This window comes from Stomoxys calcitrans, chromosome 2, assembly GCF_963082655.1.
Source record: "Stomoxys calcitrans chromosome 2, idStoCalc2.1, whole genome shotgun sequence".
Classification (NCBI taxonomy): domain Eukaryota; kingdom Metazoa; phylum Arthropoda; class Insecta; order Diptera; family Muscidae; genus Stomoxys; species Stomoxys calcitrans.
The window spans coordinates 186,064,269-186,189,751 of record NC_081553.1 but is presented as its reverse complement, the minus strand read 5'-3'; the positions used below and the strand labels follow the sequence as shown (position 1 = coordinate 186,189,751).

The following is a 125,483-nucleotide window of genomic DNA, read 5'->3' as shown; positions in this document are numbered from 1 at the left end:
CATGAAGTTCAAAATCATTTGGATCGAGAAGGAGCCTCCGATTTGGTTATCGAATTGGTCATAAAATCGGTACATTCGCCCTCCATCTTTGTGGAGGCCATTGAACTGGGCATAGCCCTGCTGGAGGGAGGTAATCCCATTATACAAAAGGGCATGTATACAAAATTCTTGAGTGGAGATCTCAATCAGGCCTTCTTCAAGGTATTCTTTGATAAAATGAAAGACTCACAGCAGGAGATAAAGTCCACTGTTACCGTAAACACCTCGGATATAGCAGCCAAGGCCCATGAAAATAAGCAGGATGTGAATTTGGAATTGGATAAGATCTCGCGCAAGCATGGAGTCAAAACCAATGGGGTGGTAATTACCGATGAATTGCGCAAGGAACTGCACAATGCCGGTTTGGCCACTGCCAGGGCCTTTAGTAATGCCCGCAATCTGCATGCTGGCGAAGACTCCAACTCTTTAAATATAAACAGCCCCTTCGATGATATATTGGCAGAAAAACTTGAAAAGCATAAGGACAGCAAAGAAGATCGCAATAAGTTATCCAACAAGGTATTGGTAATGCAGCCCATTCTAAGATTCATGCAATTGCTATGCGAAAATCATAACCCCGATTTGCAAAATTTACTAAGGAATCAAAACAACAAAACAAATTACAATTTGGTTTCAGAGACCCTCATGTTTTTGGATTGTATTTGTGGTTCAACCACTGGCGGTTTGGGACTCTTGGGTCTCTACATCAATGAGAACAATGTGGCTTTGATCAATCAAACTTTGGAAACTCTTACGGAATATTGTCAAGGACCCTGTCATGAGAATCAAAATTGCATAGCCACCCATGAATCGAATGGCTTGGATATCATAACCGCCCTTATACTCAATAACATTAACCCCTTGGGAGAAAATCGCATGGATTTGGTATTGGAGTTGAAGAACAATGCCTCCAAACTTTTGCTGGCCATCATGGAATCGCGGGGCGATAGTGAAAACGCCGAGCGTATTCTGTACAACATGAATCCCAAGCAATTGGTTGATGTGGCCTGTAAGGCCTATCACCAGGAGGAGATGATCGATGATCAGGATGGTGAGGATGAGCCTGTCGATGCTGAACATGATGATGATGATGTCTCGGTTAGTCCACGGGAAGTGGGGCACAACATCTATATACTGTGTCATCAGCTGGCACAACACAACAAGGAGTTGGCCGGATTGCTAAAGGCCTCCGAAGATCCACAGTCTCCCAATTATGATGCAAAAATGAGCCAAGCTCTTATGTATTATGCCACACATACGGCTCAAATTGAAGTGAGTGGGCAAACGTTTAGCAGACACTTCTTTTTCATTGTCTTTTGTATTTTTTTCTAGATTGTCCGCAATGATCGTACCTTGGAACAAATTGTTTTCCCCATACCCGAGATTTGTGAATATCTAACCACCGACACGAAGATGAAAATATTCCATACGGCGGAACGTGATGATCAGGGCTCCAAGGTGGTGGATTTCTTTGACAAGGCTGAGGAAATGTTTAACGAAATGAAATGGCAAAAGAAATTAAGAGGTAAGTGGCGATTATTGGGAAGTTGTAGGGTTTAGTGATTTAGGTTAAGTTGAAATAGAATGACGATACCATCTGTGGTATAACATGCGCGTTGGTCATATATGGCCCATTGTCATCCCGTAGACTTCTTTAGCCTCTTTTATTATAGCCTTCTACTTGACTGGGTTTCTGTCTCTAAGGTCTTCTCGTGCCTGAAGACAAGAAAAACTAAGTGCTCCATTTCCTGGCAAAAGCGGCAGATTATCTAGTCCAGATATGTGGTTGCTTTATTTTTTGCGTTCGTCCGTTTACGACTGCACTTGAGTCTCTTCGCCTTTTTTATGGCACATCTTAAACCAACTTCGTTTGCTCACAGCCATAGCCCACATTCCAGCGATTAAACCAAGTTTCTTTGAGGAAGTAGTTGAGCCTATGCAAAGTTTGGGAGAGCGGATGACAGCAGAGCTGAGCAGTCTGCCCTTCGACTGCGAACTCGATCAAAATCAGAGTATTTTGTCGGAGTCGAAGCAAACTTGCTCAACTACTAACGGACTCCGACAACGGCTTAATACTCAAACTCATGCTTACAATGTGGGTGACTATCGTTGACTATACGTTTTCCAAAATTTTGACACGTCCGATATTTAGTTCGGTTGAATAGACACCATAGCCCGTTCTATTCTACTTCTTGATCCTTTTGTTGCCCTTTCTGCGCTCCACCGAGGTACATAACCTTACGTGGAGTCCTATAGGAAAATCTGTCTGAGAGTCCTTCGTGTTATCTTGACGGCAACCCACGGAGCAAGTCAAGTTTGTGATGCTCTGGGAGGAAAAAAGTAAAAGTGGATGCGTCAAATATAAGAAACATAAGAAGAAATATAAGAAGGGAGAAGATACTAATCTCCAAGCCGATATGCCCTCATGTCAATATTGCCACTACCCTGGAGTGCATTGAATTACCATCTGGCAACTTTCCTAAATATCTAGAGATCACTGTTCCACCACCTTTTTTCTTTCGTCTTCTTCTTCTTTATTTTAAAGGGATAAGCAAAATGTTATGTTATGCGACTATGTGAAATTAATACTATCTCTTTCTCTCTCTTATTTCAGGCCAACCTTTTCTTTTTTGGGTTAGCAGCTACATGTCACTCTGGAGTAATATTTTGTTTAATTGTGTCGTTGTTATTAATATAATTGTTGCATTTTTCTATCCCTTCGACAACACTGTGCCTGGTAAATTTCTTCATCCCTAAACCTTCTCCAGCATAAATCATTTTTATACCCACCACCGAAGGATGGGGGTATATTCATTTTGTCATTCCGTTTGCAACACATCGAAATATCCATTTCCGACCCTATAAAGTATATATATTCTTGATCAGCGTAAAAATCTAAGACGATCTAGACATGTCCGTCCGTCTGTCCGTCTGTCCGTCTGTCTGTTGAAATCACGCTACAGCCTTTAAAATTAGAGATATTGAGCTGAAACTTTGCACAGATTCTTTTTTTGTCCATAAGCAGGTTAAGTTCGAAGATGGGCTATATCGGACTATATCTTGATATAGCCCCCATATAGACCGATCGGCCGATTTTGGGTCTTAGGCCCATAAAAGCCACATTTATTATCCGATTTTGCTGAAATTTGGGACAGTGAGTTATGTTAGGCCCTTCGACATTCTCCGTGAATTTGGTTCAGATCGGTCCAGATTTGGATATAGCTGCCATATAGACCGATCATCCGATTTAGGGTCTAAGTCCCATAAAAGCCACATTTATTATCCGATTTCGCTGAAATTTGGAACAGTGAGTTGTGTTAAGCCCTTCGACATCCTCCGTTAATTTGGCCCAGATCGGTTCAGATTTGGATATAGCTGCCATATAGACCGATCATCCGATTTAGGGTCTAAGTCCCATAAAAGCCACATTTATTATCAGATTTCGCTGAAAATTGGGACAGTGAATTGCATTAGGCCCTTCGACATCCTCCGTCAATTTGGCTCAGATCGGGCCAGATTTGGATATAGCTGCCATATAGACCGATCATCCGATTTAGGGTCTAAGTCCCATAAAAGCCACATTTATTATCCGATCTTGCTGAAATTTGAGACAGTAAGTTGTGTTATGCCTTTCGACATCTTTCTTCAATTTGGCCCAGATCGGTTCAGATTTGGATATAGCTGCCATATAGACCGATTTCTTGATTTATGGTTTTGGGCCCATAAAATATGTATTTATTAACCGATGTCGCCAAAATTTGGGACAGTGAGTTAAGTTAAACCCCTTGACATACTTCTGCAATATCGCACAGATCGGTTCAGATTTGGATATAGCTGCCATATTGGCCGATAACTACGTTTTAGGTTTTGGGGCCATAAAAGACGCATTTATTGTCCGATGTCGCTGAAATTTTAGACAGTGAGTTTGGTTAGGCTCTTCGAAGTACTTCTTCAATTTTGCCCAGATCGGTCGAAATTTGAATATAGCTGCCATATAGACCGATATCGCGATTTAAGGTCTTGGCCCCATAAAAGGCGCATTTATAATCCGATTTCACTGAAATTTGACACAGTGACTTATGTTAGGCTTTTCGACATCCGTGTCGTATATGGTTCAGATCGGTTTATTTTTAGATATAGCTAGTGTACTTTTAGTATTTGGTCCAAATCGGAACATATTTTGATTTAACTGATATGGGACATAAGGTATGAAATTTCCACCGATTTTTGATGAAAGGTGGTTTACATATATTCCCGAGGTGGTGGGTATCCAAAGTTCGGCCCGGCCGAACTTAACGCCTTTTTACTTGTTTCATTTAATTTTTCTCTTTACAGAACTGAGTTCCCACATTTCTTTATTATTTTGGGCCATTATGATATTTTCACTGGTGATAGTGGTAATGTTGCCACGAGAGTCCGGAATACGTACCTTAATAGGATCTATAATATTAAGGTCGATATTTTTACTGGGTCCAGAGTCAACGCTATGTTTACTGGGTGTAGTAACGGTATGTTACCAACAAACTTAATGCCCAGTGTCAAAAAAGTGTTATCAACTCTCTTTTTCTTTATAGGTAACCCTTAAGAGTGTCCACATCATAAGCATCATGGGTAATAAGGGTACATTGGAGAAACATTTTCTGAAAATTATAACAGATTTTCAACTGTTATACCATTGTATCTACATTTTCTTTTGTTTTTGTGGTTTGATATTCCACCCTTTCTTCTATTCCCTATTGGTAAGTTTTCCTCTATTAATATGCAGTTTGATTTTCTATCTCTGAATTGAACTCTTTACCTATGGCGCAATTTACATGATACATCAAATTTGTTATTATTTTATTACTATCTTAACGATACATAAAGTGACATCAATCATGGAAAAAAAAATTAAAATTATTGTTAGGTATACGTGTGACACATACACCTTCCTTTTTTCACAATGCATTCAAAACTATAAGGGTTAAAACTGTATCGTGTAAATTGCCCAGATTAATTAGCTAGTACATAAACATCAGCTGCTGTCGCGAAAACAACGTATGAAAAACAAAGCAAGACTGCTTGTTTTTTGTGCGTTCCCGTACTTAAACATTTGAGCAAAGCAATTTTGACAAAATTTTTACTGGAAGTCATTCGCTTACTTTATATGTCAGCATAAGAGAGCAGGAGAATGTGTGAGAGAGAGTACAATTTTGACAATTTGGTAATTGCGAGCTTACAAAGGTATTTTTTCCAGCAGAAATTTGCAGCATCGAACAACTGTTTTATGTAAACCAGCTGTTTAATTCAAAACAAGTAAAAAGGCGTTAAGTTCGGCCGGGCCGAACTTTGGATACCCACCACCTTGGGTATATATGTAAACCACCTTTCATCAAAATTCGGTGAAAATTTCATACCTTATACTCATATACCTCATACCGATCTGAACTATATAGGACACGGATGTCGAAAAGCCGAACATAAGTCACTGTGACAAATTTCAGTGAAATCGGATTATAAATGCGCCTTTTATGGGGCCAAGACTTTAAATCGAGATATCGGTCTACATGGCAGCTATATCCAAATCTGGACCGATTTGGGCCAAGTTGCATAAACATGTCGAAGAGCCTAACACTAAGCACTGTCCCAAATTTCGGCGAAATCGGACAATAAATGCCTCTTTTATGGGCCCTAAACCTTAAATCCAGAGATCGGTCTATATGGCAGCTATATTCAAATCTGAACCGATCTGGGCAAAATTGAAGAACGACGTCGAAGAGTCAAACCAAACTCACTGTCTCAAATTTCGGCGACATCGGACAATAAATGCGTCTTTTATGGCCCCAAAACCTAAAACCTAGATATCGGTCTATATGGCAGCTATATCCAAATCTAGACCGATCTGTGCGATATTGCAGAAGTATGTCAAGGGGCTTAACTTAACTCACTGTTCCAAATTTCGGGGACATCGGGCAATAAATGAGCATTTTATGGGCCCAAAACTATAAATCAAGAAATCGGTCTATATGGCAGCTATATCCAAATTTGAACCGATCTGGACCAAATTGAAGAAATATGTCAAAGGGCCTAACACATCTCACTGTCCCAAATTTCAGCAAAATCGGATAATGAATGTGGCTATTATAGGCCTTACACCATAAATCGGAGGATCGATCTATATGGCAGCTATATCCAAATCTGGACCGATCTGAGCCAAATTAACGAAGGATGTCGATGGGCCTTACACAATTCACTGCCCCGAATTTCATCAAAATCGGCTATATCCAAATCTGAACCGATCTGGACCAAATTAAAGAAACATGTCAAAGGGCCTACGACAACTCACTGTCCCAAATTTCAGCGAAATCGGACCATAAATGTGGCTTTTATGGGCCTTAGACCCTAAATCGGCGGATCGGTCTATATGGCAGCTATATCCAAATCTGGACCGATCTGAGCCAAATTGACAAAGGATGTCGAAGGGCCTAACACAACTCACTGTCCCAAATTTCAACAAAATCGGATAATAAATGTGGCTTTTATGGGCCTAAGACCCTAAATCGGCGGATCGGTCTATATGGGGGCTATATCAAGATATAGTTTGATATAGCCCATCTTCGAACTTAACCTGCTTATGGACAAGAAAAGAATCTGTGCAAAATTTCAGCTCAATATCTCTATTTTTAAAGACTGTAGCGTGATTTCAACAGACATACGGACAGACGGACGGACATGGCTAGATCGTCTTAGATTTTTACGCTGATCAAGAATATATATACTTTATAGGGTCGGAAATGGATATTTCGATGTGTTGCAAACGGAATGACAAAATGAATATACCCCCATCCTTCGGTGGTGGGTATAAAAAAAAGTAAAATGAGAGTAAAGGCTGGGCTTACTCTCCTGCAAACTTGTACCGGTAAATTTTTGTAAAGTACGCGAACAGACCTCTTATTTCCAAAGTGAAAGAGTGTGAGTTACGCTTATAACCGTTAACCTTCTCATTTCAAGGATGAAAGACAGGAGCCATTTTTTAACCGTTAACCTTCTCATTTCAAGGATGAGAGACAGGAGCCATTTTTTAACCGTTAACCTTCTTCTATTACAGCTCTTTGATGTGGTTTATCGTGAGGAGACTCTGGTAAATGTCATTCGTTCGGTAACACGCAATGGCCGCTCTATTGTCTTAACCGCTGTGTTGGCTTTAATCCTTGTCTATCTGTTTTCCATCATTGGCTATATGTTCTTTAGAGATGACTTTTTGCTGGAGGTCGATGTAGAAAATGTGGAAAATGGTCTGTACACACATTCTCATTTTGGATTGCTAACTTTAATGTAAAATTTGTATGATGTTTTTATAGCGATCGAAGCCGCCACCATATCAGTGAATCCCGAGACTTGCTCTTCTCCCGATTCTGGAGAAAGTCCCAAACAACTTATCACCTCTGGCGGTGGCGAAGTGAAGGAACGTTCTTGTGATTCTTTGGTCATGTGTATTGTGACCACGCTCAATCAGGGCTTGAGAAACGGAGGTGGTATTGGTGATATTTTAAGGCCGCCTTCGAGTAAGGTAAGATGTTTGTCGGAGTTTATTTAAGTCAATATAAAACATGTAAAATGGTGTTATGTTATGTTATGTGCTGGACCGAACCCTCCTATGCCATAAGCCTGTCCTTTCATTGGGTAAAGGTAGTATGCTATGTATATTGTGTCATGTTAAAGCTTATTCGGATTAGCATATAAAAAGGATGCCCCTTATCATTGAGCCTTAAACTTGAATCTGACAGCACTCATTGATGTGTGAGAAGTATCAACCTTTCCTTAATGGAATGTTTATGGGAAATTTAGTAGTAGTAGTGAATGTTCATGAGCAAATTTGCATTTCGCAAGGTTAGTTTTTGCACCTTTTCCCCAAGGGAAGGGTAGTTTTCAATTCCATTGGCGAGCGGTAGTTTAAGCACCATTTCCCTTGGAGAAATGCTAAAATTATCCTTTCTGTGGGGAGTTTTTAGTTTTAGCAAGATTTTCCTAGGCGAAGGGTAGTTCTGCAATCTTTTCCTAGGGAAAAGGTAGTTTTGGCACCCTTTCTCTGGGGGAAGGGTAGTTAACCACTCTTTTAGTTAGTTAGTGCGCCTTCCCTTGCGGAAGGGTAGTTTAATGTCCTTTCCCTTGGGAAAAGGTAGTTTTAGTTCCCTTTCCGTTGGCGAATTGTAGTTTTCAAGCACTTTCGCTTGGGGAAAGGTAGTTTAAGATCCCTTTCCCTTGCCGAAGGGAGTTTTCCAGCCCTTTCCCTTGGCGATGGGTAGGTTTAGTGCTCTTTCTCTTAGAAAAGCGTAATTTTAGTGCCTTTTCCCTTGGGGATGGGTAGGTTTAGTGCTCTTTCTCTTAGGAAAGCGTAATTCTAGTGCCCTTTCCCTTGGGTAAGTGTTGTTTTAATGCCCTTTACCTTGGGGAAGTGTCATTTTTGTCTCCTTTACCTTGGGGAAGGGTAGTTTTAGCACCCTTTTCTTAGGGGAAGGATAGTTTTGGCATCCTTTCGCTTGGGAAAGGGTAGTTTTAGTATCCTTTCCCTAGGGTAAGGGTAGTTTTAGTCCCTTTTCCTTGCGAATGGGTTGTTTTAGTGCCCTTTACCTTGGAAAAGAGTAGTTTTTGTGCCCTTTACCTTGGGGAAGTGTACCCATCCCCTTTCCCTTGGGGAAGGGTAGTTTTAGCACTCTTTCTCTATGGGAGGGGTAGTTTTAGCACCCTTTCCCTAGGGGAAGGGTAGTCTTAGCATTCTTTCCCTAGAGGAAGGATAGTTTTTGCACCCGTTCCCTAGGTGAAGGGTAGTTTTAGCACCTTTTCCCTAGAAGAAGGTTAGTTTTAGCCCCCTTTCCCTGGTAGAAGGGTAGTTTTAACACCCTTTCTCTTGGGAAAGGGTAGTTTTTTCCCATTTCCCTGAGGAAGGGTAGTTTTAGCACCCTTTCTCTTGGGGAAGGGTAGTTTTAGCATTCTTTCCCTAGAGGAAGGGTAGTTTTTGCACCCTTTCCCTAGGTGAAGGGTAGTTTTAGCACCTTTTCCCTAGAAGAAGGTTAGTTTTAGCACCCTTTCCCTAGAAGAAGGTTAGTTTTAGCACCCTTTCCCTAGAGGAAGGGTAGTTTTAGCACCCTTTTCCTAGGGGAATGGTAGTTTTAGCACCCTTTCTCTTGGGGAAGGGTAGTTTTTGCATTCTTTCCCTAGAGGAAGGGTAGTTTTTGCACCCTTTCCCTAGGTGAAGGGTAGTTTTAGCACCTTTTCCCTAGAAGAAGGTTAGTTTTAGCACCCTTTCCCTAGAGGAAGGGTAGTTTTAGCACCCTTTTCCTAGGGGAATGGTAGTTTTAGTATCCTTTCCCTAGAGGGAGGGTAGTTTAAGCACCCTTTTCCTAGGGGAAGGGTAGTGTTAGTTCCTTTATCTTGGGGAAGGGTGCTGTTAGTCCCCTTTTCCTTGGGAATGCGAATTTTCTTTGGGGAAGAGTAGTTTTAGTGACCCTTCCCTAGATAGAGGGTAGTTTTAACTCCTTTTCTCTATGGGAAAGGGTAGTTTTAATGCCCTTTTCCTGAGGAAGGGTAGTTTTAATACCCTTTCCCTTGGGGAAGTGTAGTTTTAGTACCCAAGACCCGGACAATATTTCTAAAACTTTTACACAATATAGAACTCGGCTCGTTGGCGAAAAAAGAGGCTCAATTTGTTGCTGCTAAATATTCCTTTCTTTCTTTTTTTATCCCCTGCAGGAGGGTCTTTTCGCCGCCCGTGTCATCTACGATCTGCTTTTCTTCTTCATTGTCATCATTATTGTGCTGAATTTAATTTTCGGTGTCATTATCGATACATTTGCCGATTTGAGAAGTGAAAAGCAACAAAAGGAATTGATACTCAAGAACACCTGTTTTATATGTGGTCTCAATCGTTCGGCTTTCGACAATAAGACGGTTAGTTTTGAGGAACACATCAAATCGGAGCACAATATGTGGCATTATCTCTACTTCATAGTGCTGGTCAAGGTAAAGGATCCCACCGAATTCACAGGCCCCGAAAGTTATGTCTATGCCATGGTTAAGGCAGGCATATTGGATTGGTTCCCACGCCTGAGGGCCATGTCCCTGGCGGCGGTGGATGCCGATGGAGAACAAATCGAATTGCGCAGTATGCAGGCCCAATTGTTGGAGACACAAATGCTAATAACAAATCTATCGCAACAGCTGCATGAGCTTAAGGATCACATGACAGAGCAGCGCAAGCAAAAGCAACGCCTGGGTTTGCTCAATACGACGGCCAGCAGTTTCATGGCTGGCTATCAATTCCAGTAAAACAACTAGGGATACAATTGAACTGGATTAGTGCCAACGATAAGAGTAAAACAAAAGAAAACAAAATAAAAATGGAATCATCTCGAATGGATTTTATGTTCGATTTAATATCCACCATAAAGGTTTCCTTTTTTTAAATGTGAGCACCAATTTTCTAATATGTAATAATTTTTTTTTTTAACCGATAGACTTTAGTTTCTAATTACTAATGCGATAGTCCATGATTTTTTTGTTTCTTAAAAAAAGAAAATAATACTAGTTTCATGTTTTCTGAGCCATCCTTTCATTTTCTAAACAACAATATGTGATGTTGTTTTGTATTTACATCTTTTTAAATCTAAACTTAATTGAAACTAATTGTAAACCTCATGAATTGTGTCTGTGTTTTTCCCAAAACAAAAGTTCACTCTTGTTTTGCAACTCAGTACTTTAAACGATTTTTACCATACAAAATACCAACTAAAAACGATTTATAAAAACATAACATTCGTACTTTTAGTCTTATTTTTTTTTTTTTTTTTTTTGTTAATGTTATTTTTTTTTATTAAATGAAAAATTAAAAAAAAACTGTTATACTTATTACTAATCTAGCATTTATATAAATTCGTAATTTAGTTAAAACAAATCTATTAAATCGAAGGCAATGCATAGAAAGGATATTAATGTAAAACAAAGCAAGAATAAAAACAATTTATTTAGATTTATTAAATAAAATAAAGTGGAAGAAACACAGTTTTTTCATTCATTATTGCAATTCACAAACAAACAAAAGTCTACTTAATTATAGAGCACTTTATTGCAAAAATCAATAAATAAAAAATTATTACAAAAAACAAACAATTTACATTTATTTATAACTAATCTAAACGGGCCCACTCCGCTGCGCCTTCTTTTACATTGCATGCAACAGAATTATCCTTTGAACACTTATTTTCGACAACTAAAGAGATTTTATTGAAATACCATGCTGCCAAAAAAAAAAAAAAAAACAAATAAGAAAGCATTAAGTTCGGCTGGGCCGAACTTTGGATACCCGCAACCTCGGGTATATATGTAAACCCCCTGTCGTCACAATCCGGTGAAAATTGCAGGGGGCGATACCGTAAAGGTTGCTATGGAATACATAGACACCGTTGGATTCGTGAAGAAAATCTCTTTCCGTAGTGGTGCTGGACGAAGCAATACTCTTTCCCATTTCCTTGAAATCTTCAGTGTATTGCATCAAAATCGCATAATTCATATCCAAAAAATTCAAAAAAACCAACTTGAGTTTGCAATTGCTGTAACTTCCCAATTTTGGCAAACTTTACAATTTTTCAGACACCGCTAGATTCGTGACAAAAATAACTTTCCGTAGAGGTGCTACATGAAGCGATACTGTAAAGGTTGCTATGGAAAACATAGCAAAAACCAATTTATTTTGGGCGTAAAAATTCTAAGTCATTTTCAAGGCCAACAACGCTGTAACCCCTTAATTTTTTCGAATTTCGAAAATTTTCTAGCATTCCGCAGTTCGAAATTCGAAGACGATTCGAACAATAAACAGAATTACTTGAAATTTCACATTTTATTTTTTTTGAATTTTTTTAGCAAAGGCTAACCCCTTATGAAAATTTGCAATTTTTGATGCGAAAAAAATTTTCGAGTTGAGAGTATACAGTATTGAAGATTACGGCAAAAAATTCGGTTTAGTGCAACTCCCATGTTTTTCCTTCAAAAAACAAGCTCAAAATCGCGTAATTAATATCCGAAAAATGGTTAAAAAAATCAAGGTGAGTTTGAAATTGCTGTAACATCTTTAGTTTTGCGAATTTCAAAATTCTGAAGACACCGTTGGATTCGTGAAGAAAATCTCTTTCCGTAATGGTGCTGGACGAGGCAATACTCTTTCCTATTTCCTTGAAAACTTTAGAGTATTGCTTCAAAATCGCATAATTCATATCCAAAAAATGCAAAAAAACCAACGTGAGTTTGCAATAGCTGTAACTTCCTTAGTTTTGCTAACATCAAAAGTTTTCAGACACCGTTGGATTCGTGAGGAAAATCTCTTTCCGTAGAGGTGCTAGATGAAGCAATACTGTAAAGTTTTCAGTGCAAAGCATCGCAAAACCCAATATTTTTTGGGCGTAAAAATTCAAGGTCGTTTTCAAGCTCACAAACGCTGTAACTCCTTCATTTTTTCGAATTTCGAAAATTTTCTAGCATTCCGCAGTTCGAAATTCGAAGACGATTCGAACAATAAACAGAATTACTTGAAATTTCACATTTTATTTTTTTTGCATTTTTTATGAAAATTTTAAATTTTTGATGCGAAAAAAATTTTCGAGTTGAATATACAGTATTGAAGATTATGGCAAAAAATTCGGTTTAGTGCAACTCCCATGTTTTTCCTTCAAAAAACAAGCTCAAAATCGCGTAATTAAAAAAAAAATTTTTAAATTTTTGATGCGAAAAAAATTTTCGAGTTGAGTATACAGTATTGAAGATTACGGCAAAAAATTCGGTTTAGTGCAACTCCCATGTTTTTCCTTCAAAAAACAAGCTCAAAATCGCGTAATTAATATCCGAAAAATGGTTAAAAAATCAAGGTGAGTTTGAAATTGCTGTAACATCTTTAGTTTTGCGAATTTCAAAATTCTGAAGACACCGTTGGATTCGTGAAGAAAATCTCTTTCCGTAATGGTGCTGGACGAGGCTATACTCTTTCCTATTTCCTTGAAAACTTTAGAGTATTGCTTCAAAATCGCATAATTCATATCCAAAAAATGCAAAAAAACCAACGTGAGTTTGCAATAGCTGTAACTTCCTTAGTTTTGCTAACATCAAAAGTTTTCAGATACCGTTGGATTCGTGAGAAAATCTCTTTCCGTAGAGGTGATAGATGAAGCAATACTGTAAAGTTTTCAGTGCAAAGCATCGCAAAAACCAATATTTTTTGGGCGTAAAAATTCAAGGTCGTTTTCAAGCTGTAACTCCTTCATTTTTTCGAATTTCGAAAATTTTCTAGCATTCCGCAGTTCGAAATTCGAAGACGATTCGAACAATAAACAGAATTACTTGAAATTTCACATTTTATTTTTTTTGAATTTTTTTAGCAAAGGCTAACCCCTTATGAAAATTTGCAATTTTTGATGCGAAAAAAATTTTCGAGTTGAGAGTATACAGTATTGAAGATTACGGCAAAAAATTCGGTTTAGTGCAACTCCCATGTTTTTCCTTCAAAAAACAAGCTCAAAATCGCGTAATTAATATCCGAAAAATGGTTAAAAAATCAAGGTGAGTTTGAAATTGCTGTAACATCTTTAGTTTTGCGAATTTCAAAATTCTGAAGACACCGTTGGATTCGTGAAGAAAATCTCTTTCCGCAATGGTGCTGGACGAGGCAATACTCTTTCCTATTTCCTTGAAAACTTTAGAGTATTGCTTAAAAATCGCATAATTCATATCCAAAAAATGCAAAAAAACCAACGTGAGTTTGCAATAGCTGTAACTTCCTTAGTTTTGCTAACATCAAAAGTTTTCAGACACCGTTGGATTCGTGAGGAAAATCTCTTTCCGTAGAGGTGCTAGATGAAGCAATACTGTAAAGTTTTCAGTGCAAAGCATCGCAAAAACCAATATTTTTTGGGCGTAAAAATTCAAGGTCGTTTTCAAGCTCACAAACGCTGTAACTCCTTCATTTTTTCGAATTTCGAAAATTTTCTAGCATTCCGCAGTTCCAAATTCGAAGACGATTCGAACAATAAACAGAATTACTTGAAATTTCACATTTTATTTTTTTTGCATTTTTTATGAAAATTTTAAATTTTTGATGCGAAAAAAATTTTCGAGTTGAATATACAGTATTGAAGATTATGGCAAAAAATTCGGTTTAGTGCAACTCCCATGTTTTTCCTTCAAAAAACAAGCTCAAAATCGCGTAATTAAAAAAAAAAATTTTAAATTTTTGATGCGAAAAAAATTTTCGAGTTGAGTATACAGTATTGAAGATTACGGCAAAAAATTCGGTTTAGTGCAACTCCCATGTTTTTCCTTCAAAAAACAAGCTCAAAATCGCGTAATTAATATCCGAAAAATGGTTAAAAAAATCAAGGTGAGTTTGAAATTGCTGTAACATCTTTAGTTTTGCGAATTTCAAAATTCTGAAGACACCGTTGGATTCGTGAAGAAAATCTCTTTCCGTAATGGTGCTGGACGAGGCAATACTCTTTCCTATTTCCTTGAAAACTTTAGAGTATTGCTTCAAAATCGCATAATTCATATCCAAAAAAACCAACGTGAGTTTGCAATAGCTGTAACTTCCTTAGTTTTGCTAACATCAAAAGTTTTCAGATACCGTTGGATTCGTGAGAAAATCTCTTTCCGTAGAGGTGATAGATGAAGCAATACTGTAAAGTTTTCAGTGCAAAGCATCGCAAAAACCAATATTTTTTGGGCGTAAAAATTCAAGGTCGTTTTCAAGCTGTAACTCCTTCATTTTTTCGAATTTCGAAAATTTTCTAGCATTCCGCAGTTCGAAATTCGAAGACGATTCGAACAATAAACAGAATTACTTGAAATTTCACATTTTATTTTTTTTGAATTTTTTTAGCAAAGGCTAACCCCTTATGAAAATTTGCAATTTTTGATGCGAAAAAAATTTTCGAGTTGAGAGTATACAGTATTGAAGATTACGGCAAAAAATTCGGTTTAGTGCAACTCCCATGTTTTTCCTTCAAAAAACAAGCTCAAAATCGCGTAATTAATATCCGAAAAATGGTTAAAAAATCAAGGTGAGTTTGAAATTGCTGTAACATCTTTAGTTTTGCGAATTTCAAAAATCTGAAGACACCGTTGGATTCGTGAAGAAAATCTCTTTCCGTAATGGTGCTGGACGAGGCAATACTCTTTCCTATTTCCTTGAAAACTTTAGAGTATTGCTTCAAAATCGCATAATTCATATCCAAACAAGTAAAAGCGTGCTAAGTTCGGCCGGGCCGAATCTTATATACCCTCCACCATGGATCGCATTTGTCGAGTTCTTTTCCCGGCATCTCTTCTTAGGCAAAAAAAGATATAAGAAAAGAGTTGCTCTGCTATTAAAACGATATCAAGATATGGTCCGGTTCGGACCACAATTAAATTATATGTTGGAGACCTGTGTAAAATTTCAGCCAATTCGTATAAGAATTGCGCCCATTGGGGCTCACGAAGTAAAATAGAGAGAACGATTTATATGGGATCTGTATCGGGCTATAGACCGATTCAGACCATAATAAACAACGTTTGTTGATGGTCATGAGAGGATCCATCGTACCAAATTTCAGGCATATCGGATAATAATTGCGACCTCTAGGGGTCCAGAAGTCAAGATCCCAGATCGGTTTATATGGCAGCTATATCAGGTTATGAACCGATTTGAACCTTATTTGACACAGTTGTTGAAAGTAAAAATAAAATACGTCATGCTAAATTTCAGCCAAATCGGATAGGAATTGCGCCCTCTAAAAGCTCAAGAAGTCAAATCCCCAGATCTGTTTATATGACAGCTATATCAGGTTATGGACCAATTTAACCATACTTGGCACAGTTGTTGGATATCATAACGAAATACTTCGTGCAAAAATTCATTCAAATCGGATAAGAATTGTGCCCTCTAGAGGCTCAAGAAGTCAAGACCCCAGATCGGTTTATATGGCAGCTATATCAGGTTATGGACCGATTTAAACCATACTTGGCACAGTTGTTGGATATCATAACAAAACACGTCGTGCGAAATTCCATTCCATTCGGATAAGAATTGCGCCCTCTAGAGGCTCAAGAAATCAAGACCCAAGATCGGTTTATATGGCAGCTATATCAGGTTATGGACCGATTTGAACCATACTTAACACTGTTGTTGGATATAATAACAAAACACGTCGTGCGAAATTCCATTCTAATCGGATAAGAATTGCGCCCTCTAGAGGGTCAAGAAGTCAAGACCCAAGATCGGTTTATATGGCAGCTATATCAGGTTATGGACCGATTTGAACCACACTTGGCACAGTTGTTGGATATCATACCAAAACACGTTGTGCAAAATTTCATTCTGATCGGATAAGAATTGCGCACGCTAGAGGCTCAAGAAGTCAAGACCCAAGATCGGTTTATATGGCAGCTATATCAGGTTATGGACCGATTTGAACCATACTTCGAACCATTTACAATACCAGCCGACCTACACTAATAAGAAGTATTTGTGCAAAATTTCAAGCGGCTAGCTTTACTCCTTCGGAAGTTAGCGTGCTTTCGATAGACAGACGGACGGACGGACGGACGGACAGACGGACGGACATGGTTAGATCGACATAAAATGTCACGACGATCAAGAATATATATACTTTATGGGGTCTCAGACGAATATTTCGAGTAGTTACAAACAGAATGACGAAATTAGTATACCCCCCATCTTATGGTGGAGGGTATAAAAATGCAAAAAAACAACGTGAGTTTGCAATAGCTGTAACTTCCTTCAGACACCGTTGGATTCGTGAGGAAAATCTCTTTCCGTAGAGGTGCTAGATGAAGCAATACTGTAAAGTTTTCAGTGCAAAGCATCGCAAAAACCAATATTTTTTGGGCGTAAAAATTCAAGGTCGTTTTCAAGCTCACAAACGCTGTAACTCCTTAATTTTTTCGAATTTCGAAAATTTTCTAGCATTCCGCAGTTCGAAATTCGAAGACGATTCGAACAATAAACAGAATTACTTGAAATTTCACATTTTATTTTTTTTTTCATTTTTTTTAGCAAATTTATGAAAATTTTCAATTTTTGATGCGAAAAAAATTTTCGAGTTGAGTTACAGTATTGAAGATTACGGCAAAAAATTCGGTTTAGTGCAACTCCCATGTTTTTCCTTCAAAAAACAAGCTCAAAATCGCGTAATTAATATCCGAAAAATGGTTAAAAAAAATCAATGTGAGTTTGAAATTGCTGTAACATCTTTAGTTTTGCGAATTTCAAAATTCTGAAGACACCGTTGGATTCGTGAAGAAAATCTCTTTCCGTAATGGTGCTGGACGAGGCAATACTCTTTCCTATTTCCTTCAAAACCTTAGAGTATTGCTTCAAAATCGCATAATTCATATCCAAAAAATGCAAAAAAACCAACGTGAGTTTGCAATAGCTGTAACTTCCTTAGTTTTGCTAACATCAAAAGTTTTCAGACACCGTTGGATTCGTGAGGAAAATCTCTTTCCGTAGAGGTGCTAGATGAAGCAATACTGTAAAGTTTTCAGTGCAAAGCATCGCAAAAACCAATATTTTTTGGGCGTAAAAATTCAAGGTCGTTTTCAAGCTAACACACGCTGTAACTCCTTCATTTTTTCGAATTTCGAAAATTTTCTAGCATTCCGCAGTTCGAAATTCGAAGACGATTCGAACAATAAACAGAATTACTTGAAATTTCACATTTTATTTTTTTTGCATTTTTTTAGCAAAGGCTAACCCCTTATGAAAATTTTCAATTTTTGATGCGAAAAAAATTTTCGAGTTGAGTATACAGTATTGAAGATTACGGCAAAAAATTCGGTTTAGTGCAACTCCCATGTTTTTCCTTCAAAAAACAAGCTCAAAATAGCGTAATTAATATCCGAAAAATGGTTAAAAAATCAAGGTGAGTTTGAAATTGCTGTAACATCTTTAGTTTTGCGAATTTCAAAATTCTGAAGACACCGTTGGATTCGTGAAGAAAATCTCTTTCCGTAATGGTGCTGGACGAGGCAATACTCTTTCCTATTTCCTTGAAAACTTTAGAGTTTTGCTTCAAAATCGCATAATTCATATCCAACAAGTAAAAGCGTGCTAAGTTCGGCCGGGCCGAATCTTATATACCCTCCACCATGGATCGCATTTGTCGAGTTCTTTTCCCGGCATCTCTTCTTAGGCAAAAAAGGATATAAGAAAAGAGTTGCTCTGCTATTAAAACGATATCAAGATATGGTCCGGTTCGGACCACAATTAAATCATATGTTGGAGACCTGTGTAAAATTTCAACCAATTCGTATAAGAATTGGGCCCATTGGGGCTCACGAAGTAAAGTAGAGAGAACGATTTATATGGGATCTGTATCGGGCTATAGACCGATTCAGACCATAATAAACACGTTTGTTGATGGTCATGAGAGGATCTGTCGTACAAAATTTCAGGCATATCGGATAATAATTGCGACCTCTAGGGGTCAAGAATTCAAGATCCCAGATCGGTTTATATGGCAGCTATATCAGGTTATGAACCGAGTTGAACCTTATTTGACAAAGTTGTTGAAAGTAAAAATAAAATACGTCATGCAAAATTTCAGCCAAATCGGATAGGAATTGCGCCCTCTAGAAGCTCAAGAAATCAAATCCCCAGATCTGTTTATATGACAGCTATATCAGGTTATGGACCGATTTCAACCATACTTAGCACGGTTGTTGGATATCATAACGAAATACTTGGTGCAAAAATTCATTCAAATCGGATAAGAATTGTGTCCTCTAGAGGGTCAAGAAGTCAAGACCCAAGATCGGTTTATATGGCAGCTATATCAGGTTATGGACCGATTTAAACCATACTTGGCACAGTTGTTGGATATCATAACAAAACACGTCGTGCGAAATTCCATTCCATTCGGATAAGAATTGCGCCCTCTAGAGGCTCAAGAAGTCAAGACCCAAGATCGGTTTATATGGCAGCTATATCCGGTTATGGACCGATTTGAACCATACTTGGCACAGTTGTTGGATATAATAGCAAAACACGTCGTGCAAAATTTCATTTCAATCGGATAAGAATTGCGCACTCTAGAGGCTCAAGAAGTCAAGACCCAAGATCGGTTTATATGACAGCTATATCAGATTATGGACCGATTTGAACCATACTTGGCACAGTTGTTGGATATAATAACAAAACACGTCGTGCAAAATTTCATTCCAATCGGATAAGAATTGCGCACGCTAGAGGCTCAAGAAGTCAAGACCCAAGATCGGTTTATATGGCAGCTATATCAGGTTATGGACCGATTTGAACTATACTTGGCGCAGTTGTTGGATATCATAACAAAACACGTCGTGCAAAATTTCATTCCAATCGGATAAGAATTGCGCACTCCAGAGGCTCAAGAAGTCAAGACCCAAGATCGGTTTATATGGCAGCTATATCAAAACATGGACCGATATGGCCCATTTACAATACCAACCGACCTACACTAATAAGAAGTATTTGTGCAAAATTTCAAGCGGCTAGCTTTACTCCTTCGGAAGTTAGCGTGCTTTCGACAGACAGACGGACGGACGGACAGACGGACGGACGGACAGACGGACGGACATGGCTAGATCGACATAAAATGTCACGACGATCAAGAATATATATACTTTATTGGGTCTCAGACGAATATTTCGAGTAGTTACAAACAGAATGACGAAATTAGTATACCCCCCATCTTATGGTGGAGGGTATAAAAAATGCAAAAAAACCAACGTGAGTTTGCAATAGCTGTAACTTCCTTAGTTTTGCTAACATCGAAAGTTTTCAGATACCGTTGGATTCGTGAGGAAAATCTCTTTCCGTAGAGGTGCTAGATGAAGCAATACTGTAAAGTTTTCAGTGCAAAGCATCGCAAAAACCAATATTTTTTGGGCGTAAAAATTCAAGGTCGTTTTCAAGCTCACAAACGCTGTAACTCCTTCATTTTTTCGAATTTCGAAAATTTTCTAGCATTCCGCAGTTCGAAATTCGAAGACGATTCGAACAATAAACAGAATTACTTGAAATTTCACATTTTATTTTTTTGCATTTTTTTAGCAAAGGCTAACCCCTTATGAAAATTTTCAATTTTTGATGCGAAAAAAATTTTCGAGTTGAGTATACAGTATTGAAGATTACGGCAAAAAATTCGGTTTAGTGCAACTCCCATGTTTTTCCTTCAAAAAACAAGCTCAAAATCGCGTAATTAATATCCGAAAAATGGTTAAAAAAATCAAGGTGAGTTTGAAATTGCTGTAACATCTTTAGTTTTGCGAATTTCAAAATTCTGAAGACACCGTTGGATTCGTAAAGAAAATCTCTTTCCGTAATGGTGCTGGACGAGGCAATACTCTTTCCTATTTCCTTGAAAACTTTAGAGTATTGCTTCAAAATCGCATAATTCATATCCAAAAAATGCAAAAAAACCAACGTGAGTTTGCAATAGCTGTAACTTCCTTAGTTTTGCTAACATCAAAAGTTTTCAGACACCGTTGGATTCGTGAGGAAAATCTCTTTCCGTAGAGGTGCTAGATGAAGCAATACTGTAAAGTTTTCAGTGCAAAGCATCGCAAAAACCAATATTTTTTGGGCGTAAAAATTCAAGGTCGTTTTCAAGCTCACAAACGCTGTAACTCCTTCATTTTTTCGAATTTCGAAAATTTTCTAGCATTCCGCAGTTCGAAATTCGAAGACGATTCGAACAATAAACAGAATTACTTGAAATTTCACATTTTATTTTTTTTTGCATTTTTTTAGCAAAGGCTAACCCCTTATGAAAATTTTCAATTTTTGATGCGAAAAAAATTTTCGAGTTGAGTATACAGTATTGAAGATTACGGCAAAAAATTCGGTTTAGTGCAACTCCCATGTTTTTCCTTCAAAAAACAAGCTCAAAATCGCGTAATTAATATCCGAAAAATGGTTAAAAAAATCAAGGTGAGTTTGAAATTGCTGTAACATCTTTAGTTTTGCGAATTTCAAAATTCTGAAGACACCGTTGGATTCGTGAAGAAAATCTCTTTCCGTAATGGTGCTGGACGAGGCAATACTCTTTCCTATTTCCTTGAAAACTTTAGAGTATTGCTTCAAAATCGCATAATTCATATCCAAAAAATGCAAAAAAACCAACGTGAGTTTGCAATAGCTGTAACTTCCTTAGTTTTGCTAACATCAAAAGTTTTCAGACACCGTTGGATTCGTGAGGAAAATCTCTTTCCGTAGAGGTGCTAGATGAAGCAATACTGTAAAGTTTTCAGTGCAAAGCATCGCAAAAACCAATATTTTTTGGGCGTAAAAATTCAAGGTCGTTTTCAAGCTCACAAACGCTGTAACTCCTTCATTTTTTCGAATTTCGAAAATTTTCTAGCATTCCGCAGTTCGAAATTCGAAGACGATTCGAACAATAAACAGAATTACTTGAAATTTCACATTTTATTTTTTTTTGCATTTTTTTAGCAAAGGCTAACCCCTTATGAAAATTTTCAATTTTTGATGCGAAAAAAATTTTCGAGTTGAGTATACAGTATTGAAGATTACGGCAAAAAATTCGGTTTAGTGCAACTCCCATGTTTTTCCTTCAAAAAACAAGCTCAAAATCGCGTAATTAATATCCGAAAAATGGTTAAAAAAATCAAGGTGAGGTTGAAATTGCTGTAACATCTTTAGTTTTGCGAATATCAAAATTCTGAAGACACCGTTGGATTCGTGAAGAAAATCTCTTTCCGTAATGGTGCTGGACGAGGCAATACTCTTTCCTATTTCCTTGAAAACTTTAGAGTATTGCTTCAAAATCGCATAATTCATATCCAAAAAATGCAAAAAAACCAACGTGAGTTTGCAATAGCTGTAACTTCCTTAGTTTTGCTAACATCAAAAGTTTTCAGACACCGTTGGATTCGTGAGGAAAATCTCTTTCCGTAGAGGTGCTAGATGAAGCAATACTGTAAAGTTTTCAGTGCAAAGCATCGCAAAAACCAATATTTTTTGGGCGTAAAAATTCAAGGTCGTTTTCAAGCTCACAAACGCTGTAACTCCTTCATTTTTTCAAATTTCGAAAATTTTCTAGCATTCCGCAGTTCGAAATTCGAAGACGATTCGAACAATAAACAGAATTACTTGAAATTTCACATTTTATTTTTTTTGCATTTTTTTAGCAAAGGCTAACTAACCCCTTATGAAAATTTTCAATTTTTGATGCGAAAAAAATTTTGGAGTTGAGTATACAGTATTGAAGATTACGGCAAAAAATTCGGTTTAGTGCAACTCCCATGTTTTTCCTTCAAAAAACAAGCTCAAAATCGCGTAATTAATACCCGAAAAATGGTTAAAAAAATCAAGGTGAGTTTGAAATTGCTGTAACATCTTTAGTTTTGCGAATTTCAAAATTCTGAAGACACCGTTGGATTCGTGAAGAAAATCTCTTTCCGTAATGGTGCTGGACGAGGCAATACTCTTTCCTATTTCCTTGAAAACTTTAGAGTATTGCTTCAAAATCGCATAATTCATATCCAAAAAATGCAAAAAAACCAACGTGAGTTTGCAATAGCTGTAACTTCCTTAGTTTTGCTAACATCAAAAGTTTTCAGACACCGTTGGATTCGTGAGGAAAATCTCTTTCCGTAGAGGTGCTAGATGAAGCAATACTGTAAAGTTTTCAGTGCAAAGCATCGCAAAAACCAATATTTTTTGGGCGTAAAAATTCAAGGTCGTTTTCAAGCTCACAAACGCTGTAACTCCTTCATTTTTTCGAATTTCGAAAATTTTCTAGCATTCCGCAGTTCGAAATTCGAAGACGATTCGAACAATAAACAGAATTACTTGAAATTTCACATTTTATTTTTTTTTGCATTTTTTTAGCAAAGGCTAACTAACCCCTTATGAAAATTTTCAATTTTTGATGCGAAAAAAATTTTCGAGTTGAGTATACAGTATTGAAGATTACGGCAAAAAATTCGGTTTAGTGCAACTCCCATGTTTTTCCTTCAAAAAACAAGCTCAAAATCGCGTAATTAATATCCGAAAAATGGTTAAAAAAATCAAGGTGAGTTTGAAATTGCTGTAACATCTTTAGTTTTGCGAATTTCAAAATTCTGAAGACACCGTTGGATTCGTGAAGAAAATCTCTTTCCGTAATGGTGCTGGACGAGGCAATACTCTTTCCTATTTCCTTGAAAACTTTAGAGTATTGCTTCAAAATCGCATAATTCATATCCAAAAAATGCAAAAAAACCAACGTGAGTTTGCAATAGCTGTAACTTCCTTAGTTTTGCTAACATCAAAAGTTTTCAGACACCGTTGGATTCGTGAGGAAAATCTCTTTCCGTAGAGGTGCTAGATGAAGCAATACTGTAAAGTTTTCAGTGCAAAGCATCGCAAAAACCAATATTTTTTGGGCGTAAAAATTCAAGGTCGTTTTCAAGCTCACAAACGCTGTAACTCCTTCATTTTTTCGAATTTCGAAAATTTTCTAGCATTCCGCAGTTCGAAATTCGAAGACGATTCGAACAATAAACAGAATTACTTGAAATTTCACATTTTATTTTTTTTTGCATTTTTTTAGCAAAGGCTAACCCCTTATGAAAATTTTCAATTTTTGATGCGAAAAAAATTTTCGAGTTGAGTATACAGTATTGAAGATTACGGCAAAAAATTCGGTTTAGTGCAACTCCCATGTTTTTCCTTCAAAAAACAAGCTCAAAATCGCGTAATTAATATCCGAAAAATGGTTAAAAAAATCAAGGTGAGGTTGAAATTGCTGTAACATCTTTAGTTTTGCGAATATCAAAATTCTGAAGACACCGTTGGATTCGTGAAGAAAATCTCTTTCCGTAATGGTGCTGGACGAGGCAATACTCTTTCCTATTTCCTTGAAAACTTTAGAGTATTGCTTCAAAATCGCATAATTCATATCCAAAAAATGCAAAAAAACCAACGTGAGTTTGCAATAGCTGTAACTTCCTTAGTTTTGCTAACATCAAAAGTTTTCAGACACCGTTGGATTCGTGAGGAAAATCTCTTTCCGTAGAGGTGCTAGATGAAGCAATACTGTAAAGTTTTCAGTGCAAAGCATCGCAAAAACCAATATTTTTTGGGCGTAAAAATTCAAGGTCGTTTTCAAGCTCACAAACGCTGTAACTCCTTCATTTTTTCAAATTTCGAAAATTTTCTAGCATTCCGCAGTTCGAAATTCGAAGACGATTCGAACAATAAACAGAATTACTTGAAATTTCACATTTTATTTTTTTTGCATTTTTTTAGCAAAGGCTAACTAACCCCTTATGAAAATTTTCAATTTTTGATGCGAAAAAAATTTTGGAGTTGAGTATACAGTATTGAAGATTACGGCAAAAAATTCGGTTTAGTGCAACTCCCATGTTTTTCCTTCAAAAAACAAGCTCAAAATCGCGTAATTAATACCCGAAAAATGGTTAAAAAAATCAAGGTGAGTTTGAAATTGCTGTAACATCTTTAGTTTTGCGAATTTCAAAATTCTGAAGACACCGTTGGATTCGTGAAGAAAATCTCTTTCCGTAATGGTGCTGGACGAGGCAATACTCTTTCCTATTTCCTTGAAAACTTTAGAGTATTGCTTCAAAATCGCATAATTCATATCCAAAAAATGCAAAAAAACCAACGTGAGTTTGCAATAGCTGTAACTTCCTTAGTTTTGCTAACATCAAAAGTTTTCAGACACCGTTGGATTCGTGAGGAAAATCTCTTTCCGTAGAGGTGCTAGATGAAGCAATACTGTAAAGTTTTCAGTGCAAAGCATCGCAAAAACCAATATTTTTTGGGCGTAAAAATTCAAGGTCGTTTTCAAGCTCACAAACGCTGTAACTCCTTCATTTTTTCGAATTTCGAAAATTTTCTAGCATTCCGCAGTTCGAAATTCGAAGACGATTCGAACAATAAACAGAATTACTTGAAATTTCACATTTTATTTTTTTTTGCATTTTTTTAGCAAAGGCTAACTAACCCCTTATGAAAATTTTCAATTTTTGATGCGAAAAAAATTTTCGAGTTGAGTATACAGTATTGAAGATTACGGCAAAAAATTCGGTTTAGTGCAACTCCCATGTTTTTCCTTCAAAAAACAAGCTCAAAATCGCGTAATTAATATCCGAAAAATGGTTAAAAAAATCAAGGTGAGTTTGAAATTGCTGTAACATCTTTAGTTTTGCGAATTTCAAAATTCTGAAGACACCGTTGGATTCGTGAAGAAAATCTCTTTCCGTAATGGTGCTGGACGAGGCAATACTCTTTCCTATTTCCTTGAAAACTTTAGAGTATTGCTTCAAAATCGCATAATTCATATCCAAAAAATGCAAAAAAACCAACGTGAGTTTGCAATAGCTGTAACTTCCTTAGTTTTGCTAACATCAAAAGTTTTCAGACACCGTTGGATTCGTGAGGAAAATCTCTTTCCGTAGAGGTGCTAGATGAAGCAATACTGTAAAGTTTTCAGTGCAAAGCATCGCAAAAACCAATATTTTTTGGGCGTAAAAATTCAAGGTCGTTTTCAAGCTCACAAACGCTGTAACTCCTTCATTTTTTCGAATTTCGAAAATTTTCTAGCATTCCGCAGTTCGAAATTCGAAGACGATTCGAACAATAAACAGAATTACTTGAAATTTCACATTTTATTTTTTTTGCATTTTTTTAGCATTATGAAAATTTTCAATTTTTGATGCGAAAAAAATTTTCGAGTTGAGTATACAGTATTGAAGATTACGGCAAAAAATTCGGTTTAGTGCAACTCCCATGTTTTTCCTTCAAAAAACAAGCTCAAAATCGCGTAATTAATATCCGAAAAATGGTTAAAAAAATCAAGGTGAGTTTGAAATTGCTGTAACATCTTTAGTTTTGCGAATTTCAAAATTCTGAAGACACCGTTGGATTCGTGAAGAAAATCTCTTTCCGTAATGGTGCTGGACGAGGCAATACTCTTTCCTATTTCCTTGAAAACTTTAGAGTTTTGCTTCAAAATCGCATAATTCATATCCAAAAAATGCAAAAAAACCAACGTGAGTTTGCAATAGCTGTAACTTCCTTAGTTTTGCTAACATCAAAAGTTTTTAGACACTGTTGGATTCGTGAGGAAAATCTCTTTCCGTAGAGGTGCTAGATGAAGCAATACTGTAAAGTTTTCAGTGCAAAGCATCGCAAAAACCAATATTTTTTGGGCGTTAAAATTTAAGGTCGTTTTCAAGCTCAAAAACGCTGAACTCCTTAATTTTTTCGAATTTCGAAAATTTTCTAGCATTCCGCAGTTCGAAATTCGAAGACGATTCGAACAATAAACAGAATTACTTGAAATTTCACATTTTATTTTTTTTGCATTTTTTTAGCAAAGGCTAACCCCTTATGAAAATTTTCAATTTTTGATGCGAAAAAAATTTTGGAGTTGAGTATACAGTATTGAAGATTACGGCAAAAAATTCGGTTTAGTGCAACTCCCATGTTTTTCCTTCAAAAAACAAGCTCAAAATCGCGTAATTAATATCCGAAAAATGGTTAAACAAGTAAAAACGTGCTAAGTTCGGCCGGGCCGAATCTTATATACCCTCCACCATGGATCGCATTTGTCGAGTTCTTTCCTGGCATCTCTTCTTAGGCAAAAAAGGATATAAGAAAAGAGTTGCTCTGCTATTAAAACGATATCAAGATATGGTCCGGTTCGGACCACAATTAAATTATATGTTGGAGACCTGTGTAAAATTTCAGCCAATTCGTATAAGAATTGCGTCCATTGGGGCTCACGAAGTAAAATAGAGAGAACGATTTATATGGGATCTGTATCGGGCTATAGAACGATTCAGACCATTATAAACACGTTTGTTGATGGTCATGAGAGGATCCGTCGTACAAAATTTCAGGCATATCGGATAATAATTGCGACCTCTAGGGGTCAAGAAGTCAAGATCCCAGATCGGTTTATATGGCAGCTATATCAGGTTATGAACCGATTTGAACCTTATTTGACGCAGTTGTTGAAAGTAAAAATAAAATACGTCATGCAAAATTTCAGCCAAATCGGATAGGAATTGCGCCATCTAAAAGCTCAAGAAGTCAAATCCCCAGATCAGTTTATATGACAGCTATATCAGGTTATGGACCGATTTCAACCATACTTGGCACAGTTGTTGGATATCATAACAAAACACGTCGTGCACAATTTCATTCCTATCGGATAAGAATTGCGCACTCTAGAGGCTCAAGAAGTCAAGACCCAATATCGGTTTGTATGGCAGCTATATCAAAACATGGACCGATATGGCCCATTTACAATACCAACCGACCTACACTAATAAGAAGTATTTGTGCAAAATTTCAAGCGGCTAGCTTTACTCCTTCGGAAGTTAGCGTGCTTTCGACAGACAGACGGACGGACAGTCGGACGGACATGGCTAGATCGACATAAAATTTCACGACGATCAAGAATATATATACTTTATGGGGTCTCAGACGAATATTTCGAGTAGTCTTCGTGAGGAAAATCTCTTTCCGTAGAGGTGCTAGATGAAGCAATACTGTAAAGTTTTCAGTGCAAAGCATCGCAAAAACCAATATTTTTTGGGCGTAAAAATTCAAGGTCGTTTTCAAGCTCACAAACGCTGTAACTCCTTCATTTTTTCGAATTTCGAAAATTTTCTAGCATTCCGCAGTTCGAAATTCGAAGACGATTCGAACAATAAACAGAATTACTTGAAATTTCACATTTTATTTTTTTTGCATTTTTTTAGCAAAGGCTAACCCCTTATGAAAATTTTCAATTTTTGATGCGAAAAAAATTTTCGAGTTGAGTATACAGTATTGAAGATTACGGCAAAAAATTCGGTTTAGTGCAACTCCCATGTTTTTCCTTCAAAAAACAAGCTCAAAATCGCGTAATTAATATCCGAAAAATGGTTAAAAAAATCAAGGTGAGTTTGAAATTGCTGTAACATCTTTAGTTTTGCGAATTTCAAAATTCTGAAGACACCGTTGGATTCGTGAAGAAAATCTCTTTCCGTAATGGTGCTGGACGAGGCAATACTCTTTCCTATTTCCTTGAAAACTTTAGAGTATTGCTTCAAAATCGCATAATTCATATCCAAAAAATGCAAAAAAACCAACGTGAGTTTGCAATAGCTGTAACTTCCTTAGTTTTGCTAACATCAAAAGTTTTCAGACACCGTTGGATTCGTGAGGAAAATCTCTTTCCGTAGAGGTGCTAGATGAAGCAATACTGTAAAGTTTTCAGTGCAAAGCATCGCAAAACCCAATATTTTTTGGGCGTTAAAATTTAAGGTCGTTTTCAAGCTCAAAAACGCTGAACTCCTTAATTTTTTCGAATTTCGAAAATTTTCTAGCATTCCGCAGTTCGAAATTCGAAGACGATTCGAACAATAAACAGAATTACTTGAAATTTCACATTTTATTTTTTTTGCATTTTTTTAGCAAAGGCTAACTAACCCCTTATGAAAATTTTCAATTTTTGATGCGAAAAAAATTTTCGAGTTGAGTATACAGTATTGAAGATTACGGCAAAAAATTCGGTTTAGTGCAACTCCCATGTTTTTCCTTCAAAAAACAAGCTCAAAATCGCGTAATTAATATCCGAAAAATGGTTAAAAAAATCAAGGTGAGTTTGAAATTGCTGTAACATCTTTAGTTTTGCGAATTTCAAAATTCTGAAGACGCCGTTGGATTCGTGAAGAAAATCTCTTTCCGTAATGGTGCTGGACGAGGCAATACTCTTTCCTATTTCCTTGAAAACTTTAGAGTATTGCTTCAAAATCGCATAATTCATATCCAAAAAATGCAAAAAAACCAACGTGAGTTTGCAATAGCTGTAACTTCCTTAGTTTTGCTAACATCGAAAGTTTTCAGATACCGTTGGATTCGTGAGGAAAATCTCTTTCCGTAGAGGTGCTAGATGAAGCAATACTGTAAAGTTTTCAGTGCAAAGCATCGCAAAAACCAATATTTTTTGGGCGTAAAAATTCAAGGTCGTTTTCAAGCTCACAAACGCTGTAACTCCTTCATTTTTTCGAATTTCGAAAATTTTCTAGCATTCCGCAGTTCGAAATTCGAAGACGATTCGAACAATAAACAGAATTACTTGAAATTTCACATTTTATTTTTTTTTGCATTTTTTTTGCAATAACAGTGCTAAGTATGGTTCAAATCGGTCCATAACATGACATAGCTGTCATATAAACCGATCTTGGGTCTTGACTTCTCGAGCCTCTAGAGTGCGCAATTCTTATCCAATTGGGATGAAATTTTGCATGACGTGTTTTGTTATTATATCCAACAACTTTGCCAAGTATGGTTCAAATCGGTCTATAACCTGATATAGCTGCCATATAAACCGATCTGGGGTCTTGACTTCTTGAGCCTCTAGAGTGCGCAATTCTTATCCGATTGGAATGAAATTTTGCACGGCGTGTTTTGTTATGATATCCAACAACTGTGCTAAGTATGGTTCAAATCGGTCTATAACCTGATATAGCTGCCATATAAACCGATCTGGGGTCTTGACTTCTTGAGCCTCTAGAGGGCGCAATTCTTATCCAATTTGAATTTTGGCACGTAGTATTTTGTTATGATATCCAACAAATGTGCCAAATATGGTTCAAATCGGTTGAAAACCTGATATAGCTGTCATATAAACAGATCTGGGGATTTGACTTCTTGAGCTTCTAGAGGGCGCAATTCCTATCCGATTTGGCTGAAATTTTGCATGACGTATTTTATTTTTACTTTCAACAACTGTGTCAAATAAGGTTCAAATCGGTTCATAACCTGATATAGCTGCCATATAAACCGATCTGGGATCTTGACTTCGTGACCCCTAGAGGTCGCAATTATTATCCGATATGCCTGAAATTTTGTACGATGGATCCTCTCATGACCATCAACAAACGTGTTTATTATGGTCTGAATCGGTCTATAGCCCGATACAGCTCCCATATCAATCGATCTCTCTATTTTACTTCTTGAACCCACAAAGGGCGCAATTCTTATTCGAATTGGCTGACATTTTACACAGGTCTCCAACATATAATTTAATTGTGGTCCAAACCGGACCATATCATGATATCGCTCTAATAGCAGAGCAAATCTTTTCTTATATCCTTTTTTTTGCCTAAGAAGAGCTGCCGGGAAAAGAACTCGACAAATGCGATCCATGGTGGAGGGTATATAAGATTCGGCCCGGTCGAACTTAGCACGCTTTTACTTGTTTTTTGTAGCTTTATCAGTAAAATTTTATTTATTTTAAAAATTTTTTGGAAATAAACGATTTTTATTTTCTGACATTAGTCAAGTCTGTGTTTATTTGGCATTTATTTGGGCTCACCTGCTCTAAACAACACGTTTTTGTCCTTATAAAATGTATAGCAAAAACGAGTCGTTTTCAGAGCATTGTAAAGGGAAACAAGTTGTTTGCCGAAAACAGCTGAACATAGTATTGGGTTGCCCAAAAAGTAATTGCGGATTTTTCATATAGTCGGCGTTGACAAATTTTTTCACAGCTTGTGACTCTGTAATTGCATTCTTTCTTCTGTCAGTTATCAGCTGTTACTTTTAGCTTGCTTTGGAAAAAAAGTGTAAAAAAAGTATATTTGATTAAAGTTCATTCTAAGTTTTATTAAAAATGCATTTAATTTCTTTTAAAAAATGCGCAATTACTTTTTGGGCAACCCAATAGTATAAAATTTATAAATTCACGAAAAACCCAAAAAAAATTAAATTTGGCAGCATTCAAATGACGTGGTTGACATCTATGGTATTGTTTTTAAAAATTCGACGAAAATTGTAAACCACTTGTTTACAAAAGATGGCGCTTTAAGCAATGATGCCAAATTACTGTTCACTCTTCATTTGTAACGGATTTTTAAGTCAACTAATATGAAAAATTAAATTAATAAAAAAAGAATTATACATTCAAAAGCTTATTTTTATAAATGGGTAAAATGGCTTCCATTTTAATTTTCTAATCGTTATTACAATCATAAGCTAAGCTTATAAATAAAATAAATAAAATTCTTTTAAAATAAACAAAATTGGATATTCTTGAAAAATGTATTGGAATTGAAATTTAAAAATAACAATTACTACTAATACCATATTTCCCATGAACAGGGAATGCTTCTCTAAAGCACGCTTACTTTTGAAGGAGTAAAGCTAGACGCTTGTAATTTTTCGCAAATATATTTTGTTAGTGTAGGTCAGTTGGGATAGTAAATGGGCAAAACCGGTCCATGTTTTGATATAGCTGCCATATAAACCGATCTTGGGTCTTGACTTCTTGAACTTCTAGACGACGCAATTCTTATTCGATTTGCCTGAAATTTTGTACGTAATGTTAAGGAATCCATCAGTCCATAACCTGATATAGCCGCCATAGCCGTATAAACCGATCTTCCGATAAGACTTCTTGACCTTATAAAGGGCGCACTGCTTATCCAATTTGGTTTAAATTTTGCATACATTGTTTTGGTATAACTTCCAACAACTGTGCCAAGTATGGTAAATCGGTTGATAACCTGATATAGCTGCCATATAAACCGATCTCCCAATTTGACACTCTGAACCATTGGAGGGCGCAATTTTTACTCGATTTGCCGAAATTTTGGAGGTGGTATTTTTCTATGACTTCTAACAGCCATGACAAGTACGGTCCATATCGGTGCATAAATTGACGTAGCTCATATATATATTGAAAAAGTCATTCAAAGAACTTGAAAAATGTGATCCATGGTGGAACTGAAGATGCCGACTTCTGAGAGTAAACGAGATGGCAACCCTTCAGCTGTCAGGCGAAGACGAAAGCAATTGTTATTTGCTCGTGAGTTGTTCATGCTTCATCTGTAGACTTTCGTAAAAGTTAATCGAATTATTTGTCGCACAATTTTATATTAATAACAAGTAAAAGCGTGCTAAGTTCGGCCGGGCCGAATCTTATATACCCTCCACCATGGATCGCATATGTCGAGTTCTTTTCCCGGCATCTCTTCTTAGGCAAAAAAAGGATATAAGAAAAGATTTGCTCTGCTATTAGAGCGATATTAAGATATGGTCCGGTTTGGACCACAATTAAATTATATGTTGGTGACCTGTGTAAAATGTCAGCCAATTCGAATAAGAATTGCGCCCTTTGTGGGCTCAAGAAGTAAAATAGAGAGATCGATTTATATGGGAGCTATATCAGGCTATAAACCGATTCAGACCATAATAAACACGTATGTTAATGGTCATGAGAGAATCCGTCGTACAAAATTTCAGGCAAATCGGATAATAATTGCGACCTCTAGAGGCTCAAGAAGTCAAGATCCCAGATCGGTTTATATGGCAGCTATATCAGGTTATGAACCGATTTGAATCATATTTGGCACAGTTGTTGGATGTCATAAGAAAATACTACGTGCCAAAATTCATTCAAATTGGATAAGAATTGCGCCCTCTAGAGGCTCAAGAAGTCAAGACCCAAGATCGGTTTATATGACAGCTATATAAGGTTATGGATCGATTTGAACCATACTTGACACTGTTGTTGGATATAATAAGAAAACACGTCGTGCAAAAATTCATTCAAATCGGATAAGAATTGCGCACGCTAGAGGCTCAAGAAGTCAAGACCCAAGATCGGTTTATATGGCAGCTATATCAGGTTATGGACCGATTTGAGCCATACTTGGCACAGTTGTTGGATATCATAGCAAAACACGTCATGCAAAATTTCATTCCAATCGGATAAGAATTGCGCACTCTAGAGGCTCAAGAAGTCAAGACCCAAGATCGGTTTATATGGCAGCTATATCAAAACATGGACCGATATGGCCCATTTACAATACCAACCGACCTACACTAATAAGAAGTATTTGTGCAAAATTTCAAGCGTCTTGCTTTACTCCTTCGGAAGTTAGCGTGCTTTCGACAGACAGACGGACGGACGAACGGACGGACAGACGGACGGACATGGCTAGATCGACATAAAATTTCACGACGATCAAGAATATATATACTTTATGGGGTCTCAGTCGAATATTTCGACTAGTTACAAACAGAATGACGAAATTAGTATACCACCCATCCTATGGTGGAGGGTATAAAAATAGATTTAAATAGTTGTCAAGTTAAACTTGAGTCTTTTATTGGCAACAACAACTAAACTATGAACCCACCATGTCGCCGCTAAGAGTCAAATCCACCTAGGCACCGCTTTCGCATTAATTCGAGGTGGCTCGTAAACCGGTCCCTACACCATGGTCCAGGTCCCTACACCATCGTTGATACTACATATGCCTCGTGGAGATCAGTATTCTATCGTTTTAGGACGTCTTCTCAGTTGCTATTGCGGTTTTGTTGTCAATACTTCTGATCAATTTGTCTACAACATTTTCTGCAATTATTGACTTCATCTGGGCTCCTAGGAACGCGCGTGGTTCCTCCCATCGGGTGCAGTGGAAGAAATTATTTTCAGCGTCATCCAAGTGTTCTTCATTTACAAAGGCAAAAAAGGGGTGCTGCGCTACCCAATTTTGTGCAAATATTTGCAAAAAAATCTGTGTCCGAACAGCATTCCAAAGTTCCTTATATCTGGGACTAGTTTCGCGGTTCATCTCCCGTGTGATTTGATCTCCCACCATATCTGCCACTTTCTTGTCGTCTTTGCTATTATTTCACTTATGTAGTCTTGGCTTGATTCACTGTTCACTCTCGCCTTGAGATGTGCAGAGCGCTACTCGGAAGGCTAGTCTAGTGGTGCCATTCCTGCTATTATCTGCATCGCAGCATCCGAAGTGGTCCCATATGCCGACGCCATTCTTAGTGTGGCAGTTCGCTGAACACTATTTAGATGTTGTGCTTTGTGCCTGACGTGAAGTCTATCTGCTTAGTTTTCTAACCGTATAATATGCTGTTACTGGCTTCTATTAAAAGATTCCTCTCTTTGGGTAGTGGGCCTTCTGTGTTAGCCATGTCTGCTTAGTTGGTCCGTGACTCCAATCGTGTTTTGAGCAGAGAATTTTTATCTGTGGACCGACCGTCAGTTGGGAATCCAGTCTAATTCCGAGGCAATTTACCGCCTTCCTTGTCGTGATGACTACGTTGTCGACTAGAATATATATTTCCAGGGGGTTCTTCGTCTGGTTAGCAGAACTAATTCAGTATTGTGTACGGCCAACTCTAGCCTTCATACGTGTAGCCAGTTCCTCGAGCTGGTCATCACCAGCGTTAGCTTAATCTGCGTTTCTCGCCGGTATGACTACCGCAACGTTGAATGCGTAGCCTACGAGGAAGATATCTTCAGGAGTAGAACCTCGTCGACAACATCTTGTATTGCCCCGACAATTGATTTTCCTAGGTGAATGCCGTGCTGCCATGTGAAAAACCCTCCTCCCTTGTTTATAGCTGCTTCCAGTCTCAGTTTTATAAATCTCTCCAGTAGTTTACCAGCTGTGTCAAGCCTGCATAGAGGTCTGTACGACGACGATAGTATCCCTTTCCATTGTTTATCAACAACAACTTCTGTTCATTCCGGCATTCCGGGAAAACACCTTCGGCAAGACACGTATTACCATAGTACCGTTTAGTATTAGCCTTATAACCGAACAGGTATTTTAATACCAATCTCCTTATCACTTGGAAATTTCACTCCCAATGCTCTATATCGGAAGATCCTTCTGCATTGCAGCTATATCGAAATAAGGTTCGATCGGGACGATATTCAACAAAAAGGTGTCGAGGGGTACCAAAGGTTACGTCTTAAATTTAATCGAAATCGGATAAAAAATGCTCCTTTTATGGGTTTAATATTTAAAATCGGGAGATCTGTCTTCATGGCAGCTATATCCAAATATGGTACGATCTGGACGATATTTAACAATAGGGTGTAGAGGAGTACCAAAACTCACTGTTTCAAATTTCATCAAAATTGGATGAAAAATGTTCATTTTATAGGCTCAATACACTATATCGAAAGATTGGTCTGTATTCAAGAAAAAGGTGTAAGCGGAAACCAAAACTCACTGTTTCAACTTTCATTAAAATGCTCATTTTATAGGCTCCATACCGGGAGATCGGTCTGTATGGCAGCTATATTCAAATATGGTCCGATTTTGACCACATTTGAAAGGAATTGTAAACCCAGTAGAGCTGGCAATCGACCTGTCGATAATCGCAACATTCGATATTTTCGATAGCTTTAATAATAAATATCGATGGTATCGATACAATCGTTAATTTCCCATCCCCTTTATTTCAAACGAAAATGAGAGGTAAAATCATGATATTGATTTCCTATCGATCTCATATAAAACCATTATCCATGCACGGACCAAAGAACACCAAGGTTAATAAATTCAATTGGAAGTCATGAGAGAAATACCACCTCCAAAATTTCGGGAATTAGTGTCGGATTGCTAATTTTTGTTTAGTTTTGTAAAAAATAACTTTTGCGATAGTATCCATCGGAAAAATATCAATCGATATTCAGTCAAAAAATTTAATATCGATAGTGCCATCGATATTTTGCCAGCTCTATCTTCCAGAACTCACAGTTCCAATTTTCATCGAAATCGGGTAATAAATGGATGTTTTATAGCCTTAATACCCTGTATCGGGAGATCGGGCGGTATAAATATCCAGCTTTTAGGTATGTATATATGAGTACATACCTTTTGGGTATTTACCCATCGCCCAACTCAAGAAATTAACGGTAATATATTTGTTATTAGAAATATCGAAAGTTGTGATTATCGATAGTTTGCAAGCTCTACAATCAGGTGGGTTCATAAACCAGAGAACGGTTTAGACCTTTTTGTCATGGAGATTAAAAGTCATGACAGAACATCTGATGAAAAATGTTGAAAGTTTGTATAAAAATCGTGACAAGCATTGTGTTATTTATGGGAGTTTATCTTAATACCCAACCCAACCGATCTGACAAGGATATATGGCAGGATGGTTGGGCTTATACTACTCACCTTAAAGTTCGAACGCTCAAACCTTCCACTCAACAGATTCGAAATTTTTTAAATATTTTTTGCATTTTTCTTTTATTGTTTATATTTAAATTTTTGTCCATTTTTTTACTTTAATCATTTCTTTTTTCATCATCATCTTTGTGTGTAGTCTGTATAAATTTGTGTGTATGTGTGTAGGTATAAAACAATATTCGTTATTCTTCTCCCCGATATTAAATATTTCTTTTTTCACTCGTTTTTTTGTTTTGTTTTGTTTTTGTTTTTTGTCTTCTTCTTATTTTCCCTTCGAATTTGTCCAAAAGTACGATAAGTTATATAATCGATTGATCTTAAATATTTAAATGTTCGATTATTAAATAATTTATTCATTTGTTTTAGTAATAAGTACATTCAAAATCAACAGAATAGTTAGTTTGTTAGTTAGTTACTTAGCGACTGATTGATTGATTTATGTCATTGAGTGAGTGAGTGTAGGTGTATGAGTTTGGTGTAGTATTGTGATTCATAAGATTTTGAAGATAATAACAATTTTTACCATGGCACAATTATAAGTCAAAGGGTCTGTGAGGATTGCAGGGAGGATATTATGAATGTATGTAAGTATGTACTATATATGATTAATGATGGGTGATTTCCGTTGCCATTGGAAGATTTTATAACTTGTACTTAGAAATTTAGATAATAAACTAACAACAGTAACAAAAAAACAGAACAGAAACAATATCATGATGGTCGTGATCGCAATCTAAAATTTGACTCTGTATCTCAATAAAACAGCTGATTCGATTGAATCTAATATAAAAAAAACGAAATCGTTTAAAGTACAAAGTTCATTTTGTAATTCTAAACGTTAGCAAAATTTTTTTTAATGATTTCGCTTATATACTTTTCAACAAATTTGTTTTTGGTATTACTATGAATGAAGCTTTGAATAAAATATATTTTGTTTCCTTAAAAAAAAATTATTTTCGATAACAAAAATTTATCGATTTAGATATAACAGTATTATCGATAAGCATTCTGAAATGTTATTTCTTACCCCATTATCCTTCTTTTGAGAATGAATTTAAGATTTTGGTTAGCTCCCCCAACTTTGAAAAAATCTGGCTTTTGTTTTAAACAGAGCAAAAATGTATGCGAGCAGTTGTTATAAACGTCAGATGTCAGCTGTTTTGAAGAATTGTATATGGTTGTGTGAAACTCTAGATAGATGTTGATCAGTATAACTGGCGATATTTTGCAAATTTGCCAATTTTGCCCATGAACATTCCATTAAGGAACAGGGGCAAACTTCTCACATATCAATGAGTGCAGTCCGATTCAAGTTAAAGCTCAATGATTAGGGGCCTCCTCCTTTTTATTGCCGAGTCCGGCGTGTCGTAGTGCAACACCTCTTTGGAGAGAAGTTTTATATGACACAGTACCTCACAAATGTTGCTAGCATTAGGAGGGGAAAACCACCACTGAAAATTTTTTTCTGATGGTCTCGTCAGGATTCGAACCCAGGCGTTCAGCATCATAGGCGGACATGCTAACCTCTGCGCTAAGGGGGACTCCATATAGGCGATATTACAAAAAGAATTATCAATATTTATAGAGCCACACTAAAACACATGACCTGTGTATCCTTACGGTCCTAATTGCCCTTTTAGACCGCACAGCATTATCGTACTCATCGTGTGTACGTGTTGATTACAGCTTTTGCCAAAAACGGAACATCGACTTTTTTTATTTAATTTTTCATACTTTACTTCTCCTTTTATAGTTTTATTTGACACAGAATGTGTTTTTCAATATCTGTCAATTAATGATTACACATTTCTTTGTAAAATGTAATCGATAGATGCTATTCATCGAAAAAACAAAATGATTATGATTTTTCAGCCATGACTGATGGTTATGTGTACATGTGATGCATACACCTTTGTTTTCAACAATATTATTACAATGACCATACATCAGATGTGTCATGTAAACTCTGCATAAGGCTCAAAGTAAAACTTTAAAATTTGAAAATTATGGTCTTTGAAAGTGTAATTAAGCTTGAGTAGTAAGATGGATAGCGATAAACAGAGCAACCAAGGCATATTCATTTACAGATAGTAGCAGTTGCCCAACAACAAAATATTGAGTGCACGATAAGTGCAACTCTGATTTGTGCATGTTACTAGTTCGCGCCATTTTTCATTGTTTGTGTGTGGTATGGTTCTTAACTATAATACACACACAACACCATGGCGAAACAATAAAAGGTAGACTCTTTTGTACAACAACCACAAATCTTATGGTGCAATCCGCCATCTTGTAATCAAGCTGACACACACAAATAAATTTATGCGCGTGTGTGTATACGTGTGCGTACATGACCAGAGAATATGCAAGAAAGAAGATAACAACAAAGAGAATGCAAACAAAAATATGTCATCATAATACCGTCAAACTTGGCCGGCTGTTCGCGTGAGATCACCTTTTTAAATCCGCCTTGGGATCCCCGCTGAGCGATTCCTCGTTATAGAGTTTTTACATGCCTGAAGTACCTAGAAATCTCACCAACTAGACTCCATCTTGGCGATAAGAGCCAAAAGTTTGCAGTCAATAAACTTGGAAAATTATAGCTTTCATTAAAAACGTGGATAAGGAACACACATTTAGCATTGTGTGTTTAATCAAAAGAAGAACGTGAAAACCAAGACATTAACAAGGCGAAAATTAATGCTGGTCGTGTTTTATTTTAGTGTAAATCAGATATCGACTAAATACAGTGTACAGAGGGCAAGCGGGTAGAAAAGCATAACATTTGCTATGTTTTAATTTAGTCCTATCCAGTGCAAGTCAAAAGTTCTGTAGAAAATATCGGTACAAAGTGCACTGGTAAGTTATCGATTTATCGTGATATTCACTATATAGTACTAAAATAAAAAAGGGCAATTGATGTAATTCCTGTGTCATAAAAATTAAGTAGTGGTAGTAGTGGTGGGCACTCTAACGCATCAGCACAGTATTTCCAAGCCCATGGGCTTATAGGCATTTCTGTTCTTATCTATTTAAACAGTAATGTGTAATAGTTGATGTGTTTTATTTCAGTACTATACTGTGCAAATCACGATTAAACGTTTCTTATTGCATGTTATCGAAAACTTACCAGTACAACTTTGCACTGATATGTTATCCAGAACATCTTACTTGCACTGGATGGGCCTAAAATAAAACACAGCTAATGTATTTGTTACACTTAAACCCGGTTTACGCTGCTCTTTAAATCCGGATTTAATGGCACGATCATCTGTTTTCCCTTTCTAAAATCAGCTGATGAGAGCATTAAATCCGTATTTAACGAGCAGTGTAAACGGGGTTTAAGAGATTTCGAAAAGCCATCATCTGAGTGTATAAGCTGAACTTGTGTTATGTCCAAAATACGTTTATCGGTTGTTATCACAACATATCGATATTTATTCAGTGTAAGTATAATATGGTATGCGTAATAGCAAACAAAACCACTATAAATTATTCTTTTATAACAACTTTTTGTAGGAAGTTTTCTCAAGACCCTTAAAATAAATATCATGCATTATTCTCGTTTTATGATAACTTCATTTCGTTATAATTTTTAATATATTTTTGCGCTTTTTTACTAACGAAAATAATATTGCATGCAATATGACAATTTTTAGTACTTTTTTTGTTTGGTTTTCTTAGTTATTTTTTTTTTAGTTTTTAGTTTTTTTTTTTCTTTTATAATAGCATCACAATACTCGAATCACTTATTTCTTATAAGAAAAGGAGAGTTGAGTTTTAATTTTTCTTTGTAGTGTCTTTCACATGGTACTGGGAGTTTACCAGTTAAATAAATTTGTTTTATGAAAAAATATTTTCTTGTTTAATGGTATGTTTTGTGTAAACGGATTAATAGGGCAATATAAAATGAAATAGCACAAGTATTTTGCGTATTTTTAGTGTTTAAAGATACTTTGTTTAAGCCATATATTTTCATAAAAAAATATATCAATCAATAAAATATGTCAAGTGTGAAGATCTCTTTATAAAATTTAAAAAATATGTTTATTTCGGAATAATAATGCTTGTTTTAAAAACTTACCCAACAGACAGATTTCACTAATAGAAGAATACATCACTTGCCGAAAACAAAAAGTAAAAGACCAGCATGGACATCAGGATTTACTAATTAAGGTTAAGCCAAGCGCTCAGCCGACATACATTTCTTTTAATTTTTGGCAGTACTTGGCATTGAGGACGTCAAAATGTTCTCTGTTTTACATTCATTTGTTTACGTTTTCTGCTATTTGATGACATTTTCAATCGGCAGATTTGACATCATTAATGATGTTCATGGGGCCTATCCACTGTATGTTTTCGCAAGTGACCTAACCTTCTATTAGTGAATCCTGCATGGACATTAAGCATGCCAAAATGTACCGATTGCAAATGTCACGTAAACAAACAATAAATGTAAACATAGATTCATTTGACAAGCTTAATGTCAATGGACTGCCAAATATTAAAAATTTTTTGTCTGACCAATATTTGACATTTAGATATTGTTCTGTTTTGAGACATTTTAAGTTGAATGTTATGGTAAACCGCAAACATTGAACTAATTGGAATTAGAGATTGTGATCGAAGATGGCAAAACTGAAATGAATTGTACTCCAAATAGGATCCGCCGCATCCTACTAAAGTAAACACTGTAGGGAAGACGCCACAGGGAGGGATTATTTCTAAACTGCTGTCGATTCTTGTGGTCAATGGGATTCAGTGGACATTTGCCCGTCGCGGGTCAGGGTGTACGCTTTGGCTGGCGACCTGTTTATTCTTGCCACCGAAAAAGTCTTGGAGACTCTGGCTGAGGTTCTAAATGCTGCTCTCGGGGTAACAGCACCTTGGGCTAACGGGTGTAGCATAAGGGTGAATGCCACGATGACTGAATTGATGTTGTTTACGGAAAGTACAAATGGGCTAACGGAACTCTAATAGACAGCGTTGGAGCTATCAAATTCGGTAAAATTTTCTTGAGGTGATTCTGGATAATAAGTTGAACTGGGGATTGAATAGAGAATCTACAGTAAAAGAGTCTTTCGCAGCTTTCTATTAGTGCCAAAGGCTCGTTCGTTGATTTTCTCGGGTGTTGCGATCAGTTTTGATTTATAAGTGGTGTCCCGTTTTTCTAAGGCGTCCGAGTGAAGCGGACATTAAAAATATTCCCTCATCCTTTTCACATATCTCAGGTTAGTATATAAGGTAGCGTGGATCAACAAATGAAACAGTAGGTTGTGAGCAAATCGAATCACTATGCAAGGCGGATTTGTCTCATTCGAACAGCTGAAGCCAGCCGGCCAAATTTAACGGTATTAAGATGTCAGATTTTTGTTTGCTTTCTCTTTATTGTAATCTTCTTTATCGCATATTCTCAGCTCATGTACGCTCCGCTCTGCACACGTAAACACATACGCTCACAAGTTTCTCCGTGTGTATCGAACAGCTTGATGACAAAATGGCAAAAGGGAAAAAAGATAATCGAGTCTTTAAATCCGGATTTAAAGAGCAGTGCAAGCGAGGTTTATTAATCCCAATATAAAACCCCGTTTACACTGCTCTTTAAATCGAGATTTAACTGCTCGATCATCTGTTTTCCCTTTATAAAATCAGCTGATGAGAGATTTAAATCGGGATTAAATGAGAGGTGTAAACGGCATTATAGATACCGTACCATGGTTGAATTAAGAAGGTTGGCTCACTTGCCCAGCCAGAGTTGTTTCCAAATCCCACTAGATCGTCAAATACTTGGTTTGGATTTTAAAAATTTTTTCCCCATTTTGTTCCTTTTTTCACATTTTAATTGTTTCAATTCATAATTTACGTTTTTAATCATTAATCTTTTCTTATGGCTGCTGCACATTTGTACAGCAACCACAAATCATATGGTGCAATCCGCCATCTTGCCATCAAGCTGATCGTCGTTTTGCAAACATACCCAAACAAATTTGTGTGCGCTTGTGTATACGTGTGCGTACATGAGCAGAGAATATGCGAAAAAGAAGATGACAACAAAGAGAATGCAAACAAAAATCTGACATCTTAATACTGTCAAAACTGGCCGTCTGTTAACAGCTGCTCGCGTGAGTTGGTAAACCGTTGGTCAGCTTGATGGCCAAATGGCGGATTGCATATGATTTGTGGTTGTTGGCCAAATGAGACCACCTTTAATTTTTTCGCCATTGAATAGTCATGAGAATTATAACAGGGCACAATAAACTAAGTATACATATGGCTCGCATGGGCCTTAGAAGGGACGACATATGTCGCTGGTGTCATGAAACTGGCGTTGCGGATGGTAGATACTATTTTCTCTGCCAGGTCTAGGGCCGAACTTAAGTGACATTTAGGATTACGACTTTTTTATTACAAGCATTGAATTCACCATAGTGGTGCGAGAGAGTACATTGATGTAGCGGGCGGCAACTTAGGCGATGCCCTTTGCAACAGCTTGAGCATAGAGAAAGCCGAATGAGGAATTACAATGGGCAACAATGGCCTCGGCGGATACTTAGACATCTAATGTTTGGTATCATTTTCTATCAATCTATTTAAACTTAAGTCAGCTGATGTTGTACTCGAATCCCACATGAACCACAAATTCCTTGTGCATTCAAAAAATTGCTTACATTTGTTTGTTTACATAACAGAATAGTTATCGATATCATACGATAACACCTGATTTGCATAGTACAATACTAAACTAAAACACAGCAACTATCAGCCACAGAGTTGTAGCTTTGATTTTTCGGTTGTTAGGCAACTGACATTATTACATTCTTAATTCCAAATACATACTTCGGTTTTCCCTCCGCTTTTGGAAATAACTTGAGTTAATCATGCGAATAAATTGCCTAGGACTATGGCAAAAGTTAACTTAATGCTAGACATTTCCTTTAGGTTTTTCAAGAAATCGATAACAGTTCAGTAGTCCTTCTTTCTTGTACATTGAATGCAATTCCTTTTTATTTTAGAAATTTTTGAGGATTTTCATAGTTACAGATTTTATAGATAGATGGTATAGACAAACAAAGTTCTGTAATAAGTAGACTTCTTAGGTAAGCGAGATTTTTGTTACTCAAGATACATTTATTTAAACTTTATAACAAACAAGAAGTCTAAATATTTACTGATCTTTGTTATTTAAATACTTAGATTAAGAAGCCGTTAAGTGTTTTAAGGAAAACAAGAAGTTTTGTTTATGAGATAAAATCTAAGCAATGCTCTTTAAGTAATAATTTTTATGTTAAAAATTTTTCGAACTTTGCGTTTATCTTTTCAATAATAGTGTGAAAGTGGAAAACAATGCAATTGGAAGAAGTTTGGAGATCAACAACAAATGTTAGCTTTTATTAATAATCTAAAAGCTTTCTTTGTATCCTTTGTCATATATAACAAAAGGGAAAGTTATAAGATATGATTATTTAGCATAGATGTAGATAGTAGCAAAATGGTTGCAAGGCAAAAGGGCTCAATGAGAAAAGAAATTCAAACTTTAAAAATGCTATAATAATTGCTGAGCTAAAGATAGCCCCAATAAAAAAAATTTTCAACTTCAATGTAATTTAAAATTAAAATGTTCTCTAAAATTTAACTTTTTCCAAAAAAAAAAATAGTCCATATTGAACACTCTTACACCCAAAGAAAAAATCATGCACGGCGTTAACAAAGTGACCACATTTGTTCATAAAAGCTAATCAACACACAGAGGTTATTAAATCAAACACAAATGTTTATAAACCAACAACAGTTATGTTGAACAAAACGTCCACAGCGGTTCACATCTTGACAACCTCAAGTGCACAGTTTTTTAAAAGATTGCGAGATGATTTTGAGTGCTGATGAGGATCGAACAATCCTTACCACATTGCGCCACCGCCGGATATACACACAATGTCTTAAGAATCATTTAAACTTATGGTTGGTATACATACACATTTCGTTGGGATGATGTTCACAACGGTCAGTGCATAAAACAACAACACGTGTTTACGAAATCATCCTCGCTTGTTGAAAATATTTCCAATGACGCCCATGTATGATGATAACAACGTTATTGCATGATTTTCCAACATATTTTTCCTATCAGTGTACATTTTTTAAAAAATGGCGTAGAGCTTCGGCTCACTCCGTAATATATATGCTTGGATTTGAATCTTGTCAAGAAACTTAGCTAAAGAAGGACCGAATTAGAGCTGGCAAAATATCGATGTTTTATTTTTTGTCTGAAAATCGATTGATATATTTTCTATCGATACCATCGACAAAGTTAATTTTTTTACAATATTTGAAAAAAAAAAAAAACGATTGGACACTGACCCGGCACAGGATAACTATGATCACCACATAGGCTGGATCCTTGAACTCCGATCTGTGTGATGTGTGTGTGTGTGTGTTGTACACTGAGATGGTCATATGTAGTTATGATGAGAGGCTCAGCTGATAGCTACCGGGTGCGTCCACAGGTTTGCGGATAGTGGGATGTTTCGTATACGGAGTAGCTGCAAGTACAGTCGCTGACAATCAGCGGTATCGAGTGGAGAGTCTCAGTGGGAGGCCGGGCAGCACCGGATCTTGCTTAAGTACTGAGTGACTGTGATATGACAAGGCAAGTGGCGCCTTTAAATAGCCAATGGCCATCACTATCCCGCAGGGGATTCTTCTATTATACTGGAGAATTGGGTTTCGGCTTGACGGCAAACTACATGTGGTGCGACTGAGTCTTTTCTTGTTTACGAGTTGGATGCCGTTTTTCCGGGAAGAGATATGTGGGCTGGAGTTACCCCGCCCTTCCCATGACCTTTGGTATACATGGATGGATCTAAAATCGATGGGGGCACCCCCATGCATTCGGAGCAGAAATTTTCATTGGATTTCTCGGACCTTTGGTATACACGGATGGATCTAAAATGGATGGGGCACCCCCATGCATTCGGGTCAGGAATTTTTGCTTGTACGACTCCCCCTGGATAGGGTCCTTTCCAAGCTTCAGTAACGGGATCACTCCAGACATCGGGTACTATAAGTGCGCTCAAAGACATGTTGAGGATAGTTGTAAGTTACTCAACTCCAGGTAGATACAGATTCTTCTGCTTCAGTGTAGAGATTACGTCGGAGTCAAACGTTTTGGACTTGGCGCTATGGGTGACTTTCGGAAATTGTGCATCTCTACGAATCATTCAGTTACGTCGCCAAGTGACCTGTCATCTCTTCTACCGGGTTTCGAGAGTACCTAACCCAATGAACCAAATTTCGGATGTCAGACATTTGAGGAGGTGTCGGCTCACTGAAGCGGCGATTTATGTATTCTCTGAAAACGACCCAAACGGCCTTCTTCTGATTGATAAATGTTCGGCACTCAGAGGTTATGAAATCGGGTGAAATGATGAGTATTATAGGGTGGTGGTCTGATCACAAAGAAATGACGGCTTGCCAGTGTGGCAACACCGAATGACGCTCGGTTTCAAGGGTGAAATTTTAAAATTTTTTAACTTTTCCGCATTTTTTTTGTGGAATTTGTGTGAAAAGTTGCATTTTTGCAACGCGATGCTCAAAATTAAAGCTAAACGCGTTTAGGCAAATAGAACCAGGGTCTGGGGTTCTCTTCAATCACGGCACGGACCAGCAAGGTACGGAGAAGATGAAAAAGAAAAAGGATGAACAGCCTTTTGGGCACAGTTTGAAATATGCCAAAATAACAGATAAGGATGTCAATGAAAATTTGCATATGGTTTATACAAATGTAAACTGTAATTTTCTTAAAATGTTTACATATCTAGATATACAGTTTATTTTGAGACTTATGGTGAAATTTGATGTGTTCTACATTTCATCCTTTTACATCATGCGTCAAAAAAATATATTCATGCTATTTCATGCTCCAATTGGAAAAGCAAAAAAAAATTTAATTTCGATTTTTCAAAATTTTCTTACTTAGTAAATTTTGATGAAAAATATTTTAGTCTTTGGCACTATAGACATAAATTGAAGTGTTCAGGAGGAACTTGGCACCAACTAGAAAAAGCAAGTATAATTTGGCAAACTTTTCAAACGACGATACATTAGAGTAGAGCTCGCAAAATATCGATGGCACTATCGATATTTTATTTTTTGTCTGAATATCGATGGATAATTTTCCTATCAATACTCTCGGGACAGTTCCATTTCTTTTTCAAAATTGAACAAAAATAAGTGATTCGACACTGAATGTATCCTATAGAATAAATTGCGCCTAGAGAGGGCGTCCGATTGGGCTAAAATTTTTTACTATGATTTCTCTCATGACTTTCAACTGACTATTAAATTTCGATCTTCTGATTTTTACTTCTCATTTTCGTTAGGAATATAAATGATGAAAAAACAAAACCCCGTTTACACTGCTCCTTACATACGGATTTAAGTGCTCAATCATCTATTTTCCCTTCATGAAATCAGCTGTCGATAGTTTGCCAGCTGTATGATACATGTGTCTTCTATTTTAATCTCTCTTTTTACGATCTACTCCTTATAGGCAGTTTATACGGCACATCATGACCGTACTCATCGTGTTTACGTGTCGATTACAGCTTTTGCCGAAACCGGTATATCATTTCTTTCGTTTCTTTGAATTTATTTAATTTTTCGTACTTTCCTTCTCTATTTTTAACTTTATTTTAAAAAGAATGTGTTATTCAATACCTGTCAAGTAATGATTACACATTTCTGTGTAAATGTCAATCATCGAAAAAATCAAATGATTTTCATTTTTCAGCCATGACAGATGGTTATGTGACGCATACACCCTTATTTTCACCAATACTATTAAAATGACCACATATCATGATGTACCATGTTAAGTGGCCATTAGTTGTTATTGTCAACAATTTGACGTATTTAAGTTATTCATATTCCGTTATTCATATCCCGATTATCGATATCGATAACTTTTTAAAGCTATGTTTTTTACATAATGGCAATTTGTCATCTATGAACTAAAAACAAACAAATAAACACCTCAAAAATTAAAATTTTGTAAACTTAAGGACTTACTCTTACGAAATGTATTAAATATTAAATAATTGGACAATTTGTCATTTTCAGAGAGCAATTTGGCCTGCAAATTTTAGAAACCAATCGAAAAGATTTTCTTTTTGTAAAGATTAGCAAAGTCTCATTAATGTTACAAGAAGAAGGCGGCAACTAAATAGGAGTTAAGGGAGAACAATTGATTGAATTCAACCATCTCTTAAGATTTAATAAAGTTTTTTTTGTCTTTTTTTTGCAACCATATGAGAGAGAATTGATGAATTATGATGGAAAATAAAAACAAAACAATTTTTTTGGTTTTTGTTGGTTGTTCTTTTTTTGTTGTTGGCAATACAAAGAATTAACGGGTAATTCTTTTTTGCAACATTTTTTTTTTTATTCGACATAATTTTGTTTTTTTTTTTTTGAAATTTTCTTTTGTAATTTTCTAAACAATAGAAACATCATATTATAATTCGTTTTCTTTAAAGCTTTTTAAAACAAGAGCTTTTCTTCTTCAATTGATTGTAGGTTGTTGTTGTTGTTGTGTGACTTTTAGCTTTTTTTCTTCATGTTGTTGTAAGTAGTCGTAGTTAAAGCTTAAACTCCTTCTTCTCTTCTCTTCATCTTCATTATCTTTCATCAAGATTTTTAAATAAATATGTATATATATAAGAATATGTATAATAAAGAATTTTTCAAACAAAATTATAATATGTGTGTGTGTGTGTGGTAAAAAAAATAGTAGAAAAATATATGGCGGAAATTGTTGTTGTTTTTTTTGTTGTTGTTAAAGGAAATTGTTTTGAAGAAAAAATCACTTTCTTTTCGTAGTAGTAAACATCATTATGATCTTCGTTTACTTCATATCGAAGACATAGACATACTCCTAAGTGCTACTCCTGCTACCAACATCGTGTTACTCCTCTCACAGCTGCTGCTGCTGCTCGTGCTACTTCTCATCCACGTCGTCGTCGTCTTTGGCTCTCTGTGCCAATAACCTCATCATTAAGCTCAAGCAGTTGTAAAGGCTAGCCACTTGCGGCAGCCTGTTGTTGCGGCTGATGGCGATGATGTTGATTATGATGGTGATGATGATGATGATAGTAATCATTGGAGTTGTTATTCATCATCATCATATTCTTGCCATTTCTTTGATTAAAGTTATGAAGATGATGATGCTGCTGAGCATGATATTGGTTATGTTGTTGATGTTGGGCATAATAAGGTGGAGACGATGACAGGGCCATTTCATAGCCATTGCCTCCGCCACCACCATTGCGTTGCATGCGTCGTTGTAACAATAAACTTTCAGTTGTTGGAGATAAACCAATATTAATGGGAGATGAACTGTTGTAGGACGAATCATAGGAACCAATCGCAAAACCTGGAAAGTTCTCACTACGAAAAGCAATGCGGCCCGAGCCTATGCGTTGCGGTGGCGGCTGTTGCTGCTGCTGTTGATGTTGATAATTGCCACGGTACATGGGTACCATTTGCGATTCTTCGGAATAACATTTACGCTGATAGGCTCTTTGAGGGGAGCCCTGAGGGTTGCTGGATGGTTGATTACGCACCGAGGCATAGATGCAGTCATTGCGCCAGTTGCGTATCTCGGAATTATCCCCTCCTCCACCACTGCCGCCACTGCTGGGTGGTGAGAACTTGTGGCCGAATACTTGATATTCATTATCAGAGGGTGGGGTACCGCCACCACTGCTGCCACCACTATTGGTGCGAGCCTGTTGGCGATAACAATAACTGGGCAACATATAAGGATTGCAACGATTTGAAATCTGCTGCTGTTGAGAGCCACAGCGGGGGAAATTGCCATTCTCCTGGTGCCCAGCATAACCTCCTCCTACTACTGCTGCACCAGTGTTGGAGCGATATTTATTGCCATTGTTGTTATTGTTGTTGTTGTTACGATATGCATGATTGTCTAGATTTTTAAAATTCTTTAAGGCATTAGTCTGGTGTTGCTGCTGCTGCTGTTGTTGGTTATTGTTACGTTCCCTCCAATTTTCCAAAGGCTTAGTTGCCACTTGTTGCGTTTTATTGGTGATGTAACGTTTGTTGTTATGTCCTTGCTGCTGTTGCTTTTGCTGTTGAGCTTGATTTTGTTGTTGCTTATGGGTTTTTTGGCGTTGCTGCCTGGAATAGGCCTGGAATTGTATGGGCTTTTTGAAAATGCCCTCTTCATCATCAGCAGAGCCACTAGCATTCACTACTGGACGTTTAATGACATTTAGTTTCAGCTCTTTAACACCACCAACCAGCATATCATCTTCATTGCTATCCATGTCATCATCATCATCATCATCCTCTTCCTCATCGGCATCCTCCAATTCGGCATCATAGTTGTGATAGGCATCATCATTTTCGTTAAAGTAAACACAGCGTTGTGGAATAAACACTGGGGAATCTTGTCGCTTCTCCCTAGAAGGTTGTTGGTTTCTATTATTGGAAGATGTCTTCAGTATCGAAGTGGTGGGAGATGTGGTTTTCTTTTGCATAACTTCTAATCCATTGCCATTAGCATCATTGTCATCATCATAAACATCATTGACGTGCTTCTTCTTTGTAAGTGGTGGGCTTGAAGTGGGTTTTTTGTTTAACATAGGTACAGTTACTGTTGGTACGGCATCGATTCCTTTAACCACATCTCCTCCAGTTGCTGCTAGACGAAGATCAGCAGCCACATTCTTCTTCATATTTTTCTTCAAGGCTTTCTTCTTCTTCCTTTTACGTTGTTGTTGCTTATTTTTAATATTATTTTCCATTACAATTTCATTTTCTTCGTCTTCATAATCGTCGTCGTCGTCGTCGTCTTTAGCGTCATCAACTACTATTCCATGGATAACTTGATTATCCTTCTCTTTGTTATCCTTAACATCATCATTGCAATTGATTTTATCAATTTTATTGCCAGTCTCATCAATTACTTCAGGTAGCATTGCCTTTAAATCACTGATACTTTCCAATATCTCGGTATTAACTGCCTGCTGCTGCTGTTTTTGTTGTTGTTTATGCATATGCATATGCTTCTTCTTTCTCTTTTTAATACGCTGTTGCTTATTAGCATAACTAATAAACATCAACTCACTGCCAACACCAACATCTTCTGCAAGAGGATGCTCTGGGGCATCCTTTAACAAATCAATGTTACAGTCATTGGCGGCACTATGATATGCATCATCATAATCATCATCCTTATTATTATTATTATTGTTGTTGTTGTTGTTGTTAACAACATTACCATTATTATGAGCATATTGGCCATAGCTATCGATGTCTTTGTTAACCATTGGATCACTTGAATAATCGAAATCATGTATCCAAGAATCCTTTTGGAAAATATCATCATCCTCATCCTCATACAACACCACTGGCTGTTGGCCACTACCCTTTTCTATTTCTAAATATATCTCAGCCTCAGTTGAACCACCATGGCTTTTTGTTTGTGGCTGATTGTGGGAATTCTCTTTAATATCACCATTGTCACCATGATCCTTCTCATCCTGATCACCATCATCATCATTTTCATACCAATAACTAGAAAGTATTTGGTTGTTGTCCTCTTCCTTCTTCTTCTTAATTTTCTCCTCCTCCTTCTCTTCCCATTTGACTTCAACAAAGTGCTTCTGTTCTAGATTTTCCATAACCCCATCATCGTCTTCCTCATTGTGGGTATTCAGTGGTGAAAAATTCATCGATGGAGTATTGTAAATTCTGGAAGATTTATTACAGGGCACTATGGGAATGCAATTGGCTCCATCACTGCCATGATTGGCATAGTTATTAATGGATTGTTGTATATTCAGGGGCGAGGGACGTGAACGGCTCTTGGAACGATGAGCCTTGAAGGGCTGCAATTCCACATGCTCCAGGGATTTATCACCGATTTGGGAAGATTGATAGATATTAGGACGTTCCATCATATAATCGTAGCGCATGGAGAAATGTTGTAGTATAACACGCTTCACAGCCATAGCGGATTCGGCAAAACGTGAGATTTCACGTGCCGATTTATTGCTGAAATACAAAAAAAAAAAAATAAATAAATATTTAAAAAATATATATAAAAAAATCTTTAAATAAAAAATATTTAATACTTATAAAAATATTAGAAATGTATAAAAAAAATATAAAAATATAGTTTTTTTTATATATTTTATAAAATATAAAAAATAATAAAATATAAAAATAAATAAATAAAAAACATATAAATTAAAAAATAAATAAAGAAAATAAAAATATAAATAAAAAAAATTAATAAAAACGAGTAAAAGTGTGCTATGTTCGACCGGGCAGAATCTTATGTACCCTCAACCATGGATCGCATTTTTCGAATTCTGTTCCCGGTATCTCCTTTAAGGCAAACATATGATAAAAGGAAAGAATTGCTATGATTTTGAAGCTAAAATATCAAGTTATTGTCTGATTCGGACCATAATGAATATCGGAGACCATAGTAGAAGTTGTTGTACAAAATTTCAGCCAAATCGGAATATAATTGCAACCTGTAGATGCTCAAGAAGTCAAGATCCCAGAGCGGTTTATATGGCAGCTATATTAGGTTATTAAAACTATATTTGACACAGTTTTTGGAAGTCATAACAATACACTTCTTGCAAAATTTCAGCCAAATCGAAAAAGAAGTACGGCGGTACGCTTGAAACCTTGCACATATATTTCTTATTGATGTAGGTCGCTGGGGTTTGCAAATGGGCCATATCGGTAAAGAATTGGATATAGCCCCCATATAAACCTATCCCCAGATTTGACTTCTTAAGGCCCTAGCAGCCTCAATATTTATACGATTTGGCTGAAATTTTGCACAGTATTTTGTTATGACTAGCTCCCATATAAACTGATCTTCAGATCATATTTCTTGAGCCTCTAAAGGGCGCAATTCTCTTTCGATTTAGCTGAAATTTTGTACAATGACTTTTCCTATAACTTTCAACATATTTGACACGGTCTAAATCAGTCCATAACCTGATATAGCTCCTATATAAACCGATCTCCCGATTTTAAACCTTGGGGTCCCTGATCCGATCGGGTCTGTTTATTATATTTTTCATTTTTATTTTATTTTCTTTTTTTAATTTTTGTAATTAAAATTTTAAATATAATTTTTCTTTAATTTTAATTTTTTATTAATTTTAATTTTAATTTTTTTATTATTTTTTATTATGTTATATTTTTATTTTATTTTTCATATTTCATTTTCCATTTCATTATTTATTTATATTTATTCTCATATTTGTTTGTAATTATTTTATTATTTTTTTTTTTTCTTTTTAATTTATTTTTGTTTTGTTTTTTTCTTATGATCTTCAACATACGTTTCCATTCTGGTCTGAATCGGTGCATAACCTTGGGCCCCTCATCCAATCTGGTCTGATTTTTTTTTTATTTTTGTAATTCTAATTCTAATTTTTATTTTGTTAATTTAAACTTAATTTTTTCTATTAATTAAATTTTTTTTATAATTTTTTATTTCTTTCATTTCTTTATTTTTTTTATGTTTTATTTTATTATTTTTTATATTTATTCTTTTATTTATTTTTTTATATTTATTTTATTGTTTTTTTATTTTTATTTTATTATCTTATTATTTTATTTCATTATCTTCTTATTTTTTGTTATTTTTAGTAGTATTTTAGTATTTTTTATTATTTGTTTTGTTTTTTTTTAATATCTTTTTATAGTTGTTATATTTTTTTTCAATTTCTTTTTTACTTTTGTTATATTTTTTTAAATTTCTTTTTTATTTTTAATTTGATTTTTAATTTTCTTTTATTCTTTTTAATTTTTTAGCTTTATTTTTACTTTTTAATTTTTATTCATTTTACTTTTTTAATTACTTTTTATTTTATTTATTTTTTTAATTTCTGTTTATTTTCATTTTACTTATTAGTTTTTCCATTTTTTTTTTTTTTGCTTTTTTAATATTTTTATACCCTCCACCATAAGATGGGGGGTATACTAATTTCGTCATTCTGTTTGTAACTACTCGAAATATTCGTCTGAGACCCCATAAAGTATATATATTCTTGATCGTCGTGACATTTTATGTCGATCTAGCCATGTCCGTCCGTCCGTCCGTCCGTCCGTCTGTCTGTCGAAAGCACGCTAACTTCCGAAGGAGTAAAGCTAGCCGCTTGAAATTTTGCACAAATACTTCTTATTAGTGTAGGTCGGTTGGTATTGTAAATGGGCCATATCGGTCCATGTTTTGATATAGCTGCCATATAAATCGATCTTGGGTCTTGACTTCTTGAGCCTCTAGAGTGCGCAATTCTTATCCGATTCGAATGAAATTTTGTACGGCGTGTTTTTTTATGATATCCAACAACTGTGCCAAGTATGGTTGAAATCGGTCCATAACCTGATATAGCTGCCATATAAACCGATCTTGGGTCTTGACTTCTTGAGCCTCTAGAGGGCGCAATTCTTATCCGATTGAAATGGAATTTCGCACGACGTGTTTTGTTATGATATCCAACAACTGTGCTAAGTATGGTCCAAATCGGTCCATAACCTTATATAGCTGCCATATAAACCGATCTTGGGTCTTGACTTCTTGAGCCTCTAGAGTGCGCAATTCTTATCCGATTGAAATGAAATTTTGCACGACGTGTTTTGTTATTATATCCAACAACTGTGCCAAGTATGGTTCAAATCGGTTCATAACCTGATATAGCTGCCATATAAACCGATCTTGGGTCTTGACTTCTTGAGCCTCTAGAGGGCGCAATTCTTATCCGATTGAAATGGAATTTCGCACGACGTGTTTTGTTATGATATCCAACAACTGTGCCAAGTATGGTTCAAATCGGTTCATAACCTGATATAGCTGTCATATAAACAGATCTGGGGATTTGACTTCTTGAGCTTCTAGAGGGCGCAATTCCTTTCCGATTTGGCTGAAATTTTGCATGACGCATTTTATTTTTACTTTCAACAACTGTGTCAAATAAGGTTCAAATCGGTTCATAACCTGATATAGCTGCCATATAAACCGATCTGGGATCTTAACTTCTTGACTCCTAGAGGTTGCAGTTATTATCCGATATGCCTGAAATTTTGTACGACGGATCCTCTCATGACCATCAACAAACGTGTTTATTATGGTCTGAATCGGTCTATAGCCCGATACAGATCCCATATAAATCGTTCTCTCTATTTTACTTCGTGAGCCCCAATGGGCGCAATTCTTATACGAATTGACTGAAATTTTACACAGGTCTCCAACATATAATTTAATTGTGGTCCGAACCGGACCACATCTTGATATCGTTTTAATAGCAGGGCAACTCTTTTCTTATATCCTTTTTTGCCTAAGAAGTGATGCCGGGAAAAGAACTCGACAAATGCGATCCATGGTGGAGGGTATATAAGATTCGGCCCGGCCGAACTTAGCACGCTTTTACTTGTTTTCCTTATTATTACTACTTTTATATATTTTAATTTTTTAGATATTATCTTTTTTGGCAACACTGGTTTAAACAGCTCACACAGGTTTTGAGTTTTGTTTCACCATGAATCGAACAACGCTTACAAATTATTGAATTTTATTATCACATTGCATGCTCTATTAAGAAAGTTCATCGCGAATTTTTTCCATAGAGCGACGTAACTCATTTTTGGCCCAATGGGTACATAAATAAGCAGAATAAATCAGCCAGTACCATTGCAAGAGCTACCAATGAATCCAGAAAAAGTCACAGTTTGGTACGGTCCATGGGCCGGTGGCATCATTGGACCGTACTTCTTCAAAGATGATGAGAATCCTAACGTAACTGTGAATGGTGAGCGCTATCGTGAGATGATTTCCAACTTTTTTTGCCCAAAATGCAAGAGATTGACTTGAATGACATGTGGTTTCAACAAGACGGTGCCACATGCCACACAGCACGCGTAACAATGGACTTATTAAGAGGCGAGTTCGGTGAACATTTTATTTCACTTTCGGGACCGGTCCGCCTAGATCGTGCGATTTTACGCCTTTAGACTATGTTTTGTTCAATTGACGTATTGGAAGACAACATTGAAGCATTTATTTGTGAGATACCGGCCGAAATGTTTGAAATAGTATGCCAAAATTGGACGGATGGACCATTTGAGGCGCAGTCACGGTCAACATTTACATTTTTATTGTCAACTAAATTTTTAATTGAAAAAATGTTCGTGATTTTTTCGGTGTATTTAAGAAATTTATAAAAAAAAATTAATAATAACCAGGATAGGAATTTTCATGTTCACCCTGTGTGATAAGTAATTATCTATAATATTTTCTAGATATTTTTTCTTACCGTCTTATATTTCCAGCGGTTAATAAAGCTCTACGACGATTTGCCATCTTCTTACTATCGTTTGCATCCATTTCGGAAAATTTAATCCATGGATGATTCAATACTGCCTCAGCACTCAAACGTTTGGGAGCATCCTTAACCAAAAGGCCACTAATCAAATCTTTGGCCTCCTCGCTAACATCAGTCCACTCAGGATCAGGGAAATAAAAACGTCCTACGGCACAACAAACAAGCGTTCATAAGTAAAGTTTCAATTTTTTTATCACTACCAATGTGTTACTTACCATCTTGTATAGACTCAAATAGTAGCTCTTGACAACGGCGACAATTTTCACCACGATTCCAACCACAGTCTTGTTGACAGTTACCCGAAAATGGTGGATAACCACACAACAAAATGTAGGCAATCACGCCCAAAGACCACAAATCACAGCGTTTATCATAATAATTGGATTCGCCAACAAAAAGATTAACAACTTCTGGGGCCATAAATTCGGCACTACCAACCTGAAAGCAAAACAAAATGGAAACATTCAAAATAAGAATTTTATGTGGACAAAAAAAAAAAAAAACGACCAAATTTAGAGCGTTTTCACTAGTTTTTGTTTTTTTTTTTTGTTTACTTACCGGTGTTAAAAGTTGTGGCGTTGCCACCGGCGACGAAATATCCGCGGTAAATGTTATACCCGAACCCAAATCAAAATCACAAATTTTTATGGGGCACAATTTGTCCGGATGGACACACAATATATTCTCCGGCTTGAGATCACGATGAGCTATGCCCTTTTTATGTATGAAATCTAAACTCAAGGCAATTTCCTTGATTATGAGGGCAGCCTCATGTTCCGAAAAACAAATGTGCTCTTGAATGCGACTTAAAAGTGCGCCACCGTTGATCTTCTCAAAAACCAAATAGAACTTATCATCATCTTCGAAGAATTCCAACAATTGCAAAATGCCGGGATGACCTTCGCAATGGCGGAAGGTCTCGACCTCACGAAAGACACGAGAACGTGCATGACCGGGAATTTTGTCAATGACCTTGACGGCATACTCCAAGTCGGTGTAGATGCTGACGCAAGTCTGCACCGAGGCATAGGCGCCTTCGCCCAAAATTTCACCGGTCAGCTTGTATAACTCTAGAAAAGAAAAATAAATTATTCAAAATTTTTATATATAAAATATTAAAAATTTATTTTCTTTTTTTTTAATTTATATATATTACCTTGAAATGTAGACGAGTGCCATGATGACGTTCTCTTCTTTCGTCGTTTCTTCTTTTGCATTTCCTCCTTATGGCGATTGAATTTCTCCTGACGCTCGGTTTCGGTTAGTTTCGGGGCATCACTGGACTCATTGCCCGACACATCATCACCGCAGCTATAGCGACTAGGTTCATTTAGATCACCTGGAATAATAAAAGATAAGATTGTTTATGTATGTATCAACATTTAGTTAGGGTTTTAAAATTAGTTATTTGTTTAATGAGTTAGAAAAAATCATTTATCATGTTGACAAAATGCTACGCGGTTTTCTTTTCTTTTTGCGTCTCAGAGCTAAATAACAAAAACAACAAAGAATGATATGCGAAATCATCATCAAGCGCCCCCTAAGCAGCCATTGGCCCGCCCACTCATCTCAAATTAAAATCGGAAACATTGGCACGCTTTCCACTTCTGCGGGTATCATAAATAAAGAATCACACAAAGGCATGCTACTACTCCTGGCTGCCCCCCTCGAAGAGACGGAAAAACAAACAACACATATGTAAAACAGTGGAAACGTGGCCAAACCATATTCAAAGTTGGCGGACTGCAATCAGTTTCACTAGGTATTGGAAAAGAACACAAATTGGGAAATTTCAACCAAATTGGATAAAAAATGTGCTTGCTGGGTTGTTTAATGCAAATGGTGTGGATTGTTGCATAACCTGACATAGTTCTCATTTAAATCGAAGAGATTGAGGGACTGTTGGATGCGTACATCAGGGATCTTCTTGACCCATTGTTGTTAAACAGCTACCAGTATGTCTACACCAAGGGTTGGCCATTTGATAGCACTCGTCACGACGTGGTGGGTTACATAGAGAGGATCTTGGGAACAAGCGACTTAACTTTGCCGGTCCTCTTGGATATAGAAGGGGTTTTAAATAAAGTGAAGTTAGGGTTCATTCGTCGTTCTTTGGTATATAGGGAAGCCCCACTCTTCTGAGAATTGGATTGACGTTATGCATAAGGGCAGAATTATCAATGCATCAGCGGCCGAGGGCTCGGCGAGGAAAATTAATAACAGGGAGTGTGTTCCCTCTCTTGTGTACCATGATTATCAATGGAATTCTCAGATCCTTCGACGAGGAAAGTGTGATAGTGGTTGCCTACGCCGATGACGTCGTCATTTTGATTTGTGCTCGCTTTCTCTCTACTATCACGGATATCCTTAAAGACGCGCTAAGGAAGTGTGGCTACAACAACAACAATATAACAGCGAAGGCGGAGGTTGTCTTCCCGGAAAGGCAGCTTTGGACTGGGGCGTCCGGCCCTCATAGGTACCCGTTTACACGGATGGGTCAAAGCTTGATGGGGGCACTGGGCCAGAAGGTTTTATTGAATTCGTAGGCATTATGGAATCCCATAGACTTCTAGACAAATGCAGGTGTCTGGCGGAGTGTCTTCAGGCTGAGTTTTTGCGATCCTCCGGGCCTTTGATGCGATCCTGAATAAAAGAGAGTCGGCCCTCTCAGACTGTCACAATTTATATGGACAATCAGGCGGCGCTGAAGAGGCTGACCACGTTTGGTTTTGGTAAACCTCCTCTGTGTTGGCCGTTTGGGATGGTGGAAGGGACTGAAGGGTTGCCAAGGTTCTGCGGCCAAAGTTCTCAGGAAAGAGAACGTCGATTGTCCTTGATGTGGGGAAGCGGCTGACGGGCTAGCCAGATTTGAATCGCGGATGACTCTGGGAATAGGATGCCGATGATTACCACCTCTATATTGGCTTTTAGGGATGGTAGATGCGCAGACTTGACATGGGCTGGCGTTGTGGGCAGCAGGGTTAGCAAGACCCTGTGGTAAAAGTTCTCTTGAATGAGGAAGCCGATTATTCTTGAGGTGGGGAAGCGTAACTTCGGATTGGTGGTGAGAGTCCTGACCGACCACTGCATCGTCATGTCGCTGACAAGGAAGGATGAGGATTTCTGCAGAATCTGCGGCAATGCCTCTCGATGCGGGCAGATATACCTAATATAGCTTCCATATAGTCTCGATTTGGCTTCATGAGTCTCTAGAGGGCTCAATTATGAATCGATTCGGCTAAATTATCCACCTTGGTGTTTTTTTTAAGACCTTCAATATTCGTGTCCAAAATGGGTCTATAACCTAATATAGCTTATATATAAACCAATCTCCCAATTTTGCGTTTTTTTAGCCTCTAGAGGGCGCAATGATTAACCAATTGTGAAATTATATTTTTGATGTTTTCTATGACTTCTAGCATTCATGGTTAAAATGGGCCAAATCGGTCTATAACCTGATATAGCTTCCATATAAACCGATCTCCGGATAATGCTTCTTGAGCCTCTAGACTGCGCAATTTGACTGAAATTTTGGACGAGGTGTTTTGTTATGACTTACATCATCAGTGCCAAGTATGGGTTATAAACCGATATAGCTTCTAGATAAACCGATCGGCCAATTTGACCATTTTAGCCTATGGAAGGCACATTTTGTGCGAAACTTTGCTTTCGTTTTTTTCTTATGTCTTCTAACATGCGTGATTGAAATAGGCCAAATCTGTCTATAACCTGATATAGCTTCCATATAAATCGGTCTGACGATTTGGCTTCTTAACCCTCCAGAAGGCGCAAGTAACAGGTTAGGTTACTTGCTGTTTGGTTATGACTTTCAACATCCGAGCCAAGTATGGTACAAATCGGTGCATATCTTGATATAGCTCCCATACAAATAGATCTCCCGTTTCGTTTTTTTTAGTCTCTAGAGGGCGCAATTATTAGCCTATTTGGCAGCATTTTTGCTCATGGCTGAAGCTGAAAATTAGTTCTTGGTGTTTTGTTGTGACTTCTAACATTCGTCCTTAAAAATGGCCAAATCGGTTTATAACCTCATATAGCTCCCATATAAACCGATCGCCCGATGTTACTTCTTGAGCCTCTAGATGGCGTACTCATTATCCGATTTGGCTGAAATTTTGCTGGTGATGTTTTGTTATGACTTCCAATATTCCTACCAAGTATGGTTGAAATCGTTTTCAACCTCACATAGCCAATCTTCCGATGTGGTTTTTTTTTGGCTCTAGAGGGCGCTATTAATATGCGATTTGGATGAAATTTTTCCCGTAGTTTTCTGTTTCGACTTCCAACCTGCGGGCGATGTATGGTCCAATCGGTCCATAACCTGATATAGCTTCCATATTTGGGAACGTTATCCAAAGAACTTTTCATATGGGATCCATGGTGAAGGGTATAAAAGATTCGTCGCAGCTGAATTTTTTTTGCTTTAACTTATTAGAACTGTTTTTTTCCCCAATTTATTATAATTTAGTTATAAAAAAACGGTCCTTGACCCAAAAATTCCTCAAATTCAACACTTATTTCTAATTACCCCATATATCTGTTACGATATAATTGACAATTAAAAACTTAATTAATTTTAAAGTGAAAGCTTAAACTCTTTATTGAAGTCCATAAAAGTAGAGAATGAGGGTCAATTCTATTTATATATGAAAAAAAAACCAAGACTTCCTACTTATTGTAGCTCTTAGTTATTATTGAAGTGTATAGCTGGCTGATCCATTAGCAGTTTGTGCTTATTGCCTTCATCACCACCATATATACATACGACCATATCATTTTATACATTTCTAAAAATATTTTGTTTTGCTATGGCAAGGCAATGCGTTTTTTATACGCATTGATAATAAAAAAAAAGCATCTATTTAAAAGAAATATTATAAGCCATTGTAAAAGTTCATACGTTGTTGATATGTAGCTTTTGTTTGTTCTATATGGTTTCATCTCTTTTTGTTTTGTAAATTCTGTTTTTGTTCGGTAAACAAAAAAAAAATTAAGTAAATTAAATGCGCGTTTAACTGCGCATTCAGAAAAAATTACTGTATTTTTGTTTTTGTTTGTTCTTCTCTTCTTAATTAAATAGAATAATAATGAATAAGCAACTTTGAGCATCTAAAGCAGGAAAGTAAAAAACATTGCAAATTTGCCACGAATATTACATTAAGGAACAGGGGCAAAATTTTTAAAAATAAAATTTCTTATTAATTTATAGCAAATATTTAGTATTACAGAATAAACAACTAAAACCGTGCTAAGTTCAGCCGAGCAGAATCGTATATACTCTCCACCATGGATCGCATTTGTCGAATTGTTTCCCAGGTATCTCTTTTTAGACAAACAAAGGATCGAGAAAAGAATTGCTATGATAATTGAATTGAATTTTGGAGACCATAGCAGAAGTCATTGTGTAAAATTTCAGCCAGGTCGAATAAAAGTTGCGCTCTTTAGGGGCTCAATATGTAAAATAGGGAGATCGGTTAATAGGGGAGCTATATCAAACTATAGACGATTGAGACCATATTTGATACGTATGTTGAAGGTCATGAGAGAAGCCGTTGTACAAAATTTTAGCCAAATTGGATAACAATTGCGCCCTCTAGAGGCTCAAGAAGTCAAGATCCCAGATCGGTTTATATGGCAGCTATATTAGGTTATGAACCGATTTGAACCATACTTGGTACAGTTGTTGAAAGTCATAATAAAATATGTCATGCAAAATTTCAGCCAAATCGGATAATAATTGCGCCCTCTAGAGGCTCAAGAAGTCAAGATCCCAGATCGATTTATATGATAGCTATATCAGGTTATGTATCATTTTGAACCATACTTTGCACAGTTGTTGTAAGCCATAACTAAACACCTCATGCGAAATTTCAGCCAAATAGGATAAAAATTGCGCCATCTAGAGGCTCAAGAATTCAATATCCCAGACCGGTTTATATGGCAGCTATATTAGGTTATGAACCGATTTGAACCATATTACGCACAATTGTTGGAAGTCATAACAAAACATGTCATGCAAAATTTCAGCCAACTCGGATTAGAATTGCGCCCTCTAATGGTTCAAGAATTCAAAACATCCCAGATCGGTTTATATGGCAGCTATATTAGTTATGAACCGATTTAAACCATATTAGGCACAGTTGTTGGAAATCATAACCAAACACCTCAGGCAAAAGGAATTGCGCCCTCTAGAGGCTCAAGAAGTCAAGATTCAGGATCGATTTGTATGGCAGCTATATCAGGTTATGAACCGAATTCAACCATGCTTAGAACAGTTGTTCAAAATCATAACTAAACACCTAGGGGATCATGCCACCCCTCAAAAACGCCATTAGATCCATTATGACTACATGATATTTGCCTGAATCGATTTTCTTAAAATTAATTTTTCTTAATTTTTAGATATCGGGTGGAGGCGGACCCTCCCCTTTACCCCAACAACGCCATCGATATCCGAAAGTGGTCCGATGGGCACAATAAGGGCATCAAATGAAAGGTATTGGAGACCAGAACACGAGTATGGTATTAAAATTTGGATTCAAGTACCTGGCAACATTAAGAGGGGATAAACACCGCTTGGTTCGATGTTCTCGGCAGGATTCGAACGCGTTCAGCGTCATAGGCTACAATGGCACAAATTCGATATCCGCATTCAGGGCGAAGTATGCCCACCCTAAAAAGATATTAGAGTTAAAGAAGGCGCAGCGGAGCGGGTCCGTTTCGGCTAGTAACTTCCATATAAACCGCGTGCATTGTTGAACTCCCAAGCAGGTATTTCTTATTCAATTTATTAGAATTTTACACTATTACTTCTGACACATTGGGTCCAACTCGGGTAATAAACTGATATAGCTCCCATATGACTTATTCAGCCTCAAGAGGGCCCCATGCGTATCCACTTTAGCATGCTGAGTTTTGTTTTGACTTTCAACAACAGTGACTACTATTAACTTGATTATCTTATATAGCTCCCATAATAACCGATCCGATTTCGATTTTACTTCTTGAGCAACTACAGAAGGCAGTACTTCTCTAGGTAAAAAAATCATTTGTAGTTCTTTTTATGTTTCTCCTCTTACAACGAAATTGTGCAAAAAATTTGACTAATGCGATCCATGTTAAAGGAACTTAACGCGATTTTGAGAATATTTTAAAAATTTCTGGCTTTTCCATTTGTAAATGAAAGGTCTATTCGATTCTGCATCATCAGTGTCTCTACGACCATATTCACAGTTTGAATGCTTAATATTTTGTTTCATAATTTGGTAAGTCGGAGACTATTTGTCTGTTAAGAACTGATGATTAGATAGCATTTCTCTGAGTCTGAAAGAGATCTCGCTTTGTTATAGGATAGCCATATTCGTATGCATGAGTTTTGAGTTGTCAATGACAGCTGGGAAAACAAACTTTCTTCAATTGAGGCATACAAGGGCAATTGAATTATATTGTTTCTTCTATAGCCCAGTTTTGTTTATATTCAATACAAAAAACAACAATCAAATCAAAACGCAAAAGTTATTGAACGCCCTTCAAAATCCAGCCATAAAATTTTGCAAATTTTTGCACATAAATAAAATCTATTTGAATTTTCAATACTTGTGAAAACTTTCCGTCACAACTAATGGCCCGCCTTCTTTTTTATCTTATTCAACGGGTACTTGCTAAAAACGCATGTGGATTTGCATACACAATGATCTTTTTTTTACATTTTATAGTAAAAAGAGTATAAATAAGTAAACAAAATAAATGTATACACCACATACAAGGCACGGACCAACAATTGATTATGTCTTTATGTCAGCCAGGCGGCAGCAGACTCGTTGAAAACTGCCACCGCCGCCGCCGCGTACAACATTCTAAGCAATACAATGAACTCAACACTACTCTTTAATATGAAAATAAACTTAAACTAAGAAAAAAAACAACAACAAGAAGTAGAAAAAAGGCCTAATATCAAAAGAGGAAAGCCAGAATAAAAAAAAAAAATAAAAACAAAAAAATAGTGACAACGACCGGGTACCGGCCTATCACAAGTCAATTGTAATTGCCAGCAACAGCCCCAGAGTGATGGGTGTACTATTATAAAAACAAGACAAAAACAGGCGAACCTATGAAAAAGAAAGATGGTTGCTTGCTTTGACTGGCATGGTTTGGCTAAACCCCATACCTAAGACCAAGACGTTCCGCCTGCCATAGTCGCTATGATAGTAGACCCTCCTAGAAGACGTTCAATAAAACAAATAATATAAGGAGAAATAAATTATTACAAAAAGCTATAAATGCTGATTGCAAAAACAACAAAAAAGCTTCATTGGGCACAATCAGTAATCATGGGCGTTGAAAGCAAATCATATGGGGGAGAGGCTGTAAAGCGACATTGGGAATTTAGTTTCAAAATTATTTTAAAAATTATAAAAAATTTTAGAAATAAAAAAAAAATAAAAAAAAATAAAAAAAAATAAAAAACAAATAAAAAAAAAATAAAAAACAAATAAAAAAAAATAAAAAACAAATAAAAAAATAAAAATTAAAAAAAAAATAAAAATTAAAAAAAAAATAAAAATTAAAAAAAAAAATAAAAATTAAAAAAAAAATAAAAATTAAAAAAAAAATAAAAATTAAAAGAAAAATTAAAAAAAAAAATTAAAAAAAAAAATAAAAAAAGAACTAAAAAACAAGTAAAAAGGTGTTTAGTTCGGCCGGGCCCAACTTTGGATACCCACCACTTCGGGTATATATGTAAACCACCATTCGCCATAATCCGGTGAAAAATGCATAATTTATGCCCCCATAACGAAATATGGCCCGATTTGGACCAAATTTTACACGGATATTGAGTGGTCTAATATGTACTAGTCATTGTTCAATTTTGTAGAACAAAATATTGGTCTCTTTGGTAGCCATATCCAAATATAGACCGATCTGAACCATATACGATACGGATGTCGAAAAACCTAACATGTCACTGTGTCAAATTTCAGCGAAATCGGATTATAAATGTGGTTTTTATGGAGCCAATACACTAAATCGAGAGATCGGTCTATATGGCAGCTAAGTCCAAATCTGAACCGATCTAGGCTAAATTGGAGAGGGATGTCGAAGGGCCTAACACAACTGACTGTCTCAAATTTCGGTGAAATCGGACAATAAATACGCCTATTATAGGCCAAAACCATAAATGGAGAGATCGGTCTATATGGCAGCTATATCCAAATCTGAACCGATCTGGGCCATATTGCAGAAAGATGTCGAGAGCTTAACTTAACTCACAGTCCCAAATTTCAGCGACATCGGACAATAAATGCGCTTTTTATGGGCCCAAAACCTTAAATCGAGAGATCGGTCTATATGGCAGCTATATCCAAATGTAGACCGATCTGGGCCAAATTGAAGAAGAATGTTGAAACACTTAACACAGCTCACTGTCCCAAATTAAGGCGAAATCGGACAATAAATGCGCCTTTTATGGGCCCAAGACCTTAAATCGCGAGATCGATCTATATAACAGCTATATCGAAATCTGGATCGATCTGAGCCATATTGTAGAAAGAAGTCGAGGGATCTAACTTAACCCACTGTCCCAAATTTCAGCGACATCGGATAATAAATGCTGCTTTTATGGACCCAAAACCTTCCAAATCTGGCTATATCCAAATTTGGACCGATGTCGGCCAAACTAAAGAAGGATATCGAAGGACCTAACACAAATTACTGTCCCAAATTTTGCAAAATCGGACAATAAATGCGTCTTTTATGGGCTCAAGACCTTAGATAGAGAGATCGGTCTATATGTCAGATATATCCAAATCTGGACCGATCGGGGCCGAATTAAAGAAGGATCGACGGGCTTAACACAGCTCACTGTTCCAAAATTCAGCAAAATCGGATAATAAATGTGGCTTTTATGGGCCTAAGACTCTAACTCGTCGGATCGTTTTATATGGCGGCTTTATCAAGATGTAGTCCGATATAGCCCATCTTCGAACTTAACCTGTTTATGGACAAAAAAAGTTTCTGTGCGAAGTTCAGCTCAATATATTTGTTTTTAAAGATTGTAGCGTGATTTCAAAAGACAGACGGACGGTCATGGCTAGATCGTCTTAGATTTTAGGAAGTGCGAGAAATACTACGTTTGGTACCGCAATTGGTACTCATTGGTACTTTCTTTGTTAATTAAGCTAGAGCTGTGAATTTTGGTACTTAGGTACACTTTGGCAACCATAATTGGGTGACTATAAGACTTTTTGAAACTTTTTACTTTAATGGTACTGGTAACGGGAGAAAACGTACGTTGAATAACGCAATTGGTACCATTCGGTACTTTCTTTACAGATGAAGCTAGAGGTCTGAAATTTGCTATTTAGGTACAACTAGGAAATATATGGTGGGTGACTAAATGATCGATTCAAAATTCGTACGTTTTGGTACCATTTGGTACTTTCTGTTCAGCTGGAGCTGGAGGTCTGAAATTGAGCATGTAGATACAAGTAGGAAAAATATGATGGGTGACTACAATATTTTTACAAATCGTAGATTTTTGGTACCATTTGGTACCATCTGTGCAGATGTAGCAAGATGACCAAAATTTGGTATGAAGGTAAAGCTTAGAAATATATGATGAGCGAATAAATGATTTTTTCACAATTCAAACATTTTGGTACCAAAATTGGTACTATTTGTACTTTCGTCATAGATGGAGCTAGAGGCCCGAAATGTGGCACTTAGGTACAACTAAGAAATATATGATGAATGACTAAATGATCTATTCAAAACTCGTACATTTTGGTAACAAAATTGGTACCATTTTGTACTCTCTGTTCAGAAGGAGCTAGAGGTCTGAAATTTGGCATGAAAGTACAACTAGTAAATATATGTTGGATGACCAAATATTCTCTTAAAAATTCATACACTGTGGTACCAAAATATGTATCATTTGGTACTTAATTTACAGATGGAGATAGGTCTGAAATTTGGCATTTAGGTACAAGAAAGAAATCTATAGTGGGTGGTGAACGTAAAACTAAATATGAATATTTTTAAATTTATTTATAAAACTTATTAAGTTATAAAATTATAATTAAATAAAATTTTTCACTTTGCATATAGAAGAATCTCACAAAGATTTGTTAAGCCCATTTCCCCCATGAAAATGAAAATGGCAATACGCCCATGCCCCACATAGTCGCCACTTACGATTACAGTGGCCAATAAATTATAATAGAGCCATATCTGTATATAAAAAAAATATATAAGAGCAAAAAACCAATGATAACAAAAAAAAACTGAAACTGAGAATGGAATTGAAAAAAAATACACAAACAAAAATATAAACTGAAAAAAATCGAAACCAACCCTAATCTTATCTATTTCGTTTGTTATTCTATATAAGCTAGTAAGTCTGGTTGCTTATATGGCTCTTTTTCATTTTGTTTATTTGTTTTGCAAAAATGAAAGCAAATGCAAAAAAAAAAAAACAAAATGCTATATAAACATCGCATTTTATACAAAATAATAATTAAGAGATTATTTTTAACAAGCACGGGTGCCAAATGCTTTGAACTCTTCAACGTGTGCGTCACAGCGTCAAGTAGCTGAGGCATGGTGAAAGGCACAAGGGAGGGACGAATAGAACTTACAGTACTGCTCAGTACTGACTGTCTGCCTTTGTGCGGCAATGAGTAGATTTTCCTTGTTTGACTTTTAATTTTCTATACAATTTTTGTATAGAGGCTGGCTGTCTGACCGTGCTCCCGCTGCTGAGTGTTAGAGTAGCGGCAGTGCTATCATTCTGTTCTATCTATCAACCAGCCCAAAGTGTGCAGAAAATTTATTTAAATGTCTATGTCTGAAATGAATAGATCAACAGAAGCAACAATTCGTAAAATACTATTTCTAAAAATTATATAATTTAAAAAGAACACCATCATCAGCAGAGTTAACACCAACTGGGGTTTATGGTATGGTGGCAAAATTTCTCCCAACATCTGGCAAGACAGGGCAATCAAATTGATTATTATAAAATAAATAATTGCGTTTTTATGGTTTGCTGAATGCTAGTGGTATATTTATATGATTTATGGTCAAAAAAAGAAATGACCACAAGAACTTTATGGGGTATTGACCACATTTATTTACATCATGTGTTTTTATTGAATATATTTAGATCTTTGGTGTTGAAACGCAATAAACTATAATTCATATAATTCTTATTCATGATATGGGCTATAAATTATTCCAAATGAAACAAAGAATTATAAAGCACTTGAATATTTTTGAGAAAAGAAAAACAGCGTCGTAAAATGTTTAATGAAACTAACATTTATATATATTAAGAGCAAAATTTGTTGCCAGCAACATATTAAGCGGCAACATATGTTTACAGGAAAATGTGTCACCAGCAACATATGTTTACAGCAAAATATATGAACAGTGACCTCAGTCATTTGGAACAATTAGAACAAAATGTTAAACCCGACAGAACCTTATCATAAAAAAAAATCCCAACCTACGACACATCGAAATAGATTGGACTGTTTCCGATCAAAAAAAAAAATGTGAATCATCATTTTTACAAACGAAATACTAATGTTGAAGCAACATGTTGCAATCATATCAACTTAAACAAGAAAAAATGTTTGGATACCCACCACCATGAATAAAATAACCATCCAATCTAGACAATATGGGTATCAAATGAAAGGTATTAGAGGTATTGGCTATTACATTAAGATTATGCAAAAATATGTCAAAAATTTGGAGCCGGGAAGGACCTACGGTGTCTTAAGAATGTTGAACCCCCTTAACCCTAGGCAATATGGGTATCAAATGAAAGGTACGAAGGAGTAGATTACGATAGACTTTTATATATAGCCAAAAATAAGTTTCAAATCCGACTGTCACCTCCACGCGCTTCGACGACAACAGCAACTTATTATATGGACCAATTTGACAATTTCTTCCATATTCGTAATCGACAATAACTTTTATTTGATACCCATATTGCCTATGTTAACAGGGTTAAAAGTTCTCAAGAAAAAATTAAATAAAACATCGGGGGTGCCCCTGTAGAATCCCCAAACTGCACAAAAAGGTTATTTATTTGTTTTGATCGTCCCCCCCAAAAGACTGGACCCCAAATTTAGATTGAAAAGAGGGTGCGGATATTGATCCACCTCATGTCGCTATGGACATACACCTAAACCTAATAGGCTTGTTGTGCGTTCTAAATACTAAAAAGCAGCCTCGAAAATGGTGTTTCTTCTTCTAATTACTTTTCATCTGATACCCATATTCCGCCAATTGGTAAAAATTTAATTCTTGGGCGTTTTTTATACCCTCCACCATAAGATGGGGGGTATACTAATTTCGTCATTCTGTTTGTAACTACTCGAAATATTCGTCTGAGACCCCATAAAGTATATATATTATTGATCGTCGTGACATTTTATGTCGATCTAACCATGTCCGTCCGTCTATCCGTCCGTCCGTCCGTCCGTCTGTCTGTCGAAAGCACGCTAACTTCCGAAGGATTAAAGCTAGCCGCTTGAAATTTTGCACAAATACTTCTTATTAGTGTAGGTCGGTTGGTATGGTAAATGGGCCATATCGGTCCATGTTTTGATATACCTGCCTCTAGAGTGCGCAATTCTTATCCGATTGAAATGAAATTTTGCATGACGTGTTTTGCTATCATATCCAACAACTGTGCCAAGTATGGTTCAAATCGGTCCATAACCTGATATAGCTGCCATATAAACCGATCTTGGGTCTTGACTTCTTGAGCCTCTAGAGTGCGCAATTCTTATCCGATCAGAATGAAATTTTGCACAACGTGTTTTGTTATGATATCCAACAACTGTGCCAAGTGTGGTTCAAATCGGTCCATAACCTGATATAGCTGCCATATAAACCGATCTTGGGTCTTGACTTCTTGACCCTCTAGAGGGCACAATTCTTATCCGATTGGAATGGAATTTCGCACGACGTGTTTTGTTATGATATCCAACAACAGTGTTAAGTATGGTTCAAATCGGTCCATAACCTGATATAGCTACCATATAAACCGATCTTGGGTCTTGACTTCTTGACCCTCTAGAGGGCACAATTCTTATCCGATTTGAATGAATTTTTGCACGAAGTATTTCGTTATGATATCCAACAACTGTGCCAAGTATGGTTCAAATCGGTTCATAAACTGATATAGCTGTCATATAAACAGATCTGGGGATTTGATTTCTTGAGCTTCTAGAGGGCGCAATTCCTATCCGATTTGGCTGAAATTTTGCATGACGTATTTTATTTTTACTTTCAACAACTGTGTCAAATAAGGTTCAAATCGGTTCATAACCTGATATAGCTGCCATATAAACCGATCTGGGATCTTGACTTCTTGACCCCTAGAGGTCGCAATTATTATCCGATATGCCTGAAATTTTGTACGATGGATCCTCTCATGACCATCAACAAACGTGTTTATTATGGTCTGAATTGGTCTATAGCCCGATACAGATCCCATATAAATCGTTCTCTCTATTTTACTTCGTGAGCCCCAATGGGCGCAATTCTTATACGAATTGACTGAAATTTTACACAGGCCTCCAACATATAATTTAATTGTGGTCCGAACCGGACCATATCTTGATATCGTTTTAATAGCAGAGCAACTCTTTTCTTATATCCTTTTTTGCCTAAGAAGAGATGCCGGGAAAAGAACTCGACAAATGCGATCCATGGTGGAGGGTATATAAGATTCGGCCCGGCCGAACTTAGCACGCTTTTACTTGTTTACCTTTCATGTGGTACCCATATTGTCCCAATCGGTGTACATGTCCGTATGGGTCGATCTTGGGGTCCATAAAAGGAGCAATAGATTTGGCGCAGTGAGCTTTTTTAGACCTCTTAACGTTTGTACCCAATATGGTCCAGATCGGGCTATATTTTTTCTAGCTGACATATATACCAAACTCCCTACTTAAGTTCTTGGGCCCATAACATTCAACATGCATGTATTTTTCACCGAACTTGACATAATGAGTTTCATATGTATATTCAAGGTGGTGCGTATCCAAAGTTCGGCCCGGCCTAACTTATTACGATTTTACTTGCTTTTAATACAATTTGAAATATTTTTTTTCTCTACGTGCATATATGCAATAAAAAATATTTTTGAGATCTTTCTAAAACAAACCAATGCGCAATAAAAAGATTTTTTTCTTCAGCAAAAAAAAATATTGTTTTTCTTTTTGCCATAATAAATAAACATCGTCATATGATAATTGCCAATCTCCCGCTGCTGCTGGTTCTGGGGGATAATGAGTGAGTGAGTGAACGAGTGAGTGGCAACTGAAAGCTTCATTTTTATCTGCGTTGGGGTATATTTCCTTCCTCTCTCTTTGTCACTTTCCTTTTAGCAAATCTATGCGAATTTGCTAGGAGGCCAGCTTTAAATTTGTTATCGGCATAGACCGTACCACCATCAAACCAACCAAGCGAAACATTTATGAGGCCCGTTTGCTTGCTTCCCGCCCCAAATCTCCTTTCTCGGGCTTATAAATATTTAAATTTATCTTTTTATCACTTGAGTTAAATAATGAATTAATTTTTTTGTTGGGCTTCTTTGCAACGCAAATAAACGATAATAAACAAAAAAAAAATAAACTGCAAAAAAACTGAAAAACCTTCATATGTAAATTTATAAATATTGATAAAAAAAAAAAGCTGGATGTATTGTATGGTGGTAGTGGTGGTGCTGGATGGCTTGTTGGCTCTTGTTGTTGACTGAAGTTGTTTTTAAGTTTTTTGTCTTTATTTTTATTTTGCCTTTGGGGTTTTTTTTTGCTTTCATTCTTTTCTCTATAGGTATTGTTTAATTTTGCATTTTGTTTTGTTGTTATTGTTTGTTGAAGCAGTTAAAAATTAAAAAAATATATATGTATGGTGTAGTTTAAGGCCTTTTAAATTTGGCTAAAAATTTACTGCCTGGTTCGCTAACTTTTTATACCCTCCACCATAGGATGGGGGTACACTAATTTCGTCATTCTGTTTGTTACTCCTCGAAATATGCGACTAAGTAATATAGTATATATATTCTTGATCGTCGTGACATTTTAAGTCGAACTAGCCATGTCCGTCCGTCTGTCTGTCGAAAGCACGCTTAATTTTTAAGGAGTAACGCTAGCCGCTTGAAATTTTGCACAAATACTTCTTATAAGTGTTGGTCGGTTGGGATTGTAAATGGTCCAAATCGGTCCATGTTTAGATATAGCTGCCATATAAAGCGATTTTGGGTCTTGACTTCTTGAGCCTCTAGAGTGCGCAATTATCGTCCGATTTGATTGTGATTTTACAGGTAGTGTTTTAGTATCACTTCCAATAACTGAGCTAATTATGGTTCAAATCGATCCATAACCTAATATAGCTGCTATATAAACCGACCTTGGATGTTGACTTCTTGAGCCGTTAGAGGCCGCAACTTTCATCCGATTTAGCTAAAATTTTGCATGAGGTGTTTTTATATGACTTCCAAAAACTGTGGTAAGTATGGCCAAAATCGGTACATAACCTGATACGGCTGCCATATAAACTGATCTGGGATCTTGACTTCTTGAGCCTCTTGAGGGCGCAATTCCTATCCGATTTGGCACAAATTTTGTACAATAGCTTCTCCCATGACCTTCAACATACGTGTGCAATATGGTTTGAATCGATCTATAGTTTGATACAGCTCCCATATAAACCGATATCCCGATTTTGCTTCTTGAGCCCAGAATCGAACTATAACTTGATAAAGCTCCTCTCCTCCGTCCTTATTCATTATTCTTTGTTTGCCTAAAAAAGAGATACTGCGCAAAGAACTCGACAGATGCGATCCATGGTCGAGGGTATTTAAGATTTGGCCCGGCCGAACTTAGCTCGCTCTTACTTGTTTTTTACTCAAGTGAGTTGAGTCACCCACTCCAATATCTGTTAGTAAATGTTTTTCATAGGAAAGAACACTTTCGTTCATTAGACGACAATTTATAGCATGGTCTATAATCTCATACGTCAGTTTTCCGGGTTGTTAGGGTCAATATTTTTCAAAATGCAAATAAAATAAGTTTATTTTATCCTTTTCTCGGTCGTTTATCTCTAAACACTTTCTTTTACTTGTTTCATAAAAATTTGCTTTATTCACTCTATATAAACAGCTGATTTGGGCATACCATACAAACTAAAGCATTTCCAAAGGGTTACTAATCTGGCAACGCTTCAATAACTTCAGCCAAAGAGTATAGAAACATAAGAGAATTATAATTTCCTCTTCCTCCCGTTCATTATTTTATTTCTCTTCACAGCAAAAAAACCGAATTAAATGAAAGAAAGATACACATGTTGGAAGCTGAGATTCACGAACCCCTATATACGCTCATTAAGCCAGAGTTCCCTTCACCTTGCTTCAACCTTGCCTTAGCCTAAATTTTTTTTTAAATTTTTAATGGAATTTGTGTACATATAAAAGTCTGTTTATTTGAAAAGTGAATTTCTATAATTTTGAACAATAGCAAATAAACTTAAAATACATTTAAGACATCATTCTAGTTAAAGCTATTTGTGTTTGTTTAAAAAAACACTCAAGAGTCAAAATGTGATATAGGTCTGCTAGAATTCCTTCCTACAAAACTACAATAGCGAAAAATGGTGTCGGTACAATACTGTAAGGTAGCAAAAAAAAAAGAAACAACTAGCACAAAAGGATTAATTTCCAAAGTGTGCTATAGACACATGGGTATGGGATATTGTTATCACTCAAGTGTCTATAAAACATGACTCAAGTCAAGCTGTTAATTCAGGTATGTTAAAAATATGTTTTCGTTGTGTTGGTTATAATAACAAAGACTTATGGGCCGTTCACATGTTTGGAAGTCCACCAATGCTAAAGTTATTATTGGTGAAACAAACAGATTTCCTTTATAGGACTGTCTGTCTGTTTGACAGATTTCCTTTATAGGACTGTCAAATAAATAAATTTTAAGGCTTCCTAAAGTTTTGTGAATGCGGTCTTTAGTTTATGGCAATAAATGATTTATTGTTCTTGTTTAAGCCATCAAAACAAGAAACATTTATTTAATAAATTTGTATATTATATTTTTAATTTTCTCTAAGATGCTCACAAATTACCAGCTTGTACCCAACAACAGAAGTACGGTAATAAACAGAAATAGAATTTGAAAACAAAGGAACTTAACATTAGTGGACTTGGTCAGTTCTGTCAGATTACTTACTGATAATAAATTTCCCCACCAATAAATGGCAATGATAAACAACAAAAGATTGCTGCTAGGAAACAATTATTACTTTATGACAACGTTATCGCTAAAATATGATGGGACATTATTGATGATAAGTGATTTGTACAAACCGAGGTGATAGGTATTACTTGTTGAACAACACATAACACACAATTTAGCAATGACACTACACTGTCAGTCACAATTAGTTGCACACCAATTGGTGTAAAGTAAAGGCACGAGATAAAAGAGAATGGAATAAACTTTTAGCACGTGAAATTTTGTATAAGCTGGATAAAAATGCCATATGCAAATGATAATGCCATATAATATGAATATTGATAAAATCAATTGTAAATTTCCCTTTTAATTAATTTTTAATTTTATAAGTAAAAAAAATGCACTTAACCAGTCTATCTTTATATACATTTGTGTCAACAAGTAAATAATAAACGAAAATTTTTAATTTGTTTTTAAAACATTTTCGAAACATGCCGTTTGAAAGCGCTGTACAATAACAAAAGTTAATCATAATAAGATTCAAAAATAAAACCAAAAAACGTGTAGACGATCAAGAAATGAGAGTTTAAGCACAAACCATATCAACGTCCTTGGGAAATTTTATTACTTGTACGTCAATCAATATACAGAGAGATTGAGAGGAAGAATGAGTGAGAGAGAGCGGCAGGGAATAAGATCAGACATACGTCAGTTAGCTGCAGTGTTGCCGTTTGGAATTTTAATAATATAATATAATAAAAAATATATATTTATTTCAAATAAATATTAAAATAAAAAATGATACATTAAATTAATAATAAAAAATATAAAAAAATTAAAAAAAGAATAACAAAAATATTAAAAAAATATATTAAAAGAAATAAAACAAAATTAAAAAGTAAATATTAGAAAATAACAAAAAATTAACAAATACACAATAACTTAATAGGAAATAAACAAAATATATCAGAAATATAAAACAAGTAAAAAGGCGTTAAGTTCGGCCGGGCCGAACTTTGGATACCCACCACCTCGGGTATATATGTAAACCAACTTTCATCAAAATTCGGTGAAAGTTTCATACCTTATACTCATATACCTCATACCGATCTGAACTATATACGACATGGATGTCGAAAAGCCGAACATAAATCACTGTATCAAATTTCAGTGAAATCGGATTATAAATCCGCCTTTTATGGGGCCAAGACTTTAAATCGAGATATCGGTCTACATGGCAGCTATATCCAAATCTGGACCGATTTCGGCCAAGTTGCATCAACATGTCGAAGAGCCTAACACAAACCAATGTCCCAAATTTCGGCGAAATCGGACAATAAATGCCTTTTTTATGGGCCCTAAACCTTAAATCCAGAGATCGGTCCATATGGCAGCTATATGCAAATCTGGACCGATCTGGGCAAAATTGAAGAAGGACGTCGAAGAGCCTAACCAAACTCACTGTGTCAAATTTCAGCGACATCGGACAATAAATGCGTCTTTTATGGCCCCAAAAGCTAAAACCTAGATATCGGTCTATATGGCAGCTATATCCAAATCTGGACCGATCTGTGCGATATTGCAGAAGTATGTCAAGGGGTTTTACTTAACTCACTGTTCCAAATTTCGGCGACATCGGACAATAAATGAGCATTTTATGGGCCCAAAACCATAAATCAAGAAATCGGTCTATATGGCAGCTATATCCAAATCTGAACTGATCTGGACTAAATTGAAGAAATATGTCAAAGGGCCTAACACAACTCACTGTCCCAAATTTCAGCAAAATCGGATAATGAATGTGGCTTTTATGAGCCTTACACCATAAATCGGAGGATCGATCTATATGGCAGCTATATCCAAATCTGGACCGATCTGAGCCAAATTAACGAAGGATGTCGACGGGCTTTACACAATTCACTGTCCCGAATTTAATCAAAATCAGATAATAAATGTGGCTTTTGTGGACCTAAGACCCTAAACCGGAGGATCGGTCTATATGGCAGCTATATCCAAATCTGAACCGATCTGGGCCAAATTAACGAAAGATGTCGACGGGCCTTACACAATTCACTGTCCTGAATTTCAGCGAAATCGGATAATAAATGTGGCTTTTATGGGCCTTAGACCCTAAATCGGAGGATCCGTCTATATGGCAGCTATATCCAAATCTGGACCGATCTGAGCCAAATTGACGAAGGATGTCGAAGGGCCTAACACAACTCACTGCCCCAAATTTCAACAAAATCGGATAATAAATGTGGCTTTTATGGGCCTAAGACCCTAAATCGGCGGATCGGTCTATATGGGGGCTATATCAAGATATAGTCCGATATAGCCCATCTTCGAACTTAACCTGCTTATGAACAAAAAAAGAATCTGTGCAAAATTTCAGCTCAATATCTCTATTTTTAAAGACTGTAGCGTGATTTCAACAGACAGACGGACAGACGGACGGACATGGCTAGATCGTCTTAGATTTTTACGCTGATCAAGAATATATATACTTTATAGGGTCGGAAATGGATATTTCGATGTGTTGCAAACGGAATGACAAAATGAATATACCCCCATCCGTCGGTGGTGGGTATAAAAATATATAAAAAATATAAATATAAAAAAATTGGAAGAAAAAAAATTTAAAATATAAAAAATAAAAAAATACAAAGAACTAAAAAATATATAAAAAATTAAAACAATACACAAAAACTAAATAATAAAAAAAACAAAATATATAAGAAATACAAAAAAACATAATAAAATTAAAATTAAAAAAAAAAAACAAAAAAAAACAAAAAATTAACATTTAAAAATAACAAAAAATATATAGGAAAAAAATATATAAAAAATAAAAAATATATATAAAAAATAAAAAATATATATAAAAAATAAAAAATATATATAAAAAATAAAAAATATATATAAAAAATAAAAAATATATATAAAAAATAAAAAAATATATAAAAAATAAAAAAAACTGAAAATGCTATAAAAATTATTAAAAAATTAAAAAAATACAAAAAAATAAAAAATTTATAAAACATAAAAAATTAGAATTAAAAATATAAAAAAAATAAAAAAAAAACAATTAAAAAGTTAAAAAAAATAAAAAAAACAACTAAAAAGTAAAAAAAAAATAAAGAAAACAATTAAAAAGTAAAAAAAAAAAATAAAGAAAACAATTAAAAAGTAAAAAAAAAAAACAAAAAACATATAAAAAATTAAAGTTATAAAATAAATTAAAAAATAGTTGTATTTCTTTGTCCAGCTGATACCATAGTAAAAATCTTTTAAAAACTTAAGATATTCTATTCCAAATAGAATTAAAATCAAAACTATTGGTTTCAGCTGACAAAGAAATCTAACAATAAAATGAAACAACCAAAATGAAAAGTAGCACAAAAACGGAAGGATAAAATATATATAAAAAAATACAAGATAAATACAACATACCAATGCACGGCCTTTGAAGCCCTCACACCTAAGATTCTGATGATGTATAAAAGGAAAAACATAAAAAATATAAAATAATGAAAAAAAATTTTAAATAAAAAGAAACGAAAAAAAAAAATAAAAAAAAACAAAAAAATTAAACAAAATTTTAATAAAAAATAATTAAAAAATATACAGAAAACAAATAAAAAAAAAAATAAGAAAATAAATAAAAAATAAGAAAATAAATAAAAAATTAGAAAAAATAAATAAAAAAGAAATGTAAAACGTGCTAAGTCGCCGAATTTCCAAACTGCATATATATGTAAAAGCTATATCAAGCAGAAATTTAAAAAATCACCTCCAAAATTTTAGGCAAATTGAAAAATAATTGCGTCCACCTCAGAGGCACAGTAAGTCAAGTTGTGATATCAGTTTATATGGCAGCTACATCAGGTCATAGACTGATTTCAACCATACTAGACACAGATGGAAGTCATACCAAAAGGGTATGAGCAAATTTTCAGCCAAATCTGATAAGAATTGCGCCCGTTAGAGGTTCAAGAAGTCAAATTAGGAGTTCGGTTTATATGAGAGCTATATCAGGTTGTGGAATGATTTAGTCCAATCTCGGCACCTTTGTTGGAAACTATATCAAAACGGAATGTATAAATTTTCAGCCAAATCGGATAATAGTTGCGCCCTCTAGAGGTTCAAGAAGTCTAATCGGGAGATCGGTTTATATGGCAGCTATATCAGGTTGTGGAATGATTTAGTCCAATCTCGGCACCTTTGTTAGAATCTATATCTAAACGGAATGTATAAATTTTCAGCCAAATCGGATAATAGTTGCGCCCTCTAAAGGTTCAAGAAGTCTAATCGGGAGATCGGTTTATATGGCAGCTATATCAGGTTGTGGAATGATTTAGACCAATCTTGGCACCGTTGTTGGAAATTATACCAAAAAGGTATGAGTAAATTTTCAGCCAAATCTGATAAGAATATCACCCTCTAGAGGTTCAAGAAGTGTAATCTAGAGATTGGTTTATATGGCGGATATGGCTATGGTGGAGGGTATAATAAATAAATAAATAAGCAAAAAACATATACCTAAATATAAATATATATATTTCATAAAAAAACGAGTAAAAAGATGTTGCAGGTATGTATAAACAACAAGCGAAAACAGCAAACATTTTCTGCTATTTTCTGTGTTATTACCAGTAGCACTGGCTTCATAGGACTTTGTCGGACGAGTATGCGAACGAAACCCATTCGTACAAGTTACGCATAATAACTTTGCAAATCTATGAATTTTAAACCAAGTCATATTTTATGTAAATGGCAATACTGGTCCACCGGAATGTGTGATAAAGGGAGAATGATCTTGCTTATAGGTATTTAAATGTTTTATTTATTTTCTTTTTTTTATATATTAATGCTTATTTTGTTTACTTATTATCTCTGTTAAATTCTTTTTCCTATGCGCTTTGTATTTGCCTTCTCTTTGTTGTCAGTATTTGACACGTTATACACCTCAGTGTTTTTAGTATGTGGCACATGAACATATGAACACACGCACACACTAACCAATCTCATATATTCCTATGTGAGTAATGTTTTTGCATTAAATTGCTTGAGGAAGAGGAAGAGAAAGAATTTTAAAAACAAAAACAATTTTTATTTGCGATTTAATGTTCCATTAGTTAGGTACTCACTCACTACGCAGTATAATTTCAAGTCCCATTTTATGTTCGTTATTATTGCAAAATGCTATAATTAAATTAATATTGCAACCATGTGCCAGAGTCATGATAAATATGATATTAACATACATAGAATATACAAAACGGCAATCCTGGAAGAACATCATATTGTGCAATGCAATTGGCAACACGTCTTGACAAACAAACCACCGTTAAGATGTTGTGTTGCCATTTCCTTCCTAGATGGCAAAGCGGGGTGCTATGTGTTTGAACAAAAAAGCAAATGGTTTCCTTACTTAAGTGTTGTGTGAAATTTTAAATAATGTTAATAATTAATGACTTTTCCGTATGAGCATATCACCAATGATGAGCTATTCGAAATCTTGGGGTAAAAACAGAAAATTTAAAATATTAAAGTGTATGACAAATTGTATATCCATGGAATAAAATAAATTTTTATACCTTCCACCATAGGATAGGGGTATACAAGCTTTATCATTCCGTTTGTAAAAGCTAAAAATATTGGACGAATGATCCCATAAACTATATTTGTATGTTCTTGACCCTCATTACATTGCATTTATGTCGATCTAGCCATATAAATCCGTCTCTCGAAAATACGATAACATTTGAATGAATAAAGCTTATCACTCATTGATGCAGGTCGGTAGGGTTTGTAAATGGACTAGTTTTGTTCATTTATATTCCTAACTTTACTTACGTTTAGAGGACTCAACTTTTAAAAAAATTTACATAACTTCTTTTGCGACTTTCAACATCGGTCGATAAGCAATATTTGGCCAAAAATGTCCTGTGTTTTATTTTAGGTCATAGGATAACGTACAATACTAACCGATAAACAGTGATCAGTATTGTTTAGAGCTAAAATTAAACTAATTAAACAAAGTCACAGTATAGTTATCGATATTTCGCAATAAGAGCTGGTAACACGCAATTTCCAATATGCAGGATATAACACAAATATAACACATCTCTGCTTTTTTCTCTCTATCCTATGGAATTGAGATGTATGTGATAAATTGTACAAAATATTTATCGATATCATGCGATAACAGCCGGTAACATGTGTTCCTTAGGTATAATGACCTTTTTAGACGGCACATCATGATCATACTCATGGTGTGTACGCGTTTTACAGCTTTTGCCAAAAACGGTGCATCGTTTTCTACTTTTCTTGGATTTTATATAATTTTTCATACTTCTCATTTATAACTTTATTTTGACACAAAGCGGGGTTTTCAATATCTGGCAAATGATTTCATTGCAAACGATAATAAATAGACACCATTGTGACTTTTGTAGGGTAGTGCAGAAACAGTTGTGCTTTGAAAAGATTCTTTAAAATTATTTGCCTAAAGACTATTAAACCAATCCTTTACGAAATTTGTGAAATTCCATAAACCATTTGTGTAATCCAGAACACCTGCAGTATGAGAAATCAACACAAAAAGGTTTTGAACCATGAAATAAAAAATAAAGATAAAACATACAGTATTTTTGTTAATAAATACAAAACCAATAAAACAGTTTTTGTTCGATTGGTGTCATTAACTTTCGTTTCGTGTTTTTGTTTCTTATTCCCTCTCTTAGCGTTAATTTTTTGTTGAAAAATATATATGTAATCGCTTTTATAATCAGCGTTAATAATGAGATTATTATATTGCAAATGGCTGTGAATACATACAAGCGATGGACACGTTTTCACTACCATCAATAAATTTTATTCATTGCATGCCACAACCACAAACATTTTGTCACTCAATTTGTGTTATTTTAATCGGCACATATCGATATCCTTATATTCATAGAGCCTTTCCACTTTTTGATTTCGGCAAGTGACGTAACCTTCTATTAGTGGGCCCTAGTGAGGTTACGTCACTTGCTGATATCAAAAATTGGAAAGACCCCATAAACAATGTCCCGGTTACCCAAATAGGGGAAAAGGAAATAAGCAATAATGGTTAGCAAACAAAGAACAGGTAGATATTTTCAATGGCAAATAGAGTTGAAAATTAAAAAAAAAGTTCGGCTGATTATCATTGAGCTTAAACTTTAACGGACTGCACTTATTGGTATGAGGGAAATATCCCCTGTTTCTTAATGGAATGTTTATGAGAAATTTAGTATGTCGGCTGATTGCTTCTTAAACCCCGTTTACACTGCTGATTAAATCCGGATTTAAGGCTCTCGTCAGCTGATTTTTTAAAGGAAAACAGATGATCGAGCCATTATATCCGGATTTAAAAAGCCGTGTAAACGGGGTTATAGCCTTGTTTAGCGAATCCAGATCTGGAGTCAGAACCACAAATATTTTTTCACTCGATTCATTCGACAATTCGTCTAAATCATCTGTTTTCTCTCTATTGAATCAGCTGATTTCGATCAGTTGACAACGAATCGAGTGAAAAAATGTTAGTGATTCTCGCCCTTAGAGAAGCTTACCAGCTGATGACATATGTAGTTGACAACGAATCGAGTGAAAAAATGTTAGTGGTTCTGGCCCTTAGAGAAGCTTACCAGCTGATGACATATGTATATTGTACATTTACTTCAAAGTTTGGAAATGGTTTGGAAAATTTACTTCAAAGAAATAGCAAGACGAGTTTGGAGCACTCGGAACCCGTGGCTCAAACAATATTGTATGAATAGGGCCAAAAATACGAAATTTGTTCGCAAAAAAGAGCAGATCTTATGTAAACTCTAAAATTTAAATTTCACAAGTACCTTAGCAAAATTAAAAGAAATGTTGAAATTATTTTATTATGGTTCAGATTAGCTATTTGCAATCGTTTTGTGTTTAAAACGCATGATGGATGACATGATAAAATGACACTGCATGTATTTTTGTTCGTTTTTTAATTGGTAAAATTACACAATTTTTGTCAACATTTGATTCATTTATATCCATATACATACAGCTTTTAACTATCAAAAATACTTGATAAAATTTTACTCTATGACCAGACTACTGCCTGTGGATAAGATTTTTGGATTTTTTTCTTTAACAACATGATGCAATCTTAAAAATAATAAAAAAAGAAAAAAAAAACACTTTGTGATATTTACCCATCATATTGTTATTGCTATTGCTGTTGTTGTTATTGTTGTTTTTACTGCTGTTTTTGTTTGTGCAAAGTTAAATTTTTAATAGGCTTTTGTTGTGTTTGTCAAAATTTGAAGATGACGCAGCGCTGCCGCAATCAAAGGAACAGAGAAGAATTATGAGGGGAGAACTGAACTGGGCTGATCGATCCGGTTAGACAGCTGCCACTAAGCCGGTGGTAGCACAATGATATTCTTTCTTTAAAATATTAAAAACTATTAATGCCGGCTATTTAGCACGTCGTCGTGTTGGTCTTCTAATCAATTTGAATTTTAACCTAATTTTGATAAACAAAAATAAGAAATAAAATTAAAACGCAAAAGAACACATTTGTGAACGCAGCAGCAAACGAACCGAGAAAGGCAAACAGCTTCGTTGGTAGGGGGAGAACGAGAAGAAAGCAGCACAAACGAGAATCGCATAGCCAACCAGCCAGTCTTCTTCTTCTGCTTATTCTTACTTTTAGTTGTTGTCGTAGTCGCCGAGTATGTTACGGCGGTGGTGTTTGTCGTCTGTAGCTACGACGAATGCAATCGAATCCCGAAAGACAGACAGACAGTCTTCTGATATCTTCTTAAGAACAACAAATCACACTGAGCCAGAACAAGCATGCAGCATAAATGCCAAAAAAAAGCAATCAAAACACCAATAATCTCTTGTGCATTACAGCAAAATGGAATGATCACAAAATCAAAAGGAAAACAATAACACCGTTGTCGTCACCATCACCAGTTGAGGGTGTATAGATGGATGTTAAGGCAGAAAGGTCACTACAATATGTCGCCTTCCGTTAAGGTGTTCTTTTCGTTACACTTTTTTTTTAAACCGATGTACAAAGGCTTAGACTAGATGTTGCCGGTTATGCGCCGCAAGGAACAAGTATAAGTAAACAGGAATTATTATTATGGGGAGACGGGATATTTAATTTTTGTGGGGTTAGAGAATATATTTGTTGGTGTTGCTTCAAATGCTTTTCCAGCATTTTAAACGAAAACAAAAAACCGACGTTGCTTGTGTCACAAAACAACACATTCGCGGGGGCACACGCGAAGTTTCACGGCGTTGTATTGCGGTTGGATAAGTAAAGATCCCGAAACAGAATGTGATCCGCCCGTCGTCTTCGTTCGTTCTTAGAAAACATTAGAATGAGCACACACAATAATTTTTTTAGACCTCAGCGAGACGACAGCGACAACCACGGCGACGACAACGAGCACATGGAATAAATATCATAACACATATTGCCGTCGTTTGCGGCAACAACTGCAAACAACAAGTGGTGCTGTTGTTGGTTGTAGCCGGTCGCCCATGGGGAGTACAACAATAATAATCATACATAATGTGGAGAGTTGTTTGCTGATGAGCAATAGAGAGAGAGAGAGAGAGAGAAAGAGCTAAAGAGAGGCGACAAATCGACAAACCCCAAACCATATGCAAAAAAACTTCCATAGGCGAAAATAAAACACACCATCGTCATGCACTACAGACGGCGAAAGCCACAAACCACGGCGTTTTAACCAGACACTTTAAAATCTATATCACAGTGGTTTCGAAAAAACCAAATAACAAACGTCTTATGGGTATGAGTTGAAAACAGTTTGTTTTTTAGTTTTACTCCCTTACAAAGAAACAGATATTAACCAGTTAAAGACGCACCAAATAAAAATATGCTGATAAGAAACCAGTTTCTACCATTTGATTTTAAGCCTAATACTAAATTTAACAACTTTAAAACTATCACTCTAAGAATAAGTGGAAAAAGATAAAAAAACTTGTTTTATTTGTAGTACTGAGTTCTTTCAATGAAATTGCAGCGACATGTCGCTGCAACATAATAATTTTAACTTTGAATTGAATTTGATTTTTATGTTGGTTACGTTTTCAGACGACAACTCAACTGCACCGTAGTATGTATTAGGCTCGTCTCAAAAGAAAAATAAAATGAATAACTATAAAAGGATTTTTGCCATAGGGTTGGTACTCTGTTCTTCTTTTCACATGAACAACTGCCAAACGTCATATAAAAAATAATTGAAAAATGTGACAAAATTAAACACCTTTTATCGCTAAGGACACAGAGTTAGCAGTTAAGTTGTAATATGAAGGTAAAATTGTATTGATGCCGAAAATTTCCTATCACTATGTTTAAATAAAGTTATTTAGTTAAAATATTTCACACAGCAAGACGAGTCGAATAGCGGCTTAGGTGTATGCCCATAGTGGCATGGGGCGGATTAATACCCGCACCATCTTTTCAATCTAACCTAAGGCATTTCACAACTGTTCCGAAAAAAATAATTGCAATTACATCAAAATAGGACATGGAAATCGAGGCCGGGCATTAAGCAGTTAAACAAATTATATTTTTTAAAAATTTTCCCCTTTATTTGTACCACTGTTTCTTGTCATACACATCAATCACTCAAACATACCATAGAGAGAGCAAAAAAAGGAAAAATATTCCAACATGTGTTGGTCGTCGGCCGCCGCCATCATTCAGATGTTATTACGTATTATTTTCTATTCGAGAGAAGCAAAAAAAATCTTTACACTCCAGATGCAGATCAAGTGGACACAATGATCATTTTTTGTTTCATATATCAAACAAAAGGCTTAGAGGCAGCTGTGTAGGCCCCATCCAATATAATAATGACAACATGAAGAGGGGTATGGCAATATAATTAACTGAAATGAAATTTTATATGAAAAGTTTTAAACAAACATACATACATATCCATTTAATTTAATGGAATGGACAATAAAAACAAATGTATGTAAGGTAATGGGGAGTCGAAAGATGCATCAACAGCAGGAGGTACATACAATATTACATTTTTCTCTCCAATTACTGCACAGCTATAATTACCCCAATAGAAATTACTTTTAAAAAAATTTTGTAAGGAAAAACACGTAAAAAATAGGACGAATTTCCAAAAATTAGCTTAAAGAAAAATAAAAAGATTTGCCGGTCGGGGGACTCGAACCTGGACATGCCAAATTATCAGTGGCATGTGGATTTCGGTGGTGCAAATTCTTTCTCGCACTCGAGAAGCACGACCATTTTTTAAACCGACCCCCGTCAGCACTACCTGTTACTAGTTCGGTAAATAGTATGGCTTTAAAAGTTAATTACTGAACTAGATAATGGTGCCAACTGATTGCTGGCTGGATATATATCTACCCCATCCAAAACAACGCAAATTGTTTCATTTATGGTCTGCCTTTACTCTATTAAATCTTGTTTAAAAAATAATTATTCTCAAATATGGCAACTCTGTGTATTATTTTTTTAACTCATTCTTCTTGCATATTGCTTCATTTATGACCTGTCTTTACTCTATCGAATCTCGTTTAAATAACAACAATGCTCACATATGGCATCTCTGCCTATTTCTGTCTTTTAACTCATTCATTCTCTTCTACTCATTTAGCAGATCAATTTCTTTGTGTTTAGCCCATCTTAGAGCTCTTTGTGTTTACCCCGCCGCCTACACTACAACACTTAATTTATAAGCCATAAACTCTCATGACTTTGCTTTAATACTCCGCCAATGTCAACCAGCCACCAACAAACAACTCACATATTTAGAAAGAAATAACTATACCCCGCTCTGCTCCCTTTTCTACGTTTCACCGTTATTAAGGTGTTTAGAGATGTTTTAAGTTTTGTTGTTACATTATAGGTAGGTATTATTATTTGTCTTGTGTTTTGCTGAGAAGGCCCACAGCACAACCACCTTACCCTCTGACAATGGAAATGCTTGCTGCCGCCGCAACAACCATCATCGCTAAATAGTATGTCTGGTAGTTAGCAGTTTGAGTTTTGTTTTTTTTCTACTTCTTTGTTATCTTCATTTTATTCGAGGTAATCTCGAGGCTTTCTTTAAAGAAAATAATAATAATAATAAAATTTATAATGAATAACAAAAACAGAAAAATAAAACTAACGCAGACACACCTCTGGTCTGAATGGTGCTAAAATAGAATATTACAAATTAATAGATATAAAAAGCGCATAGTGGATTAAAAAAAGCAGAAAAACAAACACGTAGCAGCTAAAAAAAAGCCACCGACAATAGTTGTTTGTGCGCGCGCGCGTGTATGTGTGTGTGTGTGTGTGTGTGTGGGGGGGGGGGGGGGGGGTTAATTTACATACTCAAGTTGGGTAAAGTTTTCTTTTAGTTGCAACTTCAAGCGCTAGGAGGGTAAACATCGTGTGAAAGTGTTAACCTCAAAATTACATATAAATGATTTAAGAGATTTAAGGCAAAATAGTAAAATAATGGCTGAGTATCTTAATGGTTGTAATTAATAGTTATTGTTTTCTATGAAATCAATCCTCAAACGTTGCCAGCTCTGCATCTAATTAGCAGTGTTGCCCATAAAAATCGTATTGTTTGCTCGATTTCTCTAAAAATTGACACAGTTACCTTTGTTTGGCTCTTTAACGTCCTTGCAAATATGGTTTAGATCGGTTATTTTTGTTTTTTCCCCACATAGACTGAATTTCCGCTTGAATGTCTTTCACCCACAATTGGCCTATATGTTAACAGATTTTGCTGAAATTTGGTACAGTGAGATACGTTAAACCACTACATATCCTTCCCTTACATTGCGAAGATAAGATAATATGTGGATATAGCTGCCAGAAATATTGATCTCCCGATTTACGATCCTGAACACATATAAGACCCATTTATTACCCGATTTAACAGGAATTTGGAACAGTGAATTGAAACGAGATTGGTCTAGAACAGATCATTCATCGATTTCGCTACTATGGGTTAATAAGTGTTGCATATATCACCGAATTTGACGAAATGTTGTTAGTTATACTAGAGGTTCTGGGTATCCAAATTCAGCCCGGTCGAACTTAATACTTTTTTACATGTTCTATGTTACCCTAGGTGACCCGGTGTGCTTCGCTACATCCATAAGTGTTTGCGGTCCCGTTTTGACATGGTCCAAGTTATTTATATTCGTATTCTACTCTCAAGTACCTTTCCTTTGAAGCCCATATTGTCCCGAGCAGTCTACATGTCCGTTTGGGGGTGGTTTTTGGGGTGGGTCGGATCCTTTGTAACTTGACGCCAAATTCTTATATAAGTTTCGTATTCTACTTCCAGGTACGTTTCATTTGATATCCATATTGCCACCGTAAATATGTAATTTTGGTGGCAATATGGATATCGACGTGAGGTCGAGTTGTTGTATCAATTTCGTATTCTACTCTTAAATACCTTTCATTTGATACCCATATTTCCCCAAACGGTAAAATGTCCGTTTGTGTGGGTTTTGGGTCCACGGTTATTTGACCCCAAAGTTTTATACCAATTTTGTGTTTTTGAGTTACCATAAGGTGGCATACAAAATTTCACTTAAATCGTTGCACCCATCTCCGTGATCTGGCCCCCTCGCAGATATCCCAAAATGAAGTACCGTATTTTCCCCGGGGCTTAACTCTACCATTTGTGAAAATTTCATCGATTTAGCCATTTGTGAGTCTACTCGGAACAAACAAACGAAGCAGAAAACTTTCATTTTTATACTCATATAATAATCTATATATTTTAAATCTAAAGAATCTATATATACCAAAAGTTAGAGACAGATTGTGTGTATTTTGGTTAAATCAAGAGTTTTGGTCGGCTGGAAAGGAATTTGGTAGGTTTTTTTGAAAAATTTTGGACGAAAAATTTTTTTGTGTGGCAACGCTGCTATTTGGTCCGATTTTTTTTGGCAATAGCATTAGATGCCAGTATTGCCAGGTATACCTTACAACCCAACAACAAAGATATACAATAAGTAAAGATACGGCATTTGAAAAAGGCGATTAGGGATAATTTTGAACGCATAGATGGCATTGTATTCATTGGGTTGGAACCATCCCAATGCATGTGCGGATTAATTCAATCGATAAATGTATTTATTTAAGGGCTCACAAATGCAAAATTACACTTAAAATATCAAATTTTAGGACAATCGCTAAAAAGATTGGGTTCATTTTGACAGACACCTATTTAACACTACTTGTAACTAAAATATAACTCAAAGATGGGACCTATTTTTACTAACGACATCTGTCATCCAAAAGGCGCAATTTAAATACTGTATCTTTACGTATTATAGTATTTCTACGTAATACGTGCTAGAAAATACTGCGCTTTACGACAATTTCGGACACAACGTTTCCAAATCGTGAAAACGGTCCTCCATAGGTTGCCGACAGACTTAAGAAGGCGATAAAAAAAATTGATAACGATATACCCAAGCGTAAAAAAACATATAAAAAAAACCTAGTCAATCATCTGTTTTTTTATTATATTTATGTAAAACCTTCCTTTTTATTGAGAGTTAGAAACTATATGTCAAAATTCCATAATTTTTAAAATGTAGTTCTTTTATTATAATCATTATGAAGTTCAAGCATATGTCTAGAGTCTTAATAAAAATTTAGACAAATGACCATGCATTCATCAAGAGAAAGATTTCCTTCACTAATAATTTATGTACACTCGAAGAAAAAAACACACAGATATGTAAAAGCAAAGATAAAGTAAACATGTTGTTGATTGGCGGCCTTTCTAGTCGGAAATTGTTTATGATGGAACAATTCCAAATTTATGGTTTTGTTGTTTCAAAGCAAGAAAGAAAGAAAAAAAACGAAACGAAATACTATTTTCAATATTGAAATAAGACGTAGTTATGGCAAGGCATACAAACTAGGAAAAAAACCAGAACAAATTGATAGATAACAGTTTTAGTGCTCAAAAACTTTGGTTTTTATTTTTTTCTTCTTTTGTTTTTTTTTTTTTTGTTGGGGGAACATAAACCATTTAATAGAAAAGTAGGTGAAACCATTGCAACAACAATGCATTAAGCAATAAACTAAAAAAAAAACAAATCCTCAGGTTTCAAAGATTTTGCAAATTGTTCTAAATTTTTTATCACTTTCGAAGAGCGATAGAGAAAAAAAATTAATTGAATTCAATGTTAACAAATAGAAAATGAAACCTATGAAAAATAGAACGCCACACACGTTTATCGCATAAATTTATTCATTAATTTCGTAAATTGTATTTAATTCAATTATAATTATATAGTAGTGGCTTTGCTGCTGCTGCTCTGGCTAATAATGATGAAGAAATGCCATACAGCTGCTATTTTATATGTAGGAGAATTGCTAGACAGACAGACAGAAATGTATGAAACATTTATTTGAGTTCGATTGTTTGTGTGCACTTTTTTTTAACACTCGACGTAGTACTAAGACTTGAACAGAATATTAAATACATTAACAACAACAAAAACTATAAAACAAAAAAAGCAAAAACACGTTGCGAAGGAAGAGGTGGTATGGGTTTCCTACTATGGCCAGCAAAAGTATGGATACAAAAATTTTGTTGTTCCAAATTAATACTATTTTTAGTTAGTTGTGTTCATAGGAAACTGCTATTCAACCATATGTGAGCGCTCTAATAGTTCTAGTTTTTCAAATGCTTAGTATATTTTTCGATTTAGCTTTTGGTGTTAACGTTCGGAAAATGTCAGCGAAAAAAGTCATTAGGCAATTAGAAAAAGATAAAATGAAACTAGAAATATGAGAAAATAAAACACAAGCTGTAAGGGTAATGACTCATTTTTAGTACTGAATCTTTAAAGGTCAGAAATCAAATAAGCATACAAGCATAAGGTGTTCCTCAAATGAGCTGATCTAAAAAGTGTTGCCAATCAAAAAAAAAAAAAAAAAACAAATCCATTAAATAAATAATAAACCAATAAATTTAAAAAGGTAAAAAAAGGTAGATAAAAAAATAATAAAAATTTAGGGAGCGTTCTCTCCCCCTTACCCTTATTTTCAGAAACGCAAGATATCGATCATTTATTTATGCGGAATTTTGTGTACTCTATTATAATAACCTATAAACAAAAATTTGGTATCTTAAGCAGTGTTGCCGTTCTTGGTATGTTCTTACTAAAATTGGTTGGTTTTTATTCATTTGGTAAGTTACTGAAAACCCCTCTGGGGATAACTCAAAATTACTTCACTTCTTGTCGTTTGTGTTTTCGTTATAGTGCAGAATAAAACTATGGATAACGAGGGACCGATTACTGTCGCAAGGGGTTTATAAAAAAAAGGGCGTAAGTCTGATATTGACTGTAACTGGTACGAGTGTTAAGGGATCTCTTCAAATTTCGTAATTTCTGTTTAAGAAATGCGGCTTTTGTGCGTTCAATGCCTTCAATAGCACAACAGGACTACATGGCAGCCGAAAACAAATATGGTCAAATCTGGACCATATTCCATGATGAGGGCACATGCAACTCACTGTAACTGCGTAAATGGATAGTAAAATCGCATTTCTGAGATCAAACCCTTAAACCGAGGGATCGCTATATCCAAACTCGGTATGGTTGTTCATTGAAATCGGGACAAAAATAAGACTTTTGTGAACTCACGATTTTTTATCGGGAGACCAATATAAAGGATGATTAGGATATAGGCCATCATTGAACTTTAGCTGTAAGCTTTAAACTAGATCGTCTATGAATATAACTACGTTTTAGTACCTGCAGATTGTACGATTGAAAATGTATAATTTGATGTGTTTTAAATGGATTTTATACCCCTTAGTGGGTATAAAATCATATATCGCATTTTTGGTAGGTTTTGGTCGGATTTTGTAGGATTTTTCTCAAATTTTAGTAGGATATAATTTTCTTGAGTGGCAACACTGATCCAAATTTCGGGGGGCCGCTCTTCCACTAAAATACAAAGAGGACAATATGGCCACCACAACAATATGGGGCTCATATGAAAGGTTTTTGGGAGTAGAGCAAGAATCTGTTATCAACATTCGGGAAAAAGGGTATATGGGGCCACCCACCCCCATTACACCCCCTAAATAGGACGTATTTACTGACCTTTACAATATGGGGCTCAAATAAAATTTATTTTAGAGTAAAACACGAATCTGATATATACTTTAACACCCCCCAAACCGGACATGTTTGCCGACTATGGAAATAAGGAGCTCAAGTGAAAGGTATTTGGGAGTAGACCACGAATCTGATTTCAACATTCGGGACCAACTGTCTAGGTGACGTCCCATGACAATTTGGATCTTAAAGAGAGTCGATATCGATATTGATAGTTTTTAGGACCCATACCCCAAACCGGACATATTTACTGACATTTGCAGCAACGGGTTTAAATAAAAGGTATTTGACATTAGAAAATGAATTTGATATACATTTTTTGAAGTGTTTGGGGACGCCTCATCCCTAGAGATAGGTTTTTACGCAACAAAACAGTTTAGAGAGGTATCAAAACGCAAATTTCAAATCGGATGAAAAATGCTCCTCTTATAAGCTTAATACTCTTTATAGGGAAATCGGTCTATATGGCAGTTATATCCAAATATAGTCCGATCTTGACCACATTTAACAGGAATGGTTTGAGGTCTACCAGAACACATTGTGCCCAAATTTCATCGAATTCGGGTAATAAATGGATCTTTTATGGCCTCAATACCCTATATCGGATGATCGGGCGTTCGCTCTATAGGGCAGCTATATTCAAATATAGTCCGATCTGAACAGCATAGACCGGTCTATATATCGGCTATATATAACTAAATCCGATTTTTTAAGATCAGAAGATCAGGTTTATATACAAAGAATATGAAACCATCAAAATTTATTTAGAAAATGTTTTTATACCCAAGATATCTGCGAAATTATAAATACCCAGCTTTTGGGTATCAATGGGTAAATACCCAATTTATCGGGTAAACACCTTTTGGGTATTTACCCATCGCCCATCTTTACTCATCCCATAAACTCCCCCCCAATGCTTATATTTTTTTCAAGGTTTATCAAGTGTCTGGGTGACCACCTCTCCCCTGATAGCACCCCTAAATCGGACATACATTTTTACCGATCATGGCAATGTGGGGTTCAAATGAAAGATATTTGCGAGTAGAACACCAAGTCAATTCTAACTTTCGGGAGTCCACACTGGAGATCCACACTACTCCCTTAACCCACCAACCACCACCCTGGGGCCTTCCGACTCCCAAAATCCCCAGGGGTATATCGTATATACCCCTGTTTTATACCCCGGTATAAAAAATCCAAACTTAAATGACCCTAAGCCCTCCAAGCGAATTTATAGACCAATTGGGATAATATGGGATTCAGATAAAAGCATTTATATTATTATTGCTATTTTCGTACCATGGTACTTCACGAAAAGATCTTTAATATAAAGTAAAGTAAAAGAAGGCGCAGCGGAGCCTTCCCGGTTCAGCTAGTTCTCTATAAAGGCAAAAATTCAGTGAAAATTTATTTATAGACAAAACGTTGATGGAAATTTCCCTAAGTGCAGAATTAAGACACATTTTTTTTAAGACTTTTTCTCTAAAGGAAACCCCCAAGAAAAATTGTCAAGAAAAAATTCCGAGGAAAAAAATTGATAATTATCACGAAATAATTTTAAATATTAACCATTAAAATGAAACCGGTTAATTTTATCAAGAAACTGATTTAACAGAAACCCGAAAAATGACAATTTTCAAAGAGCTCTTTAGTATGTTGAGCTCAAAAACCCGAAAAATCGGATTTCAAAAGTCGAACTGATCATTCTAGTCACTAACAACTCTGCTTCAGTTGCTCATGTTATGTGTCGCTGTATGACTTTTGTTTGTGTTATGTCATCCAAGAGAATGAGGCATATTTCAAAATTCATAAAAAGAAAATGTTCGTGCGAATGAACTTAGTACTAGGCTTTGGGCTTGATTCATTTCAGCCCGTTGGATCTATACAGGAAACTGCAGTGAAAGTTGTTTATATATGTTTATATTTCTAGATCCTCTTAACAATATCGAATTAAAGTATTTTTAATCTCACGTCAAATCATAGATAATAATTTGATCGATATGACCCATCAATTATATTTGAGCCCATGAATAAATTTTGAGACGTTTTGTTATCTCGTTCCAATAAATAATAAGTGCAAATTCCATTCGATTGACCCATATATCTTATCTTTTGTTTATACAATTTAAATTTTTAGAACTTGCGTTAATGTCGATTAAAATTATTTCCAAATATAAATCTTGACGCCAAATGGTCTTTGGAAAACGTAAAAGAAAGTAGCAAAAGTGCAGTTGGTTGGGGAAGGTAAAAAATGTCATGGAATATTTCAAAGCTTTACGGTGGTTCCAAAGGTTATCGCTTGATGGGCCACCCTATGTTATTAATTATGACTTATCTAACATTTAAAAAACGTTCTGAAGAGCGTATGATTCATATGTAACATTCATATACATATCACATTATTCATTAACCCATCATAGGTGAATGGACAATGTTTCAGGCTTCGTTTGGCTTATGTTTTGTTAATGTTTTCTACACAAAAGCAAATCACACAATACAAATATATGTATGTCTGTCCTTCACTGTTATCTTGACGTGGCGTATGATCGATTTTGTTATAAAGGTTTCATAAAGTATACGCCACCCTCTGTTATGAATTTTATGCAATGTTGATAAAAAACTCCAGTCTCTTTCAAATCTACCATTGACAATAGATTTCTTATAAATGAATTTTTACTCTCTCAAACCAATGGCAACCATGAACATAAAAACTGCAGTAAAACACAAGTTAATTTAAAAAAAAACTAACAAGAAAGTTAAAAAGTATTTTGTAAAAATAATTTAAAGTTTAAAAACGAAAAAGTGTCCACAACCCATTGAAAACTCATTCGTTATTCATTCATTCACAGTCATGTTGAAGTTCTCTCTTCTCTTAATTGTCTTCTTTATTACTAATATTTGTACGTGCTTGCTGCCTCTTAAAAGATACGATGACACATCTGTACCTATTCAACATCTGTGAGTGCAACAGTGAACAGCTGATATTAGCCAGCCAGTACTAACGGTATTAAGAGGGTAGGTCTTTGTTTACCATTATAATTGCTATGATGGTAAACATTAGGTTTGTTCCTGCTGAGAAAAACCTTCAGTAGAAATTTGCAAACTCTCAAAATTTTACTGGTTCTCCTTCGCTCTCCCCCTCTCTTCTACTGGCAAATAAAGTACGCGAACGACTTCCAGTAACAATTGTTGCAAGATTGCATAAAACACATTTTGTTGTTCTCACCATTTGTTTGAGTTTTTCTTGCTGTTAAATGTATTGTTGTTGTACAAATGAGACCAGATTATTGAACCATGAATCTCCACCGTCATGACCAAAGAATTTTTTTAATCTCCGTGCGTTGGGGTTAGACATTTTGCCATTCCATTTGGAACACATCAAATTTTACATTTGCAACACTACAAAGTACTAGATCGTCGTTATTCATATAGGATCTAGGCATGTCCGTCCGTCTAATGTCCGTTTGTCAAAACAACTCTACAGCCTTACGTTCAAGGATGGCCTATATTTTGATATAGCACCCATAATACCGATCGTCCGATAATAATTCAGAAAATCGTAGTTTTGCCCCAATTTCAATGAACAACTGCGCCGAGTTTGGATAAATCGATTTCCCCATTTAATTGTTTGAGCCCAAAAATGTGTTTCACTACCCATATTCGCTGTTGTAGTGCATTTCATGGACCCCTCAACATCTGAGTGTGGACTAGATCTGACCATATTTGTTTGCAGCTGCCACATAGCTTAATATCCTACCCAGAATTTACGAAACTTCGAAGAAATCCCATAACATTTGTACCAAATACAATCAATATCAGAACTGCCGGCGTCTTACTGAAATTTGAAGCAGTTAGAGCCCTTGTTACAGTATTTGACCCCTCGACATCCATGGTTTTGCTCTGCACTCTTTACGATTACACAGAATCGAACTTTGGGTTATTATCGATGATTTTTACAGTAATTAACTTGGTTTTTTATGTTGGAAAACCCTACCAAAAATGTATGTCAGCCTACCAAACTACCAATTTTGGTAGGAACCTACCAAAAACGGCAACACTGCTCAATACCACTTCTAAGGATTGTGATTGCATTTTCTTCGTCACCATATTTTTATAATGCGTTTTGACAGTTGTTCGGCCGAAAAGTCGAAGGAAGTATTGTGGCTTCTCACTTTTGTTCCCAACTGTATACACACGCCCAAAATAATAGTACATATTTATGAAAAACATGTAAGGGGCTTTATAGAGACGCAGATAGATAACAGCAACAAATAAACATCATCATTTGACAACAGTGAATAGGTTCCGCAAACGCTCATACACATATGTATGCAACAGCTACCAAGTACTAAGCATAACAGCTAACAGTGTTGCCACCAGCAGTAATGCTACTAGCTAGCTGGCTCAACCAACTGTATGTACGTGCCAAATATTCACTTAAAAAAAAACAGGCTTAAACAAATTGAGGCAAGTCAACTTCAAAACAACAATGGCGGCTGTGGGGTAAGCTTAAAACAATATACCAGAAGCAACAAACAGCAATCTGTAAAGTCAACAATAGCAATAATAACAACAACAGTGCAGTGCATAGAAGATAAATAAAGACAGGGAGTAAGAGCAAGAGAACGAATCAACAAAAAATAATGACAACAGCAATAAAAAAAGACCGGTACGTCCACGCAATTTTTTCTGTACATAAACACATAAAACGTAAGGAACGAGCAAGCAAACGAATCTACGTTCGTTTATTTGGACGAATAAACCAACGAGCGCCCGTACAAACGACCAGAATGCTAATGCTGGCCGTTAAAGATAAAAGTAAAAAAGAATACCATACAAAAATCACGTAGGCCCCACCATCCCCCATCTCCATCATTATCACTGTCACCTTGTCGTAGTCATCGTCTTCGTCTTCGTCGTTGTCGTCGCTGTAGCCCAAAAAGAAAACACAAAGCGTAGCGGAGAGATGGCAAAAATACACAGCCGAATATAAAACACCACAAAGAAGAAAACTAAAAAAAATAAACACAAACGTGGCAAAACAAAAAAAAAACAAAAATAACAAACAAAAATACTCTCACATCAGGCATACACAAGCATATGAGAAAATGTGTTGAAAAGGGAAATGCAAAAAAGGTATCGTATGATTTTATAAAGAATAATAAAAAAAAAAACAAAATAACAACAGTATTACTATTTGTTTTCAACGTAGGGTACCCCCAATCCAAATAATACTCTTGGGCATAACATACCATGTACCATACCACAGGGCCACGGTAATACCCTGCAAACATTTTCTATCGCATGAGTCACTGAATTGGCACACACAAAAGTTGAAAACAATAGCAGGCAGGCGATATCGCTTTTTAGTCTAACTAGTGTCTGGGAAGAAAACGTGCCACTTGGCAGTATATCCCCACTAAGTTTAAACTTCGATATCAGCGTTATTAAAAAAAAGAGTAATTGTTATAATTTTTTGCCAAAAAAAATATCACGTACCCAAATCCACTTGTTTTGAGTTAATCTCCAAAACCCGTTTACACTACGATTCAAGTGATTTGTATTTGTCAACAGGGTTGTTATTGACAGCGCTTTTATTGTGTTCTACATTTGTATAGTGTTCAGCATATATTTTGTGGTCAGCAAATAAATTGCTAAAACGATTTTTTTTTAATTTAGCTATAAAATTTTGTTATTTTAATAATTTAATTTTTTTCGATTAGAGCGTGCTCTGACAAATACATAAACAGATCAGTTGTTTCTGTTGTCAGCCGAATGAAGGTAACCTCTAATTAAACTGTTTTCACAAATTTATAATTAAACCACCACTTTAAAAATTTTTACGCATAAAAAATCTGCTTTTGCTTGAATTTTTAGGTAATGTCATACGAAAATAACATACTGATGTGATATCAAAAATTAATAATCGTATGTACATTGACAATTTTGACAAACATTTTCAATTACATGTGCATACAAAAAGTGACATGTCATAAGACATCTACATGTCGTGTAATAGCCCCTTAAGTTATAGTCATTTAACAAGTTCAACTACCCTTTTGCAAAGTGAAATACCTCTGCATGTTTTTCGGGTAAAAATTTTTTAAAAATTGATTTAAAGACGCAACGCAGCCGATTTTAATGTCAATTGTTACTATAAATCGGAAAATGAATACCAAACAGAGTCCTAACTTTAAATCGATCCTAAATTTAATCGATTGTAGAAACATCACCGGAACTTTTCCAAGAGTCTATTACTAATTTACTAAAAGATCGCCAGGATCAGAAAAAATTAAAGACATGACAAAGTTTGCTACAGTTTTTGAGAAAAATTTTCCCCAAATACAAATGTGCATATATATCGGTCATACTGCAATATCGCATAGTAACAGTATAACACTTTGCAAAAGGATTTTTGTTTTGCGTTTTCGAAAACTGGAACTGGCAGAAGTACCACTCCTAGAGAAGTTCCAAAAAGGTTAAAATTCGCGAAGGGGGGGGAGAAATTCAATTCCAAATGTTTGCAAGGTATGTATCATTAAAAGGAACCTAAAGAGTCAAACGTAAAGACCGACCCTCATACGAGTGTATACATATGTATGTACGTATGTACTAGTTTGTTTTTATTATTATCATTATTATCATTTACAAGTAAAAATGGGTGTTAAATTTAGCCGTGTTGTTTTTCATCATGTGTAAAAACCAAAATGCAAAGAAAAAAACAGCAAAGATCATAAAAGTGTAATAGCCGGCGCTCTCTAATTAGTTAATGTCTAAAAAGTATTTGAAATTAATTAGATTATTGTAGTTATATTCCGAAAGAACTACTTTCGATTGACACCATTTTTGTAGTAGGTTTTTATAGATACGGCATCATCATGGCCAGTATAAAGGCCAAAACAGAATGAGCGCGTTAAGGAGAGTCGCGTTGAAAATTGCAACTCTGCAAACAAATGTTAAATAATCAACTCGCAAAAGTTAAACAATTTTTAACTTTGATGGCCAAAAACACTTCTTCAAGTATGGCAACACCGAATGACAAGCGTTAGAGTTGAAAATGTATAACTTTTCTGCGTTTGCTTTTGTGGAGTTTTTGTGCAGAGATGCGTTTTTGCAACGCGACGCTCAAAACGAAAGTTAAACGCACTCATTCTGTTTTGGCCGTAAGGTTTGGTATTTTATTCTGCTTTCGAATAGTCGCTGAAATATTTAATTTTTTCACGAGCGAAATTCGACAGCAATCATTTGTTTTTATTCTAACACCAAAATAAGTTTTTTATCTGTACTTGTGGTTTTATATTTTTCGCAAACAAATAAAATAACAAAAATATTGTCCATTGAAGCCAATAAAACAAAAATGATGCCGGCAATAGTTTCAAGTGTTGCCACTATAATAGTTGTTTGCCATTTTCCTCAATATAAGCAGAGTACTACTTTTTCCACTTCTTTTCTACAACGTTTCGCCGATGTTTTTTTATATAGAGTTTTACAGCATTCCGCGTGAAAAGCTGCTTAAAAGAGAGTTGGGATTTTTAATGGCAAATACAACTCTGATTATCACAATTGTCCAATCCTAATGTCTACTTCACACTTTGAAAAGGCTTTGTTTCAGTGCTTTTAATTCAACTTCTGCCATAAAAACTTTCGGGGGTAATTGCACTTGCAAAACAACAATTAGGTACCAAAATACGAAAAGAAAAACAGCAATCAACCAACCAAAATTTCAAAATGGATAGATAACTTTTTGCAATACTTATTCCTATGAGTATTTTCCAAAACGAAGATTTTTCTAACTCAAGTTTAACACAAGTTTGTTTTTCTAGCTGCTGGGGGCTTTATAATACGATTATTCAAACTAAGCCTATCATCTACCATGTCCATGTTGACAACAGAAACTTTCTAACGTAATCGTAACGCCAAATCATAAGCACACACGCCGCTGATTAGGTACTTTAAAGCATTTACTCTATAGCCCAAATAGAAACAAAAACAGCTGACACCTTTTACCGTTACTTTATACAAGTTTTGCTCTGCAGCACTGCATTTGCTAACGATCCTATACTTAGATTGAAATAATTTAATAAAAAAAATAAGTAAATGCACAACAAATAGATAACAAAATTAAAAGAAATTAGAACACGTAGATAAAAACAAAGAGATTAAATCAATTTAAAGTTTTGCACGTTACTCTGCACGTTATAGCATTGTTAATTGTTTTCCCCGCCATTACGAAACAGAGATTATAACAAAAAAATAGCATGACAAAAGCTGGAACAGATTACTATACATATATATATTGGTGCTAAACTGAATTGAACTTATTAAGGAAATGAAAAAAACAATAACTGAGAAAAACTTATTTGAATATGAGGAAGTTATTATGCATTTGCGTCTGGATGGGCAAACTAAGACTCAAGACAAAAAATAGATTGAAAACAAAATACTTAGATGAATATTTTATATACAAACAATAAGAAAAACAAAGGAATTGTACGGAAGCAAGAATAATTTCTAATTAGCAGTAACCTGCCTATAAACAAATAGGCGTGTTCGTGTACTCATTTGTGCAAACTTCAGAAAATTATTACTTGAAGTCGCGTACGTATTAGCTAACAGAAGAAAGCAGGAAAGGGCGCAGAAATTGGCAGCATTGAACAGCTGTTTAATGAAAACCAGCAGTTTATTTCAAATAAATAGCAAGAGACCTTAACGGCCATTTTTAGGTTAGTTTGAAAAGAAGGTGCAGATATTAATCTTCCCATGCCACTATGGACATTGCCATAGTGGCATGGCAATGTCTTACTCGAAAAGTATGCGAACATACCTAATAACGCAATAAAAGCCGATGCGTTTCCAGCTCAGCTATTTAAGACCCGCGGTCATGACATAATTACCAGGTAGTGTACCGTAAACAGCTGAGTACAATTTTTTCTTGCGAAGAACACTATCCGTCAACGGAAAATGACGCGAACTAGTAACATACTCAAAATCAGAGTTGTTGTTGGGCAACTGCCACTACCTGTAAATGAATATTTCTTGCCCGCGGTGACATAGTGACAAGGCGTATGAATCAGCTGGGTTCTATAATCTGCCAGCATACAAGAATGGTAACAAACCAATGAATGCCAACTGCAAAAAACAATTCCTGTAGATGTAGAAACGGGAAACAAGATTTTAAAGACCACTAGGTAACCAGGCATCTAATAGACAGGTAACCAGGCATTAGACAGATTTAGAAAATATCGTATCAGGGAAATGGCACTAAAGCTAAGCTTCCCCAAGGAAAAGGGTACTAAAACTAACCTTCCACAAGGGAGAGAGTACTAAAACTAACCTTCCCCAAGGGAAGTGTACTAAAACTACACTTCCCCAAAGGAAAGGGTACTAAAACTACACTTCCCCAAGGAAAGGGTACTAAAACTAACATTCCCCAAGGGAAAAGGTACTAAAACGATCCTTCCCCAAAGGAGTGGGTACTAAAAAGACCCTTCCCCAAGGGAAAGGGTACTAAGACTACCCTTCCTCAAGACAAAGGGTACTAAAACTTCCCTTCACCAAGGGAAATGGTTCTAAAACTACTCTTCAAATTTGATACTTCGCATTGTAAGAGGAAACAGAAAGACTTCTCTCAGGATTGGCAACTTTAGTGAGGCTTATAATACGCATACATTTTTTTCAATTCATCTAATTTCATGAAAAAGTTTCTATCATCTTTAAATTTTTAAATATATATATATATAAAAAACTACCGGTTATCCAGTTAATATTTTCTTCACATATGGTATGTTCATACTACCCACCAAGAACCACCTTAACCCACTATGCAAAAGCAAGAATGCAGAATTAAATGACCCCATTACATTTTTTTCTAAATTTTCTACTGAATTAGCCACCTAGCTAACCGGAAAGCTTCAATGTACAAGCTTGTCATTATGCATAGACAAAATAATGAAAAACAATTTTATGGCCAAACAAAAAAAAATGTTCTTTGTTATGACAAAAAAGTAAATAAAATTTGTTTAAAAGAACCCACATTTCTGAATTGCGTCAAGTTAATTTACCACCAGTAAACTAATGCCACAAACACTTTGTGTATGTTGATGAAAACAATAACTCCCCGTTGACAATGTTTGGACATATATGGAAGTTTGCATGGAATGGACAAACTGGTGGTTGGCGTTTCAAACCTCATATTAAGCCCTTAAGGCCTCAGGGTGGTAATCAGCTTTTTTATTTCATGAAGGCGCTTGATGTTGGGTGTTGTTGTGTCTGCTGCCCCAAAAGAGACAACACAATTATTTTCTGATGCAATCAGATGAAATTATCACAGGCTAAACGCCAACAATTAATAGATAAGACGCAAATGCATTGAGCAAAATAAACAAATAAAATAAAAAAGTGAAAAACAGACAATTATGAGGGCGTTGGCTAAAAACAAGAATTAGATATTTGTCTTCTTGTTGGACAAAGGCTAAGGAGCAATTGTTCTAAATCCAAATGTATTTCATATGAGTAGAATTAGTTAAAAATAGAACATCATTTCAATGGAATGGCATGACAAAGAATGTGGCAGCAGTTCTGCCAACTAAAACCCACTCGTCGTCACACATCACCCCATCACACATCACCAACCAGTCAGCCAAACACTGTCATGGAGATTTAGGTAATTCAGCTCTTATTTCTTTTTTGGAATTGTTGTCTGTCTGTCGGTCGGTCTTATTCATGACTTTATTTCCATTAGCGAATGATTCATTTTTTTTCATTCGCTTTGCCAAATTGCCCCCTGCATAGTGGTATAGTACAAGTATCAGCCGCTTGAAACTGCACAAAATTTAGTGCCGGCACCGGCACAAGGGTTTTCATTAGACATTCGCATTCGCACATTTCCATGGAGGTTTACATCATTTCACATACTAAACGTGTGTTTGCACACACACACACATGTAGGCGATGTGTTAATTGTGAAATTCTTTTAAGTCAATTTGTTTTAGCAATTAATAAACAATCGATAAAAAGTGTAATATATTTATGTATACATAGATATATTTGAAGAAGATCAAGATGATTATCATGACAATGATGGGTATGATTCTAAACCATTTGAAGTGATTTGATAGTTATATGCGTCAATGCCATTAAGGGATTGTTTAAACCATATAAATGCATATTTAATCGCCTATAAAATAAAATACAAAATGGTGGCAACCCCAAAAATATTTGACAAATGGCAGTATAAAGGCAGTGAGAAAGAGAGCGTTAATGTACTGTTACTATTAAGTGAGTGGTAATAAGAATTCTAAATCATTCAACTATTTTAAGAATTATTTAAACCCGATTAAAGAATGAGGCATATTATTGTATCTCTACAACTATCATTGAAGCCCGTGGGTATATTAATATTGTCATTGCGTTTGCAACACATTGAAATATTCCTTTTTGATCCTATAGCGTATATATATTCTTGGTTGTTGTTGTTTTTGTCACATTTGAATGGGAAGTTAGCGATCCTCCAGAAGTCAAATCGAGATAAAGGTTCTAGGGAAGCTACGCCACGTATAGCAGATGCAGTGAATAACTACAGAGTGAATGTGGTCATTGGAGAACAATCGCCACCCATTGCACCTAATGAAATTGACCTCACCTGGAAACCATAGTAGTTCAGGCTCAATTAAGATCCGGCAGATGCAGTCGCCTCAACTCCTATAGAGCAAGGACAGATGGCAACATGCAGTATATATGTCCTAATTATGACCTGGGACCACACGACACACGTCACCTATTTAACTGCTCAGCCAAAAACCCTCGGCTCAGACACAGATCCTTCTGGACATACCCCACATTAGTCATAAATATTCACGGAACCAAGCAGACGAAAGATAGAACACAACTGCTACAACAACAACAGTAAGTTGTGTCGACATCTGCACCGAGTATGGTCTAGATCGGACAATTATCTATTGGGTTGCCCAAAAAGTAATTGCGGATTTTTCACATAGTCGGCGTTGACCAATTTTTTCTCAGCTCCTGACTCTGTAATTGCATTCTTTCTTCTGTCAGTTATCAGCTGTTACTTTTAGCTTGCTTTAGAAAAAAGTGTAAAAAAAGTATATTTGATTAAAGTTCATTCTAAGTTTTATTAAAAATTCATTTACTTTCTTTTAAAAAATCCGCAATTACTTTTTGGGCAACCCAACATATAGTTGCCATATACCGTTCTCCACATTTAAGTTCTTGAGACCATAACAGTCGCATTTATTACCCCATTTAGAGCCTCGAAGTACGAGCCTAGTTTGGTGAAATTGGTTTAATATGTTTCTTATTGGCGAAATATGGTTAATATATATCCCAGATGGTGGATAGTCAAAGTTAGCCCCGGACAACCTTAATGCATTTATCTTAATCCTGTCAAAAATCATTTAATTGCTTAATTCATTTCCAATATATACAGAGTCCTATATGGTGCAATCTGCCTTAAAGCTTTGATTAAATTCAATTTGCAACCAACTCAATCCTAAACTCACGTTTTCTTCCCAACCAAATCTTTTGAATTGTACAAAACAATGACGAGTGTTTCTTTAGTGATATGTAAAGACAAGCAATTGACCGTATTTCAGTGACGTCTTTTGCCGGTGTCATCGCTGTAAATGGATATTGATGTGTGCCAGCCAGCAGCCAAAGCTGGCCACTTGTTTTTCAATGTTGCTCAACATTTAAACAGCAGACGGGCACATAATTTCGTATCCACTACCAAGCAAGTCTAATGCAAACCGATTCTGCTTGCTTGGTTTAGTTCCATGGCTGTCAGCAAGTATTCAGCATTTAGACGTCTGTCTGTCTGTTTGCCAACAAACAGCAAAACCAACTACCTATAGCTAACAGCTACATAGTTCGCCAGTCTGCCAGCCACTAAGTCAGAGAGCCAACGAACCACCACTATTATGACCTTGATGACGTTTATTGCACTTTTGTACAGCCCCCAATGCGAAATGCATTCCGTAGAATATTCTCCTTGTTTCCATTGAAAATTGTGTGTTTTTGTTGTTGATGTTTGATGCGGTTATTGTTGATGTTGCAGTTGTTGTTGTGTTGCTGTTGTTGATTTTCAGACCGTAAATCTGAACAATAATAACGAAACCCATAACTACACAAACACATGATGTACAAACGTTGCACAGTGATTTTAAGAACAATAGCAAAATAACAACAACAAAAATAGGTCAAAATGTGTATCTTTTAATTATAGCAACAACAACACCAAAGGATACGGCCTGTGATAAGGCAATGAGAACGTGGATTTCTATAAGACCTCTTGGCTCTCGAAAACAAGCTAAGAAAAAGATAGCGGTTTTAATAAGGGTTGCCGCCCCATGAAAAGTTTGCATTTTTTAAATTTTATAGGGTTGCCCGCAAAAATGCTCTGTTTATAGTTTATAAATACTTTCAATGGTTTTACCTCTTTTTAAATATTTTGAAAATAATTTTTCTGTTTGAAACCACAGTGAGACAGACTACTTTGATAAAACCAATTTTTATTGCTTTATAGCAGATCATCATAATTGAATGTAACCGCCGCCGTTCACAGACTACCGCACCGTTTGTTCGTTCGTTCATTCGTTGGGTCAATGTGATTTGGATGCAATTCATTGGCAATGGTTGGAGGTGGTTGACGGTTGATTGGTGTGTATTTAATAAATAATAGCCATTAAAAAAATCTATGCGTCATGTTCCCCCTTTCGTCTGAGAAATATTAAATCTTTTTGCCAAAAAAAAAATAAAAAATGAACATAAAATTTGTCTGTCTCACTTCTGGGCCTGTTTTGTTAAGGAAATCATAAAATCTTGAGTTTTATATGAGATACACGAGTATCTGCTGCAGCAGCACGATAGACATGCCAACATTAATTTTTCGAAAACAGACAATTGACTAACTTGCTCAGCCAGTCGTTGAGTATTTTTTATGATCCAATTAAATTTCATTAAGAAGATATTATTGGAACATTTTTCCAAGTGCAGTAACATCTGGTGGAAAAAAAAAGATTCTAAATCCAACAAAAGGGGGACATGAGAAACTTTGTTGAACCTTTATCTTTCTTTTTCTTTTTCTGCTTCTCTTCCAGAGAAATAATAATGGACCCAAGGAGTGCTCTTCAATCTAACCTATGTGAAGCAGAAGTAAGGATCGTCACGGAAACATATGGGCCAGTCTTAAGAGTATTAGAGATAATACTCCTAGCAGTGGTGCACAGGTTAGATTGACCGCATACAAAATAAAAGGCTTAGGTTGGAATCCTTGCGAAAAATTTCAAAACAATTTGAAATACATACTTTGCTCATGGACTCCTGGCTGCCAGCTTCAAGCAAATATAAATTTGCTTCTAACCATTCCATTGAGGAATAGGGACAAACTTATCATATCAATGAGTGTTGTCCGACTAAATGAAAACTCAATGATAATTGGCCTGCTTTTTAAAGCCGAGTCGGAACGGCTTGTAACAACTCTTTGGGGAGAAGTATTTACATGACATGCAAATGCAAATCTGCCCATGAACATTCTATTAAGGAACAGGTCCAAACTTCTCACATATCAATGAGTGCTGTCCCATTCAAGTTTCAAGCTCAATGATAAGGGACCTCCATTTTATAGCCGAGTTCGAACGGCGTGCCGCAGTGAGACACCTCTTCATGCAGAAGTTTTTAAATGACTGTCATACCAAATGGTACAGAACCACCCAAATGTCGCCAGAATTAGGAGGAAATAACCACCGCCGAAAATTTGCATTATGTTCTCGCCAGGATTCGAACCCAGGTGTTCAGCGTCAAAGTCGGACATGCTATTCTCTGCGCTACCTCTGGCCACCAGCTACAAGCAGACTTCCCAATTGTCCACTTAGCGTTCATCCAAAATGTGTTCCTCCACTAATGGGCTTTTCGTAACCATTCTTGGTTATTAAGTCGAAAGAAACAACCACTCCTAAGGTTTACAATAGACTCAAATATTCAAATCTAATAACCGATATCCGAGTGCCCCAGAAAGACACTTTTTGTGACGATTAACATCCAAGAATTCACCTTACCAATCGAATGTGCGTCACATTTTGGTATTAATAATCAAATTCCATGATTTCGCCCCTAAAGCATTTTAAAAAGTTTGTAAAAGGAATTTTGTTGAAAAATATTTTTAAAAATTATGGTTACCTGTAATCTTCTTAAAGTTTTCATTTTGCAATCCTTTTGTATATTTTAAGTATTACTAATATTTTATGAGATATGAATTGTTTTGCTTTCCATCTAAGAGATTTTCATTTGAGTTGAATTGATTTTTGAAATTTGCTTTCTAATCTCCCACTCTAGGTAAAGGAATCTTGAACCTAGAAGTAATTTTCAAAAGATGTATAAGTACCTGAAAGAAATAATAAAAATTGGTCAAATTGTGATTTAAAAAACAAAAAGATGGCAAAAATTTGTATATAGGGCTAACGGAAAATTAAGAAATAGGGTAAAAAGAAACATCTCATAACGATATGAGGATAAATGACTTCTTGGCAATCATCTCAAAATCCATCAAACCACATGACTGTCAACAGATCGGAAAAGGAAACAAAACTTGCTTGTGGGAGTTGAAATCCAGCTTCATTGGGGAAACCGAATTGCTATGACACATAGAATATAAAACCGTTGGGGTAACGCATCTACCTTTCTAAACTCCCTCTACCCCCTGCTGGTGTGGAGATAACATAATAAACGGATGACTATACAATTTTGGGTAGGGCAAGCGAACAATTTTCCCCGCGAAATCATCCGTCGCACTGGTAATGTGAGAGGAGACAGTCTCTTGACCTTCGTGGTACACCGTGTTGTATGTGTTTAATGCACTCCCGTTTCATGGTATTTTCACCTTGGTAACGACCATATCACCACCGCCTGGCGCTAGTAACCCCAGCATGGAGTGTATGGGGATAGCAGTCTGGTGTGGTACAGCCGAAATAGAGTTATACAACGTGTACATACCGCCGGTTGGTAGTTGTGACCCAATGAATGGTTTACAAGCACGACTTTGTGGCCTAATGCCTGGTCATAAACGCCTGGTTCAAGAAGACTTTAATGCGCAACACGTTTCATGGCATTCTCCCCTAGGTAACGACCAGTGGGGCATAGCAGATTGAAGGCTCCGAGCCGATGGAAAACCATCACAATTTATCGTAAACAAAGTTGTGAATACCATTGTCAAGTCTTTTGGCCCCTACTCCCACCAGTAGCCAAGACGCTTAAGGGACTACTCTTTCTGAGTCTCGTTAACGGCAGTACTTGGGGTTGTGACGCGCAGTAGAATAATATTCAGATCTGTCAGAATGCCGTTCTTCGAACTGCGACTGGCTGTCTCATCAGTTCTCCCGTGGACAACCTCCATCAGGAGACAAAGATACCATTTCGAGTCGACCCAAAACTGCTCGACTCCGCAGCCCTGGTCCAATATAGGACCTTTGTTGAACGCTCTCTACGCATTGGAAATAATGGCACAAAAAAAACCTGCAAGCAACACATGACCCCATAACACAATTCTTATATTTACATTGCAAAAGTCTTATTTAACTGCAATTTTAGTATGGACTGCTCCAATATACGACCAGATTGTTGCTGATTATGCTGTTTACTATAGCACGAGAAGCCGTGAGCACCATACAGGGAACATTGGGCGCCTCCACAGGTTGCGGAATGCTCCATAGGGAGTAGCGTCAACGGTAGTAGCGGACAATCAGCGGTATCGAGCAGAGTCTCAGTGAGAGGACTGGCGGCACCGGCTTTTGTATAAATGATGAGTTCCTATGATGCTCGATATGACAAGGCGAGTATTGGAGCCTTTAAATAACCACCATGTTCCAGCGGCGATCGGCCCTTTTAACCGGAAAAGCTTGCTCACCAATGGGAGCTTGGCGAGGATTGCTATGTCCACATTTAGAAATGTGGCGACAGCAACAACGACGACGACAACAAGGAAGTTCTGTACCGTAATTCTGTAAAAAAATCCTTTGCACTAACGATTATGTTATTCTTTAATTGCTCGTTAACAGAAATCGTTATCTATTTTTTCTCTCTGGCAACTCTACCCAAAACAACGAAAAACTCAAAGAGGAATCACCAAAAAAAAAATAATTAATTCTTCTCATAGCCTCAAATTCTTCTTTTATGAGTTTAAAAACATCACAAATCTAAGCAAAATGTACACAATTATTTAGGAAAAGTTCTATCAATACAAATTAATTCATTTTTTTTTTCATATTAACTACTACTACGCTTATTAATTGATTTTACGCACACATATCCGAAAAGTTTTAAGAAACCCCTAGAGAAAAAAATTCTAAAGCCATCGTAAATATTTATCTTTATTTATTTCGTTAAAGTAAATACCAAATAATTATCCGTCGTTTAGTTAACGAATTTCTATTCGTAAGCGAAAAGAGTTGATTTAAACGATGTCTATTATCGGTAAAAGTGGCTATTGAATACCAAATTTGTTAACTTTTTTGTTATCGCTTTTTAACTAAACGATTTTCGTTAAAACACTACTGAATATCACTACTGGATAAATTGGCAGTGCAGGCTTGAGTAGTATATCTGTCTTCAGGATTTCCATGATATGTTTTACACAAATTATTATTTCCACCTACAAAAAACTTCTATTGTGAATGGCAGAAAAAAAATCAATAAGGTAATCGTAGCACAACGTTGAGCATGTCGTTATATGATGTTGAACGCCTGGGTTCGAATCCTGGAGAGAACATTAAAACAAATATTCATCGAGAGTTATCCCCTCCAAATGCTGGCGACATTTGTGAGGTACTATGCCATGTAAAAACTTCTCCCCCAAAATGTGTCGCACAGCAGCACACCTCATTGAGCTTGAACATGAATCGGACAGCACTCATTGATATGAGTGAGAAGTTTGCCCCTGTTCCTTAATGGAATGTTCATGGGCATAATTGCAATTTTTATGCGCACAAATATAAATAAATTTTAATTAACTTCTACGGCCAAACATGTTTTGCAAATTTTATTTATAAATTTTACAAATGTTTTCACACGTTCCTCATATTGTTTTGACAGATTGGAAAACGGTCTTACCGCCTGATGTCAAACAGACTTGCGCTGGATAAATTTTTGGGGTTTTATTTTTGAACTTTACAGCTTCTGTAACCAGTAGCAAAATAAAATACAACAAATGATTGGCGACAGGCATTCAAAAATGCATAAACTCTGGATCAATTAAACACTTCCCCACCCACTATGTGCTTAAGGCAAAATCTACAATTGTTGACATAACTAATTTAAAAATTTACAAGAATTGCCCATTTTGGGAATATGGGCAGCCCTATGCCCAAGATGGCAATGATATTGAACAACATTTTAAAAATTGATGTATGTATGTTCCTTCCCCCCTTATACAACACCATATAATAATACGGCCCATGAAACCAAGCCCCAAGCACTCAAGATTAATGTTCCCTAATGAAAATGCATGCATTAGTGATGGTATTTTTCCATTGCTGTTGTGTGTGTGTGTGTGTGAAGAGAATGCTGGATGGCATAAAATTTAAAGTGAAGAAAAACAAAATTATAATTGTTTACAGTTTAAATTATCCGGTTGACATAGTTACAAATGATTATTGTTTGTTTGCGGTTGACTGAATAACACTGCCATACCACCACATGCCGTTACTAGCTCTTGTTTTTTTTTACAAATGCGATGGTTGCAATGGTTAAGGTTTGGAAAATTCTATGCAATGTTGTAAATATTGCTCCAAAAATCACTAGGGACCCACACAACAAACATATGTACATTACCCATGAATTAGTTATTCAAACAAATGCCATTGCACAGTGAAATAAAAAAACAAACTTAACAATTGTTGGGGTTGGCTACGCTGTCATCGTCGACGCCGCTTCGTTGTAGTTCGACGACTCTAATGTGTTTGGCCAACTGGGGAACAAAATTGGTTGACTTGGCTTGGCTGGTTGCGTCAGTGGCGGAACTATCCATTTAATTAATTAATATCATTTATATACTCGTATATACACACATGCATATACACCCAAACCCATAGTCGTCCATGCATATGATATTCAAAAATGAAACCCATCCATATTTATATATGCAGAATTGCTTCATCAACAATAACAGAACAAAAGAAAAGAGACTGACTGACTGACTATTCATATTTAATATTTTTTGTTGTGTTTTGTTTTTGTTTTCAAACATTTAACATTCACATATTCATGTCCATACAATTTGATAACATTTGCATAGTTTTGCTTTGGATAAACACAAGTGAAATCCAATAAACAGTGAAGGTTTGGAGAAATACGTTGAAACTCAGTTTTACAAAAAGTCGCCTTCAAATACAAAAAAAAAAAAATTTGCCAAATTAGTTTAAAAATTTGTTTTTCTATAATAAACTTTTGGGAAAATGTTATTCTATGGCAAAGTTTCTACCTGTGTATATATTTTAAATGTTATTTTCACTTGGTGTCTTTGGCAAAAGGAATGCCTATACAAGCTCCTCCTTGCCCCCATATTCACTCCTTCACAAATGTCAACCCTGCCTAACGATGGTGTCTATCCCCTGTCTCTCACATCTTAAGACCCTTACGGCAATAACTTCAATGCGTGCACGAATAACAACTTCTACCCATCCTGTACTGACTAGAGGAGCTATTGACACCCCCTGTACTAGATTTAGAATTCGGATAAACATACCATACTTGTATAAAAAAAATATTTACTGTAAAGAAACAAAGAAAACCAAAAAATGCCCCAAAGTTTGCAACTGAATTGAACTCTTAAAGTAGAGATAGTCAAGCACCGACACTAGTGTCTCAAAAAGCAAAAAGTATTTTTTTTTTTGAAACGCCCTCGGCCCCCGTGGCCGAGTTAGTAGCTTGGTTAGATTACCAGTGAAGGGGTCGTGGTTCGATTCCCGCAAGAAGCCTTGGTCTGTCGCTACTGCGGTAACACAATGGATTTAAGATTGTCTAAGTGAGTCTGTAAAGGACTGCCACTCTTTCCTAACAATACCATCACAAAATTTTGCATACATCCCTTTTTTAGCCCAAAGACAAACGCCATCAATTTTTGTAAAAACCGTTTCAGATTTAGATATAATTCTCCCGATTTACACTTATAAGGGCTTAGTTACTGCAATTTTCAATGGATTTGCATTAAACTTGATATGGTACGTTGTATTACTCATCTGAAAGCCTCTACGCATCTAGACGGACATGGCTCAATCCGACTAGGAAGCACTTTGAGTCGATCGATACACAATTAACTGTCAAAGTAGCGGTTCTAGGTGTAACTTGTGGTTAATTAACAATAAATGCCATATAAATGTTTACTTTGTGCTCAAATTAAATTCTAAGACGAAAAATCCTCAAATGAATCCCAAAAAATGCACAAAGTTGGGAATTGACATCCTTCTATGGGAGCAAAATATATCCAAATCTAAACCCATTTCTATGAAATTCGCCAGTAATGTCGAGAGTCATAAGAGAAGGGGGTATGCCCCCTTCAATTTTAAAAATTTGGAAAAAAATTTTGATTGTTTTTATGAAAATGTCTTTTTTTAATTTGTCAAATATTTTTTTTTTTTTAATTTGGGCTGCAAAACACTTTGGCCGTTTTTGTTTTTTTTTTATTTATTTATTTATTTCATTTCATGCAATGCGAAGCCATCAGGCCTATAAATAATCACACTATGTATAAGACGTACTTTTTCTAACATAAGTTAAAAAACTACTCAATTTTTTTAAAATTATAGCAGTTTGAAAATTATTTTATATAAAATTTTTAATTCTGACAGTGTGGCAACCCTGCATTACACGAACCTAAAATCATACCCTTTTAGTTTTTACATGTACTTAAACATATATAGTTGCATAAAAATTTTTTTTAAGTGACTTTTTTAGAGAATGCCTGATATACCGATCTTCCGATTTAAGGTCTTGGTAAAAGGCGCATTTATTACCCGATTTCGCTAAAATGGTACACAGCGAGTTATTTTGGAAACCACGAAATCCACATTGAGTAGTGTACAGCTACGGATAAAATGTCCGATGTTCCACGCAGCGTGGATTACACCCTGCCTGAGCCACTTTTTGATAAAAAGTACTGTACCACTATTCCCGATAGAACAGATTGGAATTTCTGAATGCAAAAATCGCCATCGGCTGTCCCAAATCTATCTACGAGATGGCTGAACAGTTCAATATTCACCTTTTCTGGGTGCCGGACCACAGATATATTCCAGGGAATTGTTGTTGTAGCCATATTTTCATGTGGAGGTGGCGATCCTCGTCAAGCTCATGTGGGAGCACCCACGTGAACAGGGTGGCCATTGGTTATTTAAAGGCGCCAATAACTCGCCTTGTCATATCGAGCATCATAGGCACTCAGTATTTATGCAAGAGCCGGTACCGCGGACCTCTCACTGAGACTCTCCACTTGATACCGCTGATTGTACGCCACTGCCGTTGCAGCTACTTCGTATGACGCATTCCACTATCCGCAACCTGTTGACGCGCCCGGTAGGCCCGGTAGCTCGCAGCTAAGCTTGTCGTGAGTAATAAACACCACACAGATCGGATCTGAATGTTCCAGCTTTATGGTGCTCACAGCTATCCCGTACCGGGCCAAGGGAATTGTAAAGCGGGTGAGCTTGCGAGACTAGACACTACCATACACATTCTAGGGAAACGGGAATCTGTGAATATGCCTTCAGGATCAGGCTCGAAGGGCAACAAATGACAGATGATCACAAAGGGGGAGCTGTGAGCATTCCAAAATTATGTGACCTAATCTAGACTTGAAGAGTTCTACCGCTATGCTGTCACCGGCTAGAACAGACGTCTCAGTTATTGTGTCCGTCATGACAGACTGACGGTTGCCATTAACGACTTTTGCCGAAGCTGTGAAGACGTCGAGAAAGAAGAGACTATAGAACATCTGCTGTGTATGTGTTCCGCACTGGCAGTCAGAAGGAGTTCCACTTTCGGTTGTCATTTCTTTGAGAATTTGTCTGATTTAGCGGATGTGAACATTTGGAGGAAGCCCCCGTAGCGCAGAGGTTAGCGTGTCCGCCTATGACGCTGAACGCCTGGGTTCGAATCCTGGCGAGAACATTAGAAAACATTTTTCAGCGGTGGTTATCCTCTCCTGATGCTGGCTACATTTGTAAGGTACTATGCCGTGTTAAAACTTCTCCTCAAAGAGGTGTCGCATTGCGACACGCGGTTCGGACTCGGCTATAAAAAGGAGGCCCCTTATCATTGGGCTTTTTCGAGGTATTATATTTTTTTTAGTATTTAGAGCGCACAACAAGCCGATTACCGTCTTAGGTGTATGTCCATAATGACAAGGGGGCGGTTTTACATCCGCACCCTCTTTTCAACCTAACCTATCATTGAGTTTAAAATTTGAATCGGGCAGCACTCAGTTATATGTGAGAAGTTTGCCCCAGTTCCTTAGTGGAATGTTCATGACCAAATTTGCATTTGCTTAAACATTCGAAATTTGTTAGGCTTTTGAAATCAATCTGGATGGTTCAAAGGTAGGGACTTGGAAGTATCTTCCTTCTTCTGTTCCTGTGGTATCACAATGGGCGAAACATCTAAGTTAGCCTAATGGCAGACTGCCACTTAAACCTAACTTAACCATGATACAGATAGGACCATATTTTGATTTAGCTTCCATCGACCTTCTCAGCCACGAAAAACGGCAAGGCACTGTTTGTATCGGAGAGACATCACTTACATCCGAGCCATCGATCCGCGAGAATTCATGTTCGTGCTTCTACGATCATTTTGGGAGTGTGCAATAATTAAAATTTGTTGCATTTTCTTCATGTTGTTGTTGTTGTAACCGAAATTTCATGTGGAGTTGGCGACCCTCGTCAAGCTCCTGTTCCGGCAAGGTGGCCATTGGTTATTTAAAGGCGCTAATAACCCGCGTTGTCATATCGAGCCTCATAGGCACTCAGTATATGTGCAAGAGCCGATGCCGACCGGCCACTCCCTGAGACTCTCCGCTCGATACCGCGACTGCCGTTGCAACTACTTCATATGGAGTATTCCACTATCCGCAACCTGGGGACGCGCCCGATAGCTTCCAGTTAAGCTTCTCGTGACAGCACACAAAGCGGACCTCAATGTTCCAGGTTGTATGGGGCTCACAGCAATCCCATTTTCTTCGTAATAAGCACTTTACAAAGTGTATGGCACCCACGCAGTGTATGTGCGAGACCCTCAACGCAATAGAAGTAAAGGGAAAGACTTTCTCTTTTAACTCATTCCAGAAAGATGAACTTAAAAATTATTTTATGTTGTAGAGAATTTTGCGCAAAACTTTATTTTAACAAAAAATATTTGCCAGTAATTTATTTGTTTAGAAAGTTTACGGCATATTTTTATACCATTCGCAATTTTTGGCCAACATTTAATTTCTAGGGAATAAAAATACTAAGAAATTTTTAATAAAAATCAAATTTCCAAAAAAAAAAAACACTATAAAAGCCTTGAAATATATTATCAATTGCAGGATTTTTTCTTTGATAAACGCTATCAATAATAACTATAAAATTTTATGATTTAGTCATAAAAAAGAGATTATTTGCGACTATTGCGCTGAAAACTGGAATCGTATGGGGATTAAATGTTTTCCTCACAGAATTTTTCTTTTCCTTAATTTATTTTTGCGGTTTCATAGTTCAAAAGATTAAATCTATGCTGATGACTTCAGCCTACAAAGAATTCAAGAATTATAGGTTAATGTTGAATATAAGAAAACCTCATATTGATAAGAAAAAAAAAACGAGCAGTTTCTGGGTAATTTTCCACGCACCATACAGTATAACACAAAACTTGGCAAAAGCAAATTACGTTGCTTTAATAATTGAGCATGAGAGTGAGAAATCTATCTATCTATAGCCGATGTTCAAACATTTAACACGTAATTAATTTTTCTTTGAAAATTTAAAAATTTGTTCCCATAAACTTATAATAAACAAAACAAATACCACAAACTAGAGCAAAAATAATTGATACTTATGCAAATTTTAAACAAATGCAAAGTCTAAATGGTACATGAAAAAAATGTTCAAAAAAAAACCTAAAAGGAATCCCCAAAAACTAGAGCAAATTACCGCATAATGTATTTAAATGTTTAACAGAAAAACGTACATAAGTCGTAGTAGAACAAAGGCCATGTAGCCGCAGTAAAAAGAAAGACCAACACAGTATGGGCCTAACCAAACAGAGCGAGAATTTAACAGAATGCTTGGGTGAATTGGCAAAAAGGATTAAAAGCTTTTTTTTCTATATATGGGTTATCCAGAAAAAAATCCTCAAAAAAACTACAATTCTATTTATAAAGAAAATAAGAATTAAGGAAACGAAAATTGCTCAACTTCCTAAGTGAAAATTTGTTTTATAGGAAAAAAGTTTGTATTCTTGCGCGTTGTAAAAGTCTAAGACGATCTAGCTATGGCCGTCTGTCTGTCCCTCAATCTGTTGAAGTCACTCTAATGTCTATAACAAGTAAAAGCGTGCTAAGTACGGTCGGTCCAAATCTTGGGTACCCACCACCATGGATTCCTCTAAAAAGTGCCCTTATTAACTGAGTTTGTATTTGAATTATTTTGGTCTTAAGTATTCATATCGGGATATAGGTACATAGGTGGCCATATATCACTATATTGTCCGATTCGTAGGAAACTTGGCACTGATGTTGCAAGTTATAAAATAGGGGTTTGGGCCACATTTCAGCCAAATCAGGGGAAAAATTTGACTTCTAAGGGCTGAAGAAGTCATATCCGAGAATCAGTTTATATGTGGGCTATATTCGTTTATATACCGATTTTGATCAAACTTGGCATGGAAATTGGAAGTGTTAACCCAAGTATTTGTTCCAAATTTCAGCCAAATAGGATGAAAATTTGGTTTTTATGGGATCAAGAATTCAAATACAGCGATCGGTTTATATGGGGGCTATATCTGTTTATAGATCATTCTTGGCACCGATGTTGGAAGTCATAAATCAAGTCTTTGTTCCAAATTCCAGCCAAATCGGATGAAAATTTAGGTTTCTAAGGGATCAAGAAGTCAAATCCGGGGTTTTTATGGGATCCAGAGCTGTTTATATACCAATTCGCATCATACCTGGCATGGATGTTGGAAGTCATAACTCAAGTATTTTTCCAAATTTCAGCCAAATCAGATGAAAATTTAGTTTTCCAAAGGTTTAAGAAGTCAAATCCGGTATTGCTTTATATGGGGGCTATGATTGTATACCGACTCGGATCATAATTGACATGGATATGGAAAGCCATAATACATATTTTTGTGTCAAATTTATCCAAATCGGAAGAAAATTGAGGCTTCTAATGGTAAAGAAGTCATATCCGGGGATAGTTTTATATGGGGGCTATATCTGTTTATTGACCGATAATAATAATTCAAGTCTTTGTTTTAAATTTTAGAAAAATCAGATGAAAACTGAGGCTTCTGGGTGCTCAAGAAGACAAATCCGGGATCGATTTATATTTGAAATTTGCATTTATATCCGAATCTGAACCAATATGGCCTACTTGCAATCTCCAACGACCTACATCAATAAGAAGTATCTGTGCTTAATTTCAAATTTGGCTAAAATTTGGCATGTGGTGTTCGGTTAAGACTTTCAACAACTATGTCGGTCAATCGGTCAAGAACCTGATATAGCTCCCATATAAACCGATCTCCAGATTTGACTTCTTAAGGCCCTGTAAGCCGCATTTTTTTCGATTTGGCTGTAATTTTTCTCGTGGTGTTCTAAGTACGTGCTAAGTACGGTCCAAATCGTTCTATAACCTAATATAGCTTCCATATAAACCGCTCGCCCGGATTGGACTTCTTGAGCCATTACAAGCAACAAGTTTTGTCTTATTGGGTAAAACTTTGCATGTAGTTTTTCATTATGACTTCCAACAATTATCTCAAGTACGGTCCAAATCGGTCTTTAACATGATATAGCTCCAATATAAACCGATCTACCGATTTGACTACTTGAGTCCTTACAAGCCTCAATTTTTGTCCTTTTAGGCTGACATTTTATATGCGATATTGTGTTACGGCTTCTAACAACTGTGCCAAATACGGCCAAAATCAGTCTTTAACCTGATATAACTTCCATGTAAACTAATCTCTCGATCATTCTTGTTCCGTTCCTAGAAGCTTTAATTTTTGCTGGTTTAACAGAAGTTTGGTATGTAGAATAAAATTATGCGCTACAACGTAATTAATTTTGTATAGTTTTAGCAGAATACATGGTGGTGGGTTGCCAAGATGCGGCCCGGCCTAAATTAGCACGCTTTTACTTGTTTATTTTTTATTATTATTTTATTTTATTAGTTTATTTTATTATTTTGTTTTTATTATTTTGTTTTTATTATTTTATTTTATTATTTCATTTTATTGTTTTATTTAATTATTTTCTTTTATAATTCTTTGATTTTTATTATTTTTTTTGGGGTTATTTTTTTTTGTATTTCATTTTTCTTTACCATTTTTTTTATACCCTCCACCATAAGATGGAGGTATACTAATTTCGTCATTCTGATTGTAACTACTCGAAATATTCGTCTGAGACCCCATAAAGTATATATATTCTTGACCGTCGTGAAATTTTATGTCGATCTAGCCATGTCCGTCCGTCTGTCCGTCTGTCCGTCCTTCCGTCCGCCCGTCTGTCCGTCCGTCCGTCCGCCCGTCTGTCTGTCGAAAGCACGCTAACTTCCGAAGGAGTAAAGCTAGCCGCTTGAAATTTTGCACAAATACTTCTTATTAGTGTAGGTCGGTTGGTATTGTAAATGGGCCATATCGGTCCATGTTTTGATATAGCTGCCATATAAACCGATCTTGGGTCTTGACTTCTCGAGCCTCTAGAGTGCGCAATTCTTATCCAATTGGGATGAAATTTTGCATGACATGTTTTGTTATTATATCCAACAACTTTGCCAAGTATGGTTCAAATCGGTCTATAACCTGATATAGCTGCCATATAAACCGATCTGGGGTCTTGACTTCTTGAGCCTCTAGAGTGCGCAATTCTTATCCGATTGGAATGAAATTTTGCACGGCGTGTTTTGTTATGATATCCAACAACTGCGCCAAGTATGGTTCAAATCGGTCCATAACCTTATATAGCTGCCATATAAACCGATCTTGGGTCTTGACTTCTTGAGCCTCTAGAGGGCGCAATTCTTATCCAATTTGAATTTTGGCACGTAGTATTTTGTTATGATATCCAACAACTGTGCCAAATATGGTTCAAATCGGTTGAAAACCTGATATAGCTGTCATATAAACAGATCTGGGGATTTGACTTCTTGAGCTTCTAGAGGGCGCAATTCCTATCCGATTTGGCTGAAATTTTGCATGACGTATTTTATTTTTACTTTCAACAACTGTGTCAAATAAGGTTCAAATCGGTTCATAACCTGATATAGCTGCCATATAAACCGATCTGGGATCTTGACTTCGTGACCCCTAGAGGTCGCAATTATTATCCGATATGCCTGAAATTTTGTACGATGGATCCTCTCACGTCTTTATTATGGTCTGAATCGGTCTATAGCCCGATACAGCTCCCATATCAATCGATCTCTCTATTTTACTTCTTGAACCCACAAAGGGCGCAATTCTTATTCGAATTGGCTGACATTTTACAAAGGTCTCCAACATATAATTTAATTGTGGTCCAAACCGGACCATATCATGATATCGCTCTAATAGCAGAGCAAATCTTTTCTTACATATATCCTTTTTTTTGCCTAAGAAGAGCTGCCGGGAAAAGAACTCGACAAATGCGATCCATGGTGGAGGGTATATAAGATTCGGCCCGGTCGAACTTAGCACGCTTTTACTTGTTTTATTTAAATAATTTATTTAATTTTTCTTTTTTTTAATATAAAATTTTTTAATTTTTTGCTGCTCTTATTATTTCTTTTTATATTTTTATTTTTTTTTTTTTTGTATTTTTTATATATTTTCAGTATACGTTTATCAAGTTGTTAAACCTTTCTGCATTTCACCAATAAAATGAAAAACTATAAAAAAAACAATAACAATTAAATGACTACAACGAATGAAGTGAAGACGAAAAACATTTGTATGTGTTATAAATTGGTATTTGTCCTTTTTTGTTCCGATTGTTTTTTCTATTTTTTTTTTATTTATTTTAATTTTTATTGTTGATTTTTTTTTTAATTTTTCTTTTTACTTACAAGTTTTCTGATTTTTTAATTATTTTTTTTAACTTTTATACTTTTTGTGATTTTTTTATAATCTTTTAATCTTTTTGTTTTTCCTAATACGTTTGTACTTAGGTTTTTTATTACTCCTTTTTATATAATTTATTTCATCTCCCTTTATTTTATATTTTTTAATATTTTTATTGGTTTTGGTTTATACTATTTTTGTTTATATTTATTAAAATTTGTTAATTTTTTTTAAATTTTTTTAATATACCTTTTTGAAGTTGTTAACCCTTTTTGCATTTCACCTATTACTATGTAATACTATAAGAAAAAAACAATACCAACCAAATGACCACACCGAATGAAATGACAAAAAAACAATTGTATATGAGTGTATAGGCATACGGAGGTATATGTGGGGAAACTAAAAAACAAAAGGCGCAAAAGAAAGTTGCGTCCGGTCTAGACGACATAGCGCAAAATCTGCTGTGATTGCACTTACCACTTGAAACGAAATCCATCATACTCAATTATGGGTTATCATTTTCAATAGCATAACTTGATTGGGGGCCCCCACCATTGCATGCATGGGGTAGGTCATTACAATGACGGGCATTTGTACATACATATATACAAACAAGCAGAACTATAAGTACGCATACTTTTGAAAAGCACAATTTTTAATTTTGACAAATTTCATTCGAGCCAAAGCGCAGCAACGTTATTGCACCGCAATGCCGGTGCTGGTGCCTGTGCTGATGTTTGCACTAAAAATCGGCAAATTTTCAAAGAGTAGCCACCAACAATTCGCATAAATATTTGGTTTTTAGCAAAATTGCCATTGTTGTTGACATTAAACAATAAAATTCATCATACACCACCACTGTCTGGTTTTTTTTTTATTCGTGAACAATGAATAGAAAGTCGTCTAGCATAATTATCCCTGTTGTTTTTAGAACAAAAATGTTGTTATTCGCCTTATTATTTCTATAGCGGCATATGTTTGATGATTTGCCATCAACGTATTAAAGGGGATTTTCGCCTTAAAATTAAATTTCACAATGTTTAATCCAATTGAACTGATAACCCATCCAAGGATATAAAAAAAGATGAGTCAATAGTTTGATTAATGAAAAATAATTAGTAGGGAACTTCCACGTCATGTTCACAATTCACGTATGAATCAGCAACATATGGCGTTCAGATGTCGTAGGTGGATTAGATTACTATAGTTGCAGTCCAGTGTGATACCATAGAAAAAAGAGAAGAAAGCATGCCTTGTATTTCATGGCGTTGAAGTCAACCAGTACCCACATTTAGCAATCCAGGCTAAGAAAGTCTGCCAATCCATTACAAAAGGTTCCCAGGAGTTCCTGGAACGTTTAGTATTTCTGATAATACTATGATTATCGGAGGAACATACACCACGAAAATATTGACAACGCTCTATGGGAACAATGCAATATTTGCCCATGAAAGAACAAATGGATACTTTTCTCACATCAATGAATGCTGTCCAATTTAAGTTTAAGCCCAACGTTATGGGACCTCCTTTTTATGTCCGAATCGGAACAGCGTGCAGAAGAGTCACACACAACACTTTTTAGAGAAGTTCTACACAACTGAATACCTGACAAATGTCGCCAGAATAAAGGATGGCTAACCACCGGTGAAATTTTCTTCTGATTTTTTCGCCTGGTTCCGATCCCTAACGTTCTGCATCGTAGCCATAAAGCTAACCCATATCCCACTGTGCCCTCCACAACAGGGAACGCAAATTGATAGCCACAAGCGGCTTGGAAGTCTGAGCTCCAATTTGTGTGGTGTTCATCGTCATCAAGAGAAGTGTGCACAGAGTAGGTGCAACTGCAGTAGCGCACAATCAGTATTATTGAGTGCAGAGTCCCAGTGAGCCGCCGGCCGGTACCGGTTCTTACTTAAATACTTAGTGACTGTGAAATTCGATATGACAATAAATCGAAATAACCAATGGCCAAATCGTTTGGTCGTATGGAGCGGAACAATCTTGCTCACGATAGAGCTGGGATCGCTACCTCCATATACATATGTGGATACAACCAAAATTGTAAATGACCAACAAAAATACCTACTAAAACAAGGAGGCACCGGCTCTTGCGCAAATACTGAGTGTCTATGATGCTCGATATGACAAGGCGAGTTAATGGACACTCACCTACAGTAGCTTGACGAGGATCGCCACCTCCACATGAAAATGTGACTACTGAACAAAACAATAACTTTCTGGTTAGGTTAGGTTGGGTTATGTTTAAGTGGCTGCCTGCCATCAGACTCACTTTGACGTTTTCGTCCGTTGTGATACCACAGAAACAGAAGATGGAAGATGCCTTCTAAATCTTACCATTGAACCATCCAGATCGCTTTAAAAAGCTCCATAACTTGCGAATGTTCACATCCGCTAAATCAGCAAACTTCTCAAAGAAATGAGAACCAAAAGTGGAACTCCTTCTGACTGCAAGTGCGGGACACACACACACAGGTGTAATATAGTCTCTTCTTCTTCGATGTCCTCAGAGCTACTGCAAAAGTCGTTGCTGGCAACCTTCAGTCTGTCAGCATGTTTCCGATTAGACAGTGGCCCATCATGACGGACACCACGACTGAGACGTCTGTTCTAGCCAATGACAGCTAAGCAGTAGACCTCTTCAAGTCTAGATTAGGCTACATAGTTTTGGAATGCTCACAGCCCCCTCTTTGTTACCATATATCATTCGTTGTCCTTCGTGCCTGGTCCTGGTTACTTATTGACAAATGACAATTGGACGGTCAGTGGGTACATTGTATATTGTCTATTTGGATTCGGATGTGGACAGGCAGATCTAGATAGCAATTACATGCGCTCCGGCAAATACAGCCATTTGATTTGGTTTTGATAAAGTGGCAGTCTTAAATCGAACTTGCTTCAGACCATAGATGGGCAGCATACACATACTCGGATAGTATAAACAACTTGGTGTTGTTTCTTTCGGCTGAATCTTTTTCAAAACTCGTTCATTTTGTTGAGGTTTGATGATACTCACATAAACACAGTTTGGTCTTTTCAATAGTGGTAGTGTGCACATCACTACTTTAGACAATTTAACTACATTTTCGTAGCACAGCCTTTGGTAGAATGGGAATCCGTGTTAGTTGCATATCAGCTTAAAGCCGGATTAACCATCCAAAATTGAATTTTGTCTGCGAACCAAACTTGATATAAAAATTTGCTCACATCGACTAACTAAAAAATCGGCGGTTGTAAAATTATTGCACTTAACCTTCAGTCATCGTGGTGCAAAGAACATGTGCCATGTGTAATCCTTGTGCTAACCCTTGTCTACCAGGAAACAGTCTCTAAAAGTAAGCTCCCAATCTCTAAGCTTATATATAAACAAACTTTTGGTGCCTTCACGTGACCGACTAGGAAAAATATGCACGTCCCAAGTTACGAGTTTCTCCAACAATTCTGAAGCAATGAGAGGGGTGCAATCCTAACAAAATAAATACGATTATGCAGTCCATTTTATATACAAATGAATGATGATAACACAAATATAATTATCACCTTTGAATGTCTGTATGTATTTTGCCATTGCGCTTTGTTTGGGAATGGGCAATTTCATCAAAGTGATTTCGAATTGACTTCAAACAAAGAAACCCCCACATTGGAGAGAAGAAATAGTAGGGCAAGGAATTAAAATAAATACAACTGATTGGTATATAGGATAGATAGTGAGTGGGCATGTGAGTGAATGAATTTAGGCTATCTATTTGCCTTTGGAAAGAATGAAAAGGAAGAAATGCAAAACTTACCTGATGGTTGGTTTAGTGGATTGCAGCTGTCGGTGTTGTTGTTGATGTTGCTGTCGTTAGCATTCATTATCACAGGCGAGGGTGCGGTGGTCGAGCGAACCGAATCGATGATACCGCCATTCCTATTAGAATTAATAACAACACCTGCATATGTGAGGGCAGCAGATGATTCAACGATTCTTCTTCCATGATTATTATTGGCAACTATATCCGTATCCTCAGAGGTAGTTTCTTCCAAAATGCGTTCAACCATGTTTGCGCTGATCACGATGGCTTGAGTTTTGGTTGGATGGGAGGGATAGGGAGGCGAAAGGGTGAAGGAATAACTTTGCAAATACTATCAAATATGGTGATGCTGGAACTTGCAGACTCTCGAGGGATGAGAGCGTTGCGCGGAGTGGGTTTTGAAGGAAATACTTTCGAAAATAAACCAACTTTCCAACTTTTTTGTATGAAAAGAAAATAAAACGAGACGACTTCTTATTTTAAGTGTTGCGCTTTTGTGGTGCGGTATTTTAGTTTGGCTCCTTTCTTTTGCTTGCTTCCTCGTCTCCTCTTCTAGGCTTAGGGGGAGTGGGCCAATGAAACCAGTTGAGTAAAAGCAACCTTATTTTGCAGTCACCTTCTACTTGTTGGAAATACTAGCAACGTTAACAGAAACGTCAATGCACTTTTTTCCTTGACTGCTTGCCGCTTTCCCTTTGCACCTCTCACACAAAAAATAACCACAAACACTGACTGCAACTGCTTTCTTCTCTTTTGCGCGCTCTTTCTCTCTCTCTCTCAATAATGTTGAATGCACTGAAATGCTTCTTCTTTTCAACTGCAGCTGTTGTTATTTTATCTTCACACACAAAAGTGACAGATTAATTTGGCTCTCTTTCAAAATGGTGGTCCACGAGAAACAGAAAAATGTTGGCCAGTAGTTTTTTTTGGTATAAAAAAGTATTTTTTTTCAAAAAAAAATATTTGTTGAAGGAATTTTAATTTTTGTTTTGGAATTTTTCAATATTAGTTTAGGAAATTATGGGATATTTTAATTTTTTGGATGTTTATTTGAGATTTTGTTATTTTGTTTAAACAAAAGTTTGCGCTACTGCTGCCTTCTCACACAATGCCAGCAGATAATACATATGCACTGCGCTGCCTCGAAACTCTGCAGGCGGCCTTAAAATTGCGCATCAAAAATTTTAAATTCACAAAAGATTTTTCTTTCTACCGCTGAAGAAAGCTTCGAAGATTTAGTGGTAGAAAGTGGAAGAATGAAATTTTGTATTCGCCAAATTCCAAGGAATTTTTTGAATTTTAGTTTTAGGAGTTTGAGAATATCATCAAAAGAAACGTTGCAGCTACCGTGGTCTGGTTGGGGCTGCGTTGCTCTGCTCTGCTCAGTTAGCTCTCTCTGCTCGTTGATGGCGTTTCCTCTTGTAAGTATTGCTCTGCCACTGCTCTGCAAAGGAATTCTATTTTTAATTTGTTGGGTTGAGTGCAGCAGTATTAGTGGTATAGTTGTTGTTGTTTTCGTTGTTGGTGCAAATGGTGCTTAAGAAAAATAGTATGTAATGTGTATAAAATTTTCCTTTGATTTTTTTGGTAGTGGTGCTCCTTTCCAATCCTGGGATTGTCTTGGCTTTTCCAGTAGAAACTATTGCAATTCATTAAGCTTTTTGGTTGATGGTGGGTTTGAATTTTTTCTTGTGTTGCTATTTTCATCACATATGTATATTGTGGATAATATTATATCTTTCTGATCGGGGGCATATGGAGGAAAGGTATAGCAAGTACGGTGGCACAAAAACGCCGTACCCTTCCTTGGTGGTGTTAAATGGAGAAAATCAAAAACTCAGTTGTGTGTTTGGTAGTCGACGATGAACGTTGGTGTCGCCGCCGCCGTTTGTTGGTTGGTTTAATAATATTTTCTGCGTTGTAACTTAAAAAAACAAAAAACATTCGCTGAAGTAGCGGACAAAAGCCGTTTTCTTTGCGTTCTGCGTCGCTGCGCTGTCACCGTAAGCTGCGCTGTTTCCGTCGTTAGCTACCGCATGTTTCGCGCAGGCAATCCGTTTCGATTGATGGTCTGATGATGACTGATTTTTGTTCGCTTCGTTTCGTTCTTCCCCATCGCTTTGGCCATATTCAACGAACGATGGTATAAGGGAAAATGTCAATGTGTATCACAAGTTAACTAAATAGAGGCTTAAGACGCCTTGGCGTCGACAATTATGGTGAACATTTGTGTAATCATTACCAAGCATTAAAACAATTTGAAAATAAATATGATATTTGTAGTTCTTGGAGCATCAAATGAGTGATAGTTAATCCATTTTTTATTTATCATTTGCATCCATGAAACATACTAATTGAAGTAT

The 125,483-nt window shown here is 36.0% G+C and overlaps 2 protein-coding genes and 1 long non-coding RNA gene across 7 annotated transcripts in view; 1 reads left to right on the top strand and 2 right to left on the bottom strand.

The window, feature by feature from the left end:
- Positions 1 to 11,101, top strand: part of LOC106090477 (inositol 1,4,5-trisphosphate receptor) — a 152,389-nt gene extending 141,288 nt beyond the window's left edge. For all 4 annotated transcript variants that reach the window (XM_059361370.1, XM_059361369.1, XM_059361368.1 and 1 more), the window contains 8 exons: positions 1 to 1,311; positions 1,372 to 1,564; positions 2,654 to 2,776; positions 4,375 to 4,547; positions 4,614 to 4,778; positions 7,127 to 7,313; positions 7,380 to 7,588; positions 9,769 to 11,101. The exon at positions 1 to 1,311 is cut by the window's left edge and continues 1,479 nt beyond it. In XM_059361370.1, coding sequence (XP_059217353.1) covers positions 1 to 1,311; positions 1,372 to 1,564; positions 2,654 to 2,776; positions 4,375 to 4,547; positions 4,614 to 4,778; positions 7,127 to 7,313; positions 7,380 to 7,588; positions 9,769 to 10,344 — 2,937 coding nt within the window. In that variant the 3' untranslated portion in view covers positions 10,345 to 11,101. The remainder of the gene's footprint in view (positions 1,312 to 1,371; positions 1,565 to 2,653; positions 2,777 to 4,374; positions 4,548 to 4,613; positions 4,779 to 7,126; positions 7,314 to 7,379; positions 7,589 to 9,768) is intronic.
- A 36,541-nt stretch (positions 11,102 to 47,642) lies between these two features.
- On the bottom strand, positions 47,643 to 125,215 carry LOC106086043 (probable WRKY transcription factor protein 1). Of its 2 annotated transcripts, XM_013250549.2 has the most exons (7): positions 82,415 to 83,227; positions 82,024 to 82,337; positions 56,671 to 56,853; positions 56,073 to 56,584; positions 55,730 to 55,952; positions 55,446 to 55,659; positions 47,643 to 51,156 (listed from the first exon to the last, which is right to left on the bottom strand). In XM_013250549.2, exons 2-7 carry the CDS (start codon positions 82,028 to 82,030, stop codon positions 48,153 to 48,155), a joined length of 4,143 nt encoding a protein of 1,380 aa, XP_013106003.2. In that variant the 5' UTR covers positions 82,031 to 82,337; positions 82,415 to 83,227; the 3' UTR covers positions 47,643 to 48,152. The 2 variants fall into 2 exon arrangements, with proteins under 2 accessions (XP_013106003.2, XP_013106002.2); XM_013250548.2 differs by lacking the exons at positions 82,024 to 82,337; positions 82,415 to 83,227 and adding an exon at positions 123,115 to 125,215.
- Positions 78,616 to 79,647, bottom strand: LOC106086044 (uncharacterized). The gene is made up of 3 exons (XR_001221067.2): positions 79,066 to 79,647; positions 78,949 to 79,003; positions 78,616 to 78,865 (listed from the first exon to the last, which is right to left on the bottom strand). It is a non-coding gene; the product is annotated as an uncharacterized LOC106086044 (long non-coding RNA).
- Positions 125,216 to 125,483: the final 268 nt, after the last annotated feature.

Coding starts and splice junctions, on each gene's coding strand:
- LOC106086043 (XM_013250548.2), bottom strand. CDS start 123,367: ATGGTTGAACGCATTTTGGAAGAAACTACCTCTGAGGATACGGATATA. Junction 56,854..123,114: donor TCCACTAAACCAACCATCAG/GTAAGTTTTGCA, acceptor TTATTATTCCAG/GTGATCTAAATGAACCTAGT. Junction 55,953..56,072: donor CGCCACAACTTTTAACACCG/GTAAGTAAACAA, acceptor TTTTGCTTTCAG/GTTGGTAGTGCCGAATTTAT.